We start from the raw sequence: 144179 nt of genomic DNA on the forward strand, positions 1-144179 counted from the left end.
TACACCGGAGAGGGTGAATTTTGGGGATAGTAGTAGTTTGAAGAGAGCAGCCTCACACTGTGGGAAAGGCAGGTGTTCAAAATCACATTTGAAAACTTTCTTAAAGATTACCGCTATCCCACCGCCTGTTTTACCGTTTCGATCTTTTCTTACTATGGCATAATTGTCAGATAGTGCAGCAGCTATATCCTGAAGCCAGGTGTTTGTGAGGAAGATTGCATCAGGTTTGTCATTTACTAACAAATCGAAAATATCCAATTTGTGTTTTGGTCTTGTTAATGTTAATGTTATGGGGCATTTGTACAAGCGTGCTGCTACTCCAAGGAGTGTCCCGGCGCTAAGGAAAAGATCCCTAACCCTCTTACTTTCCTTTTCTTTATCTTCATTCTCCCTATTCTCGTGATACGTGCCATAGCCAAGATATCAGTCATAGTCTGGGCAGACCATGTACTTTCAACCTTCTTGAGCCTGGTGAAAATCTCAAGAAGCAAGTTGCTGACAAACTTATCGACAAATACTGGGCTAGAGCCTGGGATCCGGGGTCCAAGCCACTATGTCCCTTGTATTCTGTTTCAAAATGGGTAAAGAAGTCAGCCACACTTTCATCTTTTGATTGCCGACAGGCATTTATCTAATCCCAGTTAATGACTGTTTCTGGCAAAAATGTTTTCATAAGTGTTATTATTTTACCAGGCAAAGTCAGGATGGCAGCTTCTGGCTTAATCCCCCCTACCCTTGCATCTTCCATAGCTTCTAGATTAGCCCATTTACCTCCCAGCTCTACTTCATGGTCAGTATGTTGAATTTTATCCCAAATTTCAGTAGGAACGACTGTACCAAAGAGCAAGTCGATGTCTTCAAGAATAAGTGTACCAGCAGATATTATCTGGCCTAATTCTTTGTAAAAGGCAGCCAGATTTTTTCGAGGATCTGGTAACTACCCTTTCAACTGCATTACCTCTGACATTTTCCAAGGGACATGAAGCCATAGCCTACGCCAGTGGGCTTCAACAGGCCCTCGGCCATTATTTTGGGCAACAGTGAGTGCGTTAACAAAGACAGGGGCTGCCTCTCTCATTGGCATAGCTGTCTCTAGAGGGGGTTTGGGGGAGACGGTCATATCACGGTAAGCTATCAAAGCAGACATAGCGCCAAACATCCCCTCTTCCTGCACATCGCCTCTTTTTATTTGTGACCTGATGTCCACTGATCCGGCGGGTATGTGCGTAAATGAATTCTCGAATCTCTGCATAACCAAGGTACACCTGTATTCGGTCCAGGTGGTCTCTTCCATAATCGTCAATTGGGAAAAAGGTGGACCATATTTATTTTAATGGATAAATATTCCCGCCATTCATCTAATATTCACACTGTTGCTTTTCCAGGTCATCTTCTCGAAGGGACAAAAAGCTGACTGCAGAGCGCAAGGAAGCCAGTCGAGGGGAATTCAATAATCAATATAAATCCTGCTTAACCGTAGATCACAGGGCGGAAGGGAAGGGGCGGGCAGGGGTAAAGCCACAGGGATTGGGCGGATGGGGACTCGTTGTCATTCCCGTGGTGAGGACAGGGGTAGTGTGCGCAGTCGGTGTCATAGGCGTCAAAATAGGGGGGTCGATGTGACGGGGGAACAGTAGGAGGGGCAGTGGGGCAGGAGTGTGCAGCACGGCTGGGGCAGCTGTATGCGGGCCAGGGTGTGTCAGCGCAGGGTACATGGGGGCATAAGCAATAGGATTTTCCAACATGGTATCGTGCAGGGAATCGCCTTCTTCTTCCCCTTCCATAAAGCTTTTTTCTTTCTCTTTATGGGGCAGGCAGCACTTCTGCACCCGTGCCCTATGTTCCCTATCAGCTATCGTTACAGATTTTTCCATTCAGTCCTGTAAGTGCTCCCTAGCATGGTCAGACATTGACATCCACTCCCGCTTCCTTTTCTAGTGCCTTTTCCCTCTTTGCTCTCTGCTCAATTTCCATCCTCCAAAACCTGACAGACTCAAACATCGAGGAACGAATCTTCCGTTGTAATAGCTGTTGCTCTAGATTTGCCAGAACTTGTGTGTCAAAAGACCCATAAGGCGGCCATTGTAATTCTGAGTTACTTCATTTAGTGTATTTGTTCCAAAAAGGGGAAAACATTACAGCTGAAGGACCATGTTTAGTATACATGGTGCGACCAGGGGTCCCCTCTGGAGGAAGCGGACAGGCCGACACCAGCTGGGAGTCCTGCGCACAAATACAATAACATAATTTTTTAAACTTACTTCTGGTCGGCATGCTTGTAAACAGATAACAGACAACAGAGGGTTTGGCTTTTGCAAAAGTCAATAACAGCAGAATCATACAGACTTGGTGGGTGATCAGTCCACCCTTACCTGACAGGGGTAGTTCTCTTCTGCAGACATAGGGCTGTGTCCTGTTCCAGAAATCACTTTGTTAGGGGACTCCAGCGAGGATGCGGTCATGTGGGGAGGAACAGCGGGCGAGTCGTTCGGCTACCGGACTGCAAGAATCCCTCAGGTAGGGTACCTCCGTCGGAGTCTCTCCGTGCACCTCCTCACATCCACCGTGCCTGACCTTCATACTCCAGGAGTCCCTATTCGGGTGCCATTTGAAGAACCGTTTATACCCACTTACTGGGTCTCGGTGGCGGGGGAACCGCCCAAGTCTTCAATGCCCTTCTTATATAGAAAAAAGGAGACACAGGAGTCTTCGTCTGCAGGAGGAACCAAGTTTTATTCGAATAGCCTGGGCTATGGAGCAGAGTCCCAAGCTCGTCGGAGACAAGACAGAGGAGGCTGCTGCTTCACTCCGCAGCTTACAGGCCTTATATACACATTTTCCACCTTAAGAAACGAGTTTGGGTGGGGGCTTGACGCCCCGAGTCGAAATGCAGTTACACCATTCTTTGTTCAGGCAGTACAGGGGCTGCAACAGATGGTACAAAGATTACGGACAGGTCTTGCAAAACAGGATATGTAAGTGAGAGAACAGACAGATCTTGAAAAACAGGATATGTGAAAGAAACAAGTTCTGGGATGGTGGCGTGACCAAGTCTTGCGAAACAGGATGGATGGATGTTTCCTGGAGTTCAGTCTGAAGGTGGTGAGGCCAATTCTTGGTTTCCTTTTTTGAAATTGGCTCACCCACAAGGAGCAGGAAGGGCAGGGTGGTCGTGACAGTTAGAATTTCATCAGACATCAGCAGAAACGACCAGGAGGGTCGTGCAGAGGTGTTTGACACGAAATGGCAATGCAAAAATAATGGAGACCTGACACAAAATAAATGCCGACAAGAAGGACACTTTTCCTCACATGTGGCCGCCATATTATGTGCTGGTGTCTTAAAGGTGAGGTCTTGGTCCACCCAGGCTTTTTAAATGAGTCTTTGGGATAGGGGCAAGACCGAGAGTGGTCGGCCATATTGTGTTTAGAACAAGGGGGGAGCGATTCCCCAAAATCCTTATCTCGGTTTTTTCCCCGTTCAGTTTTAGGAAGGAGTCATTCATCCAGTTGGCAATTTCTTCTAAACAAGGACAAAGACTAGGAGGAGAACTTTCAGCTTGATTAAGCCCTACTACAAGTTTTGTGTCATCTGGGTAGGTCATTACATGTACACCAAAAGGTAATACTAACTCTGCTAAGGAGCACATGTAAACGTTAAATAAGGTGTAGCTCAAGGATTACCCCTGTGGAACTCCGCAACAAAGGGGCATCTGTATAGAGGTCGCCTCATTGTCAAAGACCTGAAAGGATCTGTTACTCAGAAAGGACTGTAGCTATGCCTGAGCAGTTCCGGTTACTCCCAGTTTTCTGAGTCCAGTTCAAACCAGTCCTGGGAGCAGTTGGCTCCCACTTTTGCACAAAACTGGAAAAAGGACATGGAAGTAACCTCCCCCCTGTCCAGGGACGATCCCCTGAATCAGCCCAATCCTTTTCTAAGGGTACTTAAGGGATTGCCTGTGGGTGGGTCCCTAGATTCGTCGTAGGACAAGATTCAGATCAGATACCACTTCTACTTCTACCATCTGGTCACTCTGGACTTCGCTGGACTTCATTTGGGATGGCTTCATCTCCCTTCCAATCTGCTGTATCATCTGTGCCTGCACACCAAACAGGAACCTTCCAAGGCCTGTGGGCATCAAAGACACTAGAAGGATTCTCCCTTGGAGTGAAGAAGTCACTCCCATGCATTCGCAGGCCCCGCAACTAGGTTCACTGTTCTGCTGAACCTGAGCTCCACCTGACTCCGTAAGGTTCTGAAACACAGTTGGTGGTTTTCCACAGCTCCCAAGGCCTGCCCTGCCCTCTCACCAAGTTTGAGGCCAGTATCCCCTCGTGGGGGTTGCAATGACCGAACCCCTGTGCCCCGCATCAACTTGTAGTTGCAAAGGGTTAATGGCTTTCTTCCAAAAGGATCATCATGTTTCAAGTAGCCCCAACCTCGATCACCTCCAGTGACCAGAATCTTCAGCCACACAGCATTGTATGCATTGTGGCCTGCATCATTTAGTGAGCATCTTGAGGTCCTCTCCCGCCTCCAGTGCTTCCGGCCTGTGGCCCATTTGAGGGTCACCTTTTGTTATTTTGGACTCCCCTAATTGCCTTCCCTGACTCTCCTGCTTTTAGTGAGCCCCCTGAAACTTGCTGGTCCCACCATTGCTCCTTCTTCAATTCCTGCGTTGGTTGCATTACCAAAGCTTGTTGGTGCTCCTGCCAGACACCGACCCCTCAGCACTCGACATCCTTCGTGGGATAACTTGTGCATGGCTCCTGGCCTTCCTCAACATCGTCTGGTCCTCAGAGCTGCAGAGTCATGGTCATCGTAAACCATCCTGCAACACCCGACATCGGAGGGCAATCTTCTTCCAAGACTTGTGGTCACTCCTGAGTGATGTAGACACTGCCCTCTCTGCTTGCAGAAACCTCTCATCTAGGATTCTCCTTCTTCAACAGCGACCCTTTCCTGAAGTCCTTCATTGGGTTTGACTGTGGTTTCTGACACTATTTCACATGTATGCACCCAGCTTCCCTGGTATAGGTAATGTGGGTACTAGGGTATCCACGGGTGGGGTGGCTCTCCAAATTTCGGTCTTCCACAGGGTTTCTTCAGGGTCCACTGGGAAGGGTCCTTAATCTTTAAAAATCCAACCATGACTTACCCGTAGTTTTGTACGGACCACAGGGTTGTGTTCCCACACTGCGCACGTTCTCCTTGGGTTCCCTCTCTGCTCACTGTGGGTGGTTCCTTGGGTCTCCAGCACTTCTACACCCTCTCGACACTGTCTTGACCCAAGTCAGTGTTCTAAGGTTGTCTAAGACCTCTTAAATCACCATAAGGGTGCAAGGCGCCCACTTACATTAGTGGACATAATATATCTGACCAGCTTCTCACATATACTTTCTGCTCAACTTGGGAACCCATTTGATGCCCTCAAAATACTCTTGGTGAGGCTCCCAAGGTAGTTTCATGTACATAAGCAAATAAACAATCCCTTAACTTCATAGAAAGTACCCACCTCTCCCCTTTAAATAAAAACTCCCCATCAGGCTCAATGCCTCATGCACTTCCCAGAATCCACTCACATCACCTGATTTGCCCATATCCCTTGACTAATCACAACTTGTTCCTTGACCAAATTCAAATACATTCTATATACTGCAATGATGATACCACTCTTCTTGGCAATGACACATCTTTCCACAAACAAGACACACTAATCATCCACCTTCCTCTCTTACCTCTCTACCTTTTCCAATGACAACTATGGCACAAAAAAAAACACCACACTCCAGACCCACTGCCAAGAAATACATTCTGAAAGGTAAACCTTCTAATCGTAACATCCTGCAGGCAATGTGCAGAGTAGTGTGGTTCTGGTTGAGGCACACCACAAAAGATATGCACATTGTAGTAACAATTTTGCCCAAAAGCATACTAAAGCTTTTCTATCTACTAAATAGTAATTATTCTCTGCAGTAATCCATGTCTAGTACTCAAAATCTGCAATCCTTTCAATTCCACCCACCACGTTGATGAGGTTTGCTCCGAACCTTTGGATACTTGCTTCAGAATTAAGAATGGTGTGCTTTAATACATCAAACCATAGTACTTTAAAAAATGATGAATGGAATGCTTGAATTTTCTCAGCCACTGGTAATTACACACTGGTATGCAAATCAGTCTTGACCCTGCTCAAACGGGAACAGTCCAACCCGAATTGCCAAGCAGTGTCCTCCCTGAACCGGAACACAATCAACCTAGAACCAGTTTTGTCCTAGTACTCGGCTCATCTGCCAGATACAGCTTGGTTCCAGTGACACGGTGTGCACAGGAACCACGTCTGGGTATACCTGTCCCACTCAGGGCGACACACTAAAGTATGAAAAAAAAGTGATGGATGGAATGCTTGAATTAATCCCAACCACTCGTAATTACTTGGGGCTGCATCCAAATTCATTGTTATTTTGCACACCATGCTATCGCACTTCAATATATCAAACCATTAGAAAAGCAACACACAGATTTCCCTCTTTAACAACGCCTCCTTGCAGTCATGTAAACATATGAACATGAACAACATTGCTATCTTCAATGGCTTCTTCAAAGGTTTCACAAATCTTTACTAATCAAGAGATCAAGCAATGAAATAAAAAAAATGTTAGTAGGTTGAGGAGCCTTCATCACTGCTTTCACCAAGTCAGTTTTGGGTTTCACTCCATCCTTGAAAAAATGGTTTATTACTCTATTTATTTAGCTGCTTCTAAAGTACCATATCCACCCAAAGGTATCTTGGAGCGTGAATTAAAAAAAAAAAATCATACTACAAAAAGCACAGCCACTAACAAAACAAGTATGTCCCAGGTACTTAACCGTACCTGCTCTAATCTGGCACCTATTCTTAGTTAGCACTTGCTGTTTTTTGTGGAAGTTCTTTTGTATTTCCCTTTCTTCAGTGCTAATGACAAATTATAATTATGTTCCTGTATATCTCTGCAATAAGCCAAAAGGTCATCTTGGAAATACAATGAATTTGATAGATCTGTTATTATGTGCATGATGAAATGCATCACAGAGGTTGTGCATCCTGAATATTGAACCCTCAGTATCGGTGGGGCAGAATATCAAAGACAAAATATTGAAGGTAAGTAAGTCTAGATTTACTATACTTAACCCTGGGCGAAGTACTACGCTACGCTTGCGTAGTTTGCGAAGTTTGCCCTACTTCGCACTACGCAAATTGCATGTAGCACACTGCAAACACTCATAGTGTAACGGTCATTTTTTGCTTGCTCACAGTCCTCAACGTCAAGTTGGCGAACACAAGCGAGTAAAATGACATCCCGGCGAGACTTTTTCCTCGTTCATGATCAGCAACATCAAGATGCCAATCGCGAGCGTGGAAAATAAACCTCCTAGTGAGATTCTCAACGCGGGGAGGTCAGGATTCTCATTGCGAGTGGTCGCTTATGCTCGCGACCGCTCACGATGAGGAACTACCAGTCCGCGTTGAGAAAGCTGCCGCTCAAGTAGAAATCTACTCGAGTGGCAGAAGACGAACGCTTGCACTGTACAAGATGCAGTTTGAACTGATTGCACAGTGCAGACAAGCATCCGGCACTATGCAATCAGTGCAAACAGCATTTTGCACAGTGCACTACGCAGTTCGCGTAGCTCGCGTAGTGTGAAGTGCACTTCACGTAGCTACGCGTAGCGCTACTAGGCGAACTACGCCCAGGGTTACCTATACCTAGCTCTAAAAATATGTGGCTATGTAGTATATATATATATATATATATATATATATATATATATATATAGAGTTAAGAACAATAACTCTATACTTCCCTCCATGCACTTACCTTTCAATATTTTGACCCTCAATATTCTGTCCGCGATATTGTTGGTGTCGATATTCAGTAGTACAACCATGCAGATTATTGCTCCAGAGGTCACCCATAATGGGATTCTGCTGAATCTGCCAGCACCCATGGGCATCGCAAAAGATGCCGAATGCCCATTAAGTTGAACATTTGCAGTATTTAGCTGATGGATAAAATCTATTTAAATACTGTTAAACAGTGAAGTCAACACAGATGGAATGGCACCCCTTGAGTTTGATTGCTAAACCAGTGGGTTCAATGAACTGGAAAACTCAATACTTTCAATAATTCGCTAAAGAACCAGTCTCTCCAATTTGAACTTAAAGCTTCCCTCATAAGTTACTCACAACTGAGTTTAATTTTGAGTTTATGATGTGATGTTCAAATTTGTTTTAAACCCCCAAACTATCATTCAATATTTTGAGAAATTCTAAAAAAAAATCTTCATTTGGCCTCTCTACTACTAGTATCGTGTTTACTGCACAGATGTCTTCCATTGGTGCTAGCATGGCCTTCTGTTGGTTCCAGCATGATTTCTAGCTCATTCAATGACAAATGTGTAACTTTGTCACAATACAAATGGTGGTTATTCCTCAAATATTATTATTTAATATTTCCATTGGTATTAGCCCACAGACATCAGTATTTCTTCACAATAAAAAATTATCCTAAGATGGCTATCTTCATCTTAGCTAAGCCACGCTGTAGAAAAAGGTAGGGCTAGGACCTTTCTCAAGATTTGCCCGGCGCTAACCGCCCTTGTACCATTCAGATTACCAAGCAATGAGGCAGGCGCCGGAGACCAGAAGGCAGGAAAACAGAAGTTTATTCCGACGGAGCAGAACACATCAGATCAGACAACAAGGTATCGTCTCGAGGTGCTCTAACAGCCTCTCGGAGGCCTGGCCTCTTATACACCGGTTTATGGCATGTGACCTTTCTTTACTACAATCAGAACATTGTGAACAACAAGGAAAGACACATCCCCGTAATCCTCGTGTCAATCCCACCCCCATATACCTTCACAATAGAGGTCCTCAACCTGCTGATAAGAGGAGGGGGGTCATCATGCAGCTGAGTGTTTCGCCAGGTCTTAGGATGTGTGCCCCTGATCACATCCCAGGGGGTGGGGAGGCCCTGATCAACAGTGTGTCCTTTGAAGAGGGGCGATTCCATACAATAAGGGGCAGTAAATGATATCTCCCGGTTTAGGCAATGGCCTCGGACCTGTGTGGACAGCTGGACACGGGGTGAGGGGTCATTCAAAGGAGTGGTATTCATGCCGCGTGGACAATCCAGTGCGGAGGGAAGGGTTATTGACAGAGGGGCATTCATGGGAGGAGAGGAGGTGCTGGTCAGGCGCTGGCGTGACTCCCAGGGACAGGGCCATGAGGAAGGGTCATGCTCATGAGGGGGAGGGAGGGGGAGCCAGGGTGCGCGGAGGATGCTTGCTGGGTCAGAGGGGCGCGCTGGCAACTGATTGTGGACAGGGAGACCATGATGCCTAAAATGGCGATCGTGCACGTTGTACGTGGGTGACAAGCTGGCGCAGATAATGTTTAGCTCACAAACTAAAATTCCACAGTCCTCCCTTTTAACATATCTCGCCAACTTGTCAGTTTGGATTTATCCCCATAAGGCCACGGATTTCTACTTCATAGAGGGGGCTCATGTGCTCATTTCGGAAGTCCAAAGTCTTTGGGCACATACAGTTGGAAACAAGGCCGCACAAAGATGGCAGACATTGGATACCTAAGCAACACCCACATAAGATCACAACAGGTATCAGCACGAAGGAAAACAACCTCCAACCCCAGTTCCTCAAAGTGTCCCAAAACCAGCTCCCAAGCGACCATCCTTCCTGCTCTTGGTGAACCTCCGAGGAAAGTCTGTGGAGGTGTTCAATGGCTTTGTAGACTGAAGGCGAGTTGTCTGGCACGTAGGTGCAGCAGCTGGATCCGATGATGCGGCATGCTCCTCCTCGGTCGGCTAGGACCACGTCTAGGACAAGACGATTTTGAAGGGTCACAAGGCGGACCGCCTGAAGCTCCGCAGTGTTGTTGGCGAGGATGCCAGCCGTGATGTTGATCGTTGTTTCTACTGCCTGGGTCAGGTGTCGGATGGCACGGCTGTTTGCCATTGGGCCCCACAGAGGAACAAGTCCCTTTGCTGCATCTAGGAACTGTGCTCCGGTGGAGTCGGCTTGTCCAATGTCATCTGCACGCCTCTGTCGGTGATGGTTGGCAGGGGCTACATATGTGGGTGGAAGGACAAAGGCAATGTAACAGGCGCCCCTCCAACCTTTCGGAAGCCAGGTGTAAGCTTTGGTGCCACACACAAAGTACATATTTGGAGAAGCAACGAAGGAAGGGGGGTCAACTGAGTCCAATGTTCTGGTGATTCGGCAGGCGCTGTGACCCACCAGCTGCGTTCCATGGCCTTCGAGACACACGAGACCTGTGACATTGATAACAGACAGGGCCACAGTCAGAGTAGCGGTAGTTTGTTTTTGCAGATGAGAGAAGGTGGTCCTGGCTGGATTGTGGAGCACCTGCACTTCGACTCGTTCTTTGGCAGGAATGTCTTTAAGGAAGGTGGCGCCCGTGAGCGCAGGACACAGAGCAACAGAGGTCTTTTCGGTTTTGTTCAGCCAGAACCCAGAGTAGAAGTGCGACACTGTCCGGCTGGAGGTGGCGTTGTCCTTGTGGCTCTCTTGCATGAGGATCAGCCAGGCGAGGCAGGAGCCGTGAACTGAGAAAGGAGAAGGGATGAAGGGGATGGAGTGTCCTGTAGCATGCGGGAGCAACCCGCAGATCCAGCAGTTCGTAGCATTTGCAGCAAGGTTGTGTTGGTGTAACAGTTGCACGAAAGAATTGTTCCAAAATTCCCTGCGCCTTTCTCGGAGCTGAGGCGACAGAGAGATTAGGTGATGCTCTTTCAGGGGTGTTGGCTGCGCAGTAGGTAGCAATGCCTCATGAGCCGGCGTGCTTTCCTCCAGAATCCAGAAGGAGGTCATGAGGAGGAGGCAGAAGAGGAAGACAATGAAGAGTGCGATTGTCTTTGATTTGTGCAAGTTGTCAGTCTTTGGATTTCTATACTGGGTATTTCCTGTTGCTTCCATCATCTTCTTTTCTGGCGCTTCCATCATCTTCTTATCTGGCGCTTCCATCACCTTCAAGGGGGCTCGGTAGTGGGCAGAACCACAGACTTCGTTTAGCTTCTCTCCCGGTAACCCTTGATTGTGCTTAGGTCACCGTTCTGAGATTTAACTTAGTCCGTGGCCTACTTAGCCGAAACTCCCTCCTTTCGACGCAGGAAATACCCTTCTCTGGATGGCACAGTGGGATCAGAGAATTTTGCAAGTTCGAGTGCCTCAGTATCGGGATAACAGTCCAATATCGGTCGGTCTTTGCTCAGGAGCTCTTCTTGGGTGCTGACGTTTTCTGTCGAGGCCAGGTTCGCAGAGACCTTCCGGCAATGATGTGCGTGCAGCCAGTGCTTCTTCCCCTCTACTCGAAGCGCCGTTCGGGTGGTAATCAGCACTTGCCAGGGGCCCGTCCACCGCGGTTCCAGACTCTTGGTTCGCTGGAAATTTCGTATCAACACAAAATCTCCCGGTTGGATGTCATGGCCGGGGCCCCTGGAAGCATCGGGGATGGCCTGCTGCACCTGTTGATGAATGACAGACAACGTTTTAGTTAACTTGCACAAATAATCAGACAGTAGGACGTCTGGGACATCATGAATGGAGGTCGGTTTGGGAGCAGTCCAGAGATTCATCGGTCGCCCAAACACGACCTCGTAGGGGGTCAAATGGTGCTTGGTGGGAGTGGAGCGCATCGATAACAAGGCCAGTGGGAGGGCATCCGGCCAGTTAAGTCCAGTGGTGGCCACTATTTTTGACAATTTCAGCTTCAGTGTAGCATTATGGCGTTCCACCAGACCGGCGGATTGGGGGTGGAAGACCGCATGGAACCTTTGCTTCACCCCCAACCCCTTTAGGATTAGTTGGATAACCTCAGCTATGAAGTGGGGACCATTGTCGCTCCATAAAATTCGACAAAGGCCATAGCGAGGGAAGAATTCCTTCAGTAGTACTTTGGCAGTAGTCATGGCAGTGTTGTCACGAGTTGGATAGGCTTCTACCCATTTGCTGAAGGCACACACGATGACTAGTACATACTTCAGGTTTTGGCATCTCTCTAGTTGGATGTAGTCCATCTGAAGGACCTCAAAGGGGTGATTGGGGGTCCCAAACCCTCCCCGGGGTACTACAGTTCCTTTCCCGGGGTTGTGTTGCAGACAGATAAGGCACTGCTGAACTAGGCGTCTGGCGGAGTCAGGGATTTTATCGTTGTGCCAGACTTTGGAAATGAGTTCGATCATGGGTGCAGATCCTATGTGTGCGGGGGAATGTGCCATCGTCAGTATGGGGATCAGATATGAGTCGGGTAGCAACCATCTGTTTGCATCTTTTGTTCGCCAGCAGCCCTCTTCGTCCTTCAAACCCACCCCTGCCCACTTAGTCAGTTCGTGAGGGGTGCTGGCCGACTGGATGTCTCTGATCATTTCCCTTGCGTCAGTCCATCTCTCTGCTTGTGACCTGGTCACATACATGCGTGTTGCCGTCCTATTCTCAGCTGTGGTTCGTGCAGTGATGTCGGCCAATGCATTCCCTTGTCCGACTAAGTCTGTTACCCTTTTGTGTGCCTGACATTTGATCACTGCTAACCGTTTGGGGAGGAGAACTGCTTCAATCAGGGCGGAGACTAGATCTCCGTGGAGGATAGGGGTGCCGTGGGACGTCAGGAATCCCCTCTCCCTCCACAGGAGCCCAAAATGGTGGACCACTCAGAAGGCATACTGGCTGTCCGTATATACGTTCGCGGTGGTCCCTGCGGCTATGATGCATGCTCGGGTGAGGGCTATCAGCTCTGCTGCCTGGGCAGATCGTTGTGTGATGCAGGCTGTCTCAACTACTGTTCGGGCTGTCGTTACTGCATAGGCAGCTGAAGTGGTGCCACCTGGGAGTTTGATGCATGAGCCGTCTACCCATAGCTCTCCATCGGGGTCAGGAAAAGCAGTGTCTCGGAGGTCAACCCTACTCCTAGTTTGTTCGTCCGTGAGGGTCACACAGTCGTGGATGGGAGGAATGTCGGGGTCATTTTCAGGCAGGGGTAACAATGTGGCGGGATTCAAAGTCGTGCATCTCTTTAGTGTGATGTGGGGTGCAAGCAGAGTCAACTCGTACCCTGTCAGTCGTGCGCTAGTCAGGTGTTGGGTCTTTGTCTGGTTCAAGAGGGTGTCGACTGCATGGGGTACTAGCACTGTGAGGGAGTTGGAAAGTACGATTCCCTCGCTCTGACGGATAGAGACAGCAGCGGCAGCTACCGCTCGAAGGCAGGCAGGTAAGGCTCTGGCTACAGGATCAAGAGTGGCGGAGAAGTAGGCACAAGGGCGCTGCTTAGGACCAATTGATTGAGTTAGGACAGACAATGCACACCCCTCCCTTTCGTGAGTGAAGAGGGAGAAGGGTTTGGAGTAATCCGGGGTTCCTAGGACAGGCGCTGAGCAGAGTGCATCCCGTAATTCCTTAAAGGAGGCTTGACACTCAGTGGTCCAAGGAAGCGGGGAGGGGACATCTTTGGTCAGCAGGGCAAGTAATGGTTTCACAATGAGGCTGTAATTAGGCAACCACTGTCTGCAAAAAGAGGTTAGGCCAACCAAAGAGCGGACCTGTTTTTGTGTTTTTGGGATGGGGGTGTCTAGGATGGTTTGGATTCGGTCGGGTGTAAGTTTCCTCCCTTCCTTGGACAGGAGATGGCCTAGGTAAGTCACTTGTGGCTGGCAGAACTGTAACTTCTTTTTGGAGACTTTATGGCCATTTTCTGCAAGAAAGTGTAGGAGTTGGACGGTGGCTGTCGTTGCGAGTGGGGTGGTGTCGGCCGCCAAAAGGATATCATCGACATATTGGATCAACACCACTCCCTCTGGTAGCTGGAAGGCATCCAGCTGTCTTTTGAGGGCCTGGCTGTAAATGCTGGGACTTTCAGTGTACCCCTGGGGAGCTCTACAAAATCGGTATGAGCGGGATTTTAAAGTGAAGCCGAAGAGATAACGGCTGTCTGGATGGATGGGGATAGAGAAAAACGCGTTCTTAAGGTCGATAACAGTGAAGGTGGTGGCAGTGGACGGGATGAGGGTCAAAATGGTGGTGATATCAGAGACTACAGGATATTGGGGTACAACCACTTTGTTAATCTCTCGTAAGTCGATGATGAAGCGGTACGCTTTCTCATCTCCTTCACCTTGCTTCTTAACAATAGGTAGGATTGAGCTGTTGCAGACGTTGCTAACCACCTCTTCAACCACTCCTGCATCTACCAGAGACTGAATGATCGCTACCAGTGCCTTCTCACCCTCTGGCGATATCCGATATTGCGGGAGTTTCGGGAGCATAGCGTCCTGTCGTACAGTTATGTGAATAGGATCAATCATCATTCGCCCCACATCAGAGTCATTTTTGGCCCACAGGTACGGAGGCAGGGTGTCAAGCAAGGACATGTCAGCGTCAGTTATGGAGCACATGTGTCGTGGGGGACGGGATCTGGGCAAGTCTGGGTTGTCGTACAGGATGACTCGTATTCCATCTGGGGAACACCTAATGGTAGCTCGAAAATGCTTCAGTAAGTCAATGCCCATAATGGCGTCAGGGGAGTTGGAGGAAAGCAGGAATGTTGCGTCAGTGGTGTTGTTTTCTAGGTCAAAGGTAATAGGTACGGACAGGGGGTTAGTGGAGGGCGTTCCATCGAAACCTATCGACGTTATGTGTGAGCCAGACAAGGGTGCCCTTGGAATCAGTCGTTTTGATAACACACTACGTGTCGCCCCAGTGTCTACCAAGAATGGAGACTCTGTACCCAGGACCTTAGCGGTGACATAAGGACCTTGCTGGTCAACACAGAGCTCGACTGGATCCCTCCCTTGCCCCTGGCAGTCCTATGCAAAGTCGGGGGCATTTTCACCTTCGGACAGCTGATATTGGTTCTGCCGGGGACGGTCAAATGTGTTCAGTCTCCCTGATCTGTCATTGTTGGTGCCGTTGGCGTGCCCTCGTCCTTGTACCCCATTTCTCGGACCACTTGCCACATCCCTGGAGTCCCTATTTCTATTCATCTCTAGCATAACCGGACACTGGTATTTCCAATGGCCGAACCCTTTGCAGAAGGCGCATTGGTCGTTGCTAATGTCTCTACGTCCAGTGTGGGGTGTGGGAGTGTGATCGTTAGGAGGTAGATCTCTGGGGGTGGCTGATTGGTAGTTCCCCCTTTGATGTTCCCGTCCTACCGTTATACCTTGTATCTGGGCTATCATTACCCTTTCTTTTAAATCTTTCTTCTTTTTCTCGGACGCCCTATCATTCTCATTCTTTTGGTGCTCGTAATACTGAGCCATCTGAAGGATAGCTGCAGGTTTGGAGGCCCCCCAACTACTCTCACTCGTCTGCAGCTTTTGGGAGACCTCTTGTGTTAGGCCCTTTACGTAATTTTGTACAAACAGGTGCTGTCCGGTTGCAGTGGTCATGTCTTGGCCACTGTAGTCGGAGAACACTGTCTCGAATCGGGAGAAGTATTCTGACACATCTTCCTGCGGTTTCTGTCGACAGGCCGTGACTATCGACCAGTCTACCTTTCTTTCTGGGATCAGTGTCTTTAATTTCTGAACTATTTTGTCTGGGAGTTCCAGTATGTCTTTTACTGGCTTCCTTCCAGGTTCTCGTTGTCTATCTAATTTACCGAGTTGGTCCCAGGTATGTCCAAACAGATCCGTGTGGTCAGCCTTCCGGATTTGCTTCCACACATCAGCTGGCAGGCATAACCCAAAGAACAAGTCAATATCTGCTAAAGTCATTATTGTCGAACCCAAGGCTGTGCCTAATTCGGTATAAAATGCTGTCGGGTTCTTTCTTAAATCGGGCAGGGTTTGCTTAAAGGTCAGGATATCTTGTCGGTCCCATGGTTGGTAAACCCAATTGTACACAACCCTTCCCTTTGCATTTTCATTATTGATATCATCGCTCGTTCCCTGGCCCCGTGGCGGGATCCAGTAAGGGGCCGCTTCTCTGATAGGCATCATAGTATTGGCTACTTCTACCGAGGTCGTTTCAGGGACTGTAGCCTTGGCTTCTGGTTTTTGTTCCGTGAGGTGGCGGAAGACCTCAAGCATCTGCATGAAGAGCTCCGTTGCCTCACGTTCAGTCCCATCTCCAACATCAATTTTCCTATACAGTGTTGTTAGTTTAGCGGGACCCTTACTTTGATACCTATCTTCATACGCGTTCAGGGTGTAGTAGCTGAATCGCAAGATGAAATGCCGTCTGTGGCTGTCGGCATGTGAATTATATACGCTCATTGTATAATCTTCGCTCTCCCTTCGTTCTACTAATGTCTTTGCTATCTTGTCGATCCCATCCCGCTCATCTTTGCTCAACCTATTTAGTCTGGCTGGTGATTGTTTGCTAGCCTCGGGATCGTCTGACGAAGTTGTTAATGTGGCTGGTGCGGAGGCCGTGAGGGCCGGTGCACTAGCGCTAGGATCACTTTCATACGTACTCGGGGCTTGCAAGCGTTGTTGGCTGGGAGCATATGGAGGGGGCATGTAGATGATTGGGGGACCTAGCAGTAACTCATCGTTCGCCCGTTGTTTGGAGGGCAATTCAGGGTAGAGTGCGGAGGGGGTCCTAACAGGACATTGGCCTGTCGACCCTAATTCTTGGGTTTGCGTAGCTTCCTTTCTTTCTTTTATTTCCTCTTCCAGTTGCTTTGCGGCTAGGTGGGCTGCCTTTCGTAATTCTTTCCCTATTTTTGCTTCCTCTCTTTTCTTTCGTTGTTCCGTTTCTTTGCGCCACATGCCGATACTGTCGAGCATAGTGGGCGTGGTCTTATTCTTCTGGAGCGCTATTTCTAATGTTTTTATTTTATTTTCATTAAAGGAACCTATCAGTGGCCACTGACTTTCAGGGTTCTTTTTTGTATATTTATGCCATAACTTAGTATAAGCTATAGCGACTAGTCCATGCTTAGTGAACATGTCCTTATTAGGAGTGCCCTCCAGTGGAGCTGGATGGTTCATCTCTAATAAGCGGTCCGGGCTAAACAGGCTACCAACCAGTGGGGAGAAGATAGGCATGACGGATTACAACGGGGACAAAAGTCTGCACTACCTATCTTATCACGGCGGGCAAAGACTAGACAGAATATTTCTATTCTCCGTTGTTTGCCGGCGGTGAATACCTCAAACGAACCAATACCGAATAATCGGCCAATCAAACAATTCAGTGGGGAGAATAAGTGGGCACGAAAAGCTATCGTTACCCACTCTTTCTCTACCTGCAAAGAGAGACCTTGTTCTTCCCTGTTTGCAGACAGAGAATCTCCAGACAATAATCCACGAACGACAGTTCGGGAAACAGTGGGGGAGGAAGATAGGCACGACGGATTACAACGGGGACAAAAGTCTGCGTTACCTATCCTTCACTGTTTGCAAAGAGAGAGCCTGTTTGTTTTTCCCCGTTTGCAGATAGTGAATCTCCAGAGGTTTCAACAAAGCGTAATACTAGTATTATCCAAACAAAACAATCTTTTCTTAATTTGTCGTGTTTACACGACCTTACCCGGACCGCATGGACGGTTTCCTGTCTCCTGGATCCAGCGCCCGATCGTCCTCTCTCCTTCGTGATGCCCGTGGCACTCCTGATGGTTCCCAGTCAGGACCGTAGATCACTCGAGAGAGGTCTGTTCAGAACTAGTGAAGGTCGGATGATCGGCTGTCAGACGAGGGTCTATCGGACACGAGCTCTTCCCGATCGTTGCAGTCGTTCACTCTGTCGTCGGGACCTCTCCCACTGGATCCACGTGTCGCTGATGGGCCCCACGCTTTGGGACGCCAATTGTAGAAAAAGGTAGGGCTAGGACCTTTCTCAAGATTTGCCCGGCGCTAACCGCCCTTGTACCATTCAGATTACCAAGCAATGAGGCAGGCGCCGGAGACCAGAAGGCTGGAAAACAGAAGTTTATTCCGACGGAGCAGAACACATCAGATCAGACAACAAGGTATCGTCTCGAGGTGCTCTAACAGCCTCTCGGAGGCCTGGCCTCTTATACACCGGTTTATGGCATGTGACCTTTCTTTACTACAATCAGAACATTGTGAACAACAAGGAAAGACACATCCCCGTAATCCTCGTGTCAATCCCACCCCCATATACCTTCACAATAGAGGTCCTCAACCTGCTGATAAGAGGAGGGGGGTCATCATGCAGCTGAGTGTTTCGCCAGGTCTTAGGATGTGTGCGCCTGATCACATCCCAGGGGGTGGGGAGGCCCTGATCAACAGTGTGTCCTTTGAAGAGGGGCGATTCCATACAATAAGGGGCAGTAAATGATATCTCCCGGTTTAGGCAATGGCCTCGGACCTGTGTGGACAGCTGGACACGGGGTGAGGGGTCATTCAAAGGAGTGGTATTCATGCCGCGTGGACAATCCAGTGCGGAGGGAAGGGTTATTGACAGAGGGGCATTCATGGGAGGAGAGGAGGTGCTGGTCAGGCGCTGGCGTGACTCCCAGGGACAGGGCCATGAGGAAGGGTCATGCTCATGAGGGGGAGGGAGGGGGAGCCAGGGTGCGCGGAGGATGCTTGCTGGGTCAGAGGGGCGCGCTGGCAACTGATTGTGGACAGGGAGACCATGATGCCTAAAATGGCGATCGTGCACGTTGTACGTGGGTGACAAGCTGGCGCAGATAATGTTTAGCTCACAAACTAAAATTCCACAACGCAGTGACTGATCTGACTGTTGGTTTTCAACCAAACCATTTATTGCAACAGCTGCTCGAAATAGCGCTGACATGTTTTAGTGCTGGTAACAAATCAAAGGTGATACTTTGAGACCCTGTTGAAATAAATTGGGTGATTGCTTGTCATCAACCATTCGCAAAACCGTTAGCACTGATGATCTTTTAATTGCCTCAGAAGGTTGAAAAGACAATCACACATTACTATCAGGCCATTCACAGCCATCATATTAATTACTATATTGAGAATTGTGTTTTTCTCCCTTTGTGGATTGTGGGTTCCTGGACGATTATTTTTGTATATACACACTGCAACACTTTTATAATCTGTGTGATTACCAATAAACACTTGGCGCTTCCTGATTTGCCAAAGAGTTGCATAATACCATATGGGAGTGAATAAATACCTTGATTAGACCAAAAGAACTATTGGGTTGTGACAGATTGATCATTTTACAGGTAACTATCTTTCCTCAGAATGCCTTTCTCTTGATCTTTTAATGAGTCATTTATGAACCACTGTCATTAATACTCTAATATTATTCCCAAAGGTCATTATAGTTGTAATGTACCAACCTTGTGTGTTAAAATTCCTTTAGGTTCACGCTACTGACACCAATCTCTACCTGAGGATCTTTCTTGATTTTCTTATTTTCCCTCCCCATATTGGGTTGCTGTTTTTGGTTTTGTGTTTAACTAGTTATAGAGTATTGCCTTTTACTGTCATTCAATTCGGGTTGTCAATAACCTTGTTGGTTTCAATCTACAGTCTATTTTAGATCCATCCACTTATCCAAATTTATCTTTTGACACCAGGGACATCCTACTCAATGGCAAGTTACATTTTACCTCCCTTTGGATTTTCCTCCATTAGGTATTATCTTGACAAAGATATCCTTTTTGTTAGGTCCCACATCTATGAATTAAATGTTTGATCCCCAAATGTGTTCAGACCTTCTTTGTCATTACAAAATTGAAGACAAAGAGCCACCCCTTGTTTCTGGCCCTTGACATTCAAGTATGTCTAATGGCACGTAATCATCCTGACCACTGTAATCATTAGTGACTCCATTCTTGTGGGTGAAATGGCAATGACAAAATTATTAGCTCACTAAAATATTAATTGACTGCTGTTTTGGGTGCAGTGTTAGTGACCAAGGGCATGATTTATATCTCGACTAATGAGTTACTCCGTCACAATGATGGCGGATAGCCCGTTTGCCGAAATATAGATCCAATTTTATCCTACGGGATTTATATTTCAGTGGACGGGATATCCGTCAATATTTTGCTGGAGTAACACACCTGCTGAGATCTAAATCAGGCCCAAAGGTATTAACTCACTCAATAGCCTGTTATCGATGTATTCTCACTTTTTTCAGCAACCTCTTTCTATATCCAGCATATCTGCGTCTGAACTTAAAATTTGTCACCATCATATTTTCCTTCTAATCAATTGAAAACCAAGCATAAATCTTCCCTCTAAACGGCTGCAACCTCACTATCACATATATTCAGCCAGTGGTCTAGCTTCACGTGATAACAGCCCAAACCAATTGGCGTGGAAGCCATTCATCATAATTGGTCCGTGGTTCTTTCCTATTCTGATTTGTCCTGAACGCTGGAGAGCTGCACAACCACTATTTAACTTGAATCCTTGACGCTTAACTTGACGGCAATCATAGTACGCTTTCCTTGCCCCCTGAAGCATATACCTTTACTGTTACATTATTTTTTATTTCACAAAAGGTATATTAAATACTGTTACATTTATGTTTATTTCTGTTTTTAACTACTTTAAATATTTTAATTTGTTTTAACATTATTTCCTATAGGGTTTTATTTTAAGTCTTTACAGCCATTATTTTCTGTGAAAGGGTGCTGCAGTACCAGTGGATGGCCATAAATAGTGATGGATTTACTACAAAAGTGTAAGTTACTACAAAAGTGTAAGTTACTACAAAAGTACAGTTTGTGAATACCAAAAAGTAAAAAACGCACCCAAAAGTGTAAACTAACTCAGAAGTGCAGTTTATGAATCAGGCCCTAGGAGTGTATAGTTACTCCTAGATGTAGATTTACTGGCCTCCACCCCACTCCGTTCGGTGGGTGGAGCCTGCATAAACTAAATTTGCAACTTTTGTTCCACCTACTTGGCAGAGACCTCCGCAACTAGACCAGAGGACTCTGCATGCTGGATGGAGACCCCTGAATCGAAGGGAAAAGGAGAGATATGTACACCTGAGCCAAATCACACCCGTCGGACCCCATTCCCTTCCAACAACCTAAATGCTGCCCTCTCAATAGGCTCTGTTTTCCTCTTCATCTTTCAGATCTTGCAATCACCACATTGCTCTTTAAAATGTCAGTCTCCTGTTTTGAAAAGGAAGGGAAACTTCACGAAGAGGAGAGAGGCTTTGTAGTTAGATTTGTGATAAAACATCACAAACTACATGGTCTGCCTCCAGTTACCCTCAGTGGAACACAGAAGGCAGCCGTACGGCAAGAGTTGTCAGACTCTCATTGTATTGGGGGAGGAAGCATGCACCATTGGGATCATTAAAAAGAAATGGCAAGGTGAAAGGAGGTGGTTGGACAAGGAGTACTTCAGGATTCAGCTAGAACAAGCTCTTCCTGGAGGGGTACCATGATCCCATCTCCATCTCACCTTCTTCATAATGCTGCCCTCTTCACAATGCACCCTGCCTAATACATGGGATGCCACTTTCAGTCAACACTAATGAGGTGCCAGATAAGACGGTAAATCTCTCTCGCTCACCAAAATAAACCTACAATCACTCATGCATACCTCTCCCTCCCCACTACCTAGAATGTTCTGCGAGAACAGGCGGGGCAGGTCCTCCCTGCACTGGAACACAAGCAACCCAAGACTGGTATTGCCCTTATTAGGGCTCATCAGTCTGGTATAGTTCGGATCCAGTGGCACGGTATGCACGGGATGCACATCTGGGAAAAGAGTAATGGATGGAAAGTTTGAATTAATCTCAGCCACAGGTAATTTCTCAGGCCAAAACACTGTCCATCTTTACTTTGCACACCCTGCCACCTCAGTTTGGCCCCAAGTCTAGGTAAATCACTCTTGACCATGCTTCGATAGAAACAGTCCAGCCTGAACTTTCAGGCCAGGTACTTCCAGAACACAAGCAACCCAAGACCATGAAATATTATGTTGCTACACAATACAACATTTGAAAAGCATTTCCATGATGTCATGACTACATGATTAGTAAAACATTACCCCTACGTTAGTATTTGTAAACTTTCCTTCCATTCATAACCCAAAATTAACACAGGTTAAATGTAAGATGAAATGTTGGAACCGCCCTTAGGCTGGACACGTGATTGAATACCACAATCAAAACCAATGTGTTCTTATGTTAAAATAACATTAAAACACATACCACCTTCCTCATGCTCAAACTCCTCGAACTGAGCATGAATGGTCGTCCAGGCTGCTCTCAGGACCCTCCTGTACAGTGATGTCACGTGGTGGTACCAAGAATGTGACGGCAATGACACACACAGATTGACCTGGGCCTTAATTCTGGCCCAGTGACAAATGTCCTCCCAGCACTTATGGCCTTCTTTCTCCCACCACGTTGGACACTCACTGTCCAGCTGCGTGCCTCGATGGCGCTCCAAATTTGGCCTGATGCTGCTTTGCTCTACTGAGTATCTGGACACCCATAAATCGTTTACCTTTGGAGGATCTCCTCAAAGATGATCTCAAGTTCATGATCAGTGAAGGGAGGGGCCCAACTATCTTGGCCCGCAATCATGTTAGAGGTTTCTATGCAGAAAAGAGAAACAGGATGGAGGAGTGTTTGTTATAGTAAGTATGGCTCAGAATGACCAGAAAATGTACGTTTAATTAGTCTTTATTTCGATTATCAAATCATTAAAGACAACAGCACATCAATAAATTCATATTGTGGACCGTTAATTTCCACCATAAACTAAGAATTACAGCAGCTTGATCATACAAATATTTTAAGATTAATAAAACCAGTATAAACAATTCTCATAAAACCATAAGTCAATCCATCCTGCTATACATGCGTATTTCCATTTAAAAAGGTGAAAATGATTATAAAATCGATTACACAAAAACATTTTTAATATCATCCTGAAAGCTGACATTTAAGTATAACTACAGTGGAATGTTTAAGAGGGAATGGACCCTTTACATGTTAGCTACATTTCGAGCCTTGACAATTTTGCTACGAATGGCCCACATCCAGCCCAAGAATTTCGTTAGGGCAATTACAATGGGCTCACTTGTGTCTATCTTTAAAATCCTTAATGCCTCTATGCCCTCCCTGGTACCGAGATTTAAACCGATTGATTTAAGCCATCTGTTACGAGGGGCTTTGTAGGCTGGACAGACAAACAACACGTGTGATATAGTTTCCTTCTGAAACGGACATGTGTTACATTTATCATCATTCAGAGGATGCCATTTGCAGGTAAAAGTCTTAATTGGAAGTGAGCCCACTCTGTATTGATGGTACAATTTTCTATTGAGTGATACCGTGATATAATCCCAATAGGATTCGTAATGGTACTCGTGTTTCCTCTCCAGGAAATCCCTCGTCAAGGTTGGAGTCATGGTGGATGAAACACGTTTCATCCTAACCATGTTCCAATAGGCTATCTTAAACTCTTTCTTTGAGGGAAGAGAGTTGCCTTCCGGATTTTCCCAAATACCACTCATCCCCATATCGCTCAGGGTGGTTTTAATCCTTCTCAAACATGGGATTAGGCAGGAGGTATCAGCCCGCCTGAGTTCGAGCAGTGCCTGGGCATACAGAGACAGCTCAGGAGTAGCCCATAATCTTCTCCATAGTGCCACAGGTCTAAAACGAGCAATATCCTCTAACTGGTTACAACCCAAATCAAGGTAGGGGGGTGATGGAGGAAGGGAAAGTAGAGTTCTCACAAACTTGTTCTGAGCTACAATCAGGGGTGTTAAATCTGAAAAGCCCCATAGTTCCGCCCCATATAGTACTGAGAAAATAATTTTAGAATTATATATCTTCAGCACAGGAGCCACTGGTCTTATATGGGACAGTCTCTGTTCCTTTACAAGGACGTCTGCCAATTGGGCATGTTTGAGAGCCAACTTGCTGATCCGGGGTTTCCATTTTAATTTACTTTCAAGGGTTACTCCTAAATATGTAAAAATATCAGTTTGATCTAGCTGAACTTTATTCACAAAGACCCTCCCTTTGATGGCCTCAAGGTCATGGTCACGGCAAAACTCCTCAAACCTGGTGAGGGCTAACTGCAGCCCTCTCTGGGTCTTGGATAATATTACAGTATCATCTGCGAACATTAACAATGGTATTTTCTAGCCAGCTAGAGATGGAGCATCTGTTGGGTGATCTGAATATATTCCACGACCCTGTTGATGAAAAGGGAAAACAGGGTTGGGGCAAGCGCACACCCTTGGCATACCCCTTTGGCGTTGGGAAACGTGTTTGTAACTTCCCCATTTGCACCCCAGCGTACCTGGGCAAAGTTTGAGTTATGCACTGTAATTAAAACGGCCAACAATTCAGGCGGCATCCCCATATCAATAAAGGTGCTCCACATTTTGTCTCTGGGCACCAAATCGAAAGCCGATTTTAAGTCAATAAAGGCTGCAAATAGCAAGCCGCCCCCTAGGGGTACCACCCTCCAATAGATGATCACAAACCTGAGAACCTGGTCAATGGTGCCTGAATGTGGCTGAAACCCAACCTGTATGGATGATAAAATGCCTGTTTCATCCATCCATGTCTGGATTCTGCTTAATACCTGCCTGGCAAAGATCTTTTGGATACAGTCAATAATGCGTATAGGCCTATAATTGCCAGGTTTCGATCGATCCCCTTTCTTAATAATCGGGATGATCTCTGCTCCTGACCACTTCTCCGGGGTGGGCGCTCCACTTGCTATAGCATTGGCAAGAGTCTGAATATAACTCACCCACTTATCAGTATTGTACATGTACAGGTCCGCTGGAACGCAGTCCAGTCCAGGTGCCCTACCTTTTGGAATTTCCTTAATGGCTTTTTGGACCTCTTGTATAGAAAAATGTAGGGTGGTAGTGGGATTGGGCTTAGGAAATTAGGCTGTTTAATCACCACTGACAGCAAACTGGGCCTCAAAATGAGAGGTGCACACTTCAGGTGCAACGTGATTGATGGGGAGTGGTTTTGATATCCAATTACCCCATTTAACAAGATACCAAAAATTGCCATGTTTTTTTCTTGGCTTGCACTGAGCAGATTTTGCCAGTGGTGTTCGTCCAATTCCTGTTTAGCTCGTAATAATACCTGCTTGTAACCAGCCCTTTCCGATCTAATATCTTCCTTATTCCTTAATCTAATTTCTCTCGCTAATCTCCTATATGCCTCTCTACATAATTTAGTGTACCAGGGGGCTGCCTTTGGGCTTAACTTCCTTACCATTTTTTTTAACTTTTTTACCAAAAAAGGTTTAAGTTTGGAAAACAAGTCATTGTGAACCTGCAAAATAATTGAGTTCATGTCCTCTTGAGTGTGACAGTTTTGGAAAGTTACCGGGTAACACTCAACCAGTGCCTCCATCTGTCTTAGGTGCCCTTCATTAGCTGCCACACTAACCCATTTGACTCTCCTCGAATTGTTGGAAGACTCCACTTCTACTAAAACCTTTGCTGTTCCCTGGCATTCATAGTTGGATAGACCTGGGACCTGCATGGTCAATACTAACGGGTCATGGTCACTTTCAAGCCGATCATAAACTACCATGTCCTGTAAAGACGACCATAGTTCCAAGCTAAGTAAGATGTAATCAATCCTACTACTTCTCGTGCCATTATTAAAGGTGTGTATGCACTGCCTATCGGACCTGAACCTCCTGTTCACTGCCCTTATACCCCGTTATAAACACTACCCTTTCTGCTGGAGTGCCAATTCAGTCAATTTTTTTAATAGGTGGAAGATCATGGGATGGAATGTCCCATTGTTGATCCTTCTTGCTACTATGATTCCCATCTTCACAGTCTAGGGGCTTGAAGGCGCAGTTAAAGTCCCCGACAATAATCAGGCTACTAAGTCCCCTATACCTATCCAAAACCCAATCCAGTATCGTGACTATACTTGATTCTTTACCTCCAGGGGTCCCTCTTACATATACATTAATTAACAGTATGTTCAAAACTTTACCCATCCTCGATCTTATGGCCAGGAGGTCCCAACTATCGATCTTAATTTCCTCCACTGTGTAACCCGCATTCTGTTTAACCCAAATAACTAGTCCCCCTTTGGGTCCACCCCTTTGTCCCTTCAGTGCAGGCTTAAAGAAATGTAAGAAGCCTGAATGACAAATTTGGTCGAGCGCCCAGGTTTCTTGAAAAGCCCAGATATCATGTTTATCAATGAATGTTGACCATTCAGAAGAGTGGATTTTAGTGGAGAGACCAGCAATATTCCAGCTTACCAGTGAAAGATTGGATTCACCATACCCATACCCTGGTATTGATGTTCTAAATACATCAGGGAGGTTGGGGTAACAGGGTCGTCCATAGCCCCTTGGATACTTACATCGTTGGACTCAAAAACCCCCACATGGGGCTTGACACAGGGCAAGGAGGCGGGGTGGTCCTCTTCTACTACATTACAAAGGTTCACTCCATCTACTCCCTTTCCCATCCTGCCTGAAATAGCGCCCACATGTCCTAACTCTATATGTTCCCATTTAAAGTTGGTGTTTTGGTGGAATAAAGTAGGATGCAGTCCCATTCTTTTGGATACCCATGGAATTGTTTGAACCTTGAATCGATGGATCGATACGTCGTCCAAGTCAGTCTATGTCTTTCAAAGAATTCAACACCCCATAGCGGTTGAATGTAGGGATTGGATAGCTTGGTATTCCGTGCGGTTGTTGCACCAACACCCCATTTATTCCCCTTCTGTCAATAGTTGGTTGGTAGAAAAAGCCCAGAGGGAGGATGTTAATATCCTTCTCCTTGATTTGATGGTTACCAGCCCTGTCCAGAATGTGTTGAACCAGCCCTGGGGACCCTAAACTTAACACCACACAGTCCCCTGGAAGAGATTTGTGTGAACTACCAATCCATGGTATCCTGCGAACCATTTTAAAATTGGAAAAAAGCTCTTGCTTAATACCAGTCCTAGCTGTCAGAAGATGTAGTGCCCTATTCCTCAGTGAAGACCAGTGTTTCTGTGCCGCGGGCTGGATAACTGAAACATTGACCAGAGCCACTTTGTTTGTTGTTGCATCCGGGGGCAGATGCAACGTGTTGTGATTATGTGGGGTGATGTTAGTACTCCTGCTTTGAAACATCCTGGAACACCTATCCCCAACGGGAGAAGGGCAAGAAGAATTGGTACTGCTAGTGATATAATTCGGGGGTTGATAAGTCCTGGTTAACATTGTGGTTGGGGCAAGACGGGGCATGGCAGGGTGTCAATGCGAACCCTAGTACATGGGCGGTTCTAATTCTGGGTGACCAATCCTTCTCCCTGTCCCTCATTGGTATTTGTGTTGGTCATCATAACACTAGATATAGTCTGCTCTATTTTTGTCAGCCTACCCTCTATCTGGGTCAATTTATCCAATAGTGGATTATTCAAGGCCGCAAGTTTATCGCCTATCTGGGTAAGGAGACCGTCCTCAGGCGTACAGGTTGTGAGATCTGTTACAGCTGCAGTGTTAAGAGTCATACATACTCTCAGCAGGGGTTGAGGACACAAGACTAACCAGAGGTTACAGTGCCTTCAAAGATAATCTGCGTTCAGTAAGCTGTATTTCATGAATCAGGGCAGATTCCATCCTAGTGAGGAACGCATCTAAGGTACCCACAACCCTAGAGCCCACCTTCCGCCTGTTCATGTTAAATCAAGTTCAGTATGTAAACACGCTATAAATAACACTACTAGCATATACTTGAAACTTGAATTTTAAGGAGTGGCCCAGTCTAGTCTCTGCCGGTCTCAGATGGGCTCCTGTTCCTGTATGTAATTTCATGTTTGTTGTGGTAGGTGGAGCTCCCTGTCTGACTTCAGAGCATGCGCTTTGCATGCAGACATCTCTACCCTACATACAGGGCAGAGGTTCTGCATAAGGGAGTTAACTGTCCACATGTGGAGGAGACATCCCTGCATGCTTATGGGAGACCCATGCATCCTGTGGGCATAGAAACTCAGAGGATAAAAGAAATTGATAGAGGGAGTTATGTATGTGATTTCAGTGGGGTATAACTTTCTAATTATCTTGAGAATAGATGTTTGTTGTTAACATTATGTGAATTAAACAGTTTTGTGTCAGGATGGTATACATGGATAGTGTCATATTCCGCCACTCATCATTGACAAGACAGTATACAACTATAAAAAATACAATAACCAAACTAGCAACTCCAGTGAAAAATGTGTTTACTAGTCGTCCTGCACCCGTAAAGCCTGACTTCTGTTCTCTACCCCACTCCAGGTACCTCAATGCGACTGTAGATCAGGTATAATGTAAGTCCCATCACAAGTCAATGTTTTGCTAAACACACTAGGCTACAACAATTCTGCACACAACTTCTGGGGTGTACACTAGCATTGCCCGGTACGGTCAACACATCTGAATTGCAACTTAAGGATCCCAAAAGGACATTTAATGATGGACCATGTACATGTGTGTGCCCTATTGTGCCTCTGTAGAGGTAGAGTAGTTGAACATCTGTATGGTGTAATGAGATGGAACAAGAGAGCGTACTTGACATCACCTACAACAAACACTTGTGATATGTCTTCAAAGGGGGTACTATTCTAAATGAAATGCATTTTGTCTGAATGTATTCAGTGTCAGGGTAATGTGTGTCTATTGTGTTGCGTTGAGTATTGAGTGAGCATGTTTGGGGTATCCCCTCGCCCCCAAATGCACATGTAGCACCGGTGTGAGATGTTCCTACTTATCAACGAACCACATGTCACCAACATCCCCATCAACTAACCAACATGCAAGAGGTGACTGAAGGAAGATGTAGCTGTTGTGTTCTTTAAGGTAAGACCGCATGCACATCAGTGAAAATGCCCTTGCAATCAGAGACAGCGTGTACTTTGATGGAGTGCCACAGGTGTCTGTTGTCCAAAGCGTGTGATGTCTTGTGAGTTGGCTGAAGTTCCACATGTGTGCAGTCAATGGCACCATCTACACAAAGAAAGTGGATAAAGTCATACAATTCCCTTGCCACCCTTTTCGTTTCCTCTTGTAATTGTTGCATGGTGATAAACTGGTGCACTCTTCTATTGATGTATCTCAGTACCTGAGGCAAGGATCAAGACTGACTTTCCGGTGAGATGCCAACATTGTCAGAGGATACCCTCTAGACGTATCCAAAGGCCATTACATGGAGAGCAGATAGAATTTTGACATAGCAGGAATAGTCTGAGAGGAGGCTGCAGGTGAATTAAGCTCCTGCTAACCATGTACGACCAACTCAAGGATCAAATGAGGTGTAAAGTGGTATCTGGCAATGGCTTCTTTTCCTGGCGATGCCGAAGAGGTTGATCGTTTAACTGTAGTGTAAGCCCTCTATCTCCTCCTCAAAGAATTGTTCCTAAAAATGATAGGCAAAGCATCAAACACATTCATCAACTTCATGAAGGCAGAAAAAGGCCTTTGAGTGTGTGAGGTAATTTCTTTTGTGGACAGCATGCATGTGATTGGTTGTGGTCCAATGTATTTCATCTGTAGATAATTGCTGGAGTCCCGAGCCATTACGATCTGCATTACCAGGTTTATTACAAGTTTTACATAATAAAATTGTAAATAAACATATTCCCTGTAATTTAAATGTTTCCCCATTGTTATTGTTTTATTCATTATTTTCTGTGTGAGTGTGTTGCAGTACCAATGGTTGGCCATGTGTGGTGCTGGACTTACTCCAAGGCTGGGCTGGAGTACATTTACTACTGTTTTGTAATCTTCTTGGCTGTATCAGTTGTAGTAGTGCAGTTTATGAGTAACAACCCTACCTTACTCTGAAGTGAGGCCTACCTTTTCTAGTGGGAACCATATAATAACTCCTCCCCAAACCCCATGCAATTGAGCATAAGCATTCCCCACTTTCCAATCACCTGGTTCTTCCCATATTTACTACAAAAATGTATGGAGATGTGTGTGGAGTTCTCTGTACACTTGGCGGGGAACTTTGTGCGTAGGTTTATGAATACCATTTTGTAGTACGTGGGAGTACTGTTGTAGTGCTACTATATATAACACAAAGTACAGTTTGTGAATAGACCCCTGTACCTGGTTCTGTTTCATTTTGTTTAGATGCTAATCGTATTGATTAATGGATGGCAAGGTGCAGAATTAACTAACAGGTTATTAAGTAATGCAATATATTGGCTAGTGGTAGGCTACATCCTGCTATTGATCTGTGGAGAGCATTAGGTGTATTGATGCATTTGAGGAGGGATTTTTCTTTTTATTTAGTTATTTTGTATCACATGGTTGGCATTGCGGTGTTTCCACAGTATCAGTAATGTGACTTGCCCATTTCTTTGAATTGTGTATCAATCTGGTACAGTGCTACACATTTGTTGTATAAAAAAGTTCGGCCTTAGGATACTTTTATAGTCATTGGACTAGCATTTGGGATTTTGATGAATAAATAACAGAGGGCCTTATTTAGAGTTTGGCTAATGGGAACTCCTTTAGAGCATGGCAGCTATCCCAACCGCTGTATTACAAGTGCAATAGGCTATAGAGTACGGGACATCCGCAGTATCCCAACACGCCAAACTCAAATAAGTCCCAGAGATTGGCCGCAGTTCTTTGGTCTAATTCGGTATCAACAAAGCTGCAACGACATTTGTCAACACCTCCTAAACCCCTTACTTCAGCTACTTCTACCTTCCTCAGACATCCACAAAAATAAAGTTCAACTCGTGCTGCAGTATCCCATCCACCAAACTCTAAATAAGGCCCAGAGATTTGCCGCAGTTCTTCGGTCGAATTCCGATATCATCCTAGAACCTTGTATGTTTGTGCTGTTGCTAAGTTTCTGGGACGAGCCTGGACAATTAGGCACGGGCTACATGAATGGTTCCCAAAAACTGACTTGGCGCCAAAATACACATGCATTGTAAGATTGAAGTTGACATGCTGCCTTTTGATTTAGATAATGAATTTCTCCATTTTATATTGACCCCCCTGTTTTAAATTGTCTTTTTAACCATACTGCCTATTTATAAAGCAGTCACAAGCTTTACATTTGATTGATTCAGTGAGAATTGTGTTGCATGTTTTTATCTATTTGACATTTTTGTTTTCACATGCTCCAAATTTAACTGAAGAAGCGAGATCCTTGTTATTCCCTTTTATCTATTTATGTATCTCTGGGTCTAAATTGAATTTGTTATTGCTTTTATGATATTTATATCGAAATAAAGCTTGTTTGATTGATTGATTTGATATCATGAAGCTGCAATGGCATTTGTCACCAGGTCCTAAACCCCTTGGCTTCAGCTAGATCCTTCATTGGTTTCTGCCTTACAGACACCATCCACATAAATAAAGTTCAACTCATGCCCGCAAACCCTGTGAAACTGCTGGCCCGACCCAGGAGCCGGCGCCCTAGCCTCCTGAGGACAATGGTATGATAAATTATTGTTACAGCCAAGAAATGAAGAGGCAGTGCAATCACTGTTCTATGCTCCAGGGTTTAGCGGCTATAAGAGTGAAATTAACATGCCATAACAATGTGAACTCTGAGCTTGACGACCCCGAATGAGGCTGAACTCCCTGTCCCTCACCCTTCAACCCCTTGGACCAGGGCTGCAGCGTTCACAAGAAGTGTAACTGAGATAATACGCTGATGAATAATCAAGTTCATTTTTTTTCTAAAGCATAGTTGATAATGAATAATGCATGTTCTGCCCTTGGAAAAGCAGAAGTCTTTGTGCCACAGTCACTGATATATGTTTTTGCATTGTAGGGCTACTTACTCCGCAGATTAATGGGGCTTCCTTCTTTGGGGCGCTGACTGGTTTTGACATGGTGCCCAAATGATCCACCTCTTGCTGATTTACAGAGGTTAACCCACCAACTCCTTGTCCCTGAACCCTTGAACTTGCATTTCAGGTTCAAACTTCAGCTCTCATGTCAGTAACTTCCATGTAAGGAGTACACATATATCCAACTCAAAGGGCACAGTGAAGGGAACAGGACCTGGAACAGAATTTCGCAGAAGAAAGTCTGTCTCGAATAATAAATGAATGAATGAATGGTACAGCATTTAGGGGCAGATTCATGATGCCCTTGCGCCTCTTTGCGCCGCAATTGCGTCACTTTATTTGACGCAACGGCGGCGCAAACAATGCGCCCTATTTACAACGTGATGCATCTAGGAGATGTGTCACGTTGTAAAGCCCTGCGCCATAAGGAGGCGTTCCTGCGCAGGGGGGGGGAGGGGGGTCCTGCGCAGGAACGCCTCCTGAAAGTGGCTGAGTGAAATCAATGAGATTTCACTCAGTCACTTTCAGGCCAATGCTGCGTCAAAACCCCAGGCGTAGGTCTTGGCACAGCATTGTGAAGATGGGGCACCTCCGAGCCTTGCTGGAGCTGCGTCGCGCTTGCGACGCAACTCCAGCAATGCGCCACCTTTCCGGCACAGATGCGTCACGCATCTGTGCCGTGTTTGCACCATGGTGCGCCGCATTATAGGCGGAGCTGTGACGCACTGTGCCGCACATTAACTGGCGCATCTCTGGGGATGAGCCAGTTAACATAAATCTGCCCCTTAGTGCGGCACCGCAGTGCCCTCATCGAGGTATCCTGGCCAGCATAAGATAGGCCCATGCAGCCCACTCTGGCACAGGAGACTCCAACCCTTCAAGGAGCACCCATTCAATCAAAGTCCAATTAAAATCTGCACGATATTGAAGCTCGGGGGAGGGGGGGCATTATCACATTCTGCAGGGAGAACCCCCGTGTTGCGTTACGCCACTGATCCTGGCTCTGAGCCAAGAAAGGGGGAGAAGTAAAGCAACTGTTGTATTCTCATTTTGTGCTACTTGCTCATTTCCCCTTTAAGTTAATGGTTCCATTTAGATTGTTAGTCTGCAGATGTATTAATTTGTGTAAACCAGTCGGTACCCATGTTTAATACGCCATTTTAATAAAGCCAACATTGTCAGCTGTGAAGTATAAGCGGCCATTTTGCTGGTGATGTCTTTGGCTGCCCTTGTGCTTAAAAAGCAATTTTAGTGCACTAGTAAGCACTGCAGTTAGTTACGCCACTGATGCACAGAGGAGATCTGTACTCGATGTACCCCCTCAAGGACACATTTCTACCAGAGGTCAACTGTCCAAAGATAAGCTGCATGAAAAGTGATTTTTCGCAGAAGCAACACATTTGTATGAATAGTATTCTGTGTGTTCCCTTATCTGGGCTTGGTTTCATTTGGTGTTGGTTTCACACAAACTCAGCCAAGTTATTTTAGTAGCTCTGGCTTAATGTCAACACCTATTAACGCTCACGCTCCCAATTATGCTCCCTTTGCACAGATAACAGAGAACCTAGCACTCCGCGATGCAAAGCCATTTTTTTTCTCCCCTCGCATCATCTTTTGACACAAAATAGCTTTTGGCCTAAAAGTAGCTCGACTCTGCTGCTTCCACCACAAGGCGCCGCATTACATTGTGTGCGCGTTAGGCAAAGCTACAGCAAATCAATCAATCAATACATTTGTAGAGCGCGCTACTCACCCGTGGGGGTCTCAAGGTGCTGAGGTGGGGGCGGGGGGTAGGGAGTGCTGCTACTGCTTGAAGAGCGAGGTCTTGAGGTGTTTCCTGAAAGTGGGGTGGTCCTGGTTCAGTCGTAGGTGGGCGGGGAGGGAGTTCCACGTCTTGGCCGCCAGGTAGGAGAATGATCTTCCTCCGGCGGTGGTTCTGCGGATCCGTGGGACGGTGGCGAGAGCGAGGCTGGCGGAGCGGAGTTTGCGTGTTGGAGTGCAGAACGCGAGGCAGTTGTTGAGGTATTCGGGACCTATGTCGTGGAGCGCTTTGTGTGCGTGGGTGAGGAGCCTGAACGTGATCCTTTTGTTGACAGGGAGCCAGTGCCAGTCTCTCAGGTGGGCTGATATGTGGCTGTGGATGTCGAGGATGAGTCATGCTGATGCATTCTGTATGCGTTGGAGTCTTTTCTGAAGTTTGACTGTGGATCCTGCATATAGGGCATTCCCGTTGACTAATCGGCTGGTGACGAGGCCCTGGATGACTGTCTTTCTGGTTCCGGTAGGGATCCACCGGAAGATCATACGGAGCATGCGCAGGGTGTTGAAGCATGAAGATTAAATGGCGTTGACTTGCTTGGTCATCCTGAGAGAGGAGTCCAGGATGAATCCCAGGTTGCGTACGTGGTCAGTGGGTGTCAGTGCAGTGCCCAGTTTTGTGGGCCGCCAGGAGTCGTCCCAGGCAGATGGGGATGGTCCGAGGAGGAGGACCTCCTTTTTGTCTGAGTTCAGTTTCAGAAGGCTGAGTTTCATCCATTCAGCGACGTTTTTAATTCCTTCCTGGAGGTTGAGTTTGGCGGTGGCTGGGTCTTTGGTGAGGGAGAGTATCAGCTGGGTGTCGTCAGCGTATGAGATGATGTTGAGGATGTGTTTGCGTGCGATGGTGGCGAGGGATTTTCTCAATCCCTTTCGCCGGGAAGGGAAGAAGAGAGATGGAGCGGAAGTTTTTGAGGTCTTTAGGGTCCACTGTGGGTTTCTTCAGTAGGGCGTTGATCTCTGCGTGCCTCCAGCTCTCTGGGAAGGTGGCGGACACAAGGGAGTTGTTTATGACGTTCCGTAGGCGGGGAGCGATGATGGTGTCGGCTTTGTTGAAGATGTGGTGAGGGCATGGGTCGGAAGGAGAGCCGGAGAGGATGATGTTCATAGCGTGGGCGGTGTCTTCGGTGCTGATGGGAGTCCAGGCACTGAGGCTGGTTGTAGTTGGTTCGGTGGCTGGGGGTGGGCGCCAAAGCTGTTGTGGATATTGGCAATCTTGCGGTGAAAGAACGTGGCGAGAGAGTTGCAGAGGTCTTGCGATGGTGTGATATCGTTGCTGTTGGCGTGGGGTTTGGAGAGCTCTTTTACGATGCTGAAGAGTTCCTTGCTGTTGTGTGTGTTGTTGTCCAGCTGTTCTTTAAACAATGTCTTTTTGGTTGTGTGGATCAGCTGGTGGTGTTTGTAGGTGGCGTTCTTGAGGGCTGTCATGTTTTCTGTCGTTTATTCGCGGTGCCAGGTTTTCTCGAGGGTTCGGCAGGATTTCTTTGATTCTTTGAGGTTGTTGGTGAACCACGTTGTTTTCTTGTTGCCGGGCTTGCCTGGAGGGTTCTTCAGTGGTGCAAGGGCGTCAGCGCAGTTGATGATCCACTGTGTGAGGTTGCAGGCTTCGTCGTTGGTGTCAGTGGTGGTGATTGGTGGGTTCTGGCTCAGTGATGTGGTTAGCTGGTCTGCGGTGACTTTGCTCCAGCATCTACGGGGTATCTGTTGCGGGCGGTGGTGGGATGTGGTCTTCTTAAAGGTGAAGTGGATGCAGCTGTGGTCGGTCCAGTGTAGTCCGGTGGAGTGGCTGAAGGCAAAGTGGCTGCTGGCGGAAAAGATGGGGTCGAGCGTGTGGCCGGCATAGTGGGTGGGGGTGTTCACCAGTTGCTTGAGTCCAAGGTTGGTGAGGTTATCGAGCAGGGTGGTGGTGTTGTTGTCATTGTTGTTCTCCAGGTGGAAGTTCAGGTCCCCTAGGAGGATGTAGTCTGATGAGGCAAGGGCATGCGGGCTGATGAAGTCGGCGATGGCTTCACTGAATTGTGTACGTGGGCCCGGGAGTCTGTAGACGCTGGTTCCTCTGAGGCTGGTCTTGGAGTCGGTGTTGATCTGGAAGTGTAGGTGTTCGGCGGTGGTGAGGGCATCTTCGGAGTTAGTCATGACGTTGATGGTGTTCCTGTAGATGATGGCGATTCCTCCTCCGGTTTGAAAAAAATAAGAGGAGAACAGTAACGGTGAGAAAAGGAAAGGCAGAAGTAATAGTGGCACAACAGGAAAAACAGGAAAACCGGTCCGATGCACAGGAAGGACTGCAACGATCATAGCGGCACAGGAGGACCATGTGGCGGCTGAGGGGGGCGGCCTACCTGGTGACAAGGTCAAAGGTCGCTCCCTTCACCATCGTGCGGCCTCCATAAGAAGGGCTATGGGATGTAGGAGCAGCTGGGAGGCGGGAGCGGGGTGGCGAATGGGGCACCAGGGGGGGTGGGGCCGCAAGGAGGCAGCGGCAGGAATCGCGAGGGAGGGGAGCGGGTTGGGGGTAGGGAGGGGAGGGCACAGGGCGCTGGGGCGACGAGGCAGAAAAAATAAGAGGAGAACAATAACGGTGAGAAAAGGAAAGGCAGAAGTAATAGTGGCACAAAAAAAAAACAGGAAAACCAGTTCGATGCACAGGAAGGACTGAAATGATCAAAGCGGGGCAGTGGCACAGGGTGACCGTGTGGTGGCTTAGGGGGCGACCTACCTGGTGACAGGGTCAAAGGTCGCTGCCTTCACCACTGCGCGGCCTCCATAGGAAGGGTTATGGGAGGGAGGAGCAGCTGGAAGGAGGGAGCGGGACATTGAATGGGGCACCAGATGGGTGGGCCGTAGGGAGGCAGCGGCGGGAATCGCGAGGGAGGGGAGCGGGTGGGGGACAGGTGGGGAGGGCACAGGGCACAGGGCGAAGAGGCAGAAAAAAATAAGAGGAGAACAGTAACGGTCAATCAATCAATCAGGAGTTTGTTCAAGCGCAACTACTCACCCGTAAGGGTCTCAAGGCGCTAGGGGTGGGGGTGGTGCAAGTTTCAACGGTGAGAAAAGGAAAGGCAGAAGTAATAGTGGCACAAAAGGAAAAACAGGAAAACCAGTCCGATGCACAGGAAGGACTGCAACGATCACAGCTGGACAGCGGCACAGGGGGACCATGTGGCGGCTGAGGGGGGCGACCTCCCTGGTGACAGGGTCAAAGGTCGATCCCTTCACCACCGTGCTGTCTCCATAAGAAGGGCTATGGGAGGGAGGAGCAGCTGGGAGGCGGGAGCAGGGTGGCGAATGGGGCACCAGGGGGCGGGCCGCAAGGAGGCTGCAGCGGGAATCACGAGGGAGGGGAGAAGGTGGGGGGAAAGGGCGGAGGGTACAGGGCACTGGGGTGAAGAGGCAGAATAAAATACAAGGAGAACAGTAACGGTGAGAAAAGGAAAGGCAGAAGTAATAGTGGCACACAAGGAAAAACAGGAATACCGGTCCAATGCACAGGAAGGACTGCAATGATCACAGCAAGACAGTGGCACAGGGGGACCGTGTGGCGGCTGAGGGGGGCGACCTACCCAGTGACAGGGTCAAAGGTCGCTCCCTTCACAACCGCGCGGCCTCCATTAGAAGGGCTATGGGAGGGAGGAGCAGCTGAGAGGCGGGAGAGGAGTGGCGAATGGGGCACCAGGGAGGGTGGGCCGCAAGGAGGCAGCGGCGGGAATCACGAGGGAGGGGAGCGGGTTGGGGGCAAGGGGGGGAGGGCACAGGGCCCTGGGGCGAAGAGGCAGAAAAAAGAAGAGGAGAACAGTAACGGTGAGTAAAGGAAAGACAGAAGTAATAGTGGCACAAAAGGAAAAACAGGAAAACCGGTCCGATGCACAGGAAGGACTGCAACAATCACAGCGGGACAGCGGCACAGGGAGACCGTGTGGCGGCTGAGGGGGCTGACCTACCTGGTTACAGGGTCAAAGGTCGCTCCCTTCACTGCTGCGCGGCCTCCATAAGAAAGGCTATGGGAGGGAGGAGCAGCTGGGAGGCGGGAGCGGGCGGCGAATGGGGCACCAGGGGGGTGGGCCGCAGGGCGGCAGCGGCGGGAATTGCGAGGGAGGGGAGACAGTAGTGGGCATGGGGGGGAGGGCACAGGGCGCTGGGGCGAAGAGGCAGAAAAAAATAAGAGGAGAACAGTAACGGTGAGAAAAGGAAAGGCGGAAGTAATAGTGGCACAAAAGGAAAAACAGGAAAACCGGTCCGATGCACAGGAAGGACTGCAACAATCACAGCGAGACACCGGCACAGGGGGACCATGTGGCGGCTGAGGGAGGTGACATACCTGGTGTCAGGGTCAAAGGTCGCTCCCTTCACTGCTGCGCGGCCTCCATAAGAAAGGCTATGGGAGGGAGGAGCAGCTGGGAGGCGGGCAGCGAATGGGGCACCAGGGGGGCGAGCCACAGGAGGCAGCAGTGGGAATCGCGAGGAAGGGGAGCGGATGGGGGGCAGGGGGGAGGGGACAGGGCGCTGGGGCGAAGAGGCAGAAAAAAATAAGAGGAGAACAGTAACGTTGAGAAAAGGAAAGGCAGAAGTAATACTGGTACAAAAGGAAAACAGGAAAACCAGTCCGATGCACAGGAAGCACTGCAATGATCACAGCAGGACAGCAGCACAGGGGGACTCTGTGGCGACTGAGGGGGCGACCTACCTGGTGACAGGGTCAAAGGTCGCTCACTTCACCACCGCGCAGTCTCCATAAGAAGGGCTATGGAAGGGAGGAGCAGCTGGGAGGCGAGGCGGCGAATGGGGTACCAGGGTGGCGGGGCCGCAGGGAGGCAGCGGCGGGAATCGCGAGGGAAAGAGCGGGTGGGGGCAGGGAGGGAGGGCACAGGGCGCTGGGGCGAAGAGGCAGAAAAAAGTAGGAGGAGAACAGTAACGGTGAGAAAAGGAAAGGCAGAAGTAATAGTGGCACAAAAGGAAAAACTGGAAAACGAGTCAGATGCGCAGGAAGGACTGCAACGATCACAATATGACAGCGGCACAGGGGGACCGTGTGGCGGCTGAGGGGGACGACCGACCTGGTGACAGGGTCAAAGGTCCCAGTATGGACCAGTATGTATTGAATACATAACACTAGAAGAAACAAATAGATGTCTGCATACTTTTTTTTGTGGTATCGATAAACACGGGCACGTTTGTCTAAATGTCACATTAGAGTGGCCGTGTGTCGTTGTCTTGCCTGATGGATTGGATGCCAGAACTTGCATGTGGGTTTGGGTGCATGGAGTATGTTAGAGGGTGTCCTATGGGAATACTCTGGTGTCATGTATGAGTGCCAGAGATGTGCTCTCGCCATGTTGCGGAGTGCATGAAGTAACAAGGTGTCAGTAAAAGTTGCATTTCATTTCAAAGTCGTCACACATAATCACGTGAACACACAGCCGCATGTGTGTCTCGTTTACTGGCTGATTTCATGGGCGTCAATTCACAAAAATTCCTGGGGTAGCAGAAGTGACATCACACAGCATATGCCAATTACTTACACACACACAATGCCTCTGGTATATAAACACACTCTCACCCACAAGCACGCACACAACTTACATTTATAAGCATCTTTTGCTTACTTCAGCTGACAAGGAGAGTCATATTCCAGGCAAATGTACTCCATTTATCACACTAATAGTGAATCATGGTATAGTATTCACCAGTAGTGTAATGAACACGTTGACAGAAAACAAGGAAAGTGAAGCCCCAGCTCCATTTGTTCCTGTCAGTGGTTTGCCACCTCTGTGGCCAGGGGTCGCAAAGGCAGTGCCAGTGGTCTCAATGGGCAAGACTGGGGTCTGATGACCCCTAAATGACGTCCATGGTAGGTTTGTTTCTATAGCCTACAGTTTTACAATTCCAAGTGCAGGCGCATACTTTATGTAGGGGGGAGGGGGCTTTCTTTTGGTGTATTACTGGCACAATATTGATTGCTGCTGCTAAGGCTTACCCCCCCTGGTGTGATAACATCTTGACGGTTGCACAATTATTTTATTGCCAGCATTTAGCTAATGGCAAGAAATGAAAACCTCACCAGTTCCATTTAAGTCCACTATTTCAGGTTAGAAATGCAGAAAGAGCAAACGTGTATTCCCATTAAATATATAAAGAAGGTTGAGCATTGAAGAGATTTTGAGCCATGGCATATAGAGAATTTCCTCAAATCCACACGATCCACAATGGTTTCTATATATCTGTCCCATCTTGCCAGTAAGCACTGTTTTAGTAAATTAGGCAGTCCGTTATTCTTAACATATCTATTATAGAGACACCTTCGTATCAACAGCCATGGCTGGGACTTGTTGAGAGTAGTGGTGTGTAATACTCGTGAAGCGAGCGTTGCCACCAGGGGCAGGTGCTCTGCTATGGCAGAGGAGCATCGCCCCACTGCTTTTGAACAATGAAGTAAAGGAAATATAAAATGATAATAACTTTAAATTATTATCATTTTATATTTCCTTTGGCTCTACTCTGCCTACAGCGCAGGGCAGAGGAAGAGTGGTTTGCACACTCCTATGTGTGCAATGACTATTTGGTCGGCCCTTTTTGGACGCTCAAACCAGTTATGCGCACTTTCCCCATTCTCAATGCAGGCTGCATTACAGCATGCGTGGAGAAGAAGCCCAGGCCCCCATTCCCTGATTGAGCACCGAATCAGGACGCTCAAAACCAATCACAACACTGCATTGGATAGGAAACCAATCATCTGTCTTTCAGAAAACAACTTAAAACCTGGCTATTTTAACTTAGCAGAGCTGGCTTCTAGGTTCACGTCCCCAGATAGCACTGGGATGCCTTAGGGTAGCTATGCGCTCTATAAATGTTTATTTCATTTCATTGCAGAGTTGTGATTGGTAATGGGAGCCATTTCTGTGCTTCCTGTGCCTCAGTCTGACGAGGACAGCAGTTGCAGAAATGTGGGATCGGCGTGATAAGGTAAGTTTTGCTTTTTTATTTACCGTTGCCCTCCACCCCCTTCACAACCCCCTTCCCTCCCACACACCAGCACCCGCCTCACCACCTGTGAATAACGCCGGCTGCCACTGGTTGCCATCCTCTCCTAGAAGGGTTTGTGGGTGGGGAGGTTTGGGTCATGCCAGCATTTTGCAATGGGTGCCTCCGTAAACCCAGAATTATCTCATGGAGTTCAGGGCCAGTGGCAGACTTACAAGTGTAAACTCACACAACAGAGCAGTGCTACAAAATACGCTCTCAACTGTACAGTGTCAGGCAACAGACTGAGATTGTGGATCATATAATATCTACTTGAACCTAAGAAAAGACAAGGGAAGACAACACATGTCTTAATACTGCCCTCACACACTTTGCAGTGTCATGCTCATCATTGGGCCGCATCATACATCCAGGTGCAGACCAACACACTGGATGGAGCTCAATCTTTTTTTGACGAAGATTAGTGGTGAGGGTAGAGAAAGAAGGACAAAATGTGATAGTGCACATACAACATGTAAAGCAACGTGACACAACAAAAAGAGGAGTAAGAAGGGAGGTCTAATCCCTTCTATGACGGAACCAAAACTGTGCAGTACTACGATATTAAAACAACCTAGGAGTCTACATAAATACTTTTATTCTGTCTGTGGACCCTTGGAAGGGTTAAAATATATGTATCGTGGTATAAAGGGAAGGTAATGATCCCTATAGTCCCACTGCAATTACCAACATGTTTCTGCCAATATTAAACCCCCAAATGGGTGGCGCTGGCTTTCATCAGGATGTTGGTCCCCACTTTTCAATCCTTACCCTAATTATGTGTTTATTACCTTTGTTATTTTGTCTGTAGGTAATGTCTCATACTCTTGGTACTCTCCAGAATTTCTGTGAGGGAACCAATTCACGTGTTCATAAAAAAACTTCTGAACCCGGGACTGCGTGGGACTGTGCACATAGTCACAAGAAGCACCAGGACTTCTACCCCCACTGCCAGTCCTCCGACGCAGAAGAGCACATCCCACGCAGTGCCAGGTTCAGAATTTTTTTTATGAACTCGAGAATTGGTTCCCTCACAGAAATTCTGGAGAGTACCAAGAGTATGAGACATTACCTACAGACAAAATAACAATATGATGCGGCCCAATGATGAGCATGACACTGCAAAGTGTGTGAGGGCAGTATTAAGACATGTGTTGTCTTCCCTTGTCTTTTCTTAGGTTCAATTAGATATGCTATTTACTGCTCCTTTTTGGATCATTATATGATCCACAATCTCAGTCTGTTGCCTGACACTGTAGAGATGAGAGCGTATTTTGTAGCACTTCTCTGTTGTGTGAGTTTATATTGTCAGTAAGGGAGCCAGAGAAGTCCCAGTCCCTTGTCTCTCCTGCTGTGTTTTACAGACTTACAAGTGTAACACACTCACGCAATCACTCTCACTCATGCTCACCTACATTAACTCATTCATACTCATTCTCTCACTGACTCACACTCCCCGCTTCCTCACGGTCTCTCACACTGCCTCGCACTCATTGTTAAGCATTCGATCCCCATCTTTCACACTCACTTGCACTCTAACACTATCAGTCTTAATCTCATTCTCACGTATTCTCACTCGCTCTCATTCACACATTCAGTTACAATCACTGTCTCTCTCTCATTTATTTTGAGAGTTTTATATAGCGCTGGCTAGACCCGAGGGTATCAGAGCGCATCACAAGACAAGTGACACAGATACATGTACAAGACACAGAGATCATAGCATTGGTAGAAGGATTACATTCACACTCTTAACACACACAAAAACGGGCACCCTAATGCATATGCAGACACACTCATATGTACACATGCTCTTACACGAATTTACAGACACAAACACACATTATAATTGAGTGGTTGTTTACCTTCCTTCAGCTGCCTGAGCCGTTCCCGTTCAGGTCCTCGGCTCCCCTTGAAGAAGAAACACCATTCGACCTCAGACACTGAAACAGCAAATTGAAAGCTGAAGCCGTTGCTGTGCATATAAAATACTTATGCACCGCACAGGCGCCAGCTTTCAGCCTATTTACTTTTTTACCTCCCCTTTTCCTAGCTCGTTAGAAGTAGGGGCGGGGGGGGGGGGGGGATCATTGAGGCTGCAGGCTCCACCTCATTCTGAGACGAGATGAGAGACAGTGGGGTTACAGCCTGATTAAAACCTCCAGACATAAAGGGCTGACTCATATTGCGCCAGAAGCTACAAGGGTGGCCCAAAGGCCCGTCAGACCTCTTACGTCATGGCACAGACTTCTCCAGCCCTCTTTTGATTGCACCAGCCATCAGACAGATTTACTGCTTCAGGCCGCTGCATGGTCCTCTCTCACAGTGGCGGGGGCATGGTTTTATTTTATTATATCAATAATGTATACTGATCAATAATTATCTTTTATTCACTTGTGGTATATGTGAGAAGTTGGCCTGTCCACTATCCTAGTGGGCACCTTGCACCAGTCCAAATGACCCTTATTGATGGTAGGTTTAAGGACAACCAATATAGAAAGCTATCCTAGTGGTAGCTGTGGAGAGCAGCCTTCAGGCTAAGTCTTGAAGGAATGTAAGCAGCTTGTTTTACCAGTTTATAATCTCATGAATGACCAAATGAAAGGAGAACCACACCAGGTATATATATAAAATAATGTATTTATTCTAAACACATCCCTCTAGGCTCTTTATGAGGCTAGAGGCAAAAGTACATTCATTAAACTTATTTAGCACACAGTAAATTAGCATATAACTAGGGGCATACCAAACCATACATTAAGAAAGTGGTATAGGAACCAGGACTGACATAGATACAAGGCCTAGAGCTTTTCGAACTGCTGGGACCACCAGGAACCACCCAAAGTAATGACACAGGGGTGCAGTGTCTAAACACAGCTGCAAATCACCATTAACCTCTATGGGGAAAGTCACAGTTGGAATTTTACAGATTAAGGACACTTAGAAGAGGACTTGGAGTGAACCCCTTTAGAACTAGGCAGTGCTAGAGTCAATACCCATGGGAGCATCGGACTACTTGAGTTACCTCACCCAGGGCATTCGTGTGCATAGGTGTCTTTCGGTGTCTCATTTCGTCGTCAATTTCAATGGCCATCTGCTGCAAAGTGCTGCTGACGACCAAATCGAAAGTGTCCAGGTGGATCCAAGGGTAGATCAGAGATCTGAAGAACCTGGAAGCAGAAGGGACAGAGTCTGGGTCACTAGCCAGTGACCAGGAAGGCGAAGAGCGGATGCCCACCGATATAGGGGGATTTCAGGTGAAGAAGGTGAAGCTTGACTCTTCAGCCATGAGGACCAGGAGGTGTCGATGACAACCAGGAGCTGGATTCGAGCTGTCCCACAAAGGATGTCGAGTGCTGCAGTGTCGGTATCCGGATTGGACCCAACAAGCCTTGGCAGCAGCAACCCACGCAGACAGCAAAGATTGGCTTCGGTGCAGACTAGCAAGGTTTGAGGGACTCACCTTTTGGTGGGGTGTCAGGGCACATCTGGAGCAACCATGAAAGCCCAAGAAAGAGAAGAGTTACCTTCATGGGGATCCACCAGTCAACGGACCAGGGATCGCAAAGGAGCGTCAAGAGGAAATGCTAGAAGTGGGCACACGCTACACTTATGGAGTGTAGGCCCACAATCTTCAGTGCAAATGGTGCTCGGGCTTGGACTACAAGTAGCACAATGCACAACTTCAGGAAAGCTCGGAAAGTTGATGCACTTGCAAATGTGCACGGTGTCCAGGAGTTCCGGTTCCACGTCACTCGTGAGGGCTGCGGGTCTCAGCTTTGCTAGGATTTTGTGTTGGCCTCTGAGAAGTCTGGAAGTCTATGTCCTGAGTCGCAAATACTTTGGTGTCTGGCGGGAGCCTCGGAAATGCAGACCGGCAAGATGCTTCTTTGGTGCCTGTTTGAACAGGGAGTCACTCCTTGATCCCAAGGGAGATCCTTCCGTCTTCTAGTCGTGCAGAATGTTGAAGTTCCAGGATATATGTTGCAGAGTTTCGTCCAGGTGTAATCTGAAGTCCTAAGGACTGGGGACCCATACTTATACTAAACTAGGGGGTTCGACATACTTTGGGGACCCACCTATGGGAGGGTCTGGGAAGAGGGGTGGTTGCACCCATTCTCTTTGTCCAGTTTCGTGCGAGAGCAGGGGCTGAGTGCACCTGCAAACGGTTTGAACTGGGGTATGCACAGGGACACCAAGTGTGCCCCCAGCACTGTCTGAAAAGCATTCTCTGAATGCACCTACCCAGCCCCAATACACTAAAGCCTGTCTGGGAGGTGCTTAAACCTCCCTGTGACAGGAAACCTATTGTCCAGGCCTCCCCTGCCGGAGTTTCGTCCTGCAGCAGGAGGTCAGACCTGTGTCTGTGACATCCATTTTGTAATGCCAGGGCTCTTTTAAACTACTACCGGTTAGACCAGTGTGTACATGTCTCTCCCTCTAGATGGGTGAAATTCTACACCGCCGCCAAGAATGGCGGGGGAGAGGGGTAGGATTCCAAAGTGTTTGACACCAAACACGACATATTTCCATGCAGCCATTCCAAAGTTAGCATTTACAGCAAGGTTATAATGCACTTAAGAGTATATGGTCTGGCGGCATCACAGAACAGCCTCAGAGAATAGATTCCGAAAGCTGCAGGGGGGTCCTGCTCATACATGGCCACCCTCTCACACAAATCCAAGCGCTCTGCCTTCAGGGTTGAAAGGCCTGCCACAGGAGTGACTTATAGGTTTATATGTGTCAGTGATTAAAGGTAGATATAGGTAACTTATATCTTAGTAAGGGGTCCATGCATTGTGGAACAGGAGCCCATGTTACCATCGATGCCCAGGCTGCTGGCGCAAGACGCCTCTTAGTTCCCATTCTGAGTAGTTACCAAAATAAAGAGACGGGCGCTGGGAGCAGGAATCAAGAACAGAGTTTAATTCTCATGAGGAGAGCCTGTCATTTCAGACACGAAACAAGGTGCCATCGGGAGGTGCTCTAACAAGTGAGCTGAGACTCTGGCTTTTATACTTTACAAAACACTTGGCATTACAATCAGGACATTGTGACACAAAGGAAAGACATCCCTATAATCCTCGTGTCAATCCTACCCCACATATGTTATCAATAGAGACCCTTGAACTGTAGATAAGGGAGGGGGCAATGACGCAGCTGAGTGTTCCGTCAACTTGTTAGGATGTGTGCGCCTGATCATAGCCCAGGGGGTGGGGTGGCCAGGATCAACAGTGGGTCCTTTGAAGAGGAGTGACTCCATACAATAAAGGGCAGTAAATGGTATCTCCTGGCTTAGGCGATGGCCTCGGACATGTGTGGTCAGTCGGACTCGGGGGAAGGGGTCATCAAAGGAGTGGTATTCATGCCGCGTGGACAATCGAGCGCGGAGGGAAGGCTTGTCAACAGAGGGGCATTCATGGAGGGAAAGGAGGTGTTGGTCAGGCGCGGCCGTGACTCCCAAGGACAGGGTCTTGCAGAGGAGGAAGGGTTATGACTTGTCCATGTGAGGGAGAAGGAGGGGGGTCAGGGTGCGCGCAGGGTCAGAGTCGCACAGAGAGAGAGAGGTCTTATGACTCGTACATGAGAGAACAGGGGCAGTCAGATACAGCTGGGGGGGCTATGTCAGCTGAGGCGAAGGATGCTTCTTCAAGAGGGAAATGGGGGGGGGGGTGCCTGGGTCAAGCAGGAGGGTTGCCTTTCATAGCAGGGTCGCGCAGAGTGCTGGGTTTCATGGTCTATGCATGTGAGAGTGGGAGGGGGGTGCTCAATTGCGCGCAGGAGGGAAGCCAGTGATTCTAATGAGTGGGCAAGAGGCCAAGGTGCCTAAAATGGCTGTCATGTACATATGGGCACGGGCTTTCATTGGCAGAATAATGCGGTCAACATTTCAGGGTATACGTGGTGCCTACAGGGAGGGGGACGGGAGAGGGCAAATGAACGCCGCTTAGGTACATTAATTTTGCTAATTTCCACAGTCGCCGCTTTTAACATAAGCGAGTTCATTTTCCCATTCTTCCTAGTAGATGGGCGTACATATAAACAACAAAGTCCATTTACCTATTCTTCCTAGTTAAGGGGCGTACATATAAACATGTGATTGATGAAATAGCATTTGTCAATACTAACATATTGTATAAAAATCATGAACAGTTGATGTGATGGGCAGAATGCAGCACATAGGAAATTGCATTTGTCGAGTTCCTATCATCTCAGAAGCACTACATAGCATAAACGTTTCTGACTTAAAAATGTGACCAATGAACATTTTGAGCAAGCATTTGAGGGTGGAATTCAGTCCGATGCACAAGATCTCTTCGTCCCAGTGTCTTTTAGCAGTGAGCCATCACTGGTAGGCTCTGATCCGGGTACTTTCGTTGGCGCTGTTGAGCACCGGCGGTGGAGCTATAGGTCCAGCTCGGTTTTATCCTTACGCGTTGCAGGGTGCGGCCAGTCCTCTGCTGTTAGACCACAGTCCTGTTCCCTAAACAGTCCGTTTGGCGGCGCCTTATGTTCGGCACCTATAGTTCTATGGCAACACCCTCTTCCCATATAATTGAAGTTCTTTCCTTTGGCAAAAAAGTCACGTGGGAAGGTGGGTGGATGTTGTTCAAATAGTCAATGGGAGAAAGAGTGAGCGGAGTTGGGTCAGAGTTCCTGGGACACACAAAAAGGGACCAAGGGAGCAAGGGATAACAAGCAAGCGGGCCCATCAATCGGGCCCTAAGAAGGCAGACGGAGACTCCAGGCACACGTGGGTTAGCAGTCGGAGGGCGTCGAGGCGGCCCGTCATTTTCCACGTTGAAATTGTGGTCTCGTCCCGTGCCTTGTTGCTCTGCAGCTCTACCTCTGGTCGATGTCATACGTGTCCCAAGGTCTGCAGTCAGGCTGGGCGTCACGTCTGACCCATCTCCTCCGGTAATCGTGAATCTTTGGATAGGTACAAGACAACGTTTTAGAGAAATGGCAGAAGTAGATATTTTTACATTTGAATTCCACTCGCAATCCTAGCACCTGGCGTTATGCTCATTGGTCGTAGTCAGAAGTCTATTACCATGAAGTAAAGAGGTGGGCATTTCTACTGCGTTCGCACCAAGTCTAATCGGTGTTCGTTCATGACATATATGGACAGAGGTCAGGCTCCTGTCACTTGCGTATTTCATCAAAAACCCTAAGATTGTCAACATTCAGGGGAGACTCGTCCTTCTAACCCTAGCCAGAACAGTCTTACATTTCCCTATCAAGCTGGCTGACTCTTTCAAACAGAGCGGGGTGCAGTCATTGAAAGACAGGGTCAAACAGATTTTTCTCAGGGGGCGGCAGTTGCTCATGGTCATCACATATATATATCGGGGGACAGTAGCTGAGGTCAATCAAGTGGGGCGGGGATGCTTCGGGCATTCGTGTTGGGTGCAAAGGGGTTGGGCAATCTGGGCATTGGGGATCAATCTGGACCTTGGCGCTTGTCTCTAACAATAAAAATTAGGATGCCATTGACATATAGTCCCCCTCATAAATGGGCCAGATTAGGGGATATCAGTCGTCTTACCTGTCCTCTCTTTCTTAGCCAATTCAAGTTCATTCATTTTGCAGAAAGGAGAGGTAGTAATATGGCAAGTTACAATCAATTTAGTTTCTGTCAATTTTGCTGAACACCTTCGCGTTCACTAAGTATCCAATTAGACTGGTGCCGACGGGGCACAGTATTACCATACAAAAAGAAGGGACAGGGGGACTCTCATAGGGAGTGAGAGTCGTCCGCAACCTAAACGAGCCATTCGGTACACGTATGACATATATATATATATAGAGGGAGAGAGAGAGAGAGAGAGAGAGAAAGAGACGTGTACGGTAATAGGTCATTTAGTGCGCTCACAACACAGAACGACAGGGGTCAGGTAACACGCAAACACAGACAGAGGGAAGACATAAATCCGTACATTACATACACACAAACTCAGACAAGGGAAGACAGTACATGCGTTACATACAAAGGAGTTCACGACAAACATAAAACAGTTATTGGCCAAACAAAAATTTTCCTGTATGCTGCGCATCTTTAGTATCCTATTTATCTACATGTTGAGCTCCTTTTTACCTTTTTCCTCCTTTTCCTCTCGTTCACTATCTCCGCGAGTGTTCTCAGTTGCTAATACTCACACCGCAGTCAGTTGGTCAGGAACTAACCTGGCTGGTCTATCTGCCCATAGGTGGATCTTAAACCAATTTTTATTTTCTTCCTTTGACTGGATGTTCTCCGGCTGAGGCAACAGAGGGTATCGATCAGGAGAACAGTCGGGTAGTTTCGTTCTATCTATAAGAGGGTGAGAAGGGGGGTGGTATATTTCGAACATCAACAATATTTCTAACTTCCCAGACGGGTGGTGCCTGGGTACCCTTACCTCAGGACTTTTCCCAGTCCTTTCCCTATCTGATTAAACGTCATAGTCGCGTTATCCAACGTTCTAACGTTGAGTCAATTTCCGTCATACGATACCCGTCAAGTTTTCTATGTCAGTCCATCCTCCCAGTCGCTACGTCCTAAGGAGGAACAGTCATATCTACGTCCACGTCTTTCAAAGCTTGTTAGCATGAGTACTATGCTCGGATCCCCTTTTTCTCCTTTTGTCGGTTGCTCGATCGTCGCTTTTCCATACTTCAGCCGGCGTTCCGACGGGACCTGCAGAAGGGAGGAGAAGAAAAAAAAGGGGGGGGGGTGCAGCATTCAAAACGCATCAGCGCACATAAATCCGAAAATGTTTTTACCTACCACATACTCGACCTATCTCCACGTAGAGCATTTCTTTACCATCTCGGCGTTTAAGCCCAGAGGGACCGGCAATGTCAGATATATAATCATTTACGATCTGCGAATCTACATGTGTTACTTGGTCGCAACCCCTTTTGATCGGGTACAAGGGTGGCGGTCAGGTGGCATTTCTGTGATATCGTTTTAGGCCTTCTAAAGCACTTTTCCGGCTACCTGTGACACGTAGTGTGGCTGCTAAATATCGACTTTTTAACCTTTAACCTTCATCATACTTTCTCGTTGCTCACAGTAGTAGTACATTCAAAACTCATTAATCGCGACCGCTACAACTATGCTTTCGTTTTCAAAATACTTTTAATAAAAAGTGTTGGCACATAAATACAGGCCTATAACCCAGTGGACTTAGCCACGGAGCAGATTGGAACTGTACATGAGGAAAACAAAGCTGGTGGCAGTTTATTGCATAAAGTGCAGCAGTGCAATAAGATCGTATTAAACTCCCCTACAGAGCAAGCATGATGCATGTCAGTAATTCATCCTTAACAAATTCATAAATACATTATCCAATGTTCATTCATTACCTTAAATTACACCAATTCATTTTGCAACTCATAATCGGTACCCACCCTTAAGTCAATTCATTGTCCAAGCACATACTCAATATCCTTCATCTCTACTTTCATTATCCAATACGTTATAAATATATATCTCGGGGCAAAAAGCTTGCGCAATCAGGGTGCAACAAAGTTCATTAATAAAACGTCTCATTTGGTGTCGGCGCCATTTTTGGGTGGGGTCAGGCAAGTTCCAGGGCAGTCAGAGTGTCTCTAGTCTCGCATGGTTGGCCCAGAACCTTCCGTTGACAGTTCAAAAAGTTCCGTGCTAGGTGGTTAACAGTCTAACAAATATGGACCATGAGTCAAAGAGTGGGAAGGGCGGCAACAATTTTCCTACCGGGTCATTCTGGTGTTCCTCCGGAACTGAACAAGCCTGTGCCGTGGCGGCATCTTAGCCATTTCCGATCCAAGTCTGGTGCCGGCAGGAGCAGCACCGCTGTCGTGGTTCCCGGCGAAGGGGACGGGGGCACCCATGCAGAGGGTCGGGGGTCCCCCGGCTCTTATAGAATCTTCAAGGTCGAGGAGAGGCGATATGGAGCGTGTGCCCGTCCTGGGCAGAGGACCTCTTTTTGATGTTGACCCTTAAGCGAAGAGTGTTGGGGTGTCGCTGGAAGCCTCCACCTGGAGGGAGGTGGGGGAGGGTCGTTCGCGGCATCTCCCCCTTCCAGCGACCCCGCGCCGTTCTCCGGCTCCATCGTTTTCGACATTGGCCGTGCCAGCCATTGATGATGGGGGGGGGGTGGTCGGTGGCTGAGGCAAGACAGCCCCCCCCCTCCCTTTTTGACATGTGGCGGGACTATCTGATTCTCCAGGGAGCCCGAAATGTGGCAGGACTGCCTGTACCTATGAAGGCGGCGGCAGGCGGTGAATTTGGCATCTGGCGGGACTACTTGATTTGCCGCCGTTCTTGCCTTGGCTTCGGCTCTGGACCAGCAGGCGATGGCATGCGGCGAATTTGAAATGTGGCGGGACTACTTGATTCGCCACCGTTCTCGCCTCCAACTTCGGCCCTCTTCGTGGGTCGGACCAGGCGAGAGACAGAGAGGGGGAGGGTGGTCGGTGGCTGAGGCAAGACAGCCCCCCCCCCGTGGCCTGCAGGGCAGCAGGAGAGGAGAGAAGGAGAGGTCTCTGCCATTCTTTGGACCGCCTGCCCAACGTCATCTCCTCCTGACCGTGGCCAGGTGAGCCCCTCGTGCCACGAGGCCTCGCCTTCCGGATGGGCGTAACCGCGGACCCGTTGCACTTCGGGAGCTTCCGGAATGGGGGTAGGTACCTATTGAATTGTTTCTATTTCATGTGACCGTTATTTGGGCGTGGTGGGCAATGAGGCAGACATGTTTAGGGCAGAAATAGGCAACGGAACCTAGCTACCTCGTGGCTGCCTTGGTGTCAGGCTTGCCTTCCCTCACCATTTTTATGTTTCTTATTGCTAGTTATTTCTAACGTTTTTTATTTTATTTTTAACGAAGTTGATAACTCCTCAGTGGCCTACTGATTTCGCCCAACTCCTTTTCTTGTATTTTTATGCCATAACCTATTATGAGCCATAGCGACTAGTCCACACTTAATGAACAGGTCCTTATTAGGTGTGCCCTCCAGTGGAGCTGGATAGTTCAACTCTAATAAGCGGTCCGGGCTAAAACAGGCTACCAACCAGTGGGGAGAAGATAGGCATGACGGATTACAACGGGGACAAAAGTCTGCATTACCTATCTTATCACAGCGGGCAAAGACTAGGCAGAATATTTCTATTCTCCGTTGTTTGGCGGCGGTGAATACCTCAAACGAACCAATACCGAATAATCGGCCAATCAAACAATCCAGTGGGGAGAATAAGTGGGCACGAAAAGTTATCGTTGCCCACTCTTTCTCTACCTGCAAAGCGAGACCTTGTTCTTCCCTGTTTGCAGACAAAGAATCTCCAGACAATAATCCACGAACGACAGTTCGGGAAACAGTGGGGGAGGAAGATAGGCACGACGGATTACAATGGGGACAAAAGTCTGCGTTACCTATCCTTCACTGCTTGCAAAGGGAGAGCCTGTTGTTTTTCTCCGTTTGCAGACGGTGAATCTCCAGAGGTTTCAACAAAGCGTAATACTAGTATTATCCAACAAACAATCAATTCACAATTTGTCGCATTTACGCGACCTTACCCGGACCGGACCGTGTGGGCAGTTCTTCGCCTTCCTCCTTCCAGCGCCCGATCGTTCTCTTACTCCATGATTTTACCGCAGCAGTCCTGTGGGATTCCAGTCAGGACAGTAGGTCACTCAAGAGAGGTCCGTTCAGAATAGGTGAAGTTCATTCAATCGGCAGCCGGACGAGGGCCCTCTCAAGGCAGGTATACTCCGATTATTTTAGATGTTCACCTCATCGTCTGGATCTCTCTTACTGGACCGTATGTCACTGATGGGCCCCGCGTTGGGACGCCAATTGTGGAACAGGAGCCCATGTTACCATCGATGCCCAGGCTGCTGGCGCAAGACGCCTCTTAGTTCCCATTCTGAGTAGTTACCAAAATAAAGAGACGGGCGCTGGGAGCAGGAATCAAGAACAGAGTTTAATTCTCATGAGGAGAGCCTGTCATTTCAGACACGAAACAAGGTGCCATCGGGAGGTGCTCTAACAAGTGAGCTGAGACTCTGGCTTTTATACTTTACAAAACACTTGGCATTACAATCAGGACATTGTGACACAAAGGAAAGACATCCCTATAATCCTCGTGTCAATCCTACCCCACATATGTTATCAATAGAGACCCTTGAACTGTAGATAAGGGAGGGGGCAATGACGCAGCTGAGTGTTCCGTCAACTTGTTAGGATGTGTGCGCCTGATCATAGCCCAGGGGGTGGGGTGGCCAGGATCAACAGTGGGTCCTTTGAAGAGGAGTGACTCCATACAATAAAGGGCAGTAAATGGTATCTCCTGGCTTAGGCGATGGCCTCGGACATGTGTGGTCAGTCGGACTCGGGGGAAGGGGTCATCAAAGGAGTGGTATTCATGCCGCATGGACAATCGAGCGCGGAGGGAAGGCTTGTCAACAGAGGGGCATTCATGGAGGGAAAGGAGGTGTTGGTCAGGCGCGGCCGTGACTCCCAAGGACAGGGTCTTGCAGAGGAGGAAGGGTTATGACTTGTCCATGTGAGGGAGAAGGAGGGGGGTCAGGGTGCGCGCAGGGTCAGAGTCGCACAGAGAGAGAGAGGTCTTATGACTCGTACATGAGAGAACAGGGGCAGTCAGATACAGCTGGGGGGGCTATGTCAGCTGAGGCGAAGGATGCTTCTTCAAGAGGGAAATGGGGGGGGGGGGGGTGCCTGGGTCAAGCAGGAGGGTTGCCTTTCATAGCAGGGTCGCGCAGAGTGCTGGGTTTCATGGTCTATGCATGTGAGAGTGGGAGGGGGGTGCTCAATTGCGCGCAGGAGGGAAGCCAGTGATTCTAATGAGTGGGCAAGAGGCCAAGGTGCCTAAAATGGCTGTCATGTACATATGGGCACGGGCTTTCATTGGCAGAATAATGCGGTCAACATTTCAGGGTATACGTGGTGCCTACAGGGAGGGGGACGGGAGAGGGCAAATGAACGCCGCTTAGGTACATTAATTTTGCTAATTTCCACAGCATCACCTTACCTAGGCTGCTGTAGCAGACCTGTGGTGCCATTTTGGAAGGCTTCCCATGGGTGGCATAATACATGCTTCAGCCCCTGGTAGGCCTCTGGGGTACCTATGCCCTTAATACCTAAGGTACCATATACTAGGGACTCACAAGGGTAACCCAGTAACCAAACTGGAGTGTACCTAAAGTATATGCAACCAATTTAGAGAGGAAGCAGCTTGGCTGGGCTCCGGAATAGCAGGGCCCCAGCCAGACTAAAGTCAAAAAACAATGAAACACCAGCAAAAAGTGGGGGTAGCCATAGAAAGCAGATCCTACTCTCCTACAGTATAGTTATAAATGAGGGCGCATAACAAGGAGGATGGAGCCCCGATGTCTATAAGAGTTAACAGGCACTGCTTAACAGGTCTCTACAACTCTATTTCACCTATGCAGAGGCTCCAAAGTACAGCTTCCAATGGAAATCCACCAGCCCCAAGACAGTGTTTTCATTCAATATAAGAGACCACCAGAGGAGGCTATAACAGCCAGAAAAGGCCCACTTTAGTATTATTGGCCCAAGTCAATGGCAAACAGGGACAGCCAAGAGTGAAGAAGGACTGCCGGACTAAGCCTTCTAACCCGCCAGGATTTCAAGGGTAAACCGAAGAGGAATACCTTTCAGAGAACTGTATTATCGATAAAGCTGTGAGATTAGGTGAGTCAATGTCACCTTTAAGTTTCAGATGAAGTGGGGGATGGGTCCACCGGGAGGGGCCCTGGTTGGAAGATAAAAGTGGCGTTATATGTCAAGGAAAGCACATTGAATATTTTTCTTGGCTCAAGGTGCAGCCAATCGGAGTCATTTAAAAAGCACATTATGTGTGAATTTATTTCACTCCTGTAATCAGGTGTTTTGCCAGGTAGAAAGCAGTTTTGAAAGGTAAATGTGTGGATCTGGGCAGTCGGGGTAAGTGGGCACTGCTGTGACACAACTGTGAGGCTGCTTGACTAACAGAAAAAATCCATTGTTAATATTGAATACAAATAAATAAATGAACTGACGGACAATACTACAGGCCCTGAAACGTTCATTGATTGTTAGCAGTGCCTCAGGGTTTGGGACTGTGGCCCTTAGCTTTATCAGCACCAAGTGGTTGTTATGTTTTGGCTCATGAGTTAAACAGGCTTTGCAAATCTTTGGCATTTACTCATCTGGTCCCATTGAGATACAGGTTGTCCAGCTGCAGAGCTGGTCTACCTTTAATTAAAGTTTTCAGATCTTTCCAAGGTGTTGTCTCTTGATCCAGTGTGCTGTGAGGTGATGGGTCTCGTAGATAATATTTTTTGAAAGATGTCCAAAACTTTTTTCAAGGACTGGTTGAGTCATTTTTGAATGAGTGTGATTTCCTCCTCGAAAGATTTCCAAGTTAATACTTCGACCTTCCCCTCCCAAGGGAGTTGGTCATGAGGGAGCATACTTGACCACAGGAAAATGAAAAATGGACAAAATATTCATCCATATCATGCCCTTTAATATTTTAGTTAGGTGAGACTTTGATAGTGATTGCAACTCAATAAGGTTATTCTGGGTTAAAACTAGATCTAACGTGTCCCCTTTGGTTGGTGTAAAAATGTTGTAGTGTTGGGAGATATAAGCATACTGGAGGGGCCTGCCATCACTTCCCAAGGCTCAGTCACTAGGAGGGAAACGGAGTTCCATTTTTTTCCAGGAGACAAATATTTTAAATGACAGTCAATGATAGTGGAGAAAACAGAAAAAGGGGTTAGATATAACTATCACTAGAGACGTCAATGAAAGCCAATTTCTTCAGATAAAGAAAAAGATAAGGTAATGAGAGTCCTTATCGTATAAAAGAGTCAAGAGAGATTACCCATGACTCAAGAAGTTGTTGCTAAGTGTGTGCCTGAAGGAGCAGCTGAGGCAGTCCATAAATTGAGCCAGTGGTTTCCGGTGCTCGGCACCAGCGCTTAACTGTCAACACTGGCCCTCGTGACTGTCTGCCACAAGGCGGTACTGTGTAAGACACGGGTACTCATAGTACGGCCCGCGGGCCGCCAGCGGCCCGGCAAGCCTGCCGTGGTGGCCCGCGGACCTTCAGACATCGTACCCGTGTTTTAGAAAAACTTTTTAGAGTGTCTGCAAACACTGTCGGTTGCAGCAGAGACACTCTGAGAGACTCTGCTGCTCTGTGGGGGCCGGGCGATTCATTCCAGCGATAGTCATAGTGGAGCTGCAGGGGCGCTAAGAGGAGGTGAAATACAGCAAAGCTCCATTAACATGCAAATGGTCTTTTAAAGACCTGTGAAGTGCTTGGGTGCGGCGGCTGTGTGTGCGCGTCAGGGAAGATGTCTCAGTCCGTGCTGACACACAGGCAGGGTGAGATGGCAGAGGGTTGCGGAGGGAGGTAGAGGGAGGGAAATGGAGGGAGGGAAAGGGAGGGAGGCAGAGGGAGAGGGAGGGAGGGAGGGAAAGGGAGGGAGGGAGACAGAGGGAGAGGGAGGGAGGGAGGGAGGGAAAGGGAGGGAGACAGAGGAAGAGGGAAGGAGGGAAAGGGAGGGAGACAGAGAGAGACGGAGGGAAAGGGAGACCGAGAAATGGAGACAAAGAAAGGGAGACAGACAGAGGGAGGGAGGGAGACAGAAAGATAGAGGGAGGAGGGTGACAGAGGGAGGAGGGCGACAGAAGGAGGAGGGCGACAGAGGGAGATAGGGAGGGAGATGGAGTGAGGGAGGGAGTGAGGAAAGAGGAGTGAGGGAGGGAGTGAGGGAAGGGGAGTGAGGGAGGGAGTGAGGGAAGGGGATATATGGAGGGAGGGAGACAGAAAGACAGGGGGAGGAGGGCGACAGAGGGAGGCAGGGAGGGAGACAGAGTGAGGGAGATGGAGTGAGGGAAGGGAATGAGGGAACGGAGTAAGAGAAGGGAGTGAGGGAGGGGAAGAGGGAGGGAGTGAGGGAAGGGGAGTGAGTGAGGGAGTGAGGGAAGGGGAGTGAGTGAGGGAAGGGAGTGAGGGGAGGGGATGGAGGGAGTGAGGGATGGTGTGAGGGAAGGGGAGTGAGGGAAGGGAGTGAGGGAGTGAGGGAAGGGGAGTGAGGGGGGAATTAGGGAAGGGGAGTGGGAGAAGGGAGTGCGGGAAGGGGAGTGAGGGAAGGGAGTGAGGGAGGGGTGAGGGAAGGGGAGTGAGGGAAGGGAGTGAGGGAAGGGGAGTGAGTGAGGGGATGGAGTGAGGGAAGGGGATGGAGGGAGTGATGGAGGGAGTGAGGGAAGGGGAGTGAGGGAGTGAGGGAAGGGAAATGAGTGAGGGAAGGAGTGAGGAAAGGGGATGGAGGAGTGAGGGAGGGAGTGAGGAAAGGGAGTGAGGGAGGAATGAGGGAAGGGAGTGAGGGAGTGAAGGAAGGGGAGTGAGGGAGGGAGTGAGGGAAGGGGAGTGAGGGAAGGGAGTGAGGTAAAGGGAGTGAGGGAAGGGAGTGAGGGAAGGGAGTGAGGGAAGGGAGTGAGGGAGGGGGTGAGGGGGTGGGGGAAGGGGAGTGAGGGAAGGGGAGTGAGGAAGGGAGTGAGGGAAGGGAGTGAGGGAAGGGGAGGGGAGGGAGGGAGGGAGGGAGTGAGGGGAGGGGATGGAGGGAGTGAGGGATGGAGTGAGGGAAGGGGAGTGACGGAGTGAGTGAGTGAGGGAGGGAAGGGAGTGAGGGAGTGAGGGAAGGGGAGTGAGGGAAGGGGGGTGAGGGATGGAGTGAGTGAGGGAAGGGGAGTGAGGGAAGGGGTGAGGGATGGAGTGAGTGAGGAAAGGGGAGTGAGGGAAGGGGAGGGAGTGAGGGAAGGGGTGTAGGGAGTGAGGGAGGGAGGGAGTGAGGGAAGGGGATTAAGGGAGGGAGTGAGGGAGGGGGTGAGGGAGGGAGGGAGGGAAGGGGGAGGGAAGGGGAGGGAGTGAGGGAAGGGGAGGGAGTGAAGGAGTTAGAAAAGGGAGTGAGGAAAGGGGAGTGAGGGAAGGGGAGTGCGGGAGGGAGTGAGGGAAGGGAGTGAGGGAGGGAGTGAGGGAAGGGGAGTGAGGGAAGGGGAGTGAGGGAGAGAGTGAAGAAGGGGAGTGAAGGAGTGAGGGAAGGGGAGTAAGGGAAGGGAGTGAGGGAAGGGAGTGAGGGAGGGGGTGAGGGAGGGATTGAGGGAAGGGGAGTGAGGGAGGGAGTGGGGGAAGGGGAGGGAGGGAGGGAGTGAGAGAAGGAGAGTGAGGGAAGTGGAGTGAGGGAGGGAGAGAGGGAAGGGGAAGGAGGTAGAGAGGGAAGGGGAGTGAGGGAGGGAGACTGGGAATGGGGAGAGGGGGAAGGGGAGTGAGGGAGGGAGTGAGAAAGGGGAGTGAGGGAGTGAGGGAAGGGGAGTGAGGGAAGGGAGTGAGGGAAGGGAGTGAGGGAGGGGATGAGGGAGGGATTGAGGGAAGGGGAGTGAGGGAAGGGAGTGAGGGAAGGGAGTGAGGGAGGGGATGAGGGAGGGATTGAGGGAAGGGGAGTGAGGGAAGGGGTGTGAGTGAGGGAAGTGGAGTGAGGGAGGGAGAAAGGGAAGGGGAAGGAGGTAGAGAGGGAAGGGGAGTGAGGGAGTGAGACTGGGAATGGGGAGAGGGGGAAGGTGAGTGAGGGAGAGGGAAGGGGAGTGAGGGACGGTGAGGGAGGGAAGGAGAGGAAAGGAGAGCGAAGGGAGAGGGAAGGAGAGGAAAGGAGAGGTAAGGAGAGGGAGGGAGAGTGAGGGAGAGGGAAGGAGAGGGAATGAGAGGGAATGAGAGAGGGAGAGGGAAGGAGAGGGAGACAGAGAGAGAGGGAGTGAGACAGTCAGAGTGAGGGAGTGAGAGGGAGAGGGAGTGAGTCAGTCACAGTGAGGGAGAGATAGGGAGAGAGAGGGAGAGAGAGGGAGTGAGAGGTAGTGAGACAGTCAGAGTGAGACAGAGGGAGACAGGGAGGGAGAGAGGGAGAGAGGGGGAGAGAGAGGGATGGAGGGAGGGAGGCAGAGAGAGAGAGATTGAGGTAGGGAGACAGAGAGAGGGAGACAGAGAGAGAGAGAGAGAAAGAGAGAGAGGGAGAGAGATGTGTATATGCCGGGTCTGGTAGCTCAGTGGACGAAGGTGTCCACTGCAGGGACCTGTGTTCAAACTCATGGCCACAGTTTTTTTTTTCTAGCCCGCCCCTCCCCCAATGACCCCGCCCCTACCGGTGCGGCCCTCGGACACAAACCACACTGTGTATTTGGCCCAGAGAGAAAGTTTGTGAGTACCCATGGTGTAAGATGACCACAGGAAAAGTCAACCTCCCAAGTCATTCATACAGCTTTGGGGGCCTTGAATAGACCGAGTTGTCACACTTGTAGGAGTGTGATGGTTAGTAGTTGTGTTATTACTTTTTTCCCAATATTGCAGGAGCAATATGTGGTGCAAGCTGCAGTGTCCTCCTGACAAGAGACCTGGCACTTTTTTACAAACTAATCACTGAGGATTCCATTTTGAGAAGCTGGTGTGTATTCGCCTCCTGGCAAAGCTCCAAATAAGACTGCCCTGGAAGTCCGCAGACAAGAGATGAATTCAGAAGGCTGTGTCATAAAAGGTCTTTAGGAGAGAAGGGTCTGCTTCCTATGGTCACCCTCACTTTTTCCTGTGGTACTCTGGTTTTTCAACTTTAGTGTGGATGTGGGCCTGCTAATCAGACCCACAGCCCAGCTGTTCTCTCTCTAAATTGGTACACTAACTTTAGATCCATACCTAATTGGGAATTGGATCACCTTTGTGAGCCCCTGTATAGTGTACCATAGGTACCCAGGGCATAGGTGCATCCAAGGCCTACCAGGGGATGCAGCATGTATTATGCCACCCCTGGCTGGCCATCCAAACTGACACCACAGGCTGATCACTCAGCTTGGGCAAGGTGGTGTTAACACCCCTTGCTTAGATATAGTACCCCTATATCCACCCTTATAAATAGACACATACATACCTACAGGTCACTCCTATTGCAGGCCTTGACAATCCTGAAGGCAGAGTGCTTGGTTTAATGTGAGAGGGTGCTCGAGAATGAGCTGAGCACTTCTGCAGCTTTTGGAACAATATCCTTATAGCTGTTCTATGATATAGCCATACCATATACTCTTAAGTGCATTATAATCCTCGCGGTTTGATGCTAACTTTGGTTTGGCTTTCTCAAAACATGTCGTGAAAACTAGCCCCCCCCCCCCCACCCCCCCACCAGTTCTGGCGGCGGGATTAGCATTCCACCCTTCTAGAGGGAGAAGACATGTAGTTACTGCTTTGCCCGGTTAAAGTTAAACAGAGCCTCAGCATCACAAAATAGATGCTGCTGCCACAGACACGGGTCTGACCTCCTGCAGCTGGATGAAACTCCGGCAAGGGAGGCCTGGACAATAGGTTTCCTGTGGAGGGAGGCACCTCCCTCCCCAGGCAGCCTGTAGTGTATTGGGGCAGGGTGGTTTCAATGGAAAGATGCTTTTCCAGACACTGCCTGGGGCACACAACGTGCTCCGTGCATAGCCCGGTTCAAACCAGTTGCTAGGGCACTCCAGCCCCGCTCTGGCGAGAAACTGGACAAAGGGAAAGGGGTGTAACCACCCCCTTCTCAGGGTCCACCCATAGGAGGGACCTAGCAGGTAATTCAGCCCCTTAAATCAGTATAAAGATAGGAGCTGTGTCTATAGACATTAGATTATCCTGCCCTGAAACTCTGAAACAAAACTCTTGGGCCTTCGACGTTCTATACCGACTAGAAGACTGACGACATCTCCCTTGTGGTCAAGGAGTGACCACCCTGTGCAAACAGGCAAAACCAGTAACTTGCCGGTTTGCTTTGTCGAAGCTCCCGCCGGAACCCGAAGACTCAGTGACTCAGGAGCTGGACTTCTAGACTTCTCTGAATCCGATCCACATCCACAGCAAAGCTGACACCCGTGGCTGACACGAGAGACATGGGACTGAACACCCTGGACTACCTGCTCTTTGCTAACCGTGCAGCTTCAGAGGCATCCTTGAAATTGTGCATTGGGCTTTAAAAAGCCCCAAACCCGAGCGCCATTTGCACTGAAGCTCAGCCGTCCACACTCCACGAGTGCCGCGTGGGGCCTGCTCTTGCATTTCAGCTTGACGCGTCTTCCCGGCTGCTAGCCCTTTGGCTAGTTATCCCTCCGAAGACTTTCTTTTAAAACTACACCACTTGCCTGGTTGTTCCAGGCTTGCTCCAGCTTCTCTGTGAAAGAGAAGCTCCCTAGATCTTGCTGGTCTAAACTGAAGCCAATCTTTCCTTTCTACATGGATTGCGTTTGCCAAGGCTTGTTAGGTCCAATCCAGATACCGACACCGCAGTCAACTAGATCCTTTGTAAGACAGCTCGAATCCAGCTCCTGGTTGTCGTCAACGCATCCTGGTCCTCGTGGCTGCAGAGACAACCTTCACATTCTTCACCTGAAACACTCAACATCACCTGGTTCCTTCCTGGTCACTGGCTAGTGACCCAGACTCTGTCCCCTCTGCTTTCAGGTTCTTCACATCTTCGATCCACCCTTGGATCCACCCGGACACTTTTCTCCTGGTCGCCTGCAGCACTTCTTTGCAGCTCTCCATAGGAAACAGTGTCGAAACCCGACACGAAAGAACACCTATGCACCCGGCTTCCCTGGGAGAGGTAACTCGAGTACTCCGGTGCTCCCGTGGGTGTTGACTCTCGAAGTCTCCTAGTTTAAAAGAGTTTTACCGTAGTCCATCCAGAAGTGTCCTTAATCTACTACTTTGTAACTTTTACAATCCCATTATAACTCTATGGTAACTCGCGACTGTATTTAGACACTGCACGCGTCACCCGTGGGCCTCCTACTTCCAATCCCTTGGTTGACCAGTGTAGCCACAGCGATTCCCTAGGCTCTAGGCCTATTCACTATTCCTGAAGTGGTTCTTATACCACTTACTTAGTATATGGTTCATGAGGCCCCTAGGGCAGAATTGTATTTGTGCAACTTATAGTATGCTTAATGAGTAACTTGTAATGTATCTCGATCTCTGACCTCATAAAGAGTTCAGAGGGGTTGTGTTAGTAATAAATACAATACATTTGATATATACCTTGTGTGGTGTCCTTTCATTTGGTATTCAAGGGATTATAATTGGTAAAACAGCTTGCTTTACATGCTCTCTAAAGTTTTAGCCTAAGACTGCTGGTCCATGCTACCACTAGGATAGCTGATCTATAAGGTTGACTTTACAACCACCATCATAAGGGTCGTTTAGACTGGTGCAAGGTGCCCACTAGAATAGTGGACAACATATGCTAGGCTAACTTCTCACATTGGTGTGCAGCGGTTGGGATAAGAGCTTGCTGTTGATTTACCATGTAATCTTAAAATATCATTTGAAAGATCACATTAAGGTACCTAGAGGTACATATAAATTAAGTCTTATAATACTTAAGTTCTACTGAACTTAGTTGTTGTAGAGCAAAGTGCCTAGCACACCCTGACTACAACTCCTAGGGAGGTTCTAGTAGATAACACATAGTGTAGGTAGGTACACACACCACACCTCACTAGAAAATGTCCTTAAGAGGAGAGCCTAGTGGGTCTTTCCCTGTAGAAGCTGACCCTCCCAGGGCACCTTCTAACTATCACACCCTTAATTTTAATGAACTGAGAAGTTTGTGTTCACTCAGGAGACTGAGACAAGGACAGAGTTCAACCCTAATAGATATTTTAGTGGAGTATGATGCAGAAAAGGCAGCAACCCCAGATCAGACAGGTAGTGGAGGGGGGGCGGGGGCATCCCTCAACAGAAGATTACCAGGATAACAATCCAGAGGGTGCTGATGATGAAGAGGATGATGATCAGGTCCACGTTGGAGAACTGAACAAGGTCAACCTAAGCCTACATGGGGATGGAGTGGGGAGAATCCCATCCAGACCCTCAAGTAGACTTAACACTGAGCACAGAGGGAGGAGATCACTTTCTAGTCAATCCAACCACTCTGGTGACGCAATAGGGTCAGATGCCTCAGCTCACAGGAGAATGACTTCCCCTGAGAGAAGAGAACATAGAGCTAGGATGAGGGAATCCAAGCTTAGAATCAGGAGGCAAGAAATTGCCCTTGAGAAAGAGAACCTGGCTCTCTCTCTCTCTCTCGAGAGAGAGAGAAAATTGTGTGGACTAGAGTCCACTGGTGGCAGCAATACTAGAGATAGGGAAAAGTCATATGACAATAGAAAACTACGTAAGAATATCCCTTCCTACAAGAGTGGGGATGACATCAACAAATGGATAACAGCTTTGGAGAGGGCCTGCAAAGTACAGCAGGTACCCCAGAGTCAGTGGGAAACTATACTATGGCACTCCTTTTCAGATAAAGGCAGAGATAAGCTCCTCACAGTTAGTGATGGGGATACTGACAACTACACTGTCCTGAATAGTGCTCTGATAGATGGGTTTGGCTTAACCACTGAGCAGTATAGGTTGCTGTTCAGAGACACCCAGAAGACACAGACTCAGGATTGGACTGATTTTGTAGATTGTGCCACTAAGGCTATGGAAGGCTGGTTACTGGGCAGTAAGGTCAAAGACTATACAGGATTATATAATTTGATTATGAGAGAACACATTCTTAATAATTGTCAGAACCAGTTATTGCATCAACACCTGATTGACTCTGATATGACCTCTCCCCAAGAATTGGGAAAGAAGACAGACAAATGGGTCAGAAGCAGGGTGAAGCAGAAGGTACAGAACCAAGGTGGTGATCAGAAGAAGCAAGACCAAAAGGGTGGGCAGAAAGCAAAAGACCAGAAGTCTTCGCCAGGTCCCCAAAAAGATTCTAGTGAGGGGGGTTCCAAGAAATCCAAGAAGAAAGAAGGTCCAAAGAAACCATGGTTTCATTTTTGTAAAAGTAATACTCACTGGACCAGTGATTGCACCAAGAAGGAGGCAGCTCCAGCCACCATTGCCCCTAAGGCAACTGTTCCCCCTAGTACAGCTAATAGTGGTGGTTCTCAACAGAATGGTGTAGTAGGGTTAATCCTGGGAACTGAGATGGATTCTGGCCTAGTCAGAGTACCAACTCAAGCTGTCCTTGTCTGTGATGTGGGCATGGCCATGTCCTCTACTGTGAGTCCCAGTAACCTGGGCAAGTACAGACAGACTTCTTTGATTAAAAATAAAGAGGCTCAGGCCTACAGGGACACATGTGCCAGTGTCACCATGGTGACGCCTAACTTTGTGGACCTTGGACAGATAATACTAGATGACAATTACCTAGTGACCAATGCAAGCAATGTCGCTACCACCCATAGTATGGCAATTGTTAATTTCTCCTGGGGAGGGGTAACTGGCCTCAAAAGAGTTGTTGTTAGTTCAGACCTCCATGTAACTTGCCAGTTTGCTATGTCAATGCTCCCGCTGGAACCCGAAGTCTCGGTGAATCAGCAACTAGACTTCCAGACTTCTCCGACTCCGATCCACATCCACAGCAAAGCTGAGACCCGTGGCGGACATGAGAGACGTGGTACCGGACACCCTGGACTACCTGCTCTTTGCTAACCATGCAGCTTCAGAGGCATCCTGGAAGTTGTGCATTGGGGTTTGAGAAGCCCCAGACCTGAGCGCCCTTTGCACCGAAACTCAGCCCTCCACACTCCACGAGTGCCACGTGGGGCCTGCTCTTGCATTTCAGCTTGACGCATCTTCCTGGTTGCTAGCCCATTGGCTAGTTAGCCCTCCGAAGACTTTCTTCTAAAACTATACCACTTGCCTGATTGCTCCAGGTTTGCTCCAACTTCCCTGTGAAGGAGAAGCTCCCCAGACCTTGCGGTCTGAACTGAAGCCAATCTTCCCTTCCTGCATGGATTGCGTTTGCCAAGGCTTGTTGGGTCCAATCGGGATACCGACACTGCAGTCAACTAGATTCTTTGTAAGACAGCTCGAATCCAGCTCCTGGTTGTCGTCAACGCCTCCTGGTCCTCGTGGCTGCAGAGACAAGCTTCACCTTCTTCACCTGAAACACTCGACATCGCCTGGTTTCTTCCTGGTCACTGGCTAGTGACCCAGACTCTGTCCCCTCTGCTTTCAGGTTCGTCACATCTTCGATCCACCCTTAGATCCACCCGGAAACTTTTCTCCTGGTCGCCTGCAGCACTTCTTTGCAGCTCTCCATAGGAAACAGCGACGAAACCCGACACGAAAGAACACCTATGCACTCGGCTTCCCTGGGTGAGGTAAATCGAGTACTATGGTGTTCCCGTGGGTGTTGACTCTCGAAGTCTCCAAGTTTAAAAGCGTTTTACCGTAGTCCATCCGGACGTGTGCTTAATCTACTACTTTGTAACTTTTACGTTCCCATTATAACTCTATGGTAACTCGCGACTGTGTTTAGACACTGCACGCGTCTCCCGTGGGCCTCCTACTTCCAATCCCTTGGTTGTCCAGCGTAGCCCCAGCGATTCCCTGGGCTCCAGGCCTATTCACTATTCCTGAAGTGGTTCTTATACCACTTACTTAGTATATGGTTCGTGAGGCCACTAGGGCAGAATTGTATTTGTGCAACTTATAGTATGCTTAATGAGTAACTTGTAATGTATCTCAATCTCTGACCTCATAAAGAGTTCAGAGGGGTTGTGTTAGTAATAAATGCATATATATTTGATATATATCTTGTGTGGTGTCCTTTCATTTGGTATTCAAGGGATTTTTATTGGTAAAACAGCTTGCTTTACATGCTCTCTGTGAGAAGTTGGCCTGATATGTAGTGTTTCCAATTCTGGAACCACTGGGTATCAGTCCAAACAAACCCCAAAGATGTATGGTTGTAAGTCAACCTTGTTAGACAAGCTATCCTAGTGGTAGCATGGACTAAGCAGCCTTAAAGGCTTAACTTAAGAGGTCGTGTTAAGCGAGCTGTTTTGCCACATACAATCCTGTAATCAAATGAAAGGACACCACACAAGTATATATTGTAAAAATATATGTATTTATTTCTAAATTACTCCCAGTACTCTTTATGAGGAAAGGGGCACAAGCGTTAAATCAAAAGCACAGTATAACATACAAAGTTGCACAATTTTGGATAAGGGCCGGTGGCCACTTAAACCATATACTAAAAAAGTGGTATAAGAGATACCAATCGAACAGTGGTTAGGCCTAGGGCCTAGAGATTCGCTGGGAGCAGTCAGGACTAGCAATGCTGAAGTCGGGAGTAGCCCACAGGAGACGGGTGCAGCACGGAAAGTGCGGCTCGCACCAATGCAATGTCAATGGTGCGTAAAAGTTAGATAAAGTGAATTAAAAGATACTTCCGCTGAACCTAGAGGAACAAAACTTTAGACACAGACCCTAGAGGTGTGTACCAGTGTGGGAACACCGGCGTTGCAATGTTACCTCACCCACAGGCCGTGGGTGCACAGGCTCGAAGTGGCGTCGGGTTTTGACACGCAGGCTCTTGGTGCTTGAAGCTGTTGCAGCTGCAGGCGATGTGAAGCAGAAGTGTCCGGTGCGATCCAAGGGTGGATCGAAGTAGAAAAGTACCTGAAAGCAGAGGGGACAGAGTCTGGGTCACTCAGCAGTGACCAGGGTGGAACCAGGACGGAACCAGGCAATGTCGGGCGCAATCAGGTGGTTGTCGATAGGCTTCTCTCCGCTGTCACGTGGGCTCTGGGGCATCTGCGACGTCCAGGAGCAGGTCACGATCTGTCCCACATAGGCTCTCGCCGTCAGCACCGTCGGCTTCATGATTGCAGCAAACAGCACTTGGCAAAAGCAATCCACGCGGAACCGGGAGATTGCTTATCACTCAAACCAGGAGGGTCAGAGTGGGGGCTCCTTTTCACAGGAGCTGGTGCAGATCTGGAGCAACCAGAAAAGCAAGTCGTATTTCAGTTTTCGTCGGCACAGGGGCCACAAGCCAGCTGGCAAGTGACCGGGCCAACGCGTCAAGCCAACACAAGCAGAAGGGCCCCACGCAGCACTCGTCGAGTGTGGAGGGGTGAGCTTTGGTGCAAGTGGAGCTCGGGGCTGGGGCTTCTCAAACCCTGGTGTACAGCTTCGAGGGTCACTCGTGGGCTGCACGGTCAGCGTCTCGTGGCCTTTTTAAGATGGCGTGCCCCACGCTTCCGGTCGCCTCCACGGGTCTCAGCTCTGCAGGGACTGTGGATCGGGCAGGGAGAAGGCAGGCAAGCTTGATCTCGTCAATCTCTGTCGCTCGAGTTCCGGCGGGAACTGCAACAGAGCAAGGGTTGAGGGCTGGATGTTGCCTGTTTGCACAGGGTGGTCATTCCTTGACCACAAGGGAGATTCTTCAGTCTTCTAACGTCGAGTAGAAAGTCGAAGGGTCCAGAATTCGTTTCTTATGTTTCTTCAGGATGATCTGAGTTGCATTGGCACTGCTCCCACTCTTATTCGAATCTGGTGGGCTGGACATCCTGCTAGGTCCCCTCCTATGGGTGGGACCCAGGAAGGGGGTGGTTACACCCCTTTCCTTTGATCCAGGCCGCGCTGGGACAGGGGCTGGAAGGCCCCAGAACCGGTTTGGCCGGATTATGCAAGGGGCAGCCTTGTGCTCCCCAGGCAGTGTCTGGTTTCTTTGAAACCTCCCTACTACAATCCACTATCTCCTGTCTGGGGTGGTTTGACACCGCCCTGTGACAGGAAACCCTTTGTCCAGGCCACCATATGCTGAGTTTCGGTCAGCAGCAGGAGGCCAGACCCGTGTCTGTGGCAGGGGCATCCATTTTGTGGATCTGAGGCTCATTTTAAATCAACCGCGTTTCAGTAAAGTAACATGTCTTCTCCCTCTAGAAGGGTGGAATGCTACCCCCGTCGCCAGAACTGGCGAGGGGGTAGTATTCCAATTCGTATGACACCTTACACGACATGTTTTGATAAAGCCAAACCAAAGTTGCTATATAACCGCGAGGATTATAAGGCGCTTAAGAGTATATGGTATGGCATTATCCCGGATCAGCTTAGGGAGTTGTTCCCGACAGCTGCAGACAGGCTCAGCTCATGCCAGAGCTCCATCTCACATAAAACCACGCACTCTGCCTCCAGGATTGATGAGGCCTTCCATAGGAGTGGCTCACAGGTTATATATGTGTCCAGATATAGGTTTAGATATAGGTATACTATATCTAAGCAAGGGGTGATTACACCCACTTGCCCCAGCTGAGTGATCAGCCAGTTGTGTCAATTTAAGAACCAGCCAGGGGTGGCAAAAGCTATGCTTCAGCCCCTGGTAGGCCTTGGTGGCACCTATGCCCTGAGCACCTATAGTGCATGGTACAGTGGCTGACAAGGAGTCCATTTCCAATTGTGGTATGTACCTATAGCACATGTATTATAAATTTAGAGAGAGAACAGCAGGCTGGGGGTCTGATTAGCAGGCCCACAGCCTCAGTAAGTCGAAAACCAGTGAAGCAAAAAGCAAAAATTGGGGTGACCATAGGATAGCAGACCCTACTCTACTACATAACCCCCCCCCCAAACGCAGGGACATTAAACTTAACCTTGACCAGATAAGTCTTCATGTTCTAAGTGGAAGTACCTGGAGAGACCATCTGCATTACCATGGTCAGTCCCTGGGCGGTGCTCCACTGTAAAGTCCATCCCCTGTAGGGAAATGGACCACCTGAGCAGTTTGGGATTTTCACCCTTCATCTGATTTAGCCACAAGAGGGGCTTATGGTCTGTCTGAATTAGGAAGTGAGTACCAAACAAGTATGGCCTCAACTTCTTCAGGGCCCAAACCACAGCAAAGGCCTCCCTCTCAATAGCTGACCAACGTTTCTACCTGGGGGTCAGCCTTCTGCTAATAAAAGCAATGGGCTGGTCTTGACCATCTTGATTAAGTTGTGAAAGCACAGCTCCCACCCCCAACTCAGAAGCATCTGTCTGTACAATGAACTGTTTGGAGTAGTCAGGACTCTTCAGGATAGGTGCAGAGCACATGGCCTTCTTCAGGTCATCAAATGCCTTTTGACAGCTAACTGTCCACTGAACCTTTTTGGGCATCTTCTTGGATGTCAAGTCATTCAATGGTGTCACAATGGACCCATAGTTCTTTACAAATGTTCTGTAATACCCAGTCAGGCCCAAGAAGGCTCTGACTTGTGTCTGGGTAGTTGGAGGAGCCCAGTCCTGTATGGTCTGGATCTTGCTCTCCAGTGGTTGAACTTGACCCCCACCTACTAGGTGGCCCAAGTACACAACCTTGCTCTGCCCTATCTGGCACTTCGTAGCCTTGATAGTCAGGCCTGCCTTTTGCAGGGCCTCCAGAACCTTCTTCAGGTGGATCAGGTGATCCTCCCAGGTGGAGCTAAAGACAGCAATATCATCTAGATATGCTGCACAAAAGTCATCCAACCCAGCAAGGACTTGATTCACCAACCTTTGGAAGGTGGCAGGTGCATTCTTCAAACCAAAGGGCATTACCACAAATTGATAATGTCCACTAGGGGTAGAGAATGCTGTTTTGGCTTTTGACTCTTCAGCTAGTCTGATTTGCCAGTAGCCAGCTGTCAAATCAAATGTGCTCAGAAACTTGGCAGAAGCCAATTTATCAATGAGCTCATCTGCTCTTGGAATGGGATGAGCATCTGTCCTAGTGACAGCATTGAGACCTCTGTAGTCCACACAAAACCTCATTTCTCTCTTCCCATCTTTGGTATGAGGTTTTGGCACAAGGACCACTGGGCTAGCCCATGGGCTCTCTGATGGCTCAATCACTCCAAGCTCCAACATCTTTTGCACCTCAGCCTTTATACAATCCCTGACATGGTCAGGTTGCCTGTAGATCTTATTCTTCACAGGCAGACTGTCACCAGTGTCCACCTCATGGGTGCACCAATTAGTCTGGCTGGGTGTGAGAGAAAACATATGTCTGTGGGCCTGCAACACCTGTCTTCAGTCCACCTGTTGCTGCTCAGTGAGGCTGCCTGCCAAGGCTACTCCATCAACTGAACCATCATCAGGGTTCTGGGAAAGCAGGTCTGGGAGAGGGTCACTCTCTTCCTCCTGTTCCCCATCTGTGGCCATGAGGAAACTCATGTCCTCCCTGTCAACAAATGCTTTCAATCTGTTTACATGGAGCACCCTGTGGGGGCTCCTAGGGGTGCCAAAGTCAACCAAGTAGGTGACTTCTCCCTTCTTTTCAATGATAGGGTAGGGTCCAGTCCATTGGTCCTGGAGAGCTGCTGGCCCCACTGGGTCCAACACCCACACCTTCTGCCCTGGCTGGTACTCAACCAGAACAGCCTTTTGGTCATGCCAAGCTTTCTGTAATTCTTGACTGGCCTCAAGGTTTTTGGATGCTCTCTCCATGTATTCAGCCATCCTGGAGCGGAGACCAAGTACATAGTCCACAATGTCTAGCTTAGGCTTTTTGAGAGGTAACTCCCATCCTTCCTTCACCAAACTCAATGGACCTCTTACAGGGTGGCCAAACAAAAGTTCAAAAGGGCTGTAGCCAACCCCCTTCTGTGGGACCTCTCTGTAAGCAAAGAGCAAGCAGGGTAAAAGGATGTCCCATTTCCGCCTAAGCTTCTCTGGTAACCCTTTTATCATTCCCTTTAGGGTCTTGTTGAACCTTTCAACAAGCCCATTGCACTGTGGATGGTAGGGTGTGGTAAACTTATAGTTTACTCCACACTCTTTCCACATTGCTTTCAAGTATCCAGACATAAAGTTGGTACCTCTGTCTGAAAGAACCTCCTTTGGAAAGCCCACTCTTGAGAAAACTGCAATGAGGGCTTTTGCCACCACAGGAGCTGTGGTGGTCCTCAGGGGAATTGCCTCTGGGTACCTGGTGGCATGATCCACTACCACCAGTATAAATCTGTGCCCAGATGCTGTTGGAGGATCCATGGGACCCACAATGTCTATTCCAACTCTTTCAAAGGGTACCCCCACCACAGGTAGTGGTATCAGGGGGGCCTTTGTTGTGCCACCTGACTTACCACTGGCTTGGCAAGTGACACAGGAGCGACAAAACTCCTTGACATTTTCTGACATGTGAGGCCAGTGAAAGTGTGGAACAAGCCTGTCCCAAGTCTTATTCTGGCCTAAGTGTCCTGCAAGGGGAATATCATGGGCCAAGGTAAGAAGGAAGCCCCTAAACTTCAAAGGTATAACCAACCTCCTGGTTGTGCCAGGCTTGGGGTCTCTAGCCTCTGAATAAAGGAGTCCTTCATCCCAATACACTTTATGGGTACCTTGAGCATTCCCTGCAGCCTCAGCAGCAGCTTGCTGTCTGAGGGGTTCAAGTGAAGGGCAATCTAATTGGGCCTGCCCCAGGTCTGCCCTTGAGGGTCCCCCTGTCCCCCGAAACTCAACCTGTTCAGGTTCAAGCTCATCTGAGACAGTCTCCTCTTGGACTGCAGAATCAGTTTCCTGTGAAACTTGATCCTCAACCTGGGGCAAGTGGGAAGGCACAGCCTTAACCCTCTTGCTCCTTCTCTTGGGTTGTGGTTGGTCTATTGTTTCAAGATCCACCACTGGTTCAGGAAGGCACTTCTTAGCCTGAGACCTTGTCACTGCAAGGACATGAGCTGAAATCCCTAGCATTTCTGCATGAGTCCTGTACTCCACTTCTGACCAAACTGAGCTTTCAAGATCATTGCCTAACAGACAGTCTACTGGGAGGTCTGCACTCACAACAACTTTCTTTAGGCCATCTACCCCTCCCCAGGAGAAGTTCACAACAGCCACACTATGTGAAGTAGTGGAGTTGCTTGCACTGGTCACTAGGTAACTTTCACCTAGTACAATCTGACCAGGGTCCACAAAGTCAGGTGTCACCATAGTGACACTGGCACAAGTGTCCCTGTAGGCCTGAGCCAGTTTCTCATTAATTAAGGGAGTCTGCCTATATTTGCCCAGGTTACTGGGGCTTACTGCAGTGGGCAAAGGTAAGTCCACATCATATAGGAGAACTGCCTGTGTGGGGATTCTGACTAGGCCAGATTCCACCTCAGTACCCAGGGTCAACCCTACTAAACCCTTTGGCTGTGTACCACCACTGCTAACTGTACTAGGGGGTGCAGGTGCTTTAGGAGCTGCAGTGGTGGGAACTGGATTTTTCTTAGTGCATTCACTGCCCCAGTGTGAAACTGATTTGCAGGTATTACACCAAGGTTTCTTTGGGCCATCATTCTTCTTTTTCTTGTTTCCATTTTGGGAACCCCCCTCCTTATTGCTAGTTTGGGGGCCTGAAGACTTCTGGTCCTTTTCTGTATCTTTCTGATTCCCACCCTTCTGGTCTGTTTTCTTCTGGTCACCTTGGTTCTGGTTTTTCTGCTTAATCCTTGTTCTGACCCATTTGTCTGCCTTCTTTCCCAATTCTTGGGGAGAGGTCAAATCAGAGTCAACAAGGTATTGATGCAACAGCTGGTTCTGACAGTTATTAAGGATCTGCTCTCTCATCATAAGATTGTACAATCCTGTATAGTCTGAAACTTTACTTCCCTGCAGCCAACCCTCCAGAGCCTTAGTGGCACAATCTACAAAATCAGTCCAGTCCTGAGTCTGTGCTTTTTGGGTATCTCTGAACAACAACCTGTATTGCTCAGTGGTTAGGCCAAACCCTTCAATAAGAGCACTCTTCAGAACAGAGTAGTTTTTGGCATCCTCAGGTCTAACAGTGAGGAGCCTGTCCCTCCCTTTCTCAGAAAAGGAGTACCATAAAATTTCTGCCCACTGGTCCTCAGGGACCTGCTGTACCATGCAGGCCCTCTCAAGAGCAGTCATCCATTTGTGGATATCATCCCCTTCCTTGTAGGGGGGCACAATTTTTGTCAGGTTTCTATTGTCATAGGCCCTGTCTTTTTCTTTAGGAACTTTGCTGCCACCAGTGGCATCTAAGCCACACAATTTTCTTTCTCTTGCTAAAGCAAGTTTAGCTTGAGCCAAGGCTACCTCTTCCCTTTCTATTTGGAGTTGGAGAGCCCTCATCCTGGCCCTATGCTCTTTTCTCTGGGAGGGAGTCATCCCTCTTTGAGATTCTCTTGAGGCACTAGAAAGATGAGAGTCCCCTGATGGAGACCTCACCCTCCTGTTGCCTGGGAGAATTTGGTTATGAGATCTGGAGTGGTGCTGGCCCTCTCCATTCTCATGTAGGTCTAGGTTGGCCTGGTTAAGCCTGGCAACCTGTACCTGGTTCACCCTCTGATCCTGATCTTCAGGCTCTTCTACATCTGAGCCTTCCTCTTCCTCTTCCTCCTCCTCTTCATCTTCTGGAAGATTCTCATTCTCAGGGGAGTTTAACCCTTCACCTGATTCTAAGGGAGCCTGACTCACCTTATCTAAGTCATCCTTTTCTAGGATAGCTATTAGGGAAGGAATTGTAGGGCCTCTGCCCTTTTTTAGCCCCCTGGCTGTGCACAAGGCACTCAGGTCTTTGTGGCTAAGGTTGTCATATCTGGATGTTGTCCCTATAGGATCAACTATTACAGGAGCAGAGCCTGAGGCTCTACCTGTATCAGACATGACTGCTAGTGAGGTGTAAGTGATGCACTTACCTACACTAAGTGTTTTCCTACTGTACCTTGCTAGTGAGTTGTAGTCAGGGTGTGCTAATCCCTTTAATCTACAACTACTAAGTTCAGTAGAACTTAATATGCTAAGCTTTTGATTTATATGTACCTAGAGGTACTTGATGTGATCTTTCAATTTGATGTAAAGATTGCAATGGTAAAACAAACAGCAAGCTCAAATCCCACCGCTGCCACCAATGTGAGAAGTTGGCCTGATATGTAGTGTTTCCAATTCTGGAACCACTGGGTATCAGTCCAAACAAACCCCAAAGATGTCTGGTTGTAAGTCAACCTTGTTAGACAAGCTATCCTAGTGGTAGCATGGACTAAGCAGCCTTAAAGGCTTAACTTAAGAGGTCGTGTTAAGCGAGCTGTTTTACCACATACAATCCTGTAATCAAATGAAAGGACACCACACAAGTATATATTGTAAAAATATATGTATTTATTTCTAAATTACTCCCCAGTACTCTTTATGAGGAAAGGGGCACAAGCGTTAAATCAAAAGCACAGTATAACATACAAAGTTGCACAATTTTGGATAAGGGCCGGTGGCCACTTAAACCATATACTAAAAAAGTGGTATAAGAGATACCAATCGAACAGTGGTTAGGCCTAGGGCCTAGAGATTCGCTGGGAGCAGTCAGGACTAGCAATGCTGAAGTCGGGAGTAGCCCACAGGAGACGGGTGCAGCACGGAAAGTGCGGCTCGCACCAATGCAATGTCAATGGTGTGTAAAAGTTAGATAAAGTGAATTAAAAGATACTTCCGCTGAACCTAGAGGAACAAAACTTTAGACACAGACCCTAGAGGTGTGTACCAGTGTGGGAACACCGGCGTTGCAATGTTACCTCACCCACAGGCCGTGGGTGCACAGGGTCGAAGTGGCGTCGGGTTTTGACACGCAGGCTCTTGGTGCTTGAAGCTGTTGCAGCTGCAGGCGATGTGAAGCAGAAGTGTCCGGTGCGATCCAAGGGTGGATCGAAGTAGAAAAGTACCTGAAAGCAGAGGGGACAGAGTCTGGGTCACTCAGCAGTGACCAGGGTGGAACCAGGACGGAACCAGGCAATGCCGGGCGCAATCAGGTGGTTGTCGATAGGCTTCTCTCCGCTGTCACGTGGGCTCTGGGGCATCTGCGACGTCCAGGAGCAGGTCACGATCTGTCCCACGTAGGCTCTCGCCGTCAGCACCGTCGGCTTCAAGATTGCAGCAAACAGCACTTGGCAAAAGCAATCCACGCGGAACCGGGAGATTGCTTATCACTCGAACCAGGAGGGTCAGAGTGGGGGCTCCTTTTCACAGGAGCTGGTGCAGATCTGGAGCAACCATAAAAGCAAGTCGTGTTTCAGTTTTCGTCAGCACAGGGGCCACAAGCCAGCTGGCAAGTGACCGGGCCAACGCGTCGAGCCAACACAAGCAGAAGGGCCCCACGCAGCACTCGTCGAGTGTGGAGGGGTGAGCTTTGGTGCAAGTGGAGCTCGGGGCTGGGGCTTCTCAAACCCCGGTGTACAGCTTCGAGGGTCACTCGTGGGCTGCACGGTCAGCGTCTCGTGGCCTTTTCAAGATGGCGTGCCCCACGCTTCCGGTCGCCTCCACGGGTCTCGGCTCTGCAGGGACTGTGGATCGGGCAGGGAGAAGGCAGGCAAGCTTAATCTCGTCGATCTCTGTCGCTCGAGTTCCGGCGGGAACTGCAACAGAGCAAGGGTTGAGGGCTGGATGTTGCCTGTTTGCACAGGGTGGTCACTCCTTGACCACAAGGGAGATTCTTCAGTCTTCTAACGTCGAGTAGAAAGTCGAAGGGTCCAGAATTTGATTCTTATGTTTCTTCAGGATGATCTGAGTTGCATTGGCACTGCTCCCACTCTTATTCGAATCTGGTGGGCTGGACATCCTGCTAGGTCCCCTCCTATGGGTGGGACCCAGGAAGGGGGTGGTTACACCCCTTTCCTTTGATCCAGGCCGCGCTGGGACAGGGGCTGGAAGGCCCCAGAACCGGTTTGGCCGGATTATGCAAGGGGCAGCCTTGTGCTCCCCAGGCAGTGTCTGGTTTCTTTGAAACCTCCCTACTACAATCCACTATCTCCTGTCTGGGGTGGTTTGACACCGCCCTGCGACAGGAAACCCTTTGTCCAGGCCACCATATGCTGAGTTTCGGTCAGCAGCAGGAGGCCAAACCCGTGTCTGTGGCAGGGGCATCCATTTTGTGGATCTGAGGCTCATTTTAAATCAACCGCGTTTCAGTAAAGTAACATGTCTTCTCCCTCTAGAAGGGTGGAATGCTACCCCCGTCGCCAGAACTGGCGAGGGGGTAGTATTCCAATTCGTATGACACCTTACACGACATGTTTTGATAAAGCCAAACCAAAGTTGCTATATAACCGCGAGGATTATAAGGCGCTTAAGAGTATATGGTATGGCATTATCCCGGATCAGCTTAGGGAGTTGTTCCCGACAGCTGCAGACAGGCTCAGCTCATGCCAGAGCTCCATCTCACATAAAACCACGCACTCAGCCTCCAGGATTGATGAGGCCTTCCAATTGAGTGGCTCACAGGTTATATATGTGTCCAGATATAGGTTTAGATATAGGTATACTATATCTAAGCAAGGGGTGATTACACCCACTTGCCCCAGCTGAGTGATCAGCCAGTTGTGTCAATTTAAGAACCAGCCAGGGGTGGCAAAAGCTATGCTTCAGCCCCTGGTAGGCCTTGGTGGCACCTATGCCCTGAGCACCTATAGTGCATGGTACAGGGGCTGACAAGGAGTCCATTTCCAATTGTGGTATGTACCTATAGCACATGTATTATAAATTTAGAGAGAGAACAGCAGGCTGGGGGTCTGATTAGCAGGCCCACAGCCTCAGTAAGTCGAAAACCAGTGAAGCAAAAAGCAAAAATTGGGGTGACCATAGGATAGCAGACCCTACTCTCCTACACTCTCTGAAGTTTTTGCCTAAGACTGCTGATCCATGCTACCACTAGGATAGCTGATCTATACGGTTGACTTTACAACCACCATCATAAGGGTCGTTTAGATTGGTGCAAGGTGCCCACTAGAAAAGTGGACAACATATACCAGGCTAACTTCTCACAAGGTTAAACTGGTTGAAGTTTAAAAAGAGCTGACTCATGGAGTAGATGTCAGTACCTTAGATATGATAAACAGACCAATGCTGCAAATAAAGTGATTAGTTAATCAGCTGGATATCCCAAAAGTTAGACTTTAAAGTGGAACCTTCTAAGAAATTAGGAAGAAGAAAATCAGGAGACCCAAATAAATATTTGAGCCCCACATATGTTCTTTAACAAGTTCTTTAACCCCTTAAGTGCTGGCAGGTTTACTTCTCAGTGCTGAATCCTTTTTGCCACTTGGCAGTTGACACTTAAGCTGAAATATGCCCAGGCCAAAATTGCGTCTTTTTTCTCCACGAGGTGTATAGGTTCCAGATGATAGTGATTTACCCTGCAATGTCGGGAGAAAATAGCCATACTATGACGAACTATGAAATAAAGAAGGTCCCTAAAGGCTGCAGCATGAATTGTGCCACCCTAAGTGACCTCTCACCAAGCTCATGCAAACTGCCATTGCAGCCTGTGTGTCATGGTGCAGAGAAAACCGAAGAGTCGACATAGCACACATCCCTGTGTGCCATGCCTGCCAGCACCACAAATGGTAGAGGTATGCTACCCCTACAGCTGGCCGTACAACCCTAAGACAAGGTGCACCATACCCGTGTGAGGGCATATCTGCGAGAGTGGATGTGTTCACAAGTTCACTCTTAGATATTGTCAATGCACAGAGATGCCACATTGAGTACATGGGTTGGACACTCATCATTAAGAGTTCTCCAGCTACATGATGGCTTCACTGTACCCCAAAGTGCTTGAAACCAAACACCTCATCTTAATAAACCCACAGTGATACCAGTGCTTGATTTATTAATAAATGCACACAGAGGGCACCTTAGAAGTGTCCCTTTAAAAGTTACCGACTACTAGTGTGTCGACTGACTGGTCTCGACCAGCCAGCCACCATAGACAGGTTTCTGACCTCTTACGGTGAAAGCCTTTGTTCTCGGGGGTCAGGAACAAAGCCTGCTCTGGACAGAGATGTTCACACCTCTTCAAAGCAGGGTGGGCCTTCCAGGGCAGGGAGGGTCAAAGGCCTGCCACCTTTGTTATGCGGCCCAGGCCGCTCCTGATAGTAGAGGTGCCACCCCCCCTGTCCTGACCCTACCATTTGGCAGCAAGACAAGCGGAAAAATGTGTAATATTAGGAGGTGTGACACATTCAGCCAGCACCACCCGTAGTGCGGGCCAGCTGATGTCGACCCCACTTTTCAGATTCATCCATGTTGTTTTGGATGGAATTAGCCTTCTAGGGTTAGGGTTATGTCCACTTCCCACAGGAAGTGGCCATATAGAGGGTGTAGACACCCTAAAGGTAGGTAGCCCATTGGCTATTAAATATCACTCCCCATAACACCCCTAAATTGAGTATTTAGGTGGCACCCTTGAACTCCAAACTCAGATTCTATGGATCATTAGAAGAGGATGAAGAAGAGCCACTACCTGGCAAGAACTGCAGAAGAACTTTGTACTTTGGCACCAACCCTGCCGTCCTCAGTCCTCTCTAAACAATCCTGACAGAGTGACCCACCCTGTGAGTTGGAGAGCTTGCAAAGCCTTTGTTAGCCTGCAAGCACTTCAACAAACACCTAAAGTCTCCCTTGGAGTAGACGAGCTACTCCTCTGCCATCCGCAGACATCGACAAGCAGAGTTGGGTCCACAGCATTGTAGCTCCCTGGCCTGACTGATGCCACAGATGACCAGGAGAAGGTACTGATGCTCTGGAAGGTCAGATCTGTCTCCACACTGAGTATGAATACACTAGGACTAATCAGAGCCATGCAGCACCAACCCCCGGGGTACCAAACGCCCTACACTAAACACCAACAGCGAGAGTCCAGACTGAATTCTCACTGTACCAGGACCAAGCAGCCATCGAGGGATGTCAGCATCACTGAGACTCACTTTGAGTTGGCCGGCTTCTTTGATTTCGTCCCTCCCAGCTGTTTCTCCCTGACTGTGAGGTGCATCCTTGCGCACCCAGCCCAGCTGATCTAACCATTCTGCTCTCGAGCCCCCTGTCCCCGATGAACCGGCTGTGCCCCCATGCCCCAAGACCCCTTGAGGCCTCTGCCCCCATTCGGGAGCCCTCAGACTTGATCGCAAGTCACCATGAGCAACCTCTTTTCAGCTGCCACCTCATCTCCATAGCACCAGCTGCCTGCCTCACAAGTACCGTGCTCCCGGTAGAACCTGGGCAGTTCCTGAAGAGCTGATGGTAGTACTTTAAACCTTGGCCCACTACTACTTCGATCCCAGAAGGTGAACCCCTGAAACCGACTGTACCTACCTTTATGCATCTTTGACTGTTCCTCCCACAGGATTGCATTGTGCGTTAAAGGGCACAGGTTTTAACGTTTGCTTACCTGTGAAAATTTCTATCGAAAACTGTACTAATCTTGAAATTAAGTTCTGGAGTTTGAAACATGTATAAAAAGAAGTGTTATTTTTCAAATTTGGTCTCAGATTTATTCTCGGAGTGTGTGTGTCTAATTTACTGCCTCAGTGAGTACAACAAATGCTTAGCACTACCCTCTGAGAAGCCTAACTGCTCACCCACACTGCCACAAAAGAGAGAGAGTTAATATTATCTACTTCAGCCTCGATCAACCAATTGGGACCCACTTGACTCTTTGCGCAGTGTACTTCTTTTTAGTACACTATATAGAGAGCCAGCTTTCTACATCCAGTTTCTACCTATGTGTAATTTGCAGGGCAAAGAGGCATGAAACCTATAGGTGTACCCAGACAACTACATATTTCTGAAAACTTGACAACATTCTGATCTCAGCCAGGAGTCATTTGTTTAGAATGCTCAAGGTTTTCCAAAATAAAATAATTGTGGAAATCAATAATTAGCGGAAGCAAGAATAAAAGGGGCAATAATGTTTTCAGTTGTAACTTTTTAGATTTAAAGTGCATCTATGAAACCCACGATACCCAGACTCATCAACAAGGCTGAGATGTACAATGATGTTTTGTTGTGCATTGACAATGCATCATTCCAGAATGAAAAATCCTTGCCAGGTAGGTCGCACCCTCCCCTCCCCCCCCCCGCTGCAGCTCCACCAGCGCTCCCAGCCTTTTTGTGCCCTGAGATCCTCTGTGCCCTCTGACCATTTTTCCTGTCCCCCTCCTTGTGTGACCCTCTCCCTTGCTCCTCCGTGTCGATTCCTCACTATTCCCGCCGCTGCTGCCCCTGTGGCCCCACCCACCCGCCCGCACCCATTCGCTGCCCCCTGCCACCCGCCTCCCCCCTCCCTGCTGCCCCTCTCTCCCACCGCCCCTTAAAATTGTGGCCGCTGCGCTGCCGCACCACGGGTGCACCGTAGGCAAGCCCGTCTGCGTCTGGCTACGCCCAGCGCCAGAACCACTGGCCCCCTCACCAACCAAGAAGACCGCCTCCGATACGATGCCAGCACCCTTATCGCTCTCAACCCAGGACAGACCCCCACCTGCTGCAGGGCCACACCGAAGCGCACCCACGGTCCCTTCACCTGCCAGAACTGCAGCTTCTCCTGCATCAAAGACACAAACTCCCGCAACGACAGAACACAACAAGCTCCCATGCATCCTGATCAACACCCGCTCCACACGCAAACACGCCGTCGAGGTCTGGGACCTACTCGACACCGCATCACCAGACGTCGCCTTCCTGACCGAGACCTGGATGAATGAAGCCTCCTCTCCAGACATCGCCATAGCCATCCCCAACAAGATCGCCTGCAGAGACCGCACCAACGGAGTTGGAGGAGGAATCGCCATCGTCCACAAGAAGACCATCAGGTTCTCAACAAACACCGACGACACATGCACTTCCAGATCCACACGGACCCCAAGACCACCCTAAGAAGTACCCTCGTCCACAGACCACCCGAACCCCGACCGCAATTCTGCAACGCCGTCGCCGACTTCATCAGCACCCACGCACTGACCTCCACTGACTACATCCTCCTCGGAGACCTGAACTTCCACCTGGAGAACAACAACGACAGCAACTCCTCCACCCTGATAGACAACCTCACCAAACTCGGACTGGAACAGCTCATCACAACGCTGACCCACATCGCCGGACACACGCTAGACGCCATCTTCTCCTCAAGCCCCCACATCTCCTTCAGCCACATCTCCGAACCCAACTGGACCGACCACCACTGCATTCACTTTCCCTTTCTGAAACCCATCGCACATCACCGCACCCTACAGATCCCCCTACAGACAAACCTCGCACTCAATCCACCAACCAACCCCGCCAGCCCCGACGACGGTGCGCGCACCCTCAGACGATGGATGGACGACTGCGCCAACACCCTAGCCCCGCTGAAAAAACAAACCCTCAATGACACCAGCAAGAGAGCCAATTGGTTCACCCCGGAACTCCTAGCGTCTAAGCGCACCTGCTGGAAGTTGGAGAACATATGGAACAGCGAGAAGTCACCAGGCAGCCGCATTGCCCACAAAGACGCCATCTGCAACCACCACCACCTCATCAGGACCGCCAAGAGAACCTCCTTCAAAAACCTCCTCAACAACAACGCACACAACAGCAAGGAGCTCTTCATCGTCATCAAAGAACTCTCCAACCCCAGCTCCAACGCCAATGACATCCCGCCATCGCAAGCCCTGTGCGACTTCCTCACCACCTTTTTCCAAACAAGTCAACGCTGTCTCCTCCACCTGCTTCAACACCCTCTATATGCTCCGCAAGATCTACAGATGGATTCCGACAGACACAAGGAAAACAGTCACCCAGGCCCTAGTCAGCAGCAGACTGGACTACAGAAACGCCCTCTACGCCGGCGCCCCGACCAAGCTCATCAACATACTGCAAAGAATTCAGAATGCCTCTGCATGTCTGATCCTCGACGTCCTGCGCCGCGCCGCGACCACATCACCCCCCACCTCAGGAACCTGCACTGGCTCCCTGTCGACAAAAGAATCTCCTTCAAGCTCCTGATCCACGCACACAAGGCACTCCACAAGACCGGCTCAGCCTACCTCAACAGTCAACTCTCCTTCTACGCACCCAACAGGAAACTCCGCTCCGCAGACCTCTGCCTGGCCACCGACCCACGCATCCGTAGAACCACAGCCGGAGGCAAATCCTTCTCCACCGTGCCGCCACAACCTGGAGCATCCTCCCCCTCATCCTACGATAAACCGAAGACCTTCTAACCTTCAGGAGACAACTCAAGACCTGGCTGTTCGAACAGTAGCAACAGCACCCCCCCCCCCCCTCCTCTTCCCCCTCAGCGCCTGGGAACCCTTACGGGTATGTAGTGCGCTCTACAAATTAATGATTGATTGATTTGATTGAATGCTAGTAAATGAGTTTGAAGGAAGGTTATGCACTATATAAATGTATTAAAAAATCTGGGGTTGACATTGGGGTTATTTGTACAACTCCAAATATTGGATTACAAATAATGCCATGTGATTCTGAGGGTAGTTTAAAAAAAATATGTTTTCTTTTGTGCACACTGCCTTACTATAGGAAGCAAAAATACAGAGGTTATCAACAGATAATAGCAAATGTCCTTCTATCCCGCACTCCTACAATATGAATGGTTATAGCCCATGGAACAGGATAAGTCTGAAAACATGAGCATGTAAAAAGATGAAATGTTGTTTAAATTACATAAACTTTTGCGGTGGTGGTGCCTGCTGTATTTGGCCACCGTGCAATTAAAAAAAACACCAAACTTAGGCATTTTTGAAAAATAGAGATGCGGGAAAGTCCAGGGTCGTGTGGCTTACAAGGATCCCATCACTTTGTCTCACATAGAATGCCCTGCATACAACACACTATGCTTCAGAAAACAGACTTTTTGAATCAGAAAGTTGCAGAGAACTGCAAAAGTTTAACCATACAATTTTCCACACTTCTGATGAAAATGGTACTCCTTGTATGTGGGGTGAACTATCGGCTGGAACATTAAAAGCTCAAAAAAGACTTAAACCATCTTTTGCAAAAGGCCATATTTTTGGGAGGGTGGGCATAGACAGATTGTTGGTGTCAGCTGGCACTCATTAGGGAAACGTACAAACTCCAGATATTTCTGAAAACTAGGCACATGTGGTGGGTCCAGAATGGTGTGGCTTACATAATAGGCACTACTTCTCACTCAGAATACCCTGCAAACATTGACCTTGTTTGCAAATCAGAATGTCCTCACATTTCTTTGAGGTAAATGTAAGGACTCTCCAGGGGGAGCAAAAAAAGTTCTACCACTACGCATTCTCACACTGTACCCCACTTGTGCACTGTACCTTTTTGTCGTGTCAGGAAAAGCCCCCAACAAATGCTTGTGGAAGTGTTAAGAAATGGTGACTGCAATTTAATTCAATTTAATTCATTATTGATATGTGTGTAACTGCATAATTTGGGCACGAGTCGACCATCACTCAGGTAAACTTACCAACCCCACATATTTCTGAAAAAATAGACATCACCCAGATTGCTCTACAAACATCAAACTAGGTAAAATCCCATTTCTGGAAGGGAAAGTTTCAGAACTTTGGGGCAATGAAAGTGACCCTATTACCCAGTGCTCCCTTACTGTCCCTGGTGATAATGGTGTTCTGCGGGCCTATCGGGCAGGACAGAAAAATCCAAACACCACAACTGCAGAAAGAACTGGGTAGCTCTGGAATGTTGGCTTTGAATGAAAAGATGTTCAGGGAAACCTAGCAACCCAAGACGATTCTGTAAACCAGAGATCCAGAGCAGTCTTGGGTTGATGCCACCACTTTTTCATTACCACTATGCCCTTTGAACGTTAAACTTTGGTTAAAGAAACAGACACTCCTTATATTTCTTTAATGCAAAATTCTGGAATTTGCAGTCAATAGTAAAGCTCTAAAATCCAGCATCACCTAACTTCTTCCATAAAAATGGTGTCCCACTAATATGGAACAGCCAATCAGATGCGACAGGGACTATTCAAAACTGATACTATGTGAAGGTCACTAAGTGTGAATGTGGCCTTCACATGATCATAGTTTTGGGCCTTTCCTATCCCATGCAATAGACCCACTCACATAAGTGGGGCAGAATTTTTATCATAAGAACTCTGGATGATAAGATTTTTACTGTTGGCCAGAAGGTCCAGAGGTTTCTGTAACAGAAAATCAATAAAGCTAAGTTCCTTTACCCATACATTGACATTGCCACAGCATTATGTGTAGAAAATCAAGCTGAATTCAAGCAAGCCACATCACCCAGGATTTTAATTTAATCAGTGAACAATCCTCAGACTTGGGGGCCGATTACAATGGCGGCCGGACAAAGTCCGCCCACCATCGCTGCTGCAAAAGGGATTTCCCGCCATAGGGGCGAATTAGGATGCACCCGCCACACTATCGGGCGCATCACGTATGTTTACATTGCGGCTTGTGTCAGCACCCGTCACAATATAAAAATACAAGTTATGCATGTGTTTTGCATGTGTATGTACAACGTGGCAGGCATCGTGCGGTGCCTGCCACCTTGTACATGCACATGCAGGGGAGTACCATAGGTACCCCCACGTGCAGCACCCCACCCCCCACAGGGGCTGGCAACGGGCCCCCGAAGGCATTCTCTGCCTGTCTTTTTGCGGCGTATGATGCTGTAAAAGACAGGCATTATAATGCCGACGGCGGTGACTGCACAGCACCACCTCCATTACCCCATGGTACCTGGTCCCGTAAGGCGGGCGGAAAAAGCTCGCCTTGCGGGACGCAGTACCTTTCCCATTTCCCCCGCCATCCTAATTTGGCGGTGGGAATATTCAGGGTGATGGCGGGAAGTCCGCCACCGCTGGGCCGGCGGTCCTCACCGCCGGCCCAGCGGTGGCGTACTTCCCGCCATCGTAATGACCCCCTTGGATTCAAGGACAGTATATGGACTAGTGGTTCAGATCTCTTTCATTTCATCCCTTTTCAGCACATCTAGACTCAGATTTTAAATGCTTTTTCCTCAAAAACTGCAGAAGAATTTACACCAAACCAAGCAAAGTACTTGTTTCTACCATGTTTAGTGTAATTCACGTCAGCTATTCTTTTCTGTATCAGATAGCAAAGATTCTTATGGGGAGTAAGATGAGAAAAGTCACCTTTTTGTCCCACCATTTTTGTCCTCATTTTGATGGAGATGAATCTGTATGAAATTTACCAAGTCAACCCCAAATATAATGAACGTTTCTATTGGAAATATTTGTGCAGATTCCTCAAACTGCACTACAGATATCATAAAAACAAAAATGGAAACTTTGTAGCCGTACCTACACAACAGCTATTTCTGTATTCAGCAGGGACTGGCCGCTCGGTTGGGCACAGGGCATGACTGTAGGTCAGGTCCTGTGGCCAACACCTGCTGTGCATGGCTGAATGTAATGTGAAGCAGAAAGTGGCTGGCCAGAGCCGGCAGGAAACACACGCCATGGTGTTGGTGTGGCAAACTGTTGGATGTACCATTTGACAAAAAAAAACACATTTCACTGATAGAAATTGGAGGTTAATGTGCAGTCATGATTAGCTTTAGTCTTAACAACTTGAGTTAGGTTTTAAAAAACATTTCAAATTCACTGCAAAAACTGCACTAAAATGTAGTCATGGTTTTGAATTACAGCCGAAAATCACTGAAGTTCACAAATCATGGTTAGGACAGACTTCATAGCAACCGTCATGAAAATCATAACTTGCATACCAAATGCAATGCTTATGACATCAAAAAGATGTAATTCAATAAATAACAACACCGAAAATCACAATGTAATTAAATAACAGCAGACACTCAAACCAATAAATAAAATTGCACACATAGCCCTCGCTTTCATTGAGTTAAGAGTAATGTAGCATGTAATATCAACTCTAAGGTTATATATGATATTTGTTTAGGTTTCCTGCGTGTTGTGCTTTGCATGGCTTTTGTGCAAGTTATACATTGTGATCCTGACAGTTACATACACATTTTTGCGGTTTTCAGTTCTAATTTGTAACTATACCTGTACTTGAACTGTCTATAAGTGGATATATCTAGATCTACAAAATATATAAAGCATGTATGCAGATGCACACAGTGCAATATGCTGCTTGTTACCATAGCTGAGTGTGCTGAGGGGCCATGAGGCATGAAAAGTGAAGTCTGAGTGAGTTTTGATGCCCCTCCCATCCATCAGCGATGATAATAAATAGGAATTGATAGAAGCATGTATGAGAGGTCATGTAAGTCACGCTTTCAGGATCTCTGCAAAGACCCCTTCAGTTAATGTACTTTGGTCTAATTAAGAGCTATACGTGTACTGAGCTTCAATTCACAACACTACTATATCTTCTCGACTTTTGTTCCTACATACAAATAACCAACAGGCTAATGGTCTCTATTATCCAAATCAAATTTTCTGTAATCAGTAACGTAGTTCAGAAATAACCATGTCGAGTTTCATGCCCTCCAAGGGTATGAACAAAACAAATGTTGGCCCTGCTCACTAGATTAAATATTGGTCTCAATTCAATCAACAAAAAGTATTGCTATGCAGATGGCGTGAATTCATTTGATGTAGGCTATAATTCTTGTATGTACAACCTCAACATAATCTCCTACGCCGACGACACCCAGCTGATCCTTTCCCTGACCAACGACCCCGCCGCCGCCAGAGCCAACCTGCACGAAGGGATGAAAGAGGTAGCCGAGTGGATGACGACCAGCCGCCTGAAATTGAACTCGGACAAGACGGAGGTCCTCATCCTGGGCTCCTCACCCTCCGCCTGGGACGACTCCTGGTGGCCTCCCGCCCTGGGCACCGCACCCAAACCGACAGACCATGCACGCAACCTGGGCTTCATCCTGGACTCCTCCCTCTCCATGACCAGGCAAGTCAACAACGTCTCATCGGCATGCTTCAACATCCTCCGCATGCTACAGAAGATCTTCTGGTGGATCCCCACCGAGACCAGGAAGACCGTCACCCAGGCCCTCGTCACCAGCCGACTGGACTACGGCAACGCCCTCTACGCCGGTACCACCGCCAAGCTCCAAAAGAGACTCCAGCGGATCCAGAACGCCTCAGCCAGACTCATCCTCGACATCCCACGAACCAGCCACATCTCCGGACATCTGAGAGACCTCCACTGGCTCCCCGTCAACAAAAGAATCACCTTCCGCCTCCTCACCCACGCACACAAAGCCCTACACGACCAAGGCCCGAGCTACCTCAACAGCCGAGTCAACTTCTACGCTCCCAAACGCCTCCTCCGATCAGCCAACCACGCCCTCGCCGACGTCCCCCGCATCCGAAAAGCGACTACAGGAGGAAGGTCCTTCTCCTACCTGGCCGCCAAGACCTGGAACTCCCTCCCGACCGACCTGCGCCTGACCCAAGACCACCTCTCCTTCAGGAAGAAGCTGAAGACCTGGCTGTTCGAGCAGTAGCGGCACCCCCCCCCCAGCGCCTTGAGACCCCACGGGTATGTAGCGCGCTCTATAAATGTCTATGATTGATTGATTGTATGTACAGATAGGTTTTGATTTAATTAACTAAGTTCTATCAACTGTGTATGGCTTTAATTACTGGTTCATGATTTATGAACTAATGCACAAAGCATAACTATAGTATATATTGTCTATTCAAATTACATAGAAGACAAGTAACCAACCAATGCATAGACATATTTTTCTTTCTTTTTGTGACAATTGTTATGATTAAAATATTACTGAATGAAGACTGTCATTGCTGTGATGCAAACATTGTTGAAATTCTTTTTTAACACTCACTAGCGTTGGCTTGCTTTTTGCTCCTAGGTAGCAAAAATGATTGTTTTGTGAGCACCCACTTACAACATGACCACTGCTTAAACATAGTCTGGTCACCAATTTAGAATGTGTGATTTCTATTGAGATACTGCTTCCATTTAAATCATTACTAGTAAACAGCATATTACACTCTGGACATCAGTATAGGTGATTTTTGCCATGGCACTTAACCGAAACTAGAATGCAAGGGGGTAAATCTATGCACTAAGGTAAAATCACATCGAAGAGCCTCATAACTGTTAAAAGAGTTGTTCTCTGTCTAAAGTAATTGCTATGTGCAATCTTTGAGGCGGTAGGTAGTGTTTTTCTTCTGTTAGTTTTCTGTACTGGGTAATAAACTCAAATGTGAACGTTGCACTGTAGTAATACATGTTTGAGTGCATGTTAATGTACATATGTGTCTGTATATCTGTGTGTGTGCATCCGTGGTCCATGCAGGTAACAGCGGTGGGGCAGTGGGGCCAGGTGGGGGGATTTTGAGGGATGATGCAGAGGGAAAATTAATTATTTATTTGATTTTCCCTCAGCATCATCCCTCGAAATCACCCCCAACCTGGCTCCACCGCTGTTACCTGCACGGATATTGGCTGCCAGTGTTACCCAGCGACAGTCACATGTAGGACCATGTGTCCATAGGAAAAGCATTTTTTGGTTTGCTTTGAACTTTAACAAATTTCCCCCAAAATGTTTAAAACAATGTTCTTCCACCTTAACTTATTTCTGGAAAGTTTTGGAGTGATCTGTCAAGTGGGGAGGAGAAAAAGGGAGTTTCGAAAATGATTTTTGCCCATAAATGTTTCCATAGGGAAATTAGACACAGCTACAGCCAAAATCAATTAACAGACCTGCGCAACATTTGGCATTAAACTAGATCTTGGTCTCGAAAGTGTGCTTTGGTGTAAATCCGTTCAGTAATTTTTGAGAAATGAAGGCTCAAAAACGTTGTATATTTCAGGCTGTGCAAGATCAGTGGAGCCAACTAATCTCAAGATGAGATCTGATTGGCTGCCACCACATCAAACGATGTGACAGCAGCCATCTTAGGACTCAAAGACTCTGTTCCCTGTCCAGTTTAAAAGTTTTAAAAAATGGTATCGGGGAGCAGGGTAAAGATAGCCCTGGTGGGTCCAAGGGACCACCCAACACCGGGCCAAAAATGGCAATTTATTTTATTGGTGTGGAGGATCCACAGATCCACGGCTATGATTAAAAAACTGGGGCCCGGGGGGGGGGGGGGGTTTGTTGGCGGGGTCAGTGCATTTGTGTTCTTGGAAGGAGGGTCCCCCTCCTCAAACCTCAGAGGCTTCCTAGTTCCTATTTAATAAAAAGGGGAGGGGGCATGCAGCCCCCTCCCTGAACAACGCTAGGACCACGGGGATCCAATCCCCTGGGGCAAGTTCGCAAATCAATCTCAAATAAAAGGAAAGGGTCATGCACCCCCTCTGCTGTGAGCCACTATTAGTCCCCAGGAACCTCATCAAACACTTACTGTTGCTCACCAAGGCAAAGCTGTATGTCCTTCAGCTGAAGTGCAGCACCCTCTTGTGATTGTTTTTTGACTGCAAGAGAGACTCATAGACATGTTAACATTTTAAAAGAAAACTTTAATAAACATTGTTGAAGACAATGACTTTAATTAGACATTGCATTGTGTGAATTAATGAAATAATCATTTGATTAAACTTGTTGGTGATTTTTTTGACAAAGATGATTAGTCTGTTTTAGATATGTTTATATGCTGACACCTTGATAAAGCTAATAGGAGCACCTTTTATATCTTGTTGTTGTAATCCTTTGACAAAATCTGTAAGTCTGCTTTACTTAAAATAACACTCTTTATTTGAACACCCTTTATATCAAAACCCTTTCTATCAACACCTTTTATATCGTAACATTAAATAGTCAGCCTGCAGGGGCTGGGTGTAGAACTTGGACGCAGACTATGGCTGAGCACTGCTTGCGACAAACACCACGCCATGCATGTGATCGGCATCTTACTTTATATCTTTTTTACAACCATCATAATTCACAGAAAAATTCAAAGGTAAAAGTGATGTTATTGTTAGGAATTTTAATATTATGTCACTTTTCATTAAAAAAAATCTTTAGAAATTTACTGAAAAAACAAAAGGTCAAAGGGACTTCATAGTTAAGTGAAAATGTCTTTTAAAACTTACCATTTTAAGTAAACAAAACTACTGGAATTTGCCGGTTCTAGTTATCTCAAGCAACTATAACTCATGACCTAAAGTAACTATAACTAGTATCCTCGCCATGCACTGCTTATGACTTCACACATTACATTACTGGTGACGTGTTATATGATTCATGGATAACATCACTGCAACATCTGAAATTACATCATTGATGACAACTCCCATGGCCCATGTATCTCAGGAGACGCTTTGATTTCTATGTACCTCTATGTGCCTCACAGACATCTTCGCTCCACTGGGCAATGCCTTGCTGCTATTCCCCGCTATCGCCTCGGGAGAACGGCTCCCTATCTCCTTTAAACGGGCTTTCGCGTCAGGACACTTCCGAGTATCCGTGCGCGCTATAAATGTTGGATATCATAACATAACGCTGTGCATGAGGGGTGCAAGTTGTATTCTTTAGGTCACGAGTTGTAGTTGCTTGAGATGACCATAACAGGTGGAATTTAGTGGTTTTGTTTGAATAAAACGATGGGTCTTGACTGACATTTTTGCCTAAGTATAATGTCCCTTTGATTCTTTCAGTGAATATACATCAAATTTGGAACCAGCATTAAACATTAAGAATGATTGGAAGGCTGACAAAAATGTTGACAATGTTTTTTTCACATCATGGATCAGGCCTCAGTGAGCTACCCCCCTTGAGGCATGCTTCATAATAGACCTAGAAAAGGCCTTTGATTCCTTATCCCGGGAGTACTTATTTGGTGTACTGAGCGCCATGGGACTGGGAGGCGTCTCTTAGCTTATACAAAGCTGTCATACAAGAACCCTACTTCTCAAGCACGAGTAGGAAGGCTGATTTCGGACTCCTTTTCTATAGGCCTTGGAACGTGGCAGGGGTGTCCTGCATTAGGGTACTTTATTGAGATTGAGTAGGTAGCGGGTCTATGGGTGAACTGGGGAAAATCATGTGTTTCCTGCTTAACCGCGATGCCACCCCACAGGTAATCCAACTGGGTGGAAAGCCATTGACCTGGGTGACAGCAGCTGTCCGGTATCTCTGGCTCAGCCTATATCACTCTAAGCAAGATCTATTCAATGACAACCTACAATGGGCATTTATGGCTCTCAAGTCTCAAATTAGGTTTTGGCAGCAGTTACCCCTGGCCCTAGAGGGCAGAGTCACTCTCTCAAAGATGATTGTCCTTCCCTGACTATTACTCTGTCAATGTCCCGGTATTTCCTAAGTGGTGTTTCTTTCTTGACTTGGACTGGGCACTGGAAGATCTACTCTTGGCTAATGGGAGACCTAGGGGGCCCTAAAAAAGCTTCACTTGCCATTAGGGAGCAGAGAGCTGGGAGCACCATCTTTCGAGGCCTATTACCTCGCAGCACAGATACAATGGGTGGCCAGATGGCTAACTAGAAACTATCTTTATGAAACCAGTACAGGGGATGGTCCCCTCCCTTTGCATGTAATACCACACGTTCATCCCATCGTTAAGCTGCACCGTTTACTGACCCTCTATGTGGGTGTATCTGGACCCTTGGTGCATTTTACTGCTGACCAGTTTGAAACCTGGTATGAACATTCCATTGACACAGTGGGGGGGAGGTTGTTCCAGGATGTCCATTTGCTCACATTTGACCAGTTGTGCCAATAATACAGTTATTAGGAGTCCTCAGGTTGCTGTGGGGTGTGATTGATGCAGAGTCTCAAAACCATGCAGTGATGCATGTGCTGCACGCCATGGGAGACGGACGGCACCTAATTGCTTAATTTTTGAAAGCCATTAGGGAGCATTCTGGGTTGCCACTAAACCAACTCTTGGAGGAATTGGAGGAGGATCTGGGGTGCCCCCTAAATGACACGGAATGGACGTGGGTCCTTGAATCTCCTCATACTATCTTCAGAAATGATTTAAGAACATTCAGTGTATGGTACTTCATAAGCCTTACCTCACACCTTCCCGATTAAACCGTATGTTACCAACGGCAAATTTTACCTGCCCCAGATATTGTGCGCATTGCGAATCTGATCCTTCTTTTGGCAAATCGCATACTGACCATGCGTTGGCATACACTAGAGCACCCGTCATTCCCCCAGTGGTATTGAGCTTTATTCCATTGGGGTGATGCAGAGAGTTCTGCATTGCGCTGGGAAGAAGCCCGAAAAATCTGGATCCGCCCCGTAGCACCAGCCTGAGACACCATGTGAGTGCAGTTTAAAGATCTCACGGTCGAGAATCCTTCTGCCCTTCTGCATTTACCTAACCCTCCTCTGCCTACAGACTCGGAGCCAGTCAATGTATCCTAGAGGTGCTCTTCCGTTTTCCAGCCAGCAGGTGAGCATCACCTATGAAATCTCAGCTGTCTTCCTTACCCTTTTTCAAATAAATTCACACTATTCACTATCAAATACTCAGAATTCCTGAATTGAAGACTCGCTGAATTCAGTGTTACCAAAAAAACTCCTTCAGAAAAAAATGGACACAATAAATCAGCATGGTTTTCCACAGAACTCCACCAACTCAAAAAACAATGTCAAAAGTTGGAGAGACAATGGAGGAAAGATTTCTCCTATGTCAAGAAAAGCGAATACAGAACCTTTTTACGCTTATATAAGGCGGAAACAAAAAAAAACTCAGGCCTCTTTTTTTGAGAGAAAGATCTGCCTGGCAGTCAATGCTCCAAGGGAAATCTTTAAGATTGCAAACAAAATACTAAGAGTCCCAGATCCGCCCACGGTTCCTGATTCTTCAGGACGTCGATGCAACAATCTGGCGCAATTATTTGCTTCCAAAGTCCAGAATATCCTCAATCTCTTTCCTGTGAAAGACATCACCCTCCCCTCCCCGGAGGTTAAGACGGGCATAGCCGAGAACACCCTCAGTCTGGAGGCTTTTGTGTCCCTATCTTTGAATTCAACTTTACCTATCCTAGCCTCTGTAAAAAGTGGATCGCCTCTCGATCCGGGCCCACTCAATATTTTGAAATTGGTAACATCCTCCATTGCCCCTACCATCCTTACCATAATCAATGCCTCTCTTTTCTCTGGTTTGGTGCCCCCCGAATGGAAAAAAGCGATGGTTAGAGCACTTATTAAAAAAACCTCAATTGGATCCCACGGATTTCACTAATTACCGGCCCATCTCGCTCTTGCCTGGAGTAAGTAAAATTGCAAAACATGTCAACAGTACCCTCTCTGCATTTCTTGATTTCCATAATCTGCTCCATCCATCCCAAACAGGTTTCCGCCCTAGACAAGGAACCAAAACCGCTCTAATGGCGGTAGTGGAAGAATCAAGAAACATCCTTGATCAAGGAGGCACATCTGACATCATTCTTCTTGACCTCAGCGCGGCCTTTGACAGGGTGAACCATCAAATCTTGATCCAGCGTCTTAGGAACGTCGGTGTGTAAGGCCGCGCACTTAAATGGCTGCAATCCTTTGTGGAAGGTAAAAAAACATACAAGTGTTTGAAGATGATGTCATCTCGGACCCTGTCCCACTGCAGTGTGGTGTCCCTCAGGGCTCCTACCTGAGCCCCACTCTTTTTAACATTTATATGTCTCTCTTAGCGGACATTGTTGCTCCCTTCGGGATTCATATTGTGTCATTTGCCGATGACAAGCAACTGGTTGCTGCGTTGAATCAACCCAACCAGTCGCCTACTGATCTCCACTCCTGTTTAGAGGAAGTGGCCAAGTGGATGAGTCTTTCCCACCTGAAGCTCAATGGCGACAAAACTGAGTTGATGCTGCTGGGTAATCCTCGCAGCTCTAATATTAACTATCTTTGGCCAGCTTGCATGGGTCCTGCCCCAGTCCCCAAACCTGAAATAAAAAGTCTCGGAATATGGCTAGACCAAAATCTTTCTTTTAAAACTCAAGCCAGAAAAACAGTGGCTTCCTGTTATGGTTTGCTGAAAATGATTCAAAAAGTACTTCCTCTGCTTCCGTTTCCAGCAAAAAAGATATTGGTACAGGCCCTGATCCTCTCCAGGATTGATTTTGGCAACGCCCTTTATCTGGGGTCACCGAATGCGGTGATTAAGAGGCTTCAGATCCTCCAGAATGCGGAGTCAAGATTACTGACAGGTACTAGCCACTACTGCTCAGCAAAACTGGCTATCCGCGCCCTGCACTGGCTCCCGGTTCAAGAAAGAGTCAATTTTAAGGCCTTATTTATTGCCAATAAATCTCTAGAAGGGAACAGCCCTCCCATCATCAAAACTTTGATTCGTCCACAGAAATCCTCCAGAAACCTTTGTTCAGACTCACTCAATCTAGCTGTGGTCCCCAGAATTAGAAAAGCTTGAAGCGAGGGCAGGCTCTTCTCGTACAATGCTCCCACGCTTTGAAATTCTCTTCCACTGCACCTCCGTAGAGAACCCAACCCTATTGTTTTCCGAAGGCTTGGCTCTTCCCTTAGGTTTGGTTACCTTCTTATGATTGATCAGCGCTGGGACACTCCGGGTAGCCATGTGCTCTACAAGAACCCTTTTCATTTTATTTCATTCAATCATTCAATGTACTGGACCACCCCCTGATCAGTGCGTCCCTCCCATCCTTTTATCCACCTATCCATGCTATTTGCCCATACATTCCTATTTGTTTCCTTCCTCCAAGTTGGAGTTTCCTATCTTTATAAATCTCACCTTGTTCTATGATGTTGGACAAAATATTTATTTAGATCAAACAACCTTGATGATACACTACCATAACAAATTTAGCTAACTTTTTAAGACTAAAACCTTCAAGATAATAGAGGCACTGATGTCAATTCACATTGTATATTATATTTTTAGTAATGTCACTCTAATTAATTAATTTCTCCTAATGTACACAGTGAAAAAAAGCGTATTGCATTGTATTATTATGCACTGAATACCCTGAAAACCTAATAAAAACCATTTAACATGAATTCTAACATTGTTTTTTACATTACTTTTTACATCTTTTTATTGATTTATATATTTTTTTAATTCACCAGCACTTTATGTTACCAGTGGGTGAGAGGATAAACTTCACTTCTAATGGATTCAGTGCGTTAGAAAGATAGTGACGTCCTAGAATGAATGTAATAAACATTGAGGAAGAACTTGGCAAAAACATCCTGTAAACAAAGCAGCATTAGGCTGAAATGCGTTGGGACAGGGCATCACCATCGCAATTCTATCAATTTTATCAAATTGTACACTGCCAAGACATGGAGTGTGAAGCATCGAGTGATTAAGATGTAGTGAACAAGGCGGACTTGTCCGTCGAAACGCTCCTGGTCGTTTGGAATAAATACTCTCTTTGACTTATACCCCACTGAATCGGTGCCTGATTTGTAATGTGAAACCAGGATTGGCGAAATATATATATATATATATATATATATATATATATATATATATATATATATATATATATATATATATATATATATATATATATATAAATTATTTTTTTCACAAACAAAAGCATCCTCGATATGCTCATTTAAATTAAGTCGGCCCCTTTGCATGTCCAATTGCCTGTGAACAAGGGGACAGGAGCCCCAAAACGCGTACGGCTAGGAAACTTACCTGGAACATTAATAAAGACAGCTCTGCCTTGAAGGATTGACTGGTGCTGAGCGCGCTTTCTTATCGAGGATGCTTTTGTTTGTGAAAATTTGCCTGCAGCGGCATTCCAGCCGCGAAAGCGCGCCACCTCTAGTGACTGAGGGCCATCTGAAGACACAGAAAGTGCTTTGAAGTCTCCATTCTATGGAATACTAGCCGTCGATGGAAATAGACTGTGTTTAATGTCGAGGACCCACTGGAGGGTTATTAAATGGACAGATTTATGTAAAGGAACTGACCCTACTACAGGTAAACACAACGAGCAAAATAAACTGAATGTTACTATAACATCTTGCACATCTTTGACCAGCATGCAGCATTTTGCTGCTAATGAATGTAGCCAATTAAAGAGCTTGGAGAAGTCACATGTGCTAAATGCTCATTTAAATGAAATCGGCCCCTTGGCATGTCCAATTGCCTGTGAACAAGGGGACAGGAGCCCCGAAACGCGTAAGGCTAGGAAACTTACCTGGAACATTAATAAAGACAGCTCTGCCTTGAAGGATTGACTGGTGCTGAGCGCGCTTTCATATCGAGGATGCTTTTGTTTTTGAGAATATATATATATATATATGAAATGAAATGAAATGAAATTGGATTTATAGAGCGCATGGCTGCCCTGGAGCGTCCCAGCGCTGAAGCTGACCTGAACACAGAGAACTCAAGAAGGGACGAATTTAGGGAGTGATAGGGAAGAGAAAGGTTTTGAGTGCTTTTCTGAATTTAAGGTAGACGGGTTCCATCCGGAGATCTCTAGGAAGTGCGTTCCACTTATTTGATGCATTCAACGAGAACCAGCGGCCTCCAGTGCGTGCCTTCCTCACTTTTGGTATAATGGCCAGATTTTCTCTGTCGGAGCGAAGGGCCCTAACCGACTTGTAGGGGCGAATCAGTTCTCGCAAGGCCGGAGGGCCTTTACCCTGCAGCGTTTTATGAGCAATACAGAGTGCCTTGAAAGAGATTCGCTCTTGGATTGGGAGCCAGTGGAGTGCTTTTAACAATGGTTTGGCTGATGCCCGTCTAGGCGCCCCCATTAGCAACCTGGCTGCAGCGTTCTGGGCTCGCTGGAGGGTATTGATAGTGGCAAGAGGTGCAGCCAGGAGGAGGGCATTGCCATAATCCAGTCTGGGCAGAATTAGGCCCTGGATTAATAGCTTTCTCGATTGAAAAGGAAGGAGGGGGAGAACCTTCCGGGCTGCTCGTAACAGGCCGAAGCAACCTCCTGCGGCCTTCTGCGCATGGGTCTTAAAGGTTAATTGGGGTTCAAACCAGATCCCTAGGCTTTTAATTTTCTCCTTGGGGGGAGGAAGGTCCCCCATACAAGGGGGCCACAGCTCAGGGGGCAGGGAGGTAAATTGATTGCCCAGAAACATGATCTCGGTCTTAGCTCCATTCAGTTTAAGCTTTGAGCTAGATATCCAGGAGGAAATGGCAGTAAGGCATTTCGGGAGATCATCCGGGCAGCCCCCTTGTTGTGACAGCGAGACGACAAGCTGAGTGTCGTCTGCGTAGCTGATGGATTGGATCCCAAAGGGGGTTACTACCTTCTCTACCTGGGCCATATAGACATTAAACAGTGTGGGGCTGAGGGAGGAGCCCTGCGGCACCCCACACTGGAGGGGAGTGAATTTGGACATAGAGCCATTTTCCCATATCCTGAAGGATCGATTGTCCAGGAAGGACTGCAGCCATCTAAGGGCTGACCCTGTAATGCCCAGCTTGGCAAGGCGTTGAGCCAGAACTACATGGTCGACGGTATCGAATGCAGCACTTAGATCCAGGAGGATCAGGGCCACTGATCCCCCTGAATCCAAGATGCATCTTACCTCCTCAGTCACAGCTATGAGGGCGGTGTCTGTGCCCTGACCAGGGTGAAAGCCCATTTGGGAGTCGCTTAGGAGGTGGTTAGACTCCAGGTACTCTGAGATCTGCCTATTCACTACCTTTTCGGCCACTTTGCTCAATCCAGGTAGAAGGGAGATCGGGCGAAAGTTGGCCAAATCGGAGGTGTCTAGTCCCGGTTTCTTTAAAAGCGTTTTAACTTTAGCCTGCTTCCAACTCGGGGGCACTATGCCCGTGGAAAGTGACGCGTTAAGTAGCTCTGTGGCTAAAGGAGCAATAGTGCTTGTAATTTGTTTTAGAATATGCATCGGGACTGGGTCGGAGGGAGACCCACTTTTTATATTAGATAAGATGTTACAGAAATCTTCCCTGGTAATACAGCTGAACGCCTCAAACTGAGGGCAGGTAGGGCCAGAGGAAGGAGCCTCAATGGGTAGTGTGACAGAAGATTGAGGGAGGCTATCAAGGATTTTCCGTATTTTTGCATCGAAGAATTCTGCTAGCTGGTTGCATTTTAGTTCGGGGTCATTGTGAACCAATGTTGGTGCCGGAACTTTGAGGAGCTGGTTAACAATTTTAAACGTTTCTCTGGCGGAATTGGCTGATAGTCTAATTTTTTCCTCAAAAAAGACTGCCTTAGATTTCTGCCGTGCGGATTTATAGAGTCTTAGGGCAGCTTTATATGTGGTTTTATTAGTGAGTGCCCAGTCTTTCCGCCACATGCGCTCAGCTCTTTTATATATATAGATATAGACAGATATATTATATATATATATATATATATATATATATATATATATATATATATATATATATATATATATATATATATATATATATATATATATATATATATATATATATATATATATATATATATATATATAAATATATATTGCCTACTAGCGGTCGCCAGTAGGTATATATAGTTAGGACCTAGTTTCCATAGGAAATCCGCAACATTCTATTGGGAATAACTTTGGCGCCGGTTGATGAATCTTCGCGAATTTCTCAAAGAAGATGGCCCGCTCCTTCCCTGAAAGTTTTGGGGGGATTCGTCAAGTGGGGGCTGAGAAAAAGGGGGGTCCCAAAACGTGTTTTCCCCATGTTATTTTCCATAGGACGATTAGACACGGCTACATCCCGAACGGCTGAACGGAATTACCAGAAATTTGGCAAAATGGTAGTCTAATTCGCAGATCACGCTTTTGCTTAAATGGTGTAAATCCCTCCAGTAGTTCCTGAGAAAATTAAAAGGAAAAAAATTTATATATCTGGGCGGAGCATAACCACACATCTCATCGTGAGATCTGATTGGCTGTCAGCACTTCATCCAAGAAGTGTTGGCAGTCATCTTGGGACCAATATACATGATAGCACCTCATTAAAAAGCATTGCAGTTAATAGAAGGTTTTAGGACTTTAGTTACATTATAAATCATTTGTTGATGGTACCATACTCATTTTAGGAATTGTGGTATGTTCTAAGGTGATTTTACTATGTGAAAAAGCCTTCTGCTGGGATACCATGAATCATGTTTGAAAGAAAACTATTATCTCATTCTTTTCCCACAGTGGTTTGGAAGGGGATCTATAAGCTAAACTGAAAGCATATTTTCTGTAAATTCACATTATCTTTCTCAGTCATGTGAGAATGATGTCTGACATTCTCAGTAAAACATGTACATCCAACAAGGACAGAGAGACTGTCAGTTGATTCCTTTGTGTTCTACTGCAGCCTCCTAGAGTGTTCTAAAGAACAACTAGAGCGCTAACAGTCCTATTTATTACAAAGGTATGGCACACCTGAAGACATCTTGATTGGAATAAAGTGGTAGCTCTTAAAATATTTAATTTAAAAAGGAACATAATGAAGGGGTATATTTTGCCATAGAAAGTATGATTAGTGCTGCAGAAAGAAAAATTAGAGCACATTTTGAGTGACTTCTCAAATCCTCTTCTATTTCATTAAAAAATTCTGACATGCAGTCTCCCAAGATGGCCACCAGAGACAAAAGAGCCCAAATGTAGCCCAAATATCACCCAGATGTAGCCCAAATGTAGCCCAATGACAGAATGTCCCAGAGTGTTCTAAAGAACAACTAGAGCGCTAACAGTCTTACTTATGACAAAAGTCTGGCACACCAGAAGCCATCTTGATTGGAATAAAGTGGTAAGTCTGAAAATATTTAATTTAAAAAGGAACAACATGAGGGGGTTCATTTTGCCATAGAAATTACGATTAGTGCTTCAGAAAGAAAAATGAGGGCACATTTTGAGTGACTTCTCAAATCCTCTTCTATTTAATTAAAAAAAATTCTGACATGCAGACTGAAGCATGTACTTTCAATACCAGCAGCAGACTTCCCTGGTGAGCACGAGCTTTACTACAGTGATCTAATGAGCAACTAAAGAAATAAAAAATTAAAAAATGAAACTAAAAAATGAGCTTTCTGGGAGGTGAAGTCCGTAAGCCGAAGGTGGGGGCCACGGAGCTCCTGAACCAGGGGCTCGCTGAGTGGAGCAAACGGACGTGGATTAGGACAGCAACGCTTTCCAGAGCTCTTTGGTGAGCTTCTTTCAGCATGTAATTTACAGAGCGCTTCTATCCGTGGACAAAATTACGGACTTCACCTCCCAGAAAGCCACGCAGTACTCATCAAGAGGTGTCCAATCAGGGCCTGCGATAAAGCTAAAGAAAGAAAGAAAGGAAGGTGGAGAAGTGTTTGCGCTTTGAGACTGTTTATCACCCTCTGATAAAGAGGACTTCTCGAAACGCGTCAGGGTTACAGTCAAATGCTTTCAATGGATGGAAAGTGAAACTGTTTGTACCAATGAATAAAGGCTGTTAATGGGGAAACGGCGGTCCTTTGTTCGAGTGAGGCTCAATTTCTGGGCCCCCTCTGAGCTTGATATTTGAAGCGGCTGTCCTGCCGCTGAGCCTGCACCACTCCCGAAGGTGGGGGCCACGGAGCTCCTGAACCAGGGGCTCGCTGAGTGGAGCAAACGGACGTGGATTAGGACAGCAACGCTTTCCAGGGCTCTTTGGTGAGCTTCTTTCAGCATGTAATTTACAGAGCGCTTCCATCTGTGGACAAAATTACGGACTTCACCTCCCAGAAAGCCATGCAGTACTCATCAAGAGGTATCCAATCAGGGCCTGCGATAAAGCTAAAGAAAGAAAGAAAGGAAGGTGGAGAAGTGTTTGCGCTTTGAGACTGTTTTTCACCCTTTGATAAAGAGGACTTCTCGAAACGCGTCAGGGTTACAGTCAAATGCTTTCAATAGATGGAAAGTGAAACTGTTTGTACCAATGAATAAAGGCTGTTAATGGGGAAACGGCTGCTCTTTGTTCGAGTGAGGCTCAATTTATGGACCCCCTCTGAGCTTGATGTTTGAAGCGGCTGTCCTGCCGCTGAGCCTGCACCACTCCCGAAGGTGGGGGCCACGGAGCTCCTGAACCAGGGGCTCGCTGAGTGGAGCAAACGGACGTGGATTAGGACAGCAACGCTTTCCAGGGCTCTTTGGTGAGCTTCTTTCAGCATGTAATTTACAGAGCGCTTCCATCTGTGGACAAAATTACGGACTTCACCTCCCAGAAAGCCACGCAGTACTCATCAAGAGGTGTCCAATCAGGGCCTGCAATAAAGCTAAAGAAAGAAAGAAAGGAAGGTGGAGAAGTGTTTGCGCTTTGAGACTGTTTTTCACCCTTTGATAAAGTGGACTTCTCGAAACGCGTCAGGGTTACAGTCAAATGCTTTCAATGGATGGAAAGTGAAGCTGTTTGTACCAATGAATAAAGGCTGTTAATGGGGAAACGGCTGTCCTTTGTTCGAGTGAGGCTCAATTTCTGGACCCCCTCTGAGCTTGATATATATATATATATATATAATATCACTCAGTGGCGATTTCACTATGTAGTTATAGTTAGGTCAGACATTCCATAGGGAGAATGGCCCACATGCATCAAGCATTTTTGTAGTCGCAAACGGTGCGATTACTTAAAATCGGCCGTTTGCGAATGCAAAAGTGCTTTTTGGGATGCATGAAGCAATTTTAGAATTCGTAACATTGTTGCGAGTTCTAAAATTGCGGGTGCTTTTAAGAAGTCGCAGATGTGCGATTTCTTAAAAGCAATGCATCATTACTTTCACAAGTGCAAAGTCGCAATTAGGGTGCCAAATTTACCGAGTGGTTGAACCACTCGGTAAATTTGGAAAAAGTGTTTAAAATGCTGCAAATGTTTTTTTTTCTACATGTTTCACATTCATGTGTGTGAAACATGATGCGAAAAATACATTTCAGGGGTGCATGGGGGGGTCCTTTGAAACCCCCCCCCTGCACCCATGAAATTTTCAAAGTGCCACTCGCAATTTGCTGATGCCTTCCCATTGACTCCTATGGGCCTTTTGGCCCATAGGAAGCAATAGGAATTGCGAAAATGCACTTAAGAATTCGGTATTCATTTGGGATTCGGTAAAAATTGCGATTTTTACCGAATCCCAAATGAATACCGAAAACAATGATGCATAGCATTTTGCACTTCTTAATTTGCGATTCCTTATTTTTCGCAAATTAGGAAGTGCAAAATGTAACAATGATGCATGTGGGCCACAGTTTTTTGTTTCGCTGATAACTTTAGGGCAGTTTGACAAATTGTCACAAAACTTTCCAAAACAAGTTCATTTGTCTCAGCTCTATCCTGAAACTATTACAGGACTAAGGGACGCTGCACCTTATTCATGAAAAAAAATTGAAGAGTTGGCTACCTGGATAGGTTGGGTGTTGGCACTAGGCCCGGCTCAGGACTTCACAAAGGGCATCACTCATGACATAATAAATTACACTATTGATGACATCAATAATGACAACATCCATGATACTTCTGTTAACATTAATTTTGATTTTCAGACTTGTGTTAGTCAAGAATTTTGATGTTTACATCAGTAAAATCTTTTTGGATTATTAGTGTTTTTGGATCTACTGTGTTTGTGACAGAATTTTTAGAAAGCAGCTAATAGATTTGCTTTGGTAAATATGTTAATTAGCAATATAATGAATGGTATGGTTTATCTGTTCATGCTTGTCGTAGTCAGACTGCGTTTTCCTTTGTGGTTTTATTAGTCAGTGGATGTGTGGTCATATGAAACCGGTGTAATGTTTATATCAAACGGGAGGGTTTCTAAATCATGGAACTGTGTTTCAGTATAATATTGAGCGTTTTACAGCAGTCATGTGGTACATTACAACAGTTGTTTCATGCTGTGATGGTGCAGGTGTGGTAGTGAAATAGTTGGTGTCTTTGCCTATGATGTTCTTATTATGACGGTTTCTGAAAAATGTGGTCTGTGTCAAGCTTGCCATTAGTTGTTTTTTTTTTAGATTTTTTTAGGTTTTGATTGTAGTAGTAGGTTGATGTGCGAAGCAGAGTTAAGATACTGTAATACAGTATTTGTGGCATAGTGTATTCATCGGAAAATTATTTGGATTAATGTTTCTGTTGTGAGTATTCCATTGTTTATTGCTTCATTGAATGCTTGTTACGTTTACTTACACATGGAAACACCTCTCATCATAGCCAGGAGGCATCTTCAATGTGGTTTTACCTCACTACACAGCTGTCACCCATGCATCCTTGTTTTGGTTATGCATCTTTTAGTAAAACAAATACACGTGAGAAAATGCCACTGCATGATGCACACAGCACAATAAGTTGTTAATTACCATTGTTGAGGGAGTGAAGGTATATCATGACTCACTTCGAGGCTTCACCTTTTGTAAGCCATGGCCCCTCCCTACAAGCAACATTAGTAATAAAAAAGCATATTGCGTGCACTTTGTGCATGTGCACCACTACTATACAAACACACTCACTTTTGTTCACACACTGTTCACGCTTGCCAATTGTAGGTGGACTGGTTTTAATACACTGGTTTAGGGTAGACGAAAAACAGCAGTCTAATTTCGTACAACAGACTCCTTGTGAGGGTTTTTACCAAATTTGACACCACATCGGATAAATAGCATTCCTCAAAACATTTGGCAATGCATAAGTGACCCCTTTCCATCAGTGTCCCTGTTGACACAATAACAGGCACCAGTGAAGGGTTGGGAAGCCTCCTTACATACATTGAATAAATAGGCAGTGCCCCAGTTTGCATGACTAGCCCTTTTAAGATTGTGACAAGTGCAGGTGACATCAAAGGCCTGGAGGAGACATTGGGTTCACAGTGACTGAATGCACAGAATCCAGAGCACAGGATGTAGTCGTTTGAGCGAGGAAATGACCCTTTTGTAAAATTGGCACAAGCGGCGCTGATTTAGTGAAACAATGGCCGACGCCATTTTGTAGACCAGAGGATTTACTACTGACGCAGGGACGGCCATACTTCATTTTGAAGTTAATGCAGGTCGAGTTAAACAATGGGAGAAGCGGACCGAGCAGAGCCGCTTTGTCGCAAGAACACGGGTGAGGTCAGGATACTCTGACCTTTAGGGTGAAGGAGATCAAAGGCATGTCAGATTGGTGAAGCAGCTTTTTATTAATTATCGTGAAATTAGGAACGCCAAAGGTCCCTTGTTACATATGTTTAGTTTGGTACGAAATTAAACTACGGTTGAACAGAATCGGTAGCTCTGCTTTACAATAAGTATTGTGCAAAGCACTTATGCTAGCTTCTGAGTTGCAATCTGCATACACAGATATCCATATAAATATAAAAATATGGACACCATAAATGTAGGTGTGTAGCAGTCGCTCAGGCGTATGCAAATTAGAGATGTGTGTATATATATATATATATATAATTATATATATATATATATATATATATATATATATATATATATATATATATATATATATATATATATATATATATATATATATACATATATATATACTAGCAGCCCGTCCCGACGTTGTTCGGGTATGAATTGTTGCCGGCCAGTAGTATATTGTTTTGTAGGATTTCGTTTTGATAGCATTTCTTATCTGTGACAGGCCTGTGAAACGCTCCGATTCACAGTGCACTCGTGATGCACTTAAGAGTGCCCGTTCAGTAGTGTGTGAACTTGAGTTTCCCTACTTTATTTTTCCTTGCAATATTATATAGCGAGAACTCGACAACATGGCATGAGCGCAATTTACATTACAGAAGAACACATTCATTTGTGGTAGGCACGGGGAGACAAAGCGATTTGCCTGGAATCACAGGATGTTGAGCTGATGCCGAGATTCGAACGAAGCTCCCCAGCTCTAAAGTTCGCAATTCTAGAACTTGTGGGGGAGGTGTGTCTAAAAGTGTATGTCGGTGCTGGCCATCAATGAGAGAGACCTGTGCATTTTTCGAATGGGTGGTGAAAAGATATGAGTATGTTGCTGGAGATGTGGGCCGCCGTGCCACCAATGTACTTACCGGGGGAGGGTAAACACCCATTATTCCGCAACTTTCTTTCCCCATACCATCACTCCGCATACTTTCATTAGGAAAGTACTATGGGCCTCATTTATGAGCCCTTGCGTCACTTTTACGGCGCCGGTGCGTAACTTTTTGTGACGCACCAGTGGCATAAAAAATACGCCTTGTTGCGCCATGTTTACAAAGTGACGCATCTAGGTAGATGCGTCACTTTGTAAACCCCTGCGCCACATTATACCTGCGCGAGATATAATGTATGCAAGAGGGGCGTATTGACTCAAGGAAGGGTCGTAGAAGCGACGCAGTGAAATCTATGAGAATTCACTGCGTCACTTTTAGGAGGCTGTTGCATCAAAATCTTGCGCCTGCCTCACAGCAGGCGTAAGACTGATGCAGGCCCTTTCACATGTATGACATGATCCGTCATACATTAAATATGACGCATCAGGAATGTCGCAAGGAGTGTGCACTGAGAAGTGACGCATCGCTGCTTTCATGAAGCGATGCGTCATTTCTCATAAATGAGGCCCCATGACTCCGCAATGCCATTATAATGCATGGCATTACATTTTATATGCTTTTACCACGCATACATTTACAATGAAATTCGTTGTAAATGCATGAATGGTGATAGCATGTTTTTTTTTAATGTTTGGATAAGGTAAGTATGGGTATAGGGGTATATGTTTTGGGGTACTGAGGTATATGTTTTGGGGTGTTTGGGTATTTTAAGGTTTCAGATATAGTTTTGGGTTATGGGGTACAGGGGTAGTTTTAGGGTTTAGGGATAGGTATTTGTTTTGGGGTACAGGGGTATTTTTAGGGTTCAGGGCTAGGTCTGGGTTTGGGGTATAAGTATTTTTAGGATTCAGGGGTAGGTTTGAGTTTTGGGGTACAGGGGTATTTTAAGGGTTTCGAGCTAGGTTTGGGTTTTGGGGTACAGGGGTATTTTTAGGGTTCAGGGCTAGGTTTGGGTTTTGGGGTACAGGGGTATTTTAGGGTTCAGGGGTAAGTTTGGGTTTTAGGGTACAGGATTATTTTTAGGGTTCAGGGCTAGGTTTGGGTTTTGAGGTACAGGGGTATTTTTAGGGTTCGGGGTAGGTTTGGGTTTTGGAGTACAGGGGTATTTTAAGGGTTCAGGTCTAGGTTTGTGTTTTGGGGTACAGGGGTATTTTAGGGTTCAGGGGTAGGTTTGAGTTTTGGGGTACAGGGGTATTTTTAGGGTTCAGGGCTAGGTTTGGGTTTTGTGGTACAGGGGTATTTATAGGGTTCAGGGCTAGGTTTGGGTATATGGGGTACAGGGGTATTTTTAGGGTTTGGGTTTTGGGGTGCAGGGTATATATATAGGGTTAGGATGGGTTAGTGTTTAAGGGTGTTGGGGTATTTTAAGGAGTAAGGGTGGGTTATGAATATGGGATACAGAGGTATTTAAAGGGAGCAGGGTGGGATTAGTTTTTAAGGTGTAAAGGGTAATAACATAAAATAATAAATAATAATAATATAAATAATGCAATTTAAAAGAATAAATGTTTTAATTAAATTAAACAAAATGTGTATATATATATATATATATATATATATATATATATACGTGAGCAAGGCCACGCAGTTGGCCGAAACATGTCATCCTGTTAGTTGCATTTGCACTCTTGGCAAAATAAAAAGTCACTGTTTCCAGCAGTGGGAGAAAGTTATTCCAGAGTCCGTGTTTCTCTTTATGGTGGATCTACACACCGGAGCGGTAATTGGATATATATATATATATATATATATACAAACATATAAGGCTTTGGAACACTATTTGAACAAACGTCCAATAGCACTATACCAACACTCATTAATGCTATTGCAGATGGTAGAATGGTGTTTAAACAATAACACATTTTTATTTGACAAACTGCATTACAAACAACTTCAGGGTTCGGCCATGGGCACTTGCTTCTCCCCCAGCTATGCGAATCTGCATATGGGCTGGTGGGAGGAGCAGGTATTGGCCATTAAACACACTGTCAACATGTCCGAAAATGTGGTGTTATATAAACGCTACATAGACGACATTTTTATCCTATGGAGAGGCACAATTGAAAGTGCAGAGTTGTTTGCCAAAGATCTAAATGAAAATAGCCTTAACTTGAGATTTACTTGCACTACCAGCAAGGAAATGCTCCAATTCAGCAGGTAATGCGGTGCTCCACGCACAAAGTTTCCACCCCACCAAACTCAAAGAGTCTATCCCCTACGCTGAATGTTTGCGTATGACACGCAATTGTAGCACAGAGGAAGGCGTCACCAAAGCCAAGACAGACTTATTTGAGAGATTGAGTAGAAGGGGGTATAAATCACAAACCCTTAAAAAAGCAGAGATCAAATGCAAAACCAAAAATAGGAAGGATCTGTTATTCCCCAAGGACTTGGAGAATAAAAATGCATCAACAAAAGTGGTAGGGAACGCCCCTAGGATGATAACTGGATACAACATGTACCATAATCAGGTTAGGAGAATTCTACAAAAACACTGGCCTCTGATTAAAAATGACCCAGTGATAGGACATCTGAATGGGAACAGACCTAGTTTAACATTTAGAAAGGCAAAATCTATGCGTAGCCAGTTAGTGTGCAATTCACCTATACTGAAGAAACCTGCCACTTGGCCCCCACCGCAAAAAGGCTTTAAGAAATGCACCAAGTGCAAAGCCTGTAAACAAGGTTTAAACATGAAAGAGGTCAGTGTACCATTCAGGAGTAAACCTATACCATCAGGGGCGGCTACTCATGCAAAACAGAGTATGCCGTATATGTTCTGGTCTGCAGTTGTGGGAAACGCTATGTTGGGAGCACTATCCATCAAGCTCATGTTAAAATTCTCCAACATTTGCGTGCCATCACGAACAATGACTCAACGTATCCTGTGGCCAGACACATAAACACTCAACATGATGGGAACATTAAACATATCTCCTACTTTGTCATAGACAGTGTCCCTAGAAACCCAAGGGGAGGGAACCGCAGACAAGCCTTAAGACGTCTGGAATCAAGATATATTATCTTGTTAAATTCAAAAATACCTAATGGATTGAATTCAGACGAAGCCTTAACTGTCCATTTGTAGTCCAGAGCAGGACCCCTTCCGGTCTAAAAAACCCATTCCAATTTTAACTCTGCACTGTCATATTATTTGTTAATTTTATTATTTAATTATAATTTGTGGGAATTTTTGCTTTACAACATGTATGACACAGAATCAACAATGGGATTGTATTTTACGCCATTGATAGTACCAACGGATGACTAATAGACCAGACAAGCGTAGACATTGACAGCACTGTATATATGTATATAAACACCTTACTCCACTTGGAGACGATGGAATGTCTAGCAAACACTAGAATTCAAAAGTGATATATATAATTGTGTACCATAGGAGCTAACATGAACCGCAGGATTGTATGCAATGCACAATGACGTTTAATTGTACAGCATTAGCACGGAGTCACTGCAACGATGGTAGTAACGTATGACACAGAATAATATATTTTACATGCTTTTATGCTTCGGAACTTATCAGAGCATCATGATGGTAATGATCTTATGAGTTACTATGTATCATTAGCAACGCTTGTAATATGTTGGTTAATTGAGACTGAGAACCTGTCTCAAAAACTACAGAATCTTCTGTGTCTATGTTTAAATGTGTTTAACCATGACTCATTGGTAACTATAACAACGAACAGCCTATCATGATGAAGGGTCTGTTCTTGATGTGTCATCATGTTGATGGTTATATATGCATATGTCATTCACAGCAGAGTAAGTGAGCAAGGCGGAGGCTTCCGCCGAAACGCGTCTGTGCAGCATGTCTGATTAAACTTTTCTTGAGTCAAATTCACGGAGTCAGTGCCTTCCTTTTATCAGATTGGAATCGGATTGGTAAACTATATATATATATATATTCACTGAAAAAACCATAGGTTATAGACCATATATAGTTAGGAATTAGCATTTAGTGATGTCACTGACCATGTCATGAATGATGTAATATGTGACATCATCAGCAGTGGATTGCGGGTGCGCGATATATAGTTAGTGCAACTAACTATATAGGCGAATTTCAATGGTTTTGTGTGAGTAAAATAAGGTTTTGTAAATGCTAATCCCTAACTATATATGGTCTATAACCTATGGTTTTTTCAGTGAATTTTCAAGGTTTTGTAAATGCTAATTCCTAACTATATATGGTCTATAACCTATGGTTTTTTCAGTGAATATATATATATATATATGTATATATATATCTATGTATATGTATATATATATATATATATACACACACACACACACAAACACATATATATATATATATATATATATATATATATATATATATATATATATGTACGTATACATATGTATATTTATGTATATATATATATATGCTCTTGGATCTTTGGTGAACAATATATATATATATATATATATATATATATATATATATATATATATATATATATATATATATATGCATACACACATATATATATACACACACACACACACCACACGGGGTGGACGAATCTTCGCGAATTTCTCAAAGTTCGTGGCCCGCTCCGCTCCTTCCCTGAAAAATGTGGGTGGGATTCGTCAAGCGGGGGCCGAGATAAAAAGGGGGTCCCAAAAACGTGTTTTCTCCATGTTAATTTCCATAGGGCGGTCGAACTCACTTTTAGCCCGAACGGCTGAATGGATTTCCTCCAAACTTGGCAAAATTGTAGGGACTGGTAGCCCGATGTGCCTTTGCTATGTCTCAAGATATGTGCTCCAGTGGTTTTTGAGTAATTTAGGTTCAAAAAATATATATATATATGGCAGCGCCCCGGTACGCGCACCGGAGAGCACACCGGGCGCGCTACGCAACTTGCGTGCGGAAAGCTGATTGGCTCTCGGGTGTCTGTAAACATTCCAAACAGTCCGGAGTGGCCGCCATCTTGTGTCTCGGTAGGATCGAGACACAAGAGGTGGCAAATACAAAGGGGGAAATTACCATAAGGGGGCAGAGTAGACCCCCCCCTGACCCCATAGGTTTGATGTGGGGGCTATAAATGGGCCCCGCAGGGCCAAAAAAAAAATTATTATTTTTTCCAATTTTCGCGGGGGGAGTGCCCGGTACGCGCACCAGGGAGCGTACCATGGGGAAAAAGAATGACAGTTTTAAAAGAAAGTAGCTGTTTTAAAGAAATGTTCTTTTTGTTGGTTTTTTTTTTATTTAAGTACCTACATGTAGGTACCAATGCACAGACTTAAATTTAATGTACACCATCTCCTCTGTAGATATCTTGCATGTTGTTATCGAAGTTATTGTGGTATATGGAATCCATAACATAGTCTGTCAGGAAAGCAGAAACAGATCTTTTAAGCACTCCCTGAGAAGTCCTAGGGGGTCATGGGTAGTCTATCCTGCTCCCTTATGATGAAAAAGAGATGTAAAATACACATAGGAGATACCTATGAAATTCACTGAAAAAAACATAGGTTTCACACCAGTTATAGTTAGGAATTAGCATTTAAAAAACCTATTAAATTCACTGAAAAAACCATAGGTTTCACACCAGTTATAGTCAGCTGGAAATTTTACTGACATAAAACCATTGAAATTCCACGTTATAGTTAGTTGGACTCACTATAACTTGCGCGTGTAATGCACTGCTGATGACGTCACATATTACATCACTCATGACATGGTCAGTGACATCACTCATGACATCACTGATGACACCATCCTTGTGACAGAGTGACAGACCTCCTTTCACTGTAAAGTAACCCTTGAAACACATATTCAAAAATAGAAACTAACATTTTCAAAAAAGTGGAGATACCCATACCAGTTACAACAACCAATTCAGTAATTCCACTATTTATATACACATCCACTAATTCACCAACAGCTCTATATAGTCACTCATACATATACTCACTCATCATATGTAGTGATACACCTATACATCCTGTAACACATCGACAGTCATCCAAAAGTTGCTCACACACATACTCACACATGCAAATAAACAATTGAACATCCATTTATTTGCATATACAGCTATACACACACTAGCACCTTACTTTTAAGGAAACTTACACATACTTACTCTCTTAAACAATCACTTATAGAAACACATACTTATTTAAACAGGAACTCTTACAATCTCTCACTTTCACATATACTCACTTATATACATCAATACTCACATATACTAGATTAAAACATATGTAGTTACTGATAAAGACACTAGTGAGACAGTCATTCACTCACTAACAGACACATATACACACTCATCCATCCATACAGTCCTGCACATATGCCGTCTTCCAAACACATACATACAGTGAGTCAGTCATTGATGCATCTATGTGCCAAGTAATAACCCCACTAAACCATACAGACACTCATACTGACTAAAAAAATCTAATAACCCATATACACACACATGTAGCTACTCACCAACCCATGCAGCCACTTATACACAAAGTGAAACACTGATACATATATTTAAATATTTAAACATTACTCGCTAATATATGTATTCACTAAGATACACTTAATAAGCCAGTTAACCAATCACATTTTTTTTTAAAAACATTCATTAAAACACTTATTTAAACATTTATTCTGCCATCGACCTTTACATATACATACATAAAACATATTTATTTTTCAGAAAGACACACATTCACTGGATGGTGTCATCAGTGATGTCATGAGTGATGTCACTGACCATGTCATGAGTGATGTAATATGTGACGTCATCAGCAGTGCATTACACGCACAAGTTATAGTGAGTGCAACTAACTATAATGTGGAATTTCAATGGTTTTATGTTAGTAAAATTTCCAGCTAACTATAACTGATGTGAAACCTATGGTTTTTTCAGTGAATATATATATATATATATATATATATATATATATATATATATATATATATATATATATATATATATATATATATATATATATATATATATATATATTCAATGAAAAAACCATTGGTTTTAGGCCATATATAGTTAGGGATTTGCATTTACAAAACCTTATTTTACTCGCATAAAACCATTGAAATTCCATATATAGTTATAAGCGCTAACTATATATCGCGCACCCGCAATCCACTGCTGATGATGTCACATATTACATCATTCATGACATGGTTAGTGACATCACTGATGACATCACTGATGACATCTCAAATGACATCACTGATGACATCACTGATGACAACATCCAGTGACTGTATGTTTCTGTAAAGTTAAAATATGTTTTACATATTGAAGAATGAGTGGATGTATAAGTGTCTGGATGAAGGATTTAGTAGGTGCATGACTGACTGTATGAGTGAGTGATTAAATGTGTCTCACTGAGTGCATGGGTTAGTGACTAAACTGTCTTAATTTGTGCATCATTATGTCTGTTGTTCTGTGAACTGTTGCATGTGTTGATAAGTAGCTATATGAGTAACTATATGGGTTATTGATTGGTTGCCCAAGTATTTGTATGGGATACTGTGTGTGTGTGTGGGTGGCTGGGAGGTGTGTGACTCTGTGCATAGATGTGTGAGCAGTTGATTCACTAGATGTATGGTTTCAAAAGTGCATGTGGAAACAGCTGTATGGGCGGTTGACTGTGTGCATGAGTGTATTGGTGAGTGAATGGATATCTCAGTGCTACATGTCAAAGTAAGTACATATGTAAAACACAGTACATGTGAGAGTTGACATATATAAATAACTGTGCATAAGAGCCAGTGAATGTGTGAGTGGCTGTATGGATCATTGTGAACTTGTATCAGGGATTGTATAATAGAGTAAATATGTGTTAGTATATGTTTGAATAAGTAAATTTTGTATAACTGTATAGTTGAGGAAATGGAGGTGTGATTGATTCTTTGCATGACTGACTAGGTGTGTGAGTAACTCCATGGATGAGTGACAGTCTGTGAGTGTCTGTTTACACTGATTGTATCTAAGGTTATATTAGAGTCTGAAGAGGTTCATCGTATTATCACATGAATGATATCATCAGTGATGTTATCAGTCATGTCAAACGAGATGTTTTCAGTGATGTCATCAGTGATGTCATTTGAGATGTCATCAGTGATGTCATCAGTGATGTCACTAACCATGTCATGAATGATGTAATATGTGACATCATCAGCAGTGGATTGCGGGTGCGCGATATATAGTTAGCGCTTATAACTATATATGGAATTTCAATGGTTTTATGCGAGTAAAATAAGGTTTTGTAAATGCAAATCCCTAACTATATATGGCCTGAAACCAATGGTTTTTTCATTGAATTTTCAAGGTTTTGTAAATGCAAATTCCTAACTATATATCCACTATAACCTATGGTTTTTTCTGTGAATTTCATTGGTTTTTTAATAGCAAATATGAAAAGCTTTAAAATGTCAAGTACGTGATAGATGAAAACATTTTCGTATTTATGCACGCTGATGTGCTTTGAACGCTGCACCCCCCCCCCCCCTCTTTTGTCTTAGTAGTACTCTCTCTTTGCAGATAGTGAACGGTAGTTAACGCAAGCCTTTCCCCCCTTTTTAATCCGTCGTGCCTGCTTGTCTCTCCATTTGATTGATTGTTGTCCAAGCATTTACTGTTTTAGAATTGGTTCTCTTTGGATCATTCTCTATTTACAAACAAGCACAAAGTCGCAATACTCTGTTTAGTCTTTGCAGATAGTGAAAAATCGTGTAAAAAAAATAAAAGTAATCGAGCAAAATCAGTAGGCCACTAATTGGATCTTTTTTGACCTCGCTAAAATAGAAATATTAGGAACAACCATACATGAGAAATACGAAAATAGTGAGATGAACTGAGCTCCACACCATGAGGGCTGCAAGACAGCTCGGCTCCATCACCCATCCCGCACAAAATAACGACAAACCCTATGCAAATATTAAAAATATAGACAACACACCAGCAAAGAAACAGGGTAAAACATTTTATTAAAAAACTATTTACATAACGTTGGTTTATAAGATGATATCAGTAGTGGACCGATGTGTGAATAGATCGAAAGCAGCACAAGGCTCCAAGATCCGGATGGCAAGCTCCTGGATGTTGGGTGCCATAGTTCAGAGTTCTGAATTTGAGCCTTTTTCAATGCCTGTGCTTTGTTGAATCAAAATGGCGGCTTGACACAAAGCTGACTCAAGCGTTGCTACTGATGCTATGCAGACCAAAACTGGTTTTCAGTTTGTACATTTTTCTAGATTTTTCAATCCAAGTTTGGTTGACTTTGTAGAACGATGGCTTCAAATTTTCAACATACGGTGTGGTGGCGCTGACTGGGAGGGGGCGCTTCGCTCCTGCCCCCTCCCCAAGTAAGATTTTCATACGTGAAAGTACGTTAATGGTTTTGGTCCCTGAGATGCTTCGATGTCACTGCCATTCTCAAATAGCATAAGTTCTGGATGTTGGGTGCCATAGTTCAGAGTTCTGAGCAGCGCTTGTAACACTGTCTGAAGCTTATTTCCACCTACTGCAGCTTCACTATTCTCAAAGTATGTGAGTGTCGTTTGTGGACCTGACTGCATTAGAAAACTTGGGCGGTGTGATGGCCATGGACTCGGAGAAGACGCTTGGCTCCGACACCCTCCCCAAGTCTTATAGCACTGGTGTAGCCTGAGATCGCCCCCGACATAGGCGGCCGGCTCCCGGGGTCCGGCGGAACTTTTTGCCTTTTGATGACTCTTCAATTCTGGACCTTGTCCCACAATCCGTTTCACCTGAAGACAAGCTGTAGTGGGGCGCCCCTTTACCGTTTTAGTTGCCATTCCGCCCGCTTTTGCTACACTGTGCCTCTTCCGCCATTCAGCTGTTTACCGCCCGCTCTTGCGACTACAGCGTCTCGCTCATCATGTAGTTGAGTTGCTCCCGCTCTTGCGGTGCAGCGATAGGCGGCTGCCACAGGACTCTCAAAATGGCGGCCGGCTCTTCGGTTTTGGGCCTGGTCCACTAAAATGGCCCTGGGACACCTTGGAACTCGGACGCTTCCCTGATAGGGCTTGGGTCCCATTCTCGAAAAGCGTCCCCTCAGCCGTGAAGATTCTACAAAAGTCTTGGGAGCCTCCGACTCCCGCAGGCTTCTGGTGGGGAGCGGCTGCCATGATTGCTCGTGGAATGGCCACGACGGAGCTACGAGATGGTAGTGGTCTCATGCTGACGCCAGCTTTAGTCTGAAACATCCAGAAACACTGTAGACTACCAATTCGATCAGTTCCGGTAGCGCCCCAACATGACCCGGAAGAGAAGAACTTGCCCTCCCCTCTTTGACTGATGGTTCTTGTTGCCTGTCACCTCTGTTGTCATTTAACAGAACTTTTTGGACTGCTGAAAGGGGTTGTATTCTGAACGCTGGTTGGTGGAGACATTTTGACTATATTCTTGACCTACGTTGTCGCGTAATGCGTTATATGACACGCCGCGTTAGCGCACCCGGAAGTGATTCGAGGCGCGGCGCGCAGCGCGTAACGTAAGCATAACAGGTCATATGACTTGTTAATAAAACTTTTCATTGGTTCATTTTACTTTTGTTAATTTAATGATGAAAAGCTTGGTCATATGACCTAAAAATTACGCTTTTTATTGTTTTCGAACAATATTTTTTTTTCAAACATATGTTATAATATTCCAGGCTAATGTACTTTCCCGGAAAATTTACAACTGACTTGCAAGTAAAATATATTCCTTTTTCGAGAAAAAGGGCGTTTCTTCCTTCCATGACGGAACCGTTGAGTAAAAGAGATTCGGCCTGCTGTCTTAGTCGCCGATACGCCTGATTATCAGATTCTTATCGATCACTTTATGTTGCAGACATGAAAAACACAACTGCCCTTGACCATTTATCTTTACTGCGTTCCTACATATTATACCTTTTATCCGTCATGTAATTGGACTGCTTTATTTCACTTGCCTTTTACTGATTCGAAAACAGTGACTAAAAGTAAAAACTTTACCAATGTAAATACTACTACCGTGTTTTGTTTTAAAAACCTTTATTGTGAAAATGTCAGTATACAAATACGGGCCTATAACCACGTGGGCCGGCCACGGAGCAAACTGAAATCGTATATGATGAGGAGACATTTACACTGTAGAGGAACGTAACGAGCGGGCCATTAGGTTGCAAGAACTAAGGTGTCTAACAGTTGCGGAATCGGTGGACATACATTTTGTAATTAAAATAGGACAGGGCCACTTACAATAACATTTTCTAGATATACATTTGCGGGCAAGGAGTTACGAGTCCCATTTATACCGGCGCCATTTTGGGCGAGGCCGGGCAGGTCCAAGATATAGTCAAAATGTCTCCACCAACCATCGGCCAGACCAGAACCCCTTTCGGCCCTTTATGCTACAAGATGGTGTCTTCCATTCAGAAAATATTGTTGGCAGCATTTTGAAAGGAAACAGAAACAGCCGTTCTCCTAGTGAGTTTCACATTGTTACATTTAGGAAGAATGTTGAAGAGTAGTATGTGGAAAATCTGAAGCCATTTTTCTACAAACTCTCAATCAGACTTGGATGGAAAAAAAAACCATGAAGAATGTACAAACTGAAAACCAATTTTTGTCTGTATAGCATCAACAGTAACGCTTGAGTCAGCTTTGTGTCAAGCCGCCATTTTCATTCAATCAATAGCGTCCCCCTGCACACATTCAGGGACCTGGTCGTGTCTTGAGATGAAACGGATTGTAGGAAAAGAAGCAGAAAGGAAAAGGCAAAAAGTTCCGCCGGACCTCGGGAGCCGGCCGCCTATGTCATGTGCGACCTTTGGCCACACTAGGGCAATAGTGAAGCTGCAGCAGATGCAAATAAGCTTCAGACAATCTTACAAGCACTGCTCAGAAATCTCAACTGAGGCACTCAACATCCAGGACTTGCCATTCGAATCTTGGCGCCTTGTGCTGGTTCCGACCTATTCACACATCGGTCCTGGATCTCGGCGCGTTCGACTCACTGTACCGCAACAGTGACCGCAATTCAGCTGGACAAGCCGCCATTTTCATTCACTCAATAGCGTCCCCCTACACACATTCAGGGACCTGGTCGTGTCTTCAGATGAAACGGATTGTAGGAAAAGAAGCAGAAAGGAAAAGGAAAAAAGTTCCGCTGAACACCACCTTGGGCAATAGTGAAGCTGCAAAAGGTGCAAATGAGCTTCAGACAGTCTTCAACTTACTCTGATTCTTATAATAAACTTCAGATAGTCTTACAAGCACTGCTCAGAACTCTCAACTGAGGCACTCAACATCCAGGACTTGCCATTCGGATCTTGGCGCCTTGTGCTGGTTCCGACCTATTCACACATCGGTCCACTACTGACATCACCTCATAAGCCAACGGGGCACCCCACGCCGACTTTCGGCGCAGCATTGTAGGATGGCCACACCAGTGCGGCAACTTGCTGGACACAACATCGGGGCCATCCAGATCTCGGCGCGTTCGACTCACTGTACCGCAACAGTGACCGCAACTCAGCTGGACACGCCGTCTTTTGGCGCAGCATTGTAGGATGGCCACACCAGTGCAGCAATTTGCTGGACACCACCTCGGTGCCATCCGGATCTCGGCGCGTTCGAGTCACTGTACCGCAACAGTGACCGCAATTCAGCTGGACACGCCGTCTTTCGGCGCAGCATTGTAGGATGGCCACACCAGTGCGGCAATTTGCTGGACACCACCTCGGTGCCATCCAGATCTCGGCGCGTTCGAGTCACTGTACCGCAACAGTGACCGCAACTCAGCTGGACACGCCGTCTTTCGGCGCAGCATTGTAGGATGGCCACACCAGTGCGGCAATTTGCTGGACACCACCTCGGTGCCATCCGGATCTCGGCGCGTTGTGCTGCCTTCGGCCTATTCGCACATCGGTCCGCTAAACTGACGCCGCCTCACGTGCCAACGGATTTTCTACGCTTTTTGTAGCCCTATGCCGCATAACAGGTCATGTGACTTGTTTATAAAACTTTTCATTGGTTCATTTTACTTTTGGTTTCCTAAAGATGGAAGGCTTGGTCATATGACCTAAAAATAACACTTTTCATTGGTTTAGAACATTTTTTTTTCCCAAACGATGAAAGCCCCACCTTGTTTCTGGATCATTCAGACTGAAGCTGGCGTCAGCATGAGAGCACCACCATCTCGTGGCTCCGTCGTGGTCATTCCGCGAGCAATCATGGCAGCCGCTCCCCACCGGAAGCCTGCGGGAGTCGGGGGCCCCCAAGACTTTTGTAGAATCTTCACGGCTGAGGGGACGCTTTTCGAGAATGGAGCCCAAGCCCTAGCAGGCAAGCGTCCGAGTTCCAAGGTGTCCCAGGGCCATTTCAGTGGACCAGGCCCAAAACCGAGGAGCCGTCCGCCATTTTAAGAGCCATGTGGCAGCCGCCTATCGCTGCACTGCAAGAGTGGAAGCAACTCAACAACATGGTGAGCGAGACGCTGTAGCCGCAAAAGCGAGCGCAACTCAGCTAGATGGCCGCCACCTGGGGAGGCCCGTTCACGCCGCCTCCCCCACCCCCGGGCGCCGCACGCCAATTTTCGGAGCAGCATTGTAGGATACGAAAACCAGTGCGGCAGTTTACTGGACATCACCTGGGTGCCTGTCGTACATGTTGTGTCAGCCATGTGACACTGGACACAGTCCCATCAACATCTCAACGCGTTCTGCTGCCTTGGGACTATTCGCACAACAGACCGCTACTGACGAGGCCTCCCCCCGCACCACCCGGGACGCCCCACGCTGTTTTTCTGTGCTGCATTGTAGGATCCCAAAACCAGTGCGGCACCCAGGCGACATCACCTGGGTGCCGTCCAGAACTCTGCACGTTGTGCTGCCTTGGGACTATTCGCACAAAAGACAGCTTCTAACCATTGTTGCTTTTTGTGTTGAAAAATGTTTAAATGTTTTTAGTTTTTGTTCCGTTCGTTATAGTTAATAGTTAATAAAGTTTTATAATCTTACTTTGTTGGAGTGTTATCTATTTTTTTTAAAACGGGTGAATGGGGCCTTGAATCGGGTTATTGTCATGTGTGGGCTTTGGAAGTGTGCTGCTGCAGGATCGGACATTACAAACTCAAATGCACGTTCTTTTTCTTACCTTTCCGAAGCATGGAGCGCAATAGCAGGCAGAGAAAGGGTGATGCACGTGTTGAACACTACCTGACCTGGCAAGTTGCTGGCAGTGCCCCCCCCCCCCCGCCCGCTCCTGAAAGAGGACACACACCGCTGCCCCGAGTACTTCACAAATCTTTAAAAGACCATGCGCTTGTTCATGAGGCTTAAATGGTTTATCACCTCTTCTAGAACCCCTGCATCGACCCTCTGACGTTTCCTGGAAAAATTACCATGTAACACAATACCAAGCCCTGTCAGCTGAAACCCCCAAGGAATCGTGGGGCATATTATCAAGGGGGTTTATCTCCGCTTTTTTGGCTTTAAAAGCCAAGAAAGCGGAGATAAAAATATCTCCCTATTACCAAGCTGTCGCTAACACCAGTTAGTGACAGCTAAAAGGAGATAGCGACCATCTTGGGCCCCGCTTTGCATGTCAGTGATACTTATCACTAATGACATGCAAAGCAGGCGTGCCAAGATGTTAGCGACTGGAAACAGTCCCTAACATCGCTATCTCCTATTACCAACTTTTGGAGATATTCGCGCTAAGCGCGAATATCTCCAAAATCTAACACCTGCCCTGAGCAGTTCTTAGCCATGTTATCCAATGGGAGGTGGATAACATGGCTAAGAGCATTTGCTCGATAATACATGAATATCGCTGACTTTTCTGCGATAATAGCAAGGTTTATCTGCGATAAAAATCGCCGATGTGCGGCGATAATTTTTGTCTCTAAACAAGTTAGAGACAAAAATTATCGCTAGCTGTTCGTAATATGCCCCCGAGTTTTTGCTTGCAGAAATCGGGAGGCGGGAGACTAGCACTGAAATCAGTAGTCACACGCCTGAATCGGGAGGGTTGGCATGTCTGAATTCTCTACAGCTGGGGCCATAAACTACATCCGCAGGGGTAGGTGATAGCCTAGGTCCGGCCTGGACAATCGGACACAGAGGAAGAGGAGTGTCAGAGGGTGCGGTAGTGAATAGGGTGAAAGAGAGGTGTCGGGAGGGCACAGGGTGTGATTCTCAGAGAAGAGCAGCGCAGATGGGGGGAAGTATATGGCCCATGCATGAGAGAGAGAGCGGGGATGACCAGTGCGTGGGGGAGATGCTTGCGAGGGTGGGAAGCCATGCTGAGGATCGGCGGCGTGCAGAGAGTGGGCCTGGTCAAGGCATCTAAAATGGCTGCCGTGCACGACAAAATTGTGGCATTGGACAAAAAGGCAAGATGGCGCAGACAATGTTTTTCAATAAGGATTCATTTATAACAAAATATTTACTCGCAGTGACAAAATGGTGGTCAACACTTCCTGATTTCCATCGAATCGAACGTTAACAAACGTCACGCAGCAAAAAAAAAAAAAAAAAAAAAAAAGCTCACGCACAGAGCAGTTTTTAACCATGTTATCCAATGGAAGGTGGATAACACGGCTAAGAGCATTTGCTGGATAATGCATGAATATCGCTGACTTTTCAACGATACTCATGCATTGTGGCCGATGTGCGGCGATAATTTTTATCTCTAAACAATTAAAACGAAGCACAAAATGGCGAATTCCCGTTTCGCTACCAGTTTGCGGCCCAGTTCGCGGCCCGTGAAGCGCTTCTACCGTGAAAAATCATTTTTTTTTCTTTTCCCCACAGGACCCTTTAATAACCCCAACAACATTCCTAGGGGGTCAAGAGGGGGATACCTTGCCCCCTTTCATTAAATTCCCCTTTCGTTTTTCACCTCTTCTTCTCTCTCGATCCTACCGAGAGACAAGATGGCGGCCGCTCCGGACTGTTTAGAATGTTGACAGACACCGGAGAGCCAATCAGCTTTCTGCGCGCAAAGTTCCGATAAGCGAAAAGTAAGCGGACCGGATCGCTGCCCGGAGCGCTGTTACAGATATATATCTTGATTTAAACGTTAATTTCTCAAAATCCACTGAAGCACATATATTGAGACCTAGCAAAGGCACATCGGGCTAACAGTCCCTACAATTTTGCCAAGTTTCGTGCAAATCCATTCAGCCGTTCGAGCTAAAAGTGAGGCCAAAGGCCCTATAGAAAAATGAATGGGAAAAACGCGTTTTGGGACCCCCCTTTTTTCTCGGCCCCCCCTTGACGAAACCCCACCAAATTCAGGGGCTGCTCAGACACAAAATGTGCCATTTTCCTGAAAATTTCAGCCGATTCCGTCCACAAACGCCAAAGTTATTAGACATAGAATTTTCAGAAATCCCATAGGGAATTAATCCTAACTATATATACCTACTGGCGATAGCCAGTAGGTAATATATATATATATATATATATATATATATATATATATATATATACACATATATACAAACATATATTTTAAGTTTTAATAATGTACTTTTACAATGTATATGACTTTTCCACACATGCATTTGCATTATAATGGCATGCGTGCTAAAGTCATATGCGTTGTAAAAGTTTTAGAAATAATGTTTTTACGGAGTAATAGTTCTATGTTATACAAATTGCAGAGTGATGGTATGCGGGATGTTGGTTTGCGGAATATCATCACATATTCCCGGGGGAGGTATAGTCCCTGTTTTGCTATTTCCGTGGAGGGGGCCTTGTGTCCGGATGTGCGTGGCGTGAGGCCTGTGCGCAACAGAAGTGGAAAATCTCCAGTGTGCGCTTCAGGCGTCACCGGAAGTTAAGGTGAGATTACATTTCCTGTGCAATGGCCCCCGTTTGCGCTCCTTCCGGCCCTTGAAAATAGCGCCATGCCTGACCTCCGTTCAGCAAAGCAGGTGCACGTCACTGGGAGCGCGGGGCAGGCACACCCAGAGCTGGAATGTACAGAACCTGGGAAGAAAAAACAATGAAATATTGGGCACAACGCTCGCTTTTTTTTTCAGTAATCCTGCGCCCCACACATGCCCACGCCCCCATCACACGCCCACAGCACATTATATGAGACATGGCATGAAGGGCGGAACGTACCACACACCCCCAGGGTTTGTCACGCCCCCAGCACACGTCCACAGAACAATGCAGACACGCCCTCAAGGGACTACTTTGCTGGCACGGTTCTTTTACCTTTACAATGTATATGGTGGACGTCTGCATAGCCTATGTCCTTCTGCTGCAACTGCCCTTTCCAACGCTGTATTGGGTGTTGTGATTGGTGGTGTGGTTCCTGCGATTACCCGCCTCAAAGGTTTGGGCTCTCTCGTTATTATATTAGTATAGATATACATCCACGAGCAAATGTCCAAGAGGGGGGAGCAACTATTAGCTGTTGATGGCGGCGTGGTTTGGGACAACCTCGCATTAATGTTTTCCAACAAGAAGACTTCAGTAAAGAAGACGCCACACACCACTCAAAGATTATTCTGTGATTTTAATTCTCCTGTAGGTTCCCCACCTACGCGTTTCGGACAAACACTGTCCCTGCTCACGGTTAGCAAACAGTTGTCCATCATTTGTTTCTGTTATTTATACAAAAGACTCCATCGAGCAGATCAAGATGCATTATGGGCTTTGTAGTGTTAGTGCTCTGCTCGGTTACAAGCTTATCCACGTGTATTGGAGGGCTGGTGTCGGGCATTCAAAATATTGAGGGGAAACTTTTAGCGCTTTGTTTTATTTAAATAGCGCAGAAAAATCACACAATTGTGGGAGAACTTGTTTCTGGTTCACCCCAGTGCAACTAGTTGCAGACAAATTATTCATGTGATTTACAAGTAATGACTCAGGCCCAGATGTATCAAGCAATTTTTTTGTCGCAAACGGTGCGAATCGCTAAAATTGACAGTTTGCGACAAAAAAATAGAATTTCAAGATGTATGTAATTTTTCGCATCACAAATGTAGAAATCGCTTTTTTTGCGATTTCTTATATGCGATTGTTCCTATTATGCGAATTATTTTAGCGATTCTCTATTTTGCAAGTTTCTTATTTTGCGATTCTCGCAAATATGGAATCGCAAGTGTGAAATTCGCATTAAGATGTATTAAGAAATCGCAATTAGCGACATTTGGAAAATCACAAATTAAGAAATCACTATTAACACTAACTTCAAGCAGGTGGTAATCAATTTGAAAGTATAAAAAACAGTCTAATCTGATTTTTTGATAAGAACAATGGCTGCACTTTACCTGATAGCTAGGAGGCTGCGCATTCAAGCTCTTGCACAGAGGAGACAGAGGCAGGAGAGGAATTTCAGACTGAGAATAACCTTGTTTCAGCAGACTGAAGAAGACATTTTTGAGAAATATAGACTGCATCCACACACCATTTTGGACCTAATTGTGGAATTGAAGCCTTTTTTGGAGCATGAAATACACAGAACCCATTCAATACCTACTCATGTGCAGGTTCTGTGTTCCCTGCATCTTCTGGCTTCTGGATCTTTTCAAAGGGTGATTTCAGAGGTTGGTGGAGTGTCTCAGAGTGCTTTTTCATGATTTTTTAGAGTTTTCCTTGATGCAATGATGAGTAGGCTGCAACATCATATGTACCTCTCCAGCACACCACAAGATATCCAAATTACTAAATTTGATTTTGATCAAATTGCACATTTTCCACATGTGATTGGATACATAGATGGGACACATATTGCCATTACTCCTCCTGCTGCAACTGAATTTGTTTATAGAAATAGGAAAAGTTACCACTCTTTAAACATTCAAATGGTGTGTAATGCCAAGTACATAATCACAGACATAGTGGCAAAGTACCCTGGAAGCACCGAGACACAGTGGATTACATGGACGTTTGAGTGCTGGGCAATTTGGAGAAGGATTTCGTCTTGGTAAGTGGATGGATATCTCATTTTTAATTTCCTATTTCTCAAAGATAACCAGTGATATTTTAGATAGTAACTATTTCTTATATTACCATGTAGGTGACAGTGCATATGCTGTACGTGATTTCATTATGACACCTTATCTAAATCCAACAAATGTTCATGAAAGGAGATGCAATAAGGCTCACCGTTCTACACGTGGAGTGATAGAAAGGACTTTTGGAATTTTGAAAAGCAGATTTAGAAGAATTCATTAAGGTGGAGGTTCTTTGCAATATAAACCATCCTTGTGCTGCAAAATCATCACAAGTTGTGCAATGTTACATAACATGGCCATGAGAAAAGGAACACAATGTGATGTAAGTGACCCAGAATCTTCTGACAATGATGATGTACCTCCCCCAGAAAGAGGTGCTGCAGGGGTAGGAGCTGCAGCAGGACGACAAAGACGTGCAGAAATCACAAACAATTACTTTTAGGTAAGAATGAAAAGCATGACCACTGTTTTAAGTTTAGAATGTTTTACTTCATGTAACCAAAACTTGAAGAAACATTGCAATTAGCAATTTGGAACCTGTTAATACACAGGACATTCATATGTAAGTGAAGGAAAAATGAATGGTAATTTTATTAAAGAAAACATTTCTTTGGTTGAAGAAACTACTTCTTGCGCTCCCTGCTGCTTGTGCGCTGCCCTGCCCCACTGCTCCTCACAGATGCAGGTTGGGTGGCATGTCTCCCACTCCTGCGGTCACTGGTGTCTGATGTTGGAGTAGGGTTGCTGCTGCTCCTACTTGCAGTGTCCTCTGTTTCCATTGGCTCATAAAAGCCATGAGTCCCTGTGTTACTGGTCTGAAGCAATTCTACAAAGCAAACTTCTTATGGGGCAACCCAGTATCCCTCAGAACCTGGGCAATACATTAATAACATCAACAATGGTCCTGTCGGGTATGAACCAAATTGCTTTAAATTCTGTACATATCTCCAAAATAATTATGACATAACTGTGCTACTTATTATGCCACCTCGATCAAATCATTAAGTGCAAATCCAAACAAAAAGAAGGGTCAGTAAATGTTTTAATCATTGAATTACTTTTCATTCATGATTTGTTTTTTCTTTTCAACTGACACCTTGATATATGCATAAGAATTACTTAAAAATACGGCACATCAATTCAAATCAGTGAAATATGTGACATAAAGTGAAGAAATGTGACTCAGTGACATAACAATTAGTGGTCTATATACATGTGAATGGGGGATATTGAAGGGGGAGAAAATTGTAAAGCCGGTCTATGATTTAATGGTACTCCAATCCAACACGCTATATTAGTTAGCTGTGGTGTGTTGGACTCGGTTGACTGGTCCTTGTGTTATTTTGTCAACGTTTCGACCCTATAGACACCTTATTTATGGGTCTCTGGCGGGTCTTCTTCAGGAAGGGGGCAGGGGAAAGGATATTGCGCCTGTTGGTTCAATTAAGAATAAAACCATCAGGTTTGGATTTTGCACGGAATTTACATTAAAAAGATAAAACTGATCTTTGGGTTAAAAATCACAAATTACCAGATATCTTCATAAATCGGACACCTCGAAGTTCTACTGGCTAGGGTCTCCTCATATATATTGATGAATCTGTGTGACACGATGAAGTTGTCAAGGATATGCTAATTAAGCTTTATCTAAAAGTTTTGATTAGACTCTACGGGTGCTATCAACTCACCAAATGCAAGCAGATGTTTGCCTTTGGTAATTATCTTGATTCAATCTTGTCAAATGGCGGCGTTACCTCGTTTTATGTAGATCGTTTGTCAATTACTTCCAACGATCTGTTAGTTAAAGTTCAGGTGGGTCAATACTGATACATTTTATTGAGCTTATAGCGAGTATTGAGATGATCAAAATGTTCATTGTAAGTTCTCGCAGCTAAATTCACCATTAAGTAAGGGTCTCAGTATCACCTCCGTTAGTATAAGGCACAATTCAATATCATAGTCTTTCTGTACTCAGGGTATCTGTTAATGATTTCGGCGATCTGGAAGTTAAAAGGAGGGTCGATAAATGCTAATGCTTTGCTATATTACTGGGCTCACGACTAATTTAATCGGTACATGCAAGCAATGGCCGCCGCACTCACTGTGACTTGGAAATCTCATTGTCCCAAACGGGAGTCTGAAAACGGTCACTGTCCGTTGGGCTCTAGCAATCGTTGTAGAGCACCGGGTGCAAGACCGCAAATATAACTACTTCCGCGTTTGGCCTCGAGGACGTCGCCTTGTTGCTAAGCAACCAGGCATCAGGGATCCCTAGTACGCAGCGTCCACTGTTGCTAAGCGATCCGTTAACTAACCATACAATCCTTACGTGTCGGACATGCTTGTTAAAGGCAAACGAAGGGGTATTTACTAAAAGGAGGAAAGGTATTTCTCTAACAGAGAAAGAGGCAGCCATGTATTGTTACACAATACATCGTTAATCAGCATGTTTACAATTATGTACTGTGACAGATCAAGGTGATCGGGACAGGGATTGGTTAATGACATTGTTAAAGCATGTTATGGGGAATGTGTGGTCACTTTTCTTGCGAATAAATACAGATCAAGATGCAAACATATTTATACATTTCCCACAAATTCAATTACAGGTGTCCCATCTACCTCGCTGTTTCCTCTCTCTCATTTAAGCCCTGTTGTACACTATTCAGAGAGTGTATCCACCTGCATTCTTTATAGCTCATTACCTTTGCTAGTGAACCTCCCCTAGCGCCTATGGTTACCTTTTCCAAGACTCTCCACTCGATTTCCCCTGGTTTGTGTTTGTGGGTGTTGTAATGCTCCACGAGTGGGGCCCCAATGGTGTTGCATCTAAGTCTGCTCATATGCTGCAGAATTCTCGTTTTGACTTTTTGCATCGTTTGCCCTACGTACAGCAACCCACAAGGACAACTGATGGTAAATATCACATGGGTGCTGTTGCAGTTGGTGAAGTGTGGCAATCTATATGATTTAGAGTTGTAAGTGAAACTTGATCCTTCCTGACAAAAATCGCAGGCTTTACAGTTCCCACATTTGTGGTGACCCACCACTGGTGGTAGATTCATCATACTCCTCAGGTCTTGTTGTTTAGGTGGGTCAAGAAATGCCCTAATCACTACGTCCTTAATGTTCCTTCCTCTTTTGAATGCGAACACCGGTTGCTCCTCCATCTGCAATTCCGTTGCTACAAGGTTCCAGTACTTTTTTATAGTCTTTTTAATGTCCACACTCTTTGTATTGTATGTGGTTACACACACTAGGCTCCTTGTTTCATCCGTTCTCTCTTTGGGTTCAAGTAGTTGCTCTTGTGGTTGATACCACGCACGTTTTTTTGCTTTTTTGAGTAAACTCGATGGGTATCCCCGTTTCCTTAGTCGTATACAAAGAGAGCATGTGGAAAAAGTAATTTCTCCGGTAACAGTTCCTTCTTATCCTCAGATATTGCCCAATGGATTCTGAGTTATAGACCAGTGTAAATTGAATGTGGTCTATAACTCAGAATCCATTGATTTCCTGGACCTAACATTCAAAGTGGAAAATGGTCATTTATACACCGATTTATTCCGGAAATCAATGGAAAGGAATACTCTTCTGATGTACGGATCCCATCATCCTAGGAACCTAAGGGACAATTTGCCCTATGGGCAATATCTGAGGATAAGAAGGAACTGTTACCGGAGAAATGACTTTTTCCAGGCTGCCGAAGACTTGACATTACGACTAAGGAAACGGGGATACCCATCGAGTTTACTCAAAAAAGCAAAAAAACGTGCGTGGTATCAACCACAATGTGGGAGCTGTAAAGCCTGCGATTTTTGTCAGGAAGGATCAAGTATCACTTAGAACTCTAAAACATATAGATTGCCACACTTCATCAACTGCAACAGCACCCATGTGATATATACCATCAGTTGTCCTTGTGGGTTGCTGTACGTAGGGCAAACAATGTAAAAAGTCAAAACGAGAACTCTGCAGCATATGAGCAGACTTAGATGCAACACCATTGGGGCCCCACTCGTGGAGCATTACAACACCCACAAATACAAACCAGGGGAAATCGAGTGGAGAGTCTTGGAAAAGGTAACCATAGGCGCTAGGGGAGGTTCACTAGCAAAGGTAATGAGCTATAAAGAATGCAGGTGGATACACTCTCTGAATAGTGTACAACAGGGCTTAAATGAGAGAGAGGAAACAGCGAGGCAGATGGGACAACTGTAATTAAATTTGTGGGAAATGTATAAATATGTTTGCATCTTAATCTGTATTTATTCGCAAGAAAACTGACCACACATTCCCCATAACATGCTTTAACAATGTCATTAACCAATCCCTGTCCCGAACACCTTGTTCTGTCACAGTACATAATTGTAAACATGCTGATTAACGATGTATTGTGTAACAATACGTGGCTGCCTCTTTTCTCTGTTAGAGAAATACCTTTCCTCCTTTCAGAAAATACGTCTTCGTTTGCCTTTAACAAGCATGTCAGACACGTAAGGATTGTATGGTTAGTTAACGGATCGCTTAGCAACAGTGGACGCTATGATGTCATTGCTTACTAGGGATCCCTGACGCCTGGTTGCTTAGCAACAAGGCGACGTCCTCGAGGCCAAACGCGGAAGTATTTATATTTGCGGTCTCGACCCGGTGCTCTACAACGATTGCTAGAGCCCAACGGACGGTGACCGTTTTCAGACTCCCGGATGGGACAATGAGATTTCTAAGTCACTGTGAGTGCGGCGGCCATTGCTTGCATGTACCGATTAAATTAGTCGTGAGCCCAGTAATATAACAAAGCATTAGTATTTATTGACCCTCCTTTTAACTTCCAGATCGCCAAATTCATTAACAGATACCCTGAGTACAGAAAGACTATGATATTGAATTGTGCCTTATACTAACGGAGGTGATACTGAGACCCTTACTTAATGGTGAGTTTAGCGGCGAGAACTTACAATGAACAATTTGATCATCTCAATATTCGCTATAAGCTCAATAAAATGTATCTTTATTGACCCACCTGAACTTTAACTTACAGATCGCTGGAAGTAATTGACAAACGATCTACATAAAACGAGGTAACACCGCCATTTGACAAGATTGAATCAAGATAATTACCAAAGGCAAACATCTGCTCGCACTCGGTTAGTTGATAGCACCCGTAGGGTCTAATCAAAACTTTTAGATAAAGCTTAATTAGCATATCCTTGACAACTTCATCGTGTCACACAGATTCATCAATATAGAAGAGGAGACCCTAGCCAGTAGAAGTTCGAGGTGTCCGACTTATGAAGATATCTGGTAATTTGTGATTTTTAACCCAAAAATCAGTTTTATCTTTTTAATGTAAATTCCGTGCAAAATCCAAACCTGATGGTTTTATTCTTAATTGAACCAACAGGAGCAATATCCTTTCCCCTGTCCCCGTCCTGAAGAAGACCCGCCAGAGACCCATAAATAAGGCGTCTATAGGGTCGAAACGTCGACAAAATACCACAAGGACCAGTCAACCGAGTCCAACACACCACAGCTAACTAATATAGCGTATTGGATTGGAGTACCATTAAATCATAGACCGGCTTTACAATTTTCTCCCCCTTCAATATCCCCCATTCACATGTATATAGATCACTAATTGTTATGTCACTGAGTCACATTTCTTCACTTTATGTCACATTTTTCACTGATTTGAATTGATGTGCCGTATTTTGTAAGTAATTCCTATGCATATATCAAGGTGTCAGTTGAAAAGAAAATACAAATCATGAATGAAAAGTAATTCAATGATTAAAACATTTACTGACCCTTCTTTTTGTTTGGATTTGCACTTAATGATTTGATCGAGGTGGCATAATAAGTAGCATAGTTATGTCATAATTATATTTGGAGATATGCACAGAATTTAAAGCAATTTGGTTCATACCCGACGGGACCATTGTTGATATTATTGAAGCAATTCTACAGCATTAGAAACTTTATCAAGGCCTTTGGCCACATTCCTGGTGCATTCGCTTACCATGCGCTGCATTGAAATACTGCGCCTACTACACTGTGTAGTGACAGTACACAGTCTATTGATTGCAGTGCAGTAAGTAACTATTCTGCTATCCTATCTGCGTGCAGCCCTCACTCTGTTTTCATCAGACTTCTCCATTGCAATACACAGTCTATCCATGGAGTCTGCCATTTGCCTCATCCCATCCCCCATGCTGGCATTGCTTTTATTTAATTTGCAGAGCTGTCAATTGATGGATCTTAAAGCTTTATGCTGTTTCTCCTGCACTTTCAGCATGTTTTGCTCCAACCCTTGGAAAACAGTTGAACTGTCTGTAACATCACCCCTGTTATGCCTGGCAGTATTTAAAGAGTAAGCTCTTCTTCTGGAGGCAGCATTTCTATTGTCACCATGTTCATCTTCATGCAATGTCTCACGGGCACTTTGTCTTGATACCTCAGGTTCTTTATCACTATCCTGAAAAGGTTGTAAAGGAGCAACAGCTCTTCTTTTGGATCTCACAATTGGAATGGAATCCTCATCCTCATTATGATTTTCTTCACCTGGTGCTACATCATGTGCATGTGCAGAGTGGTCATCAAAATCATCAATTGCATGTTCAACATGTTCTGTGAATGTTAAAAGAGACATATGAGATTGTTGTCTGCCTGTTTTTTTAATTAAAAGCTTCAAACCACCAATGCACTGCTTTAGTGTGTATTACTGGAAACTTTTATAATTGTACATATGTCATAAGCCTACTAATGTAAAATCAAATTTAAAATGCTGAAATAACAGAGGATAAAGTCAGACATTAAAATGACAAAAATCCTCAAATAAATGACATTGCTACAGGTAAAACTTTCCTATCAAAAACAACATACATGACCCAGACAAATGCAAACACTCATGCATTCTTCCTACCTTCTTCTGCATGTCTTGGCTCCGAACTGTCAATGTCTGCAACTCCACTGACACTCTCATGCTAAATTGTGGCTTCCACTAGCTCTTCATGTGGAGTTGGCTGGTCTACATGTGAGGTTCCTCTACCAGTTTTACTTGCTTCTTTAACACCTTGGCTGCTATAGCTTTTCCCCTCCTGTGCTGGGAGGCTTTGAACTCTATTGTTTCATGACGAGCTCAGCTCGTCATCAGCACAGCTCAACCGTGCCTCATGACAAGCTGAGCTCGTCATGAGCACCGAAGGGGTTAATACGCTCTGCAAGTTTCTCTTTGGACCTCAGATGCATATCATACCATCGCTTCTTCAGTTCATCAATGGATCTTGGTATGACTCCCACTGCATTTACATTTTTCTTGAATTTCCAACCATATCTTTCTCTTTCTCACTTCTGTAACATTCTTGGCTTGCTTACCAAATAGCAATTCATGGTTGCAAGCCATTTCTTCTATAAGTGTCTCCAACTCCCTCTTTGAAAATTTCTGCTTCCTCTTCCTTTTTTCACCTGAGGCACCTCCTTCAAAATTTTCTGGCTCCATACTGCAGTGAAACAGGTCTTCTCTCCAGCCTAACAAGCTTCCAACTGCCACTGGGTGTGGCTCAGGCAAGCAGGTGCAGCTAATCAAGAGCAGTTCCAGACTATGACTCAACCAGTTTTTTTCTCGCATTAGCAGATTCATGCTTTTTTGCAATTTCTAATTTCGCGAAATTCGCAAAATAAGAAATTGCAAAAAAATCGCTGAAAATTCCGCGATATTTAAGGAATCGCAGAATTCTCGCAAAAACCTACATACATCGCTTTTTGTGATTTCTTAATAGCGACTCGCAAAAAATCGCCAATAAGGAATCGCAAAAGCAAATGTTGATACATCTACCCCCAAGTGTCCACGAGTCAATAATGGCTAAGTGCCTTTTTGAGACTCTATCCCCAAATTGTTCACGTCTGGTTCACAGTGCTCCTCACCAGGATAACAGATACATTTATAAAACACACATTCGCATTTCTATCTTTTTGGCTTCATGTAGCACCCAAAATTAGTCACGAATTCTCAATACATATACTAGCAGATGTTATCCAGGCTGAATCACAAAGTACTTTAATGGGGTAAAACACCTTATAACATGTTGCATAAAAGTCTCAAGCTTAAAACAGTCACTGTGCACATGCATCTCTTCGTCACCGTTAAGACCCCACAGGCTTCTGGTTTTGAAGCGAATGATTAATTTAGATTCAAGTCGTCATAGTTTCTGAATACGATTTCCACCTCTTTCATTATCTTTCACCATTGCTATGCCTGAATATTTAATGTCTTTCCATGTTTTGACTGGATGACTTTTTAGATGTTTTGATATCGCATAGCTGTAGTCCTTATTTTCAATTGATCTTATATGCTCTAATATTCTTTTCTTTAAGGGACATATAGTTGAGCCAATGTATTTTTTGCCACAGAAACATTAGATTGGTAGACAACAAACTGGGTCTCACATGTTATTTTATCCCGTATCTCAAATGTCCTCCCTCTTTGATCGGTGATTGATTTGAGATACTGTCCAACCTTACAGGCTTTGCATGATTGGCACTTAGTGAAGCCTTGCTGTTGTTTGTACAGCCATGTTGTCGGTTTCTCTTGTTTAAAGTGGCTATTGACTAAAGTGTCCTGAAGTGATGGAGCTTTCAGGAAAGATATCAGTGGTCTGTCCCCTATTAGAGTGCCAATTTCTGAGTCTTTTTTTAAGACACTTCAATATTTGGTCAGTATTTGTCGTATTTTGAAACTCTCTTTGAATATGTTAGGATCAAATGAGGTTTGTCATCATCTGGTTCAGTTTCCTTTCTTTTTTTAACTAATAGCGTTTCTGCTCTTGTTTTCGCTCTTGCCCTTTGTTCTCCTCAAGCAATATCAGTGTGTTTATATCCACGTTTAATGAATCGAGCTTTAGTTTCTTCAAATTTGCTTTCCATTTCTACATCTACTGAGCGGTTTACGCTTCATTCCTAGAAATTCCCCGTAGGGTGTGCTTTGTTTTAATGATGTTGGATGAAAGCTTGTGCCATGTAGTACGCTATTAGTTGATGTTTTCTTCCTGTAGACAGTTGTCTGAAGTTTATTGTTTTTGACATAAACTTTTGTGTCAAGAAAGTCTATTTCTTGCTTCTGTATGTTAGAGGTGAATTTTAAGCCTACTTCATTCAGATTCAGTATTTTGATGTATTCAATTAGTTTCTTTTTAGGACCTTTCCAGAAGACGAAGAGGTCGTCAATGAATCGGAGCCATAATACCACATCCGTGGTATATGGTTCGTTTTCTTCTATCCAAGCTATGTTTATCTCCCACCAACCCATGGTGAGATTGGCATAGCTTGGAGAGAAGGAAACGCCCAAGGCACAACCGCATACCTGTGCATACATTTTCTTGTTGAATAGGAACACGTTGTTTTGTAGGCAAAATGTTATCATGTCCAGTAACATGTTTGTATGTCTCAGCTCCGATATTGGCCTTTGTTTAAGGAAATATCTGATTGCAATTAGGCCCACATAATTTTGTATAGACGTATAGAGTGACACCACATCTATTGTAGCAAGCCAATATTCAGATTGCCATTCTGTCTCCATGATGTTTCTTAAAAAGTCCCCAGTATCTTTAATATAGGAGCTCAAAGTTGGGACAATCGGTGCCAAAAAGTGATCCACATATAGTGCTACATTTTCACATTACGACCCACAACTCGAGATTATCGGTCGAGCCGGTGGTTTATGAAGAGTCTTATGAATTTTTGGCAGGAAGTATAATGTTAGGACCATAGGGTGTTGTACAGTGAGATAAGCTTTTTCTTCCTTACTGATTAGTCCCTTCTCATGCCAATTATCGATGGATTTATGTAAAGTGCTCACCATTACAGTCGTGGGGTTGTTTGATAGCTGTTTGTAATTGGATATATCACTCAATTGACGATATTCCTCTTCCATGTAATCTGTTTTATTCTGGATAACAATATTGCCCCCTTTATCTGCTGGTTTGATTTCAATCGCAGGGTTGGTCTGTAGGGTTTTCGAAGCTTTACGTTCCTTAGTTGTTAAATTTTCTTTATTTGTTGTTATGTTCTTCATGATTTCTAGTTCTGCCACCACTAGATCATGAAACATGTCTATGCGGTTGCCTGGGTATGGGACAGGACAGAATTTAGACTTTGTTTTTAAGTTCGTTTTTGAATGAATACTTATCGGGATCCCCATTTCGGAAAGTACTTGAGTATCAGTTAACTCTGTTTCTTCAACTTCATGTATTAGTTCATATGCAGTTCTTAGGCTTTCTGCATTGGCAACTGTAAAGTCTTCTTGTTCTTCGATCAGACCTCACTCATCAGTTGTTTCATTTGTCACCCCTCTGGTTCTGATCTTTGTAGAGCATCTGCATTTCGTCCAAAAAAACGACATCTTTTTAAATCCCATGGATCTTTGTTTGCCGTCACTGAGATCAGATTCTGTCTCACTTAATGAGGTGTCTGGTTTATCTTGTGCATTCTGAGGGCATGATTGTTGTTGTTGTTTCAGTGTGTCAAATCGCTTAGCAAAGGTGAAGATTGTGCCATTTTCAAAATCAGATTTGTCGCGTCTGAATTTGCGTTGTTTTCTTTCTTGGATTTCGCTATGATGTTTATCCAAGTTTTTATCCATGATTTGGTGCAAGTTGTTTGTAAATTTCTCACTTTCTCCTAAGGCTGTTATTTGTTCTTCAAGATCCTTGATTTTTATAGGGAGCTCTTCAACATTTTTCTTTGCATATTTGATGATAATGAGAATCATTCTATGTGAACAGTCCATATTGTTTTGTCCCCACTCCTCCAGCATTTCAGGGCTGGTGTCGGGGTGATTAGGGAATGTGAAGATGCGTAAGCCTCTTGGTATTAAGCCCAGTTCTATGTACTTCTCCATAGTTATGACCTCCCAGCTGCGCAAGATCTCTTTACGCAGGGCTTTTTCTAGTTGTTGAAACAATTGCTTAATCGTTGGATTTGTATTCTTCATTGCACTTCCTTTGCTAGTCACAGAGGTTGTACCCGATGGAGATTTGTTGAACATGCTCTCTGCCTTTTCAAGGCGTTTTGCCGCTCTTTTTTCCATTATAAATACACAAAGGTCCCGTTTTCAATGAGAATTCAATTCATGTGTCAAGATTCCTTCAGATGGAGAAATGCGTTTCTTTTCTATATTAGACAAAGCTGCTACTTGTGGGGAGCCTTAATATTCGTTTTAGAAAAGGAACTCCCAAGTCCCTCCCAGGAGCAGAATTCAATTTGAGTGAGTGTCCACGAGTATTATTTCACTCGAGGTCAAACTAAATTCTTAAGCCACTCACTACAGCATATACAGGGTGCAAATCAGTATATTTCGGCGTATCACAAATGACTTACCCGGGACTCCCAGTCGGCGCTCGACCGGAGGACGCCAAATATATGTATATATTCCGCTCCTCTACACTTATACAGAGTAATACAAATCTGCTTTTATTACATCTAAAGCCTTACCCATTAACACCTTCTACAAAATCCAATAAAAAATAATACAAATCTCCATCTCGCGCGACCATGAACATAACATATGTATTGTAAAGCACACGTATCACCCAAGCTATGGTCTCAAGGCGCTGAATAACAGATGTTTATTGTTACCCAACGGTACTGATTTTATCAACCTCACATGGATGAAAAGCTGAGCGTGAGGTCGAACCCAGACCCCTACCATGGATGCATTAGTCCAATAAGTCAACAGACCCTGAAAAATAAAACACTACTTTGGTTTGAGTTCATCCATTTCTGGAAGAAAACCACTCTCAGTTGATAATTCTTAGGAAACACCCCAAGAATCAGGAGAGACCTTACATTTCCAAATGTAGCCTATAACATGGTGATTATCTACAGGTATCAATTTTAGAGTGTAATTGGAGAGATTTCTGAAGTGTTTAGCAAGTATGTGGGTAAGTTGGAGAAATATAGGCTTCGGTCTCAATTGGTATATTGTGTAAGGCAGTGCTTCCCAAACTAAGGTCCGCGGGTCCCTGACACACTCCAAGGGGGTCCTCAGGCAGCAGTTTTAAAAGCACTGCAGTGTACCTTGTATAATTAGCAGTTTGAGCAACAATAAAAGTGTCAAGATAACGCTAGTGATTAATGTACCTGGTGGATAGAGAGATGAGACTTTTGTCCAGTGGCAGCTTTGACTTATCTAATATAGCACAGAGGGTTAATATGCCTACTGCAAAGAACGTGTACCATGAATTTAAAAAAAACGTATTTTATGTGCATAGGTCAGTGGGTTACTGCTTTTGTCACATATAATATTTTGTTCGTGTGCAGTTCATAAGGGTCAACTGTAATCTAGGCCAGTGACCTATAAACTATCATCAAAGAGATGCTTGCAAACTGCATGGTACAAGTTAGTAACTTGTGTTTTTTCCTAGTCTTTCATTATCCTGATGCTGCTAAAAAGGTTTATTTGGGTGGAAATACATTTTGATTGTTAAAGTCAATACTAACCACTGTGTTTTGTTCTGAATCCTGGGTTTCTGCTTCTCCAGACCAAGCACTCTTCAAAAATGCCTACCATTATGAATGACATGTGAATCCTACACCTTGTAGTCCCCTTTGCCTTATGCAACATTTTCTATACACTGATTAACACACATGATTCATTGTCTCTATATGTGTGTGATGTAAAGTGCTCTGACATCCTACAATGGTATGAGAGATGCTATAAAACAAATGAAATACATGTGACAGAGGGGCTATGGAGAGATGAGAGGCACTGTTGGAGGGTGATAATAGGGAATCATTGAAGAACCACTAAGATTGTCCCATCCTGGTGCATAGTAAGGTCATCATTTACTATTCTTTAAACGCTAATACAATTCAGTATATAATGATAAATGTTTTGTAGAATGCACCATTGTTTCCTAAATTTTCTTGGGAGGAGAGGTTCCCAAAATCCCCTTTGTAGTGATCAGGCTACTTGGTGTGCACCGTGACAATGTGTTGTTACAACGCCACATATTACATTGCGGTAGGTAACAACGCGGACATTACATCTTCCATGTTGTTACCATGCATGGCATTACAATGCAAGTCATTTCTACGACTTGCACTAGATGGCGCGCTGGACTTAGGAATAGTATGAACTACTATTCCTACTCCAGTTAGCGCAATAGCAGGGAATGTGTTGGACTTAAATTCCATTTGTTGAAACAACTTGCGATGTAATGCCATGCGTAGTAACAACGCGGATGATGTAACGTCCGCGTTGTTACCAACGCACGTGGTACTGACAGCGTTGTAAACTCTGTATCCCGTGCACCATATGGGGACTGGTCTGAAAATATTTGCCACGGCAGCTTTGGGTTTCTTGTCTGGCCTTGGCAGGAACAGGAGCCTTGGGATGTATGACATTACAACGCATGCTTTTACCACGCATGCTTTTACAACGTAAGTATTACAACGCAAACCTTTACAACGCATAGTGCTTTGGGGTGCTGGATAGTGAACAGTTTAATTTAATATTCCAACTCCAGTCCCTGTGGACACTAGGGAAGGTGTTGGATAGTAAATTAAATCTATTCCCTATCCTAGAGCGCCCCCCAGCGCAATGCGTTGTAATGGTTTGCGTTTTAATAGTTGCGTCGTAAAGGCACTGCGTGGTAAAAGTTGCGTTGTAAAGGATATTTCCCGGAGCCTTGTACTGCGAAATAAAATCAACTATTTAAAGTTTGTCCTGGAGATGCAGCACCAACCTTCCCATTAAAGTTTTTCATTTTTTGCAAATTCTTTTAATGTAAAATACTAAAATCCTTAGTAATTTGAGTATTTGTTTTGTGTGCACACATGCGTTTTTTTTTTTTTTATTATGGTTTTAATATTCGAAATGTAAACCATACAAATTGCTTGGGGGTCCCCAGCTTCCAGTGGTGACTCAATGGGGGTCCTCAGGAGACAAATGTTTGGGAACCACTGGTGTAAGGTCTTATCTTTTACACATACACACACACAAAGGATCCCAGGCACAGACACTCATACGCGCACACTTGCACACTCACACACACACACGTTTCTGCAAAATGTTGATATTTGTATCTGCTTTTACTTTCTTTCAGAATAGTACATTGCTTTTCATTCAGGGCCAGAAAAAGCAGTGGACTGAAATATATCTGCACAATTGAACAGAGATAAGCAAGGGAAACTGAGGGTTCACAAAGAGACCGCGAAAATCAAGCACAATTTATCACAAGATGACCCAGAGCATGAGTTGTACGGCAAGGAGTGCTTGTACTAGTAATAGTGATTCAGGCTTCAGTACTAGAACAACCAGTGTCGAGGGTCACACAATGGATGCCACCTTCAGTACCACAAGTATAGCTGGCCTGATGAGCAACAGCAAAACCCTGCCCAGCACAAAGGCCAACATCGCCGGCAGCATCAATAACACTAAAGCCATAATGAGTACAAGCCTCAATATCAATGATGACTATGAACAGGATGACTAGTACCAACCTCTCTGACAGTAACAATGGCCCTATCACCATAACCAGTACAACCAACAGCATCAAGGACCGTAGGCCACAACCAACATCTTTGGTCGTACCAACTGCTGTACTGCAATAGCTAAAATGCCTTGCAGCATCAATCCCAAACTCACAATGGCCAGAACCGTCAGGACCTAACATGGAGACTTCCATCTGCTGAATCGCCAAGTCAACATGGGACCTACAAGCCATCTGTGTCATTCAACCACCACTGAATGACTACTTTTTGTGGGCAGCCCAACAATCCCCGGATAAGTAGATCAGGAACAAATAGTAAGCTAAAATCACCCACTTAAAAAGCAACACAGCATGCTTTCATCTGTGAGAAAAGTCATGAGAGGGAGCTTTTTAGATGCTCATCTAATAATAATATGCAGTGAGCTATTCTACCTCTACGGTCATTGAAGTAGTAAGGTCTTTGGAGCATATATGGTTAAAGGAGCATATCAAACCACAGTCTGCATTCCCTTCCTTTGTGTCCATGGCCATAGCACATTTTGCAGTACCCACTTAACCCCGTCTGGCATAGGTTTAATTGAATACAAACAGAAATAGCTGTTCCTGTGGACAATGTAATTAATAATGGTAAAGTTTAACAGCCAAATGACAATAGACACAGGGTTATAGAGGTGTCCGAAGGCGAAGGAGGAACCATATACCACACACTTAAATAGTCATCTTAACAATGTTTAATCTGAAGCATCAAAGTTATATTCAAAAAACAGTGTAGAGTGTCACCAGTGATCATGGAACCTACAGAAATTGTGATATATTGGGACATAAAAACGTGGTTTCCAACAATAAAAAGTCGACCATTGGAAATGGATATATAATAAAAACAGCCACCTAATTAAGTAATAGGGACTGGCGAATGGTTGGCTTTGATATTTTGTTTTGTTGACAAAATATAAAAACGAACTATTTGCACATAATTGCACACTATTTGCACAAAATATAAAAGTGAACTAGTTACACATTACAAGCTGCAGAGGTGATTAAATGTCTCAAGTAACATAATTATTTGCAAGGCACACCTTCACCCGTAGAAATCTTGGCACTGAAAAACAGATAATTATTGTTACCCAACTCAATGGTACTTATTCTATCAACTTCAGATGGATGAAAGGCTGACTGGACCTGCCGGGATTTGAACTTGTGACCATGAGACGACCCTGTAGTGGACACATTAGACCACTAAGCCAACAGACCCAGCCCCTATAGAGTCAATAGTACACTTACAAAATTGCTCAGGCTGGCCCAGCCATTAGAACTGTTTATAACGGAGCACCAAGTACCAAGAAAGCATTTATTATCCTGCAAAAAGCTTTGTTTTTTACATCATTTGTTTTTTTCTATCTTTTCACCATGTTGTTTCTGGAATGTTATTCTTGTTCCAGAACCATGGAGTGCGGGCAACTTATGAGTTATTACAGTTGAGTTTGTCGGTGCCTCCCTTATCCAGAGTGTGTTGTCGTGTACTCTACAATCAATTTCGAAAATACTGATGGAGCGGAGTCTTCAATATCTCAGTCGTCAAGTGTAATCATTAAATAACCCCCACCACTGGTCATATGGATCTTTGTTCGTCACCAAAGAGAAATGAGGAGCAATCATCTACGTCAGGGGTCTCCAAACCGGTCCTGGAGGACCGGATCCATGCCAGATTTTTGGGATATCCCAATTGAGATACATGTAGTTATTTTAAAAATCTGGCATGGATCCGGCCCTCCAGGACCGGTTTGGAGACCCCTGATCTACGTAATCAATAAAACATTAAGATTTTAAATTCAGTCAATAAATAGAGTTAGTGTGAGCTAAAGGGTTTTACTTTCAATTCTTTTCGCTTTTCATCTATTTTTTCACTAGTCTTTAGAATGCAGCAGCAAAGCTAATGTAATCCATCAATCAATAAATGAATTGATATACTTAGACAAGAGGTGTCACTTCAGAAACTCCGGGCCCGATTCACAGAATGAACTTAAGACTAAATCCTAAACTTACTACTATTTGGTATTCACAGAATGCACTTACTACTTTCGGGATTCACAGAATGAACTTACTACTTTCGGTATTCACAGAATAGACTTAAGACTACTAACTTTACGTCCGAACTCGGGCCGTAAATTACGGCCCGGAGGCGGAATTTCCGGCTTGGGGGCGGAGCTTGCGGCCTGGAGGCGGAGCTTGCGGCCTGGAGGCGGAGCTTCCGGGCCGGAGGCGGAGCTTGCGGCCCAGATGTGGGCATTTCAGCCATGCCTAAATCCCCACTTCTGGGCCATAAGCTCCGCCTCCGGCCCGGAAGCTCCGCCTCCAGCCCGGAAGCTCCGCCTCCGGGCCGCAAGCTCCGCCCCCAAGTCGGAAATTCCGCCCCCGGGCCGTAATTTACGGCCCGAGTTCGGACATAAAGTTAGTAGTCTTAAGTCTATTCTGTGAATACCGAAAGTAGTAAGTTCATTCTGTGAATCCCGAAAGTAGTAAGTTCACTCTGTGAATCCCGAAAGTAGTAAGTGCATTCTGTGAATACCAAATAGTAGTAAGTTTAGGATTAAGTCTTAAGTTCATTCTGTGAATCGGGCCCCCAATGAGGAGTTCTGAAGAGAGAGAGATCAATGTGCAAGCATAAAGGGGCAGATTTATGTTAACTGGCGCATCCCCAGGGATGCGCCAGTTAACGTGCGCCACAGTGCGCCACAGCTCTGCCACCCATGGTGCGCCGCATTTATAATGCGGCACACCATGGTGCAAAAACGGCACAGATGCGTGACGCATCTGTGCCTGAAATGTAGCGCATTGCTGGAGTTGCGTCGCAAGCGCGACGCAGCTCCAGCAAGGCTCGGGGGTGCCCCATGTACACAATGCTGCATCAAGACCTACGCCTGCTTCAAGCAGGCGCAGGGTTTTGACGCGGCCTGAACGTGGCTGAGTGAAATCTCATAGATTTAACTCAGCCACTTTCAGGAGGCGTTCCTGCGCAGGAGCGCCCCCCCCTGCGCAGGAACGCCTCCTTCTGGCGCAGGGCTTTACAACGTGACGCATCTCCTAGATGCGTCACGTTGTAAATAGGGCACATTGTTTGCGCCGCAGTTGCGTCAAATAAAGTGACGCAATTGTGGCGCAAGGGCATCATAAATCTGCCCCAAAGTCTTTGCAAATCAGGCTGGAAATTATTCACAGTCATGAATAAGCAGACTTATAGAATTAGGCTAAGTAACCTCTCATGTAGAGAAGAATAGGAGATCAGAACTGGGTCTAGTTAGAATGTCGGGGAAAGAAATCCGCCCTACTCTAGGAACACAATCAAAATATACAAAAAATAAATTCTGTGTTGGAACATTATTTTAATTCGTCTTCTTCATCCACCAATACAATATATGGGACTCCTGGGAACAACAGGTTTCTGAAGCCCAAGGCATGGAATCAGCTCCCCCACATAGCTGAGACATATTGCATCAGAACCCGTTATTCAGAAACATCTGAAGACATGGCTTTTTCTGCCTCTGACCCTATCTGTCACTCTCTCATCTGAAGAACCCCAAAAAGTCTCTTCACTGACGCAGAGTCTTAGACTCTGCTTTAGTTACAAGTACTTCCTCTAACTTTTATACCACTAAGCGCCAGGATGTTTCCTTGGGAGTGACAGTAGCACTTAAGTTCCAAATTCAATTCAAGTTCACTCCCCATCCTCTCACCAGAGCATAATGGACTTTCAGGCATTAATCCTTGAAAAGTTGCAATGTTGTTTTCTTGTGGTCCAAAAACTTCTTCCCATGAATCATTCTTACTGTTGTTTCATCTCTTCCCAGTTATAACCTTACTATCAGTTGTCTAATACAAAACAAGTGGGTATTCACTAACTAACAGTAGGCTTGTGAAGTTACAACATCTGCTGCAAAGAGAAGAAAACCATCTTGCACAAACAACTATTCAATGTGAAAAACAGGCCTTTCAGTGTTAATGCCTTATTTTCCATTTACCATAGCATCAATAGTTAAGCTAACTTAATTCAACACTTTATTTACGTGTAGGCCTATGACATTTAAATATGAATACCTACTACAAATTTTGCATTTAACATCTGTTTTATTTAAACGTAAGCTTGTGCTTTGTTTTAATGTAAGTGTTCTTAGTAGCCAATAAAACTCTCGGCAATAAAACCCTTTGGACACCACTTCAGCTCTACCTAAAGATGGTGATTATGAACCTGTTGTTTACGTGTCATTGGTCTTGAGAGAATTATTCATCAAAGAAGTAGACTGAGTAGGAAAATGGGTTGTCCGTTGACAGGGGTGGAAGTCCCACTCAGTCAACCTCCACAATCATTGTCAGGGTGAACAACAAAAAATTACTAAAATTACCTGTGGTTAACCCTCTAGTAGCTTGGTACAAAATCGTCAGGGTTAACTTTAGACAATGTGTGAAGTATTTATGCAGCACACAACCAGTAGTAAAACCAATTCAGAAAACTAGTGTCAATTTTAATAAATACAATGTTACCAGAACAACAAACATCCAGTCAATAGAAACGGAGACATTCAAGTTTAAAGTTTAAGTGAAAAGAGCACGTAAAAGCACAAAGCACCACTCAATGTTATCTGGTTGCGCTAGACCGGGGGAAAGTCACAAGTTCAGGCTGGCCGCAATGAAGCATTCGGTCGGATATAGGGACCAGGTTTGTCCCGCTGAAGAGTTACCTTCCAGTCCAGCACAAAGAGTTCTTTCCATATTGGAGGAGGCCGCGAGGATGAGGCTTTCAGCGCAAAGAGCAGGTTGGGTGTCATGGATGGTCGATGCTATAGTACAAAGATCCAGACGGCACTGGAGCTTTCCTTTGGAGGTCGTCACGGGCTATTGTTGTAGCACGAAGAACAGGTCTTGCATTGCCATGTGTCACAGACGGCCCATGTTATCAGGAAGAGCAGATGTCATGAGAGCTTCCCTTTGGCTGCAGTCGCTGGTGGCAATGTTTCAGTTCGCATGGGCCCTTTCCTTGTCATAAGTACCACAGACTTCAGACATGTCACCTTTTCTTTTAGGAGGATTTCTGACTTATGTCAGCCAAGAGTCCATGACCTAGGGGGCGCCTCCTAGGAATCAGGACTCATTCCAGCAAAAGCCAGCAGCAGGGCTCAGGAAGTTCCAGTTTCAGCTGGTCCGATGGGCAGTTGCAGGGAGGCCTTTGAAACGTGTTGTGTCCCTGTAGCTCACATAGGAGGTCAGCCAATTTACCCTTGGAGTCACTCTGGGTGACCTGGGATCAGGCAGGCAGGTCCAATCTTCCCTATTCAAAAATCAAGGCAGTGCTTCAAGCATCAGGACAGTCCTGTGGAAGATTCTTTTTAAACTTCAACAGATCCAGGAGTGTTCTAATAAGAGCCTCTGGGGGTCCAAAACTTATGCCTGGTGCCAGCCTTTGTGTATTAGGGACTCCATGTCCTACCGCCACAACTGGTTCTGGCAATATCTTCCCCCCTCCGCAGGTCAAGTCTTCAAACTGTCTGGGAGGGCAGAAGGCTGAGGAGTTCCTTTGTGTGTACTGTAGGCAAAGCCCTTTGAAGTGTAGGTCAGGCTACAAACCTTCCAGAGTCATCCTGCCAGGATGACCTATACTGTCCACACCTCAGTACCTTTCTCTCACTGTCTGGAAGCAATACACCACCCCCTACAGCAGAGGCATTCACAGTAATGGGACCCGGGGCACTGGCAGAAAGGCGCAGTTGGTTGGGACAAGAAAATGCCAACTTTCTAAAAGTGGATGAGTCATAGTTGAGCCAACAGGGTAGTGTACTGTGGGATTTGTAGTGTATAGCACAGGCACATAAAACGGGAGGTGGAGTGAATTATGGCTTGAGTGGTTACAGGTGAGAGAGCTTCTTCTTGAAAAACGGCCCGAGCGGCAATGAAAGGGAATTAGATTTTGTGCAGAGTAAGTGAAATGAGGTCATGCTGCCGGTCATGGCGCTGAGAAGGTAAATGGCAGATAAGGAGGGTGGTTTGGAGTGTTGGGGAATTAGTCAATAGGCAGGGAGTTGTAATTCACTGTGCATGTAGGTAAGATGGGGGATGTTTATTTTGTGAGTTGGCAAAGGTAGTGAGCACTTTTAGTGTTATCATTCAATGGTTTGTAGTTTAATTTGGGTGTGGGTGGAGGCAGAGCATCGAGTGGTGGGGCTTTTTACACATTAGCAATGGGTGAGCAGCGAGTTGAATTGTTTTTTTATTTCATTTAAGTTAACCCCTGACGAAGAATTGTAAAGATTCGAAATGCATTGGGAGAACGCTATTGTAATAAGACCACTTTCAGAACATGTTTGACTTCACATGGCCTCGTAAAAGCCTGTATTGCTAACGTTTGGCACTTGAAAATGTTGACTAAAGCATCAAAGCGCAAACATGCTGTCTCCGTGGTGGTGAAATACTAAGAAATAAGTATGGCATAAGGTTTTGGATTACAATTGATGAACTGATAATTATGACGTAAATTTGGAAGAAGTGTCTCATTCAGGAAGGATTTCCTATTTCAGCAGTGCAACAGTTGGGTGCAGGAGAATTGTGCCCTTATGCGTTTTTTTTTAACTTT

The sequence above is a fragment of the Lissotriton vulgaris genome, chromosome 6 (assembly GCF_964263255.1).
Source record: "Lissotriton vulgaris chromosome 6, aLisVul1.2, whole genome shotgun sequence".
NCBI classification, from domain to species: Eukaryota; Metazoa; Chordata; class Amphibia; order Caudata; family Salamandridae; genus Lissotriton; species Lissotriton vulgaris.